Genomic DNA, 144,179 nt, shown 5'->3' with positions numbered 1-144,179 from the left:
TAGTGAATTGTGAAGCATTGTATTTTTAACCCCTTAAAAAACCTGCTTATATGTCATGACCACATGCTTCATAAGTCTTTTTGTACTAAACAAACCTTGTAGATCACATTCATAAGGTCTGATCTAAAAAATATGAAAAAACAATTTATACACAATAGTTTTGTGCCTTCAATGAATGTGTTTCAATGAAAAAATATGTTCTTTTGAAGATTGCAAATTTGGTACACAGTAGGCCATTGATTTTTTAATTCAACCCTCCCAAAATCTGTCATATCTGTTAGAAAAACGTGATCCAAAAGTCAGTTTCTACTCAACTTAATAAGTGCAAAAAAAATTTTAAAATTAGGCTTTTTCACTAGGGAGCTCCTTAGCTACGAGAATCCCATCATTTGAAATATTATGGATTCCATCATATGTTCAATCCTAGACATTAAATCAACGGCTACGATTGGTTCACATTTTCACTTAGATGTGGACTGATCCTAGCCATCCAGATCTGCTGGATGGCTAAGACCATCATATTTCAAATCAAGGGATCCATGTTCGCGAGGGTTCCAAACATCACCCGAAACTTTTGAGCACCGGAGAGAGAGAGAGAGAGGATGTGCACCTTGGAGAAGCGCGGCCGAGTGTGGGTCCTCACCCTGGGGGGCGACCCCGACCACCGCCTGAGCCCGGACGTACTGGACTCGGTCAGCTCCGCCCTCGACCGCGTCCGGTCTGAGTCCTCGTCGGGCTCAGCGGCCCTTGTCACCACCAGCACGGGCAAGTTCTTCAGCTACGGCTTCGATCTCGCCTGGGCTCAGTCCGGCCCCTTCCGCCCCCGCCTCCGCCTGATGGCCGACAAACTCCGCTCCGTCGTCTCCTCGCTCGTCTCGCTCCCGATACCGACCGTCGCGGCCGTCACCGGCCACGCCGCGGCCGCCGGATTCATGTTCGCGCTCGCGCACGACTACATCGTGATGAGGAGAGATCGTGGATTCCTCTACATGAGCGAGCTCGACCTCGGCCTCCCGTTCGCCGACTACATGACGGTGCTCATCCAGGCGAAGTCGCCGTCGCCGGCCGCGATCCGCGACGTCGTGCTTAGGGCGCGGCGGTTCACCGCCAGAGAGGCCGCGGACGCCGGGATCGTCCACCTCACCGCAGCGGATTCCGTCGAGACGGTGGCGGAGGCCGTCCGGCTTGCGGAGGACCTCGCCGGACGCAATTGGGACGGGAACGTCTACGCCTCGATCCGGAAGGCTGCCTTCCCGGAGCTCGCCGGAGCCCTGGGGCTGGTCAATGGATCCGGGACGAAAATAGGCCCCTTGCTTTGACCGATCGACAGTGAGCTGTTAACCACGTTAAATGGAATCATTTATCAGTTTTAATAATCATCTGGTATTTGTGGTTGGCTTTTGACTGATATATGAATATCTGTGTCAGAAATGCGAAGGGTATGCATTTTTTTTTTTTTGATATTGACCTGCCTGCAGGGAGTCGCCACGCATGGGCTTACGCAAAAAATGATGCCTATGAGATTTGAACCTACACAGCGTACCAAGCAGCCTAGGCCCCAACCCATTCCGCCAAACCCTTTGGGGCAAGTTTGAATTTGCTTTGAACAGAAAATAATTTAAAACACGTACGATAGGGTAAGTTTCAGATCACCACCAAACTGTGAGACCAACAGGAAGGAGCATAATGTTGCATAAAAACAAAAACATTTGTTAACAAACCAAAAGCGTGCTTTTATTTTCTCAGTTTAGGGCACTTTTTCACATTGCTCTCTCTCTCTCTCTCTCTCTCTCTCTCATATGCCAAGTAGAATTGTCAACGGATCAGATATTGACTGATATCAGATCCGGTTCCAAATCTGATTAGTCAAATTTGGTTAAAAAAACTGAATCTGATTAGTAACTGAATTAAGATTACATATGAGGATTTGGATATTGATTCCTACATATTTCCAAATCTGTTCACGTGTTTTTCCAGGTTTCGGTATTAGTTTTTTCTCATCCAAATCTGAACCCTAATCTGAGTCCGATTAGTCGATGTTTGGTATTGGCTACATCCAACCTGAACATGAACCATTTACATCCATGTCGAGTAAGGCTGTACTGGGTGGGTTTGCTAGAGTTTGCATTGGGTCTTATAACCTGTTTTAAAAATGATCCAAAAAATAGACTAGCCAGGTTGAGAACAAACAAGGTTCAAGTTTGGGCCGAGCATGAAATACAAAAGTAGGTTTGAGTACAAATCTGATTCATTCGACGGGCCACAAATTACACAAAATATTTTGGATTGAATACAAAAATGAGTTGGGTAAAGCAGGTTTGGGTTTATATTTTTCTTGCATGAGCCTAGATTTTAGATTGGGCTTAAACACATGGTTTTATCAAGTTCATGTTGGATTCAGTCTAATTGTTTTCTTTATGATTTAGATTTTAGGGGTTTTATATTTTATTTCTTAATTATGTAATATATTAAGTGAATGCATGTTAAATCTTTATTTTTTTTTTATATATGATTTAGATTTAAACTTATTATTCAATTTTCAACTGATGCAAAATCTTAAACTGTATCATAGCAAACATCGATGCATAAATCTAAAATGATTGCTGAGTCATTAAGTATTTGATATGTTATATTGACAATATAATGTTATTTATGATAACTAACAAATTATCAATGCATTTTTTTTCAATGAAGTAGCTAGGAGAACAAGAGGGCACACACATTATGGATAACCTATAAAGCGAGAGGCATAATACATTAGTAGCTTTATAGGAACCATCGCATGAGATCATTTCTAGACACATTTATATTTTTTTTACTTGGCGTGCATTACTACATTCGTACAAAGAGGACATTTGGGTTTCATTTCTGGTATGTATTTATATATATTATAATTGATTTGATCTTTCAGCAATTGGTAAGATACATATATTGTTAATACTGAAAAAGTATGAAATTCAATGTTGAAATGAAGATTGATAAAAAAATATGCTAGAGCTTGGATAAACTTCATGTTCGAGCTTAGGATGATCTACAAGCAGCATAGTATTCTTGAAGAGTGCTTCATTGCGTGTTCACAGAGTTTCACACGATATCGAGAAGATAATGTACGTATCATATTTTGCATGGTTGTAATTCATATATAGAACTTTAGATTTTTTAATTATATTCCATTTATTCATAGGTTGGTAATGATGGGGTGGGGCCTTCTCGAAGGCATATGTTTTGCATGACTCATACCAGCCAAAAACTTGGGGTTGACAATGCAAAAACAAATCAAACGATGGTACGACATATTTGTTTTATTAGGGTTCATTGTTATTCATAGAAGAATTATATATGAAAACAAAATATATAATTATTATTGAATTAATACATTGTCTTACAGATGAAACAAGATAACTCAATTGTCTCAGATATTGAATGTATTCATGGATGACCCATTGAGAGGGGATGTCCTCTCTCAAGTTTTGGGACTAGACAAATATGGACGTGTATAGATGTTTGGCATGGGGCATCCAATAAGAAAGTATTTGGTATAGGTCCAAGCCAAACAAAACTCTTTCATTAAAACACAGCGTATCGCCAGAAGATAGATATAATGCAAGAACGACTCATATGATTAGAATATGAGGATGTAGGGTTGAAGGAGATATTGCTGAGAATGATGGCAAACAATCAATCAAGTTTCACACAAGCTCCTTAGGTAAATTGATATAACTAAATATTCTAATTTTGTACATGAATTTGTGTGTGTGTATATATATATATATATATGTGTGTGTGTGTGTGTAATTCTTTTATCTATATTTATTCACAAGCCTCCTATACAAACGTAGTGCATCTTCGGTTCTAAGATTGTCTACCCTCCACGTAATTCATGAACTTTTAAATTGTCTATATATATTTGAAAAAAAATGTTATTTAACATTGTTTATATGTGTGAATTTTTTCATATTAGTTTGAATATATGCATGAACTTTCAGACGATCTCACCTTTATCCATGATTTTTTTTCATAGTGGTTTGAATGTGAATGATAGAGTTATGGCTGATTGGAGTTATGTATGCATATATGTAAATGTTGTAGTTATGGAGTGTTAAATAAAGACAATTATGTTATATACATATATATATATATATGCGTGTTATGTTTATTACAGGATTTCATATAGAGGGTTGGAGTTATGGCATTTTGAATGAGGATAATTGTGTGTTTATGTATATGTAAATGTTGTGTTTCTTATAGAGTTTTATATGTGAATGTTGGAGTTATGGAGGGTTGGCGTTATGGAATGTTGAATAAAGATAGTTGTGTATTTATGTATGTGTATATATAGTATTATTTGTAAGGTTTCATATATGAATGTTGAAGTTGTGAAAGGTTAGAATTATGAAGTGAAAATGAAGATAATTGTGCGTTTATATATGTATATATGTTGTATTTTTTGCAGAGTTTCATATGTAAATGTTGAAGTTATGAATGATTAAAGTTATAGAGTATTTAATGAAGATAGTTGTGTATTTATGTATGTAAATGTTAGAGTTATGGAGTGTTTGGTGATGAATGAATGAATTATTGTAAGACTTGGTTTGTATTGAATGAAAAATATCAATGTATGTAAGAGTTGATTCATTTTTAAATAAATGAATGAATAAATATATGTATGAACGTATTCATTTTTCAATGAATGAATGTATTAGTAGGTTCATTATTGAATAAATCAATGAATATGTTCGTTGTTGAACAAATGTATGTATAAGATGTTCATTGGTGATGAATGAATGATTGCAAGATTTTGTAATAATGAATGCAAAAAATGAATGTTTTTTATAGGTATTTTCATTTAAGAATAAATAAAATGAATAAATGTATGAAGTAGTTCATTTTTAAATGAATGAATGTTCATGATCATCTATAATTATGTATTAGTAAGTTCATTATTGAATGAATGTGTGAGCATGTTATACATAAAAAAAAATTAATTTAGCAAAAAAAACTATCAATGACGCTACAAAGCCATTAGAAAAGGCTTTTTTGACATTTTTTAGTGCCAAAAGATGCATTAATTTTAACACTATTTTAGTGGCAAAAAAGTCATTTTTAGTATTTTTTAGCAAAAAAAAGACCTTTTTTGGCTCTATTTTAACGCCAATAAAAACTCATTCACTATCGCAAGGCATTAGTGTCAGTAAATGTATTACTACTGATACTTTTACAGGCGCTAGGCAGACTTTTATTGACGGTAATTTAGCGCGAATAGAGGTCTGATTTCTTGTAGTGTTAAGTATACATGCCCTTCAGACCAAGGCATGCTGAAGCAAGCTGCTAGACCTAACCCTAAGCCCTGCAGTTTTGCACCCAGACCAATTTCCCACAGAACAAATCAAGATGGGCATAAACTGGATGTTAGCATAGGGGCTTACGCCTGCACCCGGACATTTCCCTAAATGGGTTGAACAAAGACCCATGTCGCTAGGCTCCAGATATTATAAATCCATGGAGATGGAGGTTCACCGTTATAACTTGTTACATTCTGTGTAAGACAGCTGGGACCTGGCTTAGGAATGAGGCCCATTAAAGGGTAGGTCTTGGCTAGACTCATCTGGGTCTGGATCCAAGGCTGATAGGTCCAGGCTTAGGCATGTCTGGATCCAAGGTGGGTGAGGACCATTCCTACCTTTATTGTGTAAGACATCTGTTTGGAAATCGTGAACATGAATGGTGGCAAGAGTCATCCCAGCACCTTGTGAAAAAAGTTTGAGGTACCAACCATGTGCTTATGGCTGTCTACGCTAGGGCAGAATTTGTCATCCTTCATACCAGATACTGGCCAGGATTGGCAAGGGACCACTCGAAATCTAAAATCCCCAATAAGGGGATTTGGGTGAGGGTGGACACTGCCTACCCATACCAGAATGCTATGCCTCCAAAACTCTCTCTCTCTCTCTCTCTCTCTCTCTCTCTCTCTCTCTCTCTCTATATATATATATATATATATATATATATGAGAAACGTGCGTGCACACATTTGTGCCCACCCTAATTTGGATTTGTGGCTCCGCATCTGCTTCATACTTCTCCAATCCAAGATGTCCTATGATCTCCAAGCAAGGCCAACCAAGTCCATGATCCAGTCTAGTAAAAGTTAAGCGCAGCCATTCTTTCATCAAGTAGGAGCCTATGTGAGAATTGAAAAAGAACAAGTCTGTGTTTGAGAGGTTGTCGGGGCAAATAGGAGGGCATCGGAGGTGGTTACAGCCATCATGAAGATTGTTTGGGAGTCTGCTGGGAATTCTCTCTCTCTCTCTCTCTCTCTCTCTCTGCATATTTGAGCAAAACTGTCCCTTAGTGCATAATTGGTTTAGATACAGGCAAACCAAATAAACATGAGTCAGACGTGGGACTCTCCAAAACCAAAACCAACAGTTTACATTTGGTCTGGATCTAGGTAGACCGGACTCGAATCAAAACCAAATCCAATATTTTATGTCCGGTGGGTAAACCAAATAGAACACAATAGTAATGATAGTCACACATGGGACTTAGGCCAGAAGCATATCCCATAGTCTATCTTTTGCTTGGATCTAGCTAAACCAAACCCAACATAAGACTTAGATAACCAAGCCTAGACCATAGACCATTTAGATCCTTGTTTGTAGAGGTGCAAACGAATCTATTTGGTGAAACCTTTGATATCTAAATCTGTCATTTTATTTTGGATACAAATTGCAAGTCATGCTCCAAATCAAAGAAGTTCTCCGAAAAAAGATCAAGAAATCAAGTGGGGTTGCAAGCCATACCTTAGAGGAATTAACTGGTATTTCCAATCATGAAAGTTGATATTTTCATTCAAATACACACACAGGGTTCCAGTATTTGTATCTCCCTCAACTCCCTTTGAATTCTTCCAAATGCTACCTCCCAAACATAGCCTAAAGAAATGCCAGCTCCTACAATTTTTTTCTACCATCCAAAAAAGAGCTACTAACCACCACAATTTCTTCCGTCAAGAGGATAGATCGAGAGGGACATAAGGTGTTGGAAGAGTAAATTATAAACTCCCAACTCATTCCATCTACCAGCTTCATTCCCATTTATATGGAAAAAAGTTCATACGAAAACTTTGTGTATGAAGATGAAGAAAGAACTGAGCACTGCAGAGATCAATACATTCACAAACGGTCATAATGATGTCTCTAAAGTGTCAAGATGCAATACACTATGCACATGCATGTGCACACACACAGGCGTGTGTAACCCAGCAATAATGCCTGCGTATGATCCTAGACATAGTGCGCGTCCAAAATCATGAGTGGATATGATCCTAAGGGCACATTTGTACGCGAGAAAGATGTAGGAAAAGTGATGAAAAATCTATAAGGATTTAAAGACCCTTCCAAACGAGAAAGTTTTTCACTGAGTTTTTACAAAAAGTACAATTTTTTATATGAAACATTACCAAGAAAAAATTTATTTTTACTCTCCACCACTCACCATCACCACCCCATCTCACCTCCAGCAAATTTTTTCAGATTTTCCCACTTTGTTTTTCTCATGCTACACAAACAAGCGAAGCAATTTCTTTTGAAAAAAAATCTCATATCAAAACTTTCTGAGAGTTTTTCTCACTTCCAAAAGTGCCCTAGAGGTAGCCACTAAATGGTAAACAAATCTAAAATGTTAAGGAAAACAAACCTCAACCTCTTGAAAAACTGCACTGGGCATAACAAGAAAGTGTCAACTTCCAAAAATACCGACAAACTAAGAACAAAAATGTCTTTCCCAATACAACTTAGGACTATTCTTTCCATAGAAAGCAACTGTTAATTCCTATCCGTAGACAGAAACTCAACAAAAGCAAAACTGAAGCTGAAATCCTTGGAACAGAAACAGAAGAGAACTAGGAAGCAGTTGTTTGAGACTTATTAAGGATGACACCCTCATATTTAACTTGAAACCACTTCATGGCGTCCTCTTTTGTTACCCTATGATGAATGCCCAGTCGTGACTTGCATCTACGGCGACGGCTCACACGGTATCCAGCACGTTCCAAAACCACATAGAAGTCCATGCCGTAAATCCCAGTTGAAGGATCATACCTTATACGAGAGAAACAATGGCAAGCATCAGATAAAGTGTAAAACCCCAAAAGTTGATAAAGGAGCAGAAGAAACAAGGTCGTAAAAATTAAGAGTAGTTCACGTTGAAGAGAGAACCATGTATTCACAAAACAGAAACCCTTTTATTTTCCTAAGCATGGACACAAGCTAACTGCAATGTAAGCAAACAGACCAACTCATTGGCCTCATTCTCTCGCATAAAGACACATGAGAAAATGGGGCTCGAGAAAATGAACCATTTGCAAAAGTAAATGAGAGTTGTTTTCTCATTTGGGTGAGAATCAGAATTGCAAGGGGAACCTGCAATTCTGATTCATAAGATTCCAAATCACATCTGATTTGCAGTCATAGCTGGGCCAGCAAAACAGAAGTACTAGGCTGAAGAGAAAATTCCACCTCATATAAAGGACATACCTCAGTCTGTTGGATTATAGTTTTAAGATATACTCTGGTTGTGTTCTGATACATCAGTGATCTCAACCAAAATGGATTAGAGAAGAGAAGTATAAACAGCAGATGAGTGTATTCAGGCTTAGCTATGTCTTGATGTTATTCCTGGAGAGGATCTCTCCCAAGAGGACAGGAATGTATACCTGGTTAGATCAAAAGACGAATCCAGCCTATACTGGATCATGAAAGGCAAGTCATATTTTACTTGAAGAAGGTTTTGAGTCTTCTGAAAGGAATGTATACAAAGAGGACAGGAATGTCTCCTTAGTTACTAGGCTGAAGAGAAAATTCCACCTCATATAAAGGACATACCTCAGTCTGTTGGATTATAGTTTTAAGATATACTCTGGTTGTATTCTGATACATCAGTGATCTCAACCAAAATGGATTAGAGAAGAGAAGTATAAACAGCAGATGCGTGTATTCAGGCTTAGCTATGTCCTGATGTTATTCCTGGAGAGGATCTCTGCCAAGAGGACAGGAATGCATACCTGGTTAGATCAAAAGACGAATCCATCCTATACTGGATCATGAAAGGCAAGTCATATTTTACTTGAAGAAGGTTTTGAGTCTTCTGACAAGTAACTGCTAGACAAAACTAAAACATAACTGGCCGAAATATGACAAAATTGATACCTATCAGTAGTGGAGGTCGTATTCATGAAATTTCAGTAGATCAGTGCAACCAAACTCACAATCAAAGCCTAATATCTGGAGCTTATAATTCAGGTTTAGTAATCAATGAGCAAATACTTGGGAAAAAGTCCATTATGACACAAGTAACTATCACAAAATGACCTTACTTTCAAAGAATAGCCATGTTAATCTAGTAGACAGAAACAAAGTCAATATCAGGAAACAGCGCACCTATGTGTCAAACTGAAGAAAACTTTAGGAAGTAGACATAATACCAAGAGAAAAAATGCATCACAATGCTTAAGCCAAATATGAACACAAGTAGCACCCACACATAGTGAAGGTAAAAATAAACTCATGAAATTAGAAAATTTTGAAACATAATAAACCACCGACAATCTGGGCCAAGAACAGTAAAGATTATAGAAGATAGCCTGACCAGCTCTAGAAGGCAAAGCTCCATAATACCACCAAGCCAATAGAAGCAGAAAAGTGTGTACCCAACAAATGTAATTTTTCATTTTAATATCAGACTGGAGTGTTGCAACAGATGAAAACCACAACATATATATCCAGAGTGCACAGTCTTTCCTCCAGCCAGTCGGAGACAGCATTATATATATGACATAACATATAAACATATGAATGGAAAGGAAAGATAAAATAAATTTGTACCTTTTACAAGAAAAATTGAAATATAATCACTGCAAAATGTCCTATCAAAAGACAAGATACAACCAGGAGCTTTTGATACCAAAAGACCATGTCCACTTGAAACGTGTCCATTTACATTGACAGTGTTGGTGGACCAATCCAATACCAGGCAATAATAAATTGATAACTTATTTCTAAAACAGAAACATTAAGCATAGAGCAAGCTGCGAATAACCTCAGCAGATGATTAAATTCAATATTAGTCAACTGAACCTGATTCCAATACAGACCACAAACAAAAAAATTCAATCACAATGACCGAGGTTTCTTCAAGACAACTTACTACGTTGCAAACGAAACAAAGATGCCAAACAAAGAAAGGATCAAATCACACAAAAAAGGACTGTAAAATCTCACTTGATTCCAAGATCAATATGCTCCTGGATCCCAAATCCGAAGCACCCAGTATCACTGAAGTTCCTCCTCAACAACTCATACTCCTTCACCTTCAGCCCACTCTCCAAAAGCTGCATCGCCTTCTCGCCCCTAACGGTGACATAGCAAGCAATCTTTTCGTTACGCCTGATACCGAAAGACCTAACAGTGTACCGAGCTGTAAACAGAACAAGCATTTTAGTGTACTGCATTTCCAAAGCGCACACAAACAGGACAAACCCACAAAACTCATCGCACCTTTTGAGTACACCGGCGTCTGTCCGCTCAATTGCTCCAAGACCTATTCACGAAAGCATAATTCATCAAAACAGGCACGACCCAACAAATTTCATCTTCTTATTCACCATACTACCAATCGCTCATAGCAATTGTACGATCCTATTCACCACAACATATTTCACGGACATTTTAACTATTTAAACACCAGGTTTCAAATGTTCCCATTCAATTACGTCCTTAACGAGAAAATCAAGTGAATAACCATAAAAATCAGAAAGAACAGAAAATAAGCAAACAATTGCACCAGATGTCAAGATGGGGTGTGCATACAACACAATGAAATTATAGGAAAAGATAGATGGGATCCAAGATTTCTGTAATATTGGCCTTTGGGGATTAAAATTTTCTCTTTAATCGCAAGAAATGACATCGATTTGAACGATAACGTGCATCCTTCCGAAAAGAAAAAACTCTAATCAAGGTTTCCTGACAAAATCATTTTGTGGGTATGAATTTTTTTCTAAAACTATCTCAAAACACTGCATTATTTTGTGGGTATGATTTTTTTTTCTAAAACTATCTCAAAACACTGCATTATTTTGTGGGTATGAAAAGTTTTCACTAAAACTACCGCAAAACACCGCATGGAGAGAGAAAGAGAGAGGGAGGGAAATGGTACCTTGGCGGCACGGGTCAATCGGTCACCGCTCTCTCCGACGGAGATGTTAAGGACGAGCTTCTGCACCTTGATCTCCCTCATCGGGTTCGACAATTTCTTCTCCGATGCCTACCCCAACCAAAAAAAAACAAAAAAGAGAAAAATAAACGCAAAAAGAATCAATCGAAGGCAGAAACACAGAATTAACCTATCAACAGATAATCCATGAAAAGAAATTCAATAAGAGGAAGGAGAAACCCCACCATCTTGCCTGCCCTCTGAAGCCTCACCTCTCTCCCTCTCTCTCTAAAATGGGAGTGTGAGGCTGCACACAGCAAAACCCTAAAACTTCTAGGATTTTGGCGCCTCGCCAATTTACCTAAATGTCCTTTTCTTGGGGCAATGACTGACAGCTTTACCATGTCGGTGCAAACGAATCGGATATGATCCAGATCATATCAGATCAGAACCCGAGATAGGTCCTAATCAGATCCGATGAGGCAGGGTCGAACCCGGATCCGAAATAAATGTGGCAATATGGAGTCTGCTAAAAAACGGCTCAAACAAGACCTTTACATGTAAAACATTCAACCGGATTGCATTTTGAATCCGAATCGAAAATAATCCAAGTCAGCAAATCTGATCCAAATCCAATTCGGAATTTGGATCTTACTTTATAGGTTCAAAATCTGAGAATGACATGTCGGATTCAAATCTGATATATGACTAAATATGATCCGTTTGGACCCTGATTAATTTAGGAATGCAAAAATGCAAATCAGTCTTCTGATGCCATATTTTTGGATACGGATACAGCATATATCTGGACGAGATATGTTCTATACTTCTATACATACATGGTAGGGTATTACTGGATCTGGTTCTAAGATTGGATAAACAAATTCAACCAAATCCGAGTTGGGCTTACTCTGACCCACTTTATGTTTTACATGTAAAGACCCATAGTATTTGTGTTCATCCATTTTCACCGGATTCAGCATCATATGTACCCAGATCAACTCTAGGTCCGGAATTTTATGTTGGGATCCAAGTCAATCTGTTTCTAGAACCAGGCCTATTCAAAAGTCAGATACCAAGAACGAACGAGGGCTCTGCTAGCCTGGCTAGGTGGGTCAGTCTAAGGCTTTCAAGTTGAAGGAGGGTGAGAATTCGATAACCAGGGTGCATGTCCTTTGCCACAAGGCCTAAGCCAAATGAAAAACTATCCCGGTGTGTAGTACTTATAGAGTTTTTTTTTATTAGGCAAGTTGGAGTCAGTCCGACCCCTACCAGTTATACAACAATACCACTGGGATTCGAACTTGCAATGTCCCAACACAAGGTGACGTGATTATAGGTTAAAAAGAACTAGTGTATTTGATTGGAAACAGTTTGGAACTTTGGAGGCTATCTGGAGAGTGACATCAATTTTGATAAAAAGTTTGGTGGGTATAGCCTTTATCCATATTCACAATCTGAAATATAATATAAATTCATTATATTTTTGGATATTAAATTCATAAAATGCCAATAAGGCCTTAAAAATGCATTTGTTTCATTTTATCACTACTTTTCAACTCAATTATGTTATTTTATCGAGATAAAATGATGATCTTGTAACAATATCCCAACTTTATCGTGTGTATGCGAATACATATCATTGAACCTCACCATGTGAATGTGTAAGAATGTATTTATTCATAAGTGTGCATTGATGTATAGTTAGCTTACTAACTCCACATTCATTATGCGTTTGTCTACTTATGTACGGTTGAAACCGAACCACCATGTGATTATGTGAATAGGCAAAAAAGGTATTTATGCATATGCATGGATGTAAGGATGTAAATTACATGAACCATGTTTTTTTTATATTTACAAGAAGAAACCACCCCCAAGGTTAGAGATCTAGTCACACTGCTTTGCCTGCTGTACTTATGCTTGCTGTCCTGACAGTGTAAGACTCAGTCGGCTTACCCCTTAGCCCCAAAGAGCCGTCATGCTTTGGCTTGTGCAAGGGGTGACACCCATGAGATTTGAGCCTAAACCACCTGCCTAGCAGCCTAGGTCCCATCCCACTAGGCCAAACCCCTTCGGGGCATGATGAATGTGGAGTTTGTAAGCTAACTATACATCAATGCACACATATGAACCATGCCTAATATTCATCTATTATGGAGCAAACTACAACAGAGGGTTGGAAGCTTAGGGAGGGCATTGCAGAGGCTGCTCCACCCTTATAAATGGCCCAACACGTCCAATGGTTGGCACACACTATAGGTTGGTCTCTATGTGCACTTTAGTTGCAGGCCAAGCAGGTGCACATCCATTGACCTGGCTGAACCCTCTACCCACTAGTACCTCTCGTGGGCTGTATATTACTCGAACCCATTCAATCCAAGCGTGCATGTTCACATAGATATAACTTGAATGCATCACATCCATGAACCATGTAGCATGCACCATGTATGCTAATTGCCAAAGAATTCTTTCAGCTGCCATTGAAATCCTACCCGTAATACAACTTTCTCCAGAAGTTCTCCAAGTCAGAGGATCTGTGCAGATGTGCACATGTGCATGCATGCACTAACACACACAGAGACGCACGCACACATACACACACAGAGAGTCACAGTTAAAGGCTAAGAAAATTTTCTCACCTACGATCAAGTTCTTATTGCTAATATAATTTTCTCTCCAAGGCATGTTCACGCATGCACACACACAGAATTTCCTCACCTACCATTAAAATCCTACTGGTAACACAAATTTCTCCAGTTCAAGTCACACACACACACAAACACACACAGAGGGAGAGCAAATCAAAGTTGAAGACTAACTAAGCTTGGATTGAGCTCTTCAACAACTCCACCAACTCTGCCTTCTTCAACTTGGAGTAGCCTTTAACTCCTTTAGACTTTGCGAGTTCTCTTAGTTCTGGAAGCTTCATCTCATCAATTCTCTGCAACTCTCCAGCATTTTCATTGGTTTCGTTTGAAACCAGACCGTTGTCAACTTTTCCTGTAGAAGAAGATGAAGGAATAGGTGACCTCTTAATGAAATTAGAAGCTGGCCTACTCAACTTGAAGTCCCATTCTTTTGAAGAATCATTATCTGCTTCCTCCTCTTTGCCTAGCTGTTGGCTCCTTGGAGATCTTTTGTTATGCAGCACTTTGCTATCGGCTTGGCCGGTCGCTTGAACCAAAGCAACAAGTGAAAAACATCAGAGATCCATAAATACCATCATTGACAAACTTTAGCTCCATCTCAAACCGCACTGATTGTACGCACATACATAAAAGTGCAGTATGTAACATGCTAAACCAGAGCTACTGGACCACAAAATTTATTGCAAATGTGGAAGTCGGAAAGTAACAAGTAACAACAAAACCAATCATAAATTAGCAGTGGGTAGACTAACCAATAAGATTGATGAAGCAGCAATTAATGCAAAAACAACCAATTGGAAAACAATAGTCATGGGTAGAATCCTCCAAGGTACCAGCAAATCAATGAACTATACCATTTGATCCCTCTTGGATGCAATAATGTGTAAGAAAATGTATCACAAAGAGTTCCAGCGGTGAACCCATTGATGCCATTAATTACCTCTTCCAAGCTTTGCTGTAGGGTATTGGCGAAGTACTTCCAATACTGCATCAGCTGACTGCTGGGATCTTGAAATACCAGAACCACTCTTTGGGGTGCTGACAGAACCTCCTTTAGAAATTGATGACTGTATCCGCCTGAACAGTGCAATGATCTCCTTCTGATTTGATGAATCTGCTACTTCACTGTCTGAATTTTGCTGAACCCTTTGATTCTTGTCTTCTGCATTTATATCAGAAGCTATATTTCTTCGAGGAGGACGGCCCCTTCTGTTTCCTTCAGATTTTATACTCGAAACAGACAATTGAATCTGGTCCCTCTGTGAGGCGAAGGCAAGAGTTCCATCTGCAATCTCTGCCAAGTTCAATAAGCTGCATCAAAAATGACTTCTTAGTTGCCAATTGACAACCAAATATAGGCTAGGGAAACAGATCCAGAAAATTTGTTTTAGCCTTGGAGATTGTCACAGGAGTGACAAAGACCTAATTAAGATGTAGGAAATAAGCACATACAAAGAACTGGTGATTGCAAGCAACCGTGCACCCTGACAAAGAGGAATGTGAAGAAGGAAAGTACACTGTTTTCATGGAATAAGTGATGTTTCCAGGAGAAAATTAGAAATTCTGGCTACTGTGAAGAATCAAGGGCTTCAAGGTCATTATTGAAAAAACACTCAAGAAACTGCAAAAGCTTGCCACTTCAGTACAAGGGTATTTCAAATAAAAGTTAAACACCAAGGTACCACAGTTGAAAAGGAACAGCGGGATACAAAAAAATAATTTTAAAGTGAACATATGGTCATCCAATGTAACTAAGGTATTATGTGGGGATCAACCACCTATCTCACAAAGTTGTGCTTGTAGGTACAAAAAGTTTGAAACTATTTTACAATTGCTTCAGCTTTAGTTGTTTAACATGAATTCATTTCCAGCATAAACTGAAGCTACTGCATTCACATTTCACTCAGGTCCATGTGCTACATTCCAAGACATGTGGCCTCAGTTAGTCTCTCTTTGGAATCCTGTATTTAGTGCTGAGATGCCAAATACTGGATTTTTCAAGTCCAGGATTTGGAAGCTACAGGATTTATCAAATCCTTCATCTGTTTGGGAGACAATTTTAGGATTTTGACTGCATTGAACATATTCCTCACAAGTACAGCTGTCAAAGTCAAACCACCGCATAAGAGTACCAAGAAGGAAGAAACAAATATATAATTGTGAGAGGAGCTTGGGAAATGGAAAGACCAAATATTTAATGCTTGAGCCACCGAATTTGGCAACTACATCCTCTATAGGATGTAGCTGGATTTGGGAGATGGGAGGACCAACTCCCATCCCATCTTCCAGATTTGGCAAATACAAGTGCACCAAATGGCAGATGGTGATGGAAAATCCGTGAACCAACTCCAACACCACCATCTATGGGTTTCCAAACAGAGCCTTATTGGTAAAATAACAGAATCACACTAGACCAAGATCCATGCAGTCGATGAGCAAACTAGTTTGGATAAAATTCAGGATTAACACAATGTTTCTAGGGTTTATAAGTTCTAACATTCGTTTTGTTACAAAGGTCCAAAAAAATAAATGAACAGGAGTACCATAAACAGTTATGCCCAGACAGTTAGCCAGGCATACCAAAAGCAGTGCCAATCCATATTAAACAAAACATTTTTTCCTATGCTAGAACCTCTTGAGGTTGAATCACCATGGAATACTACATTAAATGCTTTCCCCCAGATAAAAATGTGCTTGAATCAGAAAACTGTAACCAATTTGACACTCACACGAGCATGCAGATATATACACACGCACAAATGAATGAACGAACATGCACACACAGACACAACACATATGCACACGAGTATGCACAACACACACACAAGGTGGGACGAAATGCCAACAAGAACATCAGATGCTGACTTTTGATTATGATGTTTTATTAAAACTTTACTTAGCTTGTCAAGACCTATACAGTTCCACCTTCTTAATACTCTTTATTTTTTATGGGTTTCTTGGATCCCCTTTTGAAAAAACGTTGCAGTGACTAGCATATCTATTTGAAAATAAACTGTTATAAAGTGCTTTGCTTGCATACAGATATTACAAAAAAATCTTTAAACACAACAGGGATTTGAAAGTTCCAAATAACAGTTAACATTTTAAGTTAACATCAGCTTAACATACTATTAGTATGCCATGAGCTCCAGTTCTCCATGTAAAGAAGCTTAGATAAAACTTGTTTAAAGTGTTTTCGCGAATGTAATTTTTAAATCTTCCCATTTTTTCAATCAACTTGAAATACAATGCTGGAATTGATGAAGTGAAAGGGATAGATCTCGTGGCTAGGGACAAGATGCCTGATTGGAAACACTTTAAAATTTGACAATTAACACATTTGATTTGGCAAAGTACATTGGTAGTTTAGTTTATGTTCACATGTTTCCAGTAAAGTTTGATTTCAATAGTTGGGAGTTATGTCTCATCCTCTTAAGAGGAGTTTGAATGCACCAGTTTGCCTAACTGCAAAATCTCCCAGCTTAACCAGTTGAGTAGGTCCCCTTAAGAACATAAACACAAACAGTTGGCTTTCAGTCAGTTTGGTAAAGTGGTGATCCATGGCTTTAGCGGTTTTCAGGAGTCAAGTAATCATTTTGTATCTTCCTGAGGGGAGAGACTCTTCCAATCGAAACTTCTATTCGGTTCGTGATGTTCAGAGAAAGAAAATCAAATTGAGGCTTTGCAGAGAACATGATTTTAGAGTGAGGCTCATGTCAAGGAAAAGTAATTTACTATCACAAGCTCTTCATCATGCAACTTCACCCAAATTAACTATAACATAAACCCAACTTCTAGTTCCGCACTGTGCATATAGTTAACTGCGACTGCGATTTACACGCTACGTTTTCAACCAGTTACCGAAAATTTTGCCAAACGACCTTTACGAAACACATAAAAATGACAAAAGGGGAGAAAAAGGGAAACCCCACAAAAGAAAAACACCATTTTTCATCAAATTTAGTTCATGTCCAGAAATATCCATTCCTGAATGCGTCTAGAAAATGGGCTTTTCTCAACAAGGGAAATATCATCCCTGTAAAAGATGGAACATAGGAAAACCCCACAAAAGAATTCCGATGATACTTATCATTTTTCACCTTAATTGGAAGAATGAAACAAAACCCGGTCTCACACTATGGAAACTCATAGATAAAACCAGATTTGGATACCAAACAAGATAACCAACGAAGGGGAAAAGGAATAAATTGTAGTTTTGGGGTTACCTTTATCAGAAAAACCGCATCTTTTGGTGAAGGAGATGGAGGTGGTGGCAGGGAAGGGAATGGAGTGGCAGTGCATCTTTCTTCAGATATAGCTCAGATTCACACCATGGATCAGATATAGCAATCTGTTTATATGTATGGTACAAAATGGTCATATACGTCTCATGCGTCCCAAAAATAAGCGTTCATTCTTTTATTAAATAGGTAGACCAACTTGTCTTTGTTGGTTAATATGGTTGGAATTAGGTTAAAGTGGTTTACTGTTTGGGGGCACCAAACTTAGACGACTAAGACTTGACCAGCAAGTGGGCTAAGCCCGGACTGAATTTACAGAGCCTTGACTTCCCAGACAACATATTTTTTTTTAAGCTGGGGGGGGGAGGGGGCAGGCAGGTTGAGCCAGTGGGAATAGGTCTTCGTGCCAGATGGAGTTTCTTTGAGTTATAAAAAAAAAAAGAAAGTGGTATGTGTCTAGTGATTTTATTTTACTTGGTTCGGATCGGATTTGGATAGAGTGGGCTCCAACTTGCGGTAACTTTGCTAATGTTGGCGATGTAGCTGACTCTCGAAAAAAAGTGGATCTCATTGAGCTGAAACTGGCTTCTATAGTTCCCTAATGGCACTTTTGGAAGAAAAAAACTCTCGTAGGAAAAGAGAGTTTTGATATGAGTGTGAAAAAATGAGAGAAAAGGATGAGGAGGGTGGTGGGTGGTGGTGGTCATGATGGGATGGTGGGTGGTGGGGAGTAAAAAAAAAATCTAGTGGTAAGAAACATTCCTCCACCCCCATAGAGGAATATTTTCAGGAAAATTTTGTGAGTCTTCTCTCCATCGCACCAACCGCTACCATCCATCTTCACTACCACCCACCATCACCAGCCACCCAAAAACCATACCCAATGAGCTCCACCACCACCCACCTCTCACAAAAACACACCCAAGAAGCTTCACCCCCTCCTCCTCTCACTCATTCTTTTAAGATTTTTCATTTCATTTTTCTTATGCTACCCAAACAAGTGAAAAAAAATTATTTTAGAAAATATATCGTATCAAAATTTCTCATAGACTAAAGTTTCTTTTTCCTGAGAGCTTTTCTTGCTTCCAAACATGTCATAAGCAAGTCACCATCATTTTAGACTTGGCTGGTCTGACCAAATACAACTAAATAGAGATTATGAATAATTAGCACACCAACCTGATAAGCTTCTTGGATCCAATTGATTACATGAAGGTCTCTGTTTCATTATGTTTGGTGCATCTCATGTGAATTGGAATCACGTGAGACGGAATCGTGATTTGAATTCATGATTTCAAATCACATATTCCATGGAATCACATGAGAGTCGCTTCAAATGTGATTGCATCCCTAGTCATACCATATCTTTATGACACATATTCATAGGATGGGGCTAAAAGCTTTCTGTTTTATATTGACAAAGTCCCTCTTATGATCAGGAGCTTTCACCTTGATACTAGCATTAATAGGGTCCAAACTATTGGAACAAGCAATGACAAAAACAAGATTTATGAAAAATAAGATCCTAAGTCTAGAGTTACGTTCTTAAGATTGCTATCTTTATAACGTTAATCGCCTCACTTTGAGATTTTTGAAGATGCGAAAAAGATTTATTGGTGACTGAGTTTCAATGATACAACTAGGCTCAGAGCTCAAGTGTGTCACTTCTTTGCAAGATAAGGTAACCTCTCCTATACATGAACTTTCGTAAGACAAGCGAGAGTAAAAGAATAAAAAGAGAGAGTTTTGAGAATCAGAAAAATTGATAATCCAAAAGACAAAACAAACAACAACAACTACGCCTTCATCCCAAAACAATTGGGGTCGGCGATATGAACCAAAAAAGAAAATCATTCTGGGTCTTCCACATGAATCCTTCTCCTCCAATCATTTTTATCTAATGCCAAGTCCTCGGTGAGGTTCAAAGCATTCATATCCTTTCTTATCACCTCCATCCATGTCTTCCTAGGCCTACCCCGACCTCTTTTAACTAATATATTTTCCCATTTCTCCATCCTTCTAACTGGAGCATCATTAGGCCTTCGCTGAATATGTCCAAACCACCGTAAACGATTCTCTCTCATCTTATTTTCAATGGGTGCAACACTTACCTTCTTACGTATCTCCTTGTTCCGAATCTTATCTTTTATTGTATTTCCACACATCCATCTCAGCATACGCATCTCAACTACACTCATTTTTTGAATATGATGTCTCTTTGCAGCCCAACATTTTGTACCATATAGTAAAGCGGGCCTAATAGTCGTCGTATAAAACCTTTCCTTCAACCGCAATGACATTATACAATCGCACAACACTCCAGTTGCACTCTTCCATTTCATCCACCTAACCTTTATCCTATGATTTACATCTCCATCAATTTCTCCATACTTTTGAATGATAGATCCCAAATATTTGAAACAATCATCCACCGATATTTTTTGCTCACCAAGCTTCACTACACTCCCATCACTACTTTGTTGCTTACTAAATCGGCATTCCATGTATTCTGTCTTACTCTTACTCAACTTAAAATCTATTGCTTTCAATGTCTGTCTTCATAATTCTAACTTAGCATTAACCCCAGCTCTAGACTCATCAATCAAAACAATATCATCAACAAACAACATACACCACGGCACATTTTCTTGAATTGGTCTCGTAAGCTCATCCATCACTATAGCAAATAGGAAAGGGCTTAAAGCAAATCCTTGATGTAACCCAACCGTTATAGGAAAATTGGTTGTCACCCCTCCACGAGTGTGGGCATTGGTTACTACTCCTTCATACATATCTTTAATTATACTAATATACTTGAGAGAAACATCTTTCTTCATCATTGTCCACCAGAGAAAGTCCCTAAGTACTTTATCGTATGTCTTCTCCAAATCAATAAAAACCATATGCAAATCTTTGTTCCTCTCTCTATTTCTCTCAATAAGTTGTCTAAAAATATGTAAAGCTTTCATAGTTGAACTTCCAGGCATAAAACCAAATTGATTCTCTGATATCATGACAACCTTCAACCTAGACTCAATCACCCTCTCCCAAAGTTTCATAGTATGACTCATGAGTTTTATACCACGATAGTTTGTGCAATCTTGTATATCACCCTTATTCTTATATAGAGACACCAAAGTACTTTTCCTCCACTTATTAGTCATCTTATTTGTCCGTCAAATCTTGTTAAAAAGATTTGTCAACCTTTCTAAACCTGTCTCACCCAAGCATTTTCAAGCCTCGATAGGTATACCATCTGGGCCAACTACCCTTCTTGATTTTATTTTCTTCAAAGCCTCTGCAATTCCTTTCTTTTGAATCTTGCGTATGAAGTCACGATTCATCTCATGAAAAGGAATGGAGAAGTTTCCAAGATCCTGAGCATAACTTCCATTAAATAGCTTATCAAAATAATCTTTCCATCTCTCCTTAATCTCCTCATCTTTGACTAAAACCCTTTGTGTTTCATCTTTGATACATCTAATCATACCCAAATCCCTCGATTTCCTATCTCTCATCTTTGCAAGCCTATAAATATCCTTTTCGCCCTCTTTGGTATCCAACTTGTCATAAACCTCCTTATATACCTTATCCCTCGCGTTCCAAACTACTTTTTTAGCTTTCTTCTTTGCTATCATATACTTCTCCAAATTCTCATTATCACGACTCTTACTTAGATTTCTATAACACCTTCTTTTAACCTTAATAGCTAATTTGACATCCTCATTCCATGACGATGTATCCTTACCTAGCGGTGCACCGCCTTTAGACTCACCCAATACCTCCTTAGCCACCTTTCTCATGCCACCCACTATCTTATTCCACATTCATTCTGAATCCTCCTCGAGACACCAATCAACTTCCTTAACTACCCGCTCTATAAACATTCCTTGTTTAGCTCCTTTCAGTGCCCATTCTAGGATCTATCATATGTCTATCCTTTTTGCGGCATTGTCTAATTCTAAGATCTAAACTAAGACTCTATGTTGTGTAGCTACACTTTCTTCCGATATAACCTTACAATCGATGCAACAACCCCTATATCTCTTTCTAAATAGGAAAAAATCTATCGGACTCGTATTAACCCCACTTTTAAATGTTACTAGGTGAGACTCCCTCTTCCTAAACCAAGTGTTTGCTAAGATCATATCATAGGCAAACCAAAATATAAAATTCTTTCTCAACTTTCGTTTCTTTCTCCTATGCCAGAGCCTCCATGGATACTTTCAAATCCATTCCTACTAATGCATACATGCCCATTAAGGTCACCGCCGATGAAAAGCCTTTCTCTATAAGATATCCCTTGTACTACTTCATCTAAATCTTCAAAAAATTGATGCTTAATGGAATCATCTAAACCTACTTGAGGTGCATAAACACTAATAATATTAATAATATATGTACCTAATACTAATTTAATAAGTAAAATCCTATCACTCTTCGTATGGATCTCAACTACATTATCTATAAACTCACGACTCGTAACAATCCCTACTCCATTCTTATTCCTATTTATTCCTGTATACCAAATCTTATATCCCCAAAGTTCTATCACTTTTGCTTTCTCACCTACCCATTTGGTCTCTTATAGACATAAAATATCAATCTTTCTCCTACACATAACATTTACTAACTCTAACAACTTACCAATTAAAGACCCTATGTTCCAAGTGGCTAACCTAATTTTATGGTCTTGGACTAACTTCTCTTTACCCCCACCCATCCAACAAAGTGAGGGAACCCTTGCCTATTTGACACCACACCTGGGCGCCGGTGTGACGCGTCGCTTCTGGGCGACGATCTAGCAACCCTTGCCCATTTATCACTGCCTCCGGGCCTATAGAGTACAACGCGATGCTCAGTAGAGAACACTCCAACGGAATTCTCATATTGGTTCATATTCATAGGGTATGACTAAGTTTTTATGCTGGCTGTCACAGGCCTACCACAACCCTCCTCCTTTATCCGGGCTTGGGACCGACAGTGCATAACTAAACAGTTATACACAGGCGGAGTTATAATCCAAAAGACAAAAATGAAGATATTTATAGGCTTTTAGAAGGCCAATACAATTTTTGTGATAAATGAAATTAAAGGCCATAAATCTAACTGTTTGAAAATTGAACGAAAATGATCTTAATCGATCACCTACCTTTGACCAACGGTCAAAGACCTCCAAAATAGTCCAAGAGTCACAAGCCCCACAAATACCATATAAATGCCTTTTGAAGTCATCCAAACCACCAAATCAATCGATAAATGAAAAATAAAAAAGGCTTGATCAAATATTAAGGTTCGATCAAAATGGATCTCGATACCTCACATGCACCTCGTACCGCTGCGAGCATGCAAAGTGCGCCATCAAAGCAACACATTGTGCCTCAAATACACCATCAAAGAGTCACATCGCACCTCAAACACTTCAAGTGCGCCATCAAAACACCATATTGTGCCTTAAGCACCTTAAGTGCACACATGAAGTGTCACATTGTACCCCAAGTGCACACATGAAGTGCTACATCGTGCCTCAAATGCACACACGAAGCACCACATTGTGCCTCAAGTGCACTACATTGTGCCACAAGTGCACCATCAAAGAGACACATTGCGCCTCAAGCACACCATCAAAGTGCCGCCTTAAGCACACACAAAATGCCACATTGCACCTCAAGCGCACACACAAAGTGTGACATTTTATACCTCAGGGAAATGAAAACCTACCAAACTTACCCACTAAGAAATATTTTATCGGATTTTTGGTATTTTTTTGAAAATTTGACATTTGTTCAGCATGATTGATTTACAATAAATTGACACTCGGATCATGCATTTTGGATGAAAAAATGGTATTTGAAGCCTAAAAAATTTATAAAAATTACAGGCCGTTGTTTTTTGAAACCGTACCAAAATCTATCCATGCATCGGAATCAAATACTCTAAGAACTAATTCCTATAAAAAACAAACACATAGATCACATATCGTAGGTTTCTTAGAGGGTAGGCGTGGTAGGTTTTTATTCCCCGTATACCTCATACCGTTTTGGAAACGCAGATAAAATTGGTGCAATAATCCAAAATCAAATTGTTAGGTGACTGTTTTATAAATAGCTAATAATCTAGGTGCCTTCCGTAAATTATTTCATTCCATGCATTTCATTCAACAAGACGAGGGTTAATTTGTAAGACCAAGAATGCATGTGGCACAACAATGAAAAACACAGGAGGTTAAACGTAATAAAAAAAAAGGTAAGCTTGTTATCATACATAGCTGATTATAAGTTTTTTTTTTTTTTTAAGTTTATTCACAAAACAACAAAAAGGTAAAGTGTCGTTGGTAAGCGGGGTCCCGTGTTATGTTGCTGAGAAATCAAGCAACCCAATATTATTTAAAAAACAAATACCACCGAGGTGTATCCCATGTTGTAAGCGGGGTCCTGTGCCAAGTTGAAGGCCCAGGTTCGAATCCCTTTGCCGCATGGGCTTAAGAGATATTTGCTGCCTAACCCCAGGTCCCCAGCTTGCCGACCAAAAAAACATATTATTTAAAAATGATGAAAAAATACAGACAAGAGAAAGCAACACAATTCCTTCCTTCCCACCAAACTAACCGTTGTACTTTCAAATCTCTCTCTCTCTCTCTCTCTCTCCGTGAGTTGCACCCTGAAAGCAAAAGCCCAACTTCCGATCTCCACACCTAACGCCTCTTTTAAGGGTGGGAATGGAGAAGCAGGGGCAGTTGCCCCCTACCCCACCCCTATCACGAGAGGGGATCCGAGACGACAACGATGGAGTCGAGGGTTCCTTCCTGCAACGTCTGTGGCGAGCCGGTGGGGTTCTCGCTGGATGGGGGCGTCTTTACCGCCTGCAGAGAGTGCAATTTCCCCATCTGCCGTTCCTGCATATACCACGAATCGAAAGCCGATGGAGGACGAACCTGCTTGCAATGCGGCTCACCGTATTCTTTTCTCGAAGGTTTGTAGCCAAAATCTAGAAACTTGAATGCAATTAGTGAACACCAATATAGTGAAATCTCGAAATTGGATGAATTTACGGATCACCCTTACGGAGAAATCTCAAAATGGAATGTAGTTAGCCAACACCCATGTATAGAATTTTGTGAAAAAACAGATTACGTTGTGCTGCTTATGAGATTGATCACAGATTGCGATTTGTGGGGATTGTGCACAACTGGTGCATGTAATGGCTTTGTGTTAACTGTTACTGACCATCAACTGATCTTGCCGGGTTAGGCACTCTCATGATCCGTGTCTGATAGAAATAGTGGGAAAAATTGCAGAAGACGTTGCATTGGAGATTGAAAATGAGGATGAGAAGGACAAATCCGGCAAAGGATCAAAATTAGGCGCTCATCTCCGAGAACCAGAGGTGCTTATTTTGAAGTGTGATTTGCAAACTAGGTTTACTGTCGGGGTTCTTGTGTTAGCAGTAGAAAGGGAGATTTGCATCCTGATAATTATTGAATTCGATTTTTCATTAACATTTAATTTCAAAGTAAGAGTTTTTTGTTGTGACTTTAATTCACAGGATCAAGAAGGTCACAGTAGGCAAATGAATAGTCCATCTGCCACTGAAATTGGTAATGGTTTTCTCCTGGTAGTTTCTCATTTATACGTCAATTGTAGTCTATTGACAAAATTATAATCTTATTTCTACCTAAATGCTCGTATCATTAATTTTTTCTTGTTTGATCTACATGATTCGTTTTGATAGAGTCAAATAGTGGTTATGAAAACCCACTAGTGAGGAGCAGAATTGAGAGCTGGAAAGATAATAAGAGTAGGAAGAAAAAGCCTGCTAGTGTGGCAAGAGAACCTCAATCTCCACCTGAGCAGCATATGAATGATGAGGGGTAATTTTCTTAACCTTTTTCTCTTTGGGTGATTTTTTTTTAACTTAGCTTTTAATTGTGATTGTCATTAAAGACACATTATTGCAGTTATCTGCAGTCGGCATGGAACAACAACATCATTTGTAGTCCTATTATAATCCAAGATGATAAGCCTCACAATTTATAAGCCATGCGAATGCATTAATGAACATTGTTGATTATTATTTACAAAAAGTTATGATGTTTGTGTGCAGGATTGAAGAAGCTCAAGAGCCACTTTCAAGAACTGTTCTGATTTCCAAAAACAAGCTTACACCCTACAGATTTGTCATTGTTATGAGGTTGTTGGTTCTTGGATTCTTCTTCCAGTATAGAGTAACCAACCCCGTTGATAGCTCTTACGGTCTCTGGCTCACTTCAATTATTTGCGAAATCTGGTTTGCCATTTCTTGGGTGTTGGACCAATTTCCCAAATGGTCCCCAATTGAGAGGGAGACATATATTGACAGATTATCATTAAGGTATGCTTGAATCTGCAGAAAAAAAAATGGCACAAATATCTGAATAGTGGGTTGAAGCTTTTTCTCATGCATCTTACCTCAAGGCCACGGTGAACCTTTTTGTATGAGCTGTTCATAACTTCATACAAAATATTTGAAATGCAATGGAGAAATTGCACATTTAATTTGCGATGGTTGTTACTATCTAAAATCAGAAGAGAGTATAAGAGTTTTATTAGGTTATTCATTAAAATTTGTAGGAATTATACTATAACTGTTACTAGTTGTACCTTGGATTATACGTAATTGCCTAAGGTGTGACAGTAGAAACATACAAATGTTTAGCTGGATTTTTTATATGGTTATTGTTAACTTATTTTCAGGTATGAGAGAGAAGGTGAAAACTGTGATCTTGCTGCTGTGGACTTTTTTGTTAGCACTGTTGATCCATTAAAAGAGCCACCACTAGTCACAGCAAACACTGTGCTTTCCATCCTTGCTGTTGATTACCCTGTTGATAAAGTCTCTTGCTATGTTTCGGATGATGGTGCAGCCATGCTCACATTTGAAGCACTCTCAGAAACAGCAGAATTTGCAAGAAAATGGGTCCCATTTTGTAAGAAGTACTCTATAGAGCCTCGGGCACCTGAATTTTATTTTTCACAGAAAATTGATTATTTAAAGGATAAAGTGCAACCTTCTTTTGTCAAGGCGCGCAGGGCAATGAAAGTAAGTATTTAATTTTTTCATGCTTTTTACAGGAAAATTATGATGCAAATAAAGCCATTCTCCGATGTTCAGTAACTGGCCATAACTAACTACATTTGGGTTCTTTTCTTTTTTCAGCGAGACTATGAAGAATACAAAGTTACAATAAATGCATTGGTAGCTAAGGCTCAGAAAATTCCTGATGAAGGCTGGATGATGCAAGATGGAACACCTTGGCCGGGGAACAATCCCAGGGATCATCCGGGCATGATTCAGGTAGATTGCTTGCTTGTTGTACCAAGGATTTTCAACATGCTTAGTTTTGCAAATCTTCACTTAGCCTACTTAGGAATCATCTAAAGCTTAATTTGGAAGATGCAGATTAAAGCACAACTTCCCAGCTTGTGCTTGTGTACCAAGATATAGTTCCGGAAGGTTTTCATCCCTTTTTTTACTGTCACTGGCATTTTGCAATATTTAAATGGAATGCTGAAAATTTTTATGCTCTAATCCAGATAGCTATGGAGGCCAGTATTGAATGGAAAGTGATATGATGGGTATTCCTTCGAGGTCACTAATTCTACCATGTTTATGAGAACTTCTCCGAAGGTCATCTTTCTAGGTTTATGTCGCAGAGTATGGGTGTGGGTATGGGGTATGACACAACCACGAAGGATACAACATGGTTCTAAAGGATGGGTATGGGGATACGGCTATACACATACACACAAAGTACATAGAATAATGCACAACTGTATTGCATTTTACAAAATACCCTACATATGAAGTTGTAGGCTGCCAATTATGAACTAAAAGTTTAAAACATGTGAAAGATCTATAATTAACCAATAATTAATAGCAAAAAGGTAAAATTAAATAGTGAACGCTTTTGATCACAAGTATTGACTGCACATTACTGGATCATAAAATGGATGAAATGGTTTGAGTCAAGTCTAAAACCCAGTTGACCCATACCTAGGGGTGCACCCAAGCCGAGTTCGAGCCGAGCCTGGGCTGTTCGAACTCGGCTCGCTTAGAAATTTCTTTGTTCAAGCTTGGCTCAAGGTCGGAGCCGAGGTTGAACCGCCTTGCCCAGACTCAGCTCGGTTCCAAGCTGGAGCCAAACTGGGCTTGACCATAGTTCAATTTTTTTTTTTACTATTTACATTTGTGAAGAGGCCGGATTCAATCCCCTACCTCTCCGAAAGGTGAAAAAATGTCTTTATTGTCTACTATAACTCAAAAAAAGATACACATATGAAGAAATGGCTAGATTATCACAAAACATGAAAGTTAAAAAATGTGAGGTTCGATCCTGGCACCTTTTTGAGAAAGAGTTTAACACCCTACCCATTAAAGAAAGATTAGCTTTTTTTTTTTAAATTTTTGGCAAACACATATTGTATATACGATTTATGTGAGCCTACTCGAGCTTAATCGATTTCAACAACTTGATCAAGCTCGGCTCGTTTATGTAGACCGGGCTTGGACTTGTGTTCAAGCTCGGCTCTTTTATTTTTACACATGAGATCAAGTCGAGCTTAAACAAGCTGAGCCCGGGCTACATCGATTCGTTGTGCACCCCTACTCATACCAAAGTACCCTAGTACCAGTGTTGATATGACACAGATACAACACATGTATGTGTGAAGAATCCTTGCAAACAATCAAGTTTTCAAATAACTTGATACTTCAAATACTCAAGACACAAAATAAATGCACAGTGTTTATAAGTTTTACACCGCAAAAGAAGTGCAATAAATGCACAGTGTTTATAAGCTTAAGGAGACAACTCCTTACTGTAATACATACTTGCGATGGGCTCACATAGCCCTTATTTATAAGCATACTTAAAGAGTCGTTGGGCTATTCCTAACGGCTCTTATTAGAGACGTTGGGAATCAACCCAACGTCTATCTTTTTTAAACTGTATACTGTCAACCACTGACTGTGTACAGAAATATTACATAAAAAAACAAAAATAAAAAATAAAAAATTTACAAAAATAAGAAAAAATAAAAAGGAGGAATTACAATCATATTAAAAAACATGAATATGTGTAAAATGTAGAAAGAACTAAAATACCCCTATAACTAATACATTGTCTTATGAATTACAATTTAACACCCCCCTCAAACTTAGGGCAAGATGACCGAAAGTTTGCCAAGGAGAAAATTGAACCACGGAGCACACAAGGCTTTGGTGAAGAAATTTGTCAACTGATATTCTGAAGTTACATATGGAAGATCTATAACTCCTTTCAGATACGCTTCTCGAACATAGTGACAGTCCATCTCAATGTGTTTAGTCCGCTCATGAAAAGTATGATTTTTGGCAATATATATTGCACTTTTGTTATCACAGCATAACTTGGTGGGCCCTTCTATTGAGATCCCCATGTCTTCTAATAGCTGATGAATCCATACAATTTCTATGGTAGTAGTCGCCATGACACGATATTTAGCTTCTGTTGAGGATAGAGACACTTTTTGTTGCTTCTTACATCTCCAGGAAATCAGCGAGTCTCCTAAAAACATACAAAAACCAGTGGTGGAGTGACGGTTATTTGGGTCACCTCCCCAATTAGAGTCAATATAAAAAAATAATTTTAATTCAGAAGAAAAGGATAAGAATACTCCCTTGTTTAGTGTGCCCTTTATGTATCTCACAATCCGCAAGATGACACTCATATGAACTGATGTTGGTGCATATTGGAACTGACTTGCAGTATGAACTACATGAGAGATATCTGGTCTAGTAATACTCAGATACATCAAAGATCCCACAAATTGTCTGTAGGGGGTGGGATCAGAGAGAGGAATACCATCATCAATCTTTATTTTGGCTCCTACTATAGCAGGAGTTTCACAAACCTTATCATCCGTAATACCTGACCTGTCAATAATCTCAGAGGCAAACTTAGTTTGAGATAAAAAATACCCTCTATGAGAGTATGCTACTTCAATATCCAAAAAATAAGTTAGAAATCCCAAATCAGACATTTCGAACCTATCCTTCAAAATTGATTTTATGCTTTTAACCCCTTTAGAATCACTTCCGGTTATAAGCATATCATCCACATATAAGAACAGAATGACAGTCTCTGCATTGGTTTTCTAACAAATAAGACAGTGTTAGTGAAACATGAAGAAAAACCATTTTCTAATATTACGGTTTGTTTTAAACCAAGCTTTGAGGGCTTGTTTTAAACCATAAAGTGTTTTTCGAAGGCAAAACACTTTCTCTTTGGGAGTCTCCATTCCTAGTGGACCATCCATATATACCTCTTCATTCAGATCACCATTAAGAAAAACGTTTTTAACATCCATTTGATAGATGTTTCATTTGTTGATTGAGGCAACAGTAATGAGACATCAGACAATGATCATTTGGGCCATAGGGACAAAAGTTTTTTCATAGTCAATTCTGTATTCTTGACTATATCCCTTTACAACTAATCGAGCCTTATATCTCTCAAGAGATCCATCGCTCTTAGTTTTTACCTTCAATACTCATCTACACCCTATTGCTTTCTTACCCTTAAGAAGATCTTGGAACTCCCAAGTCTTTGCCCTGTTGAAAGCTGAAAGCTCACATTCCATTGCTTTCAGCCATTCATCATTCTTTTTGGCTTCTTCGAAGTTTCTGAGTTTTATATAGGAATGAATGGCGCTAAGGCAGACTCTATATTCAGGAGTAAACAAATCATATGAAATAAACCTAGAAGGCATCTTTCTACTTCTCTCAGTTCTTCTTAGGTTTTCATCATTTGTTGAACTGGACCCACTAGGTTCACTGAAATTTTCAATTGCACTCCTAAAACCGTTTCTATCTCTATAGGTATATGTTATAGGATCTCTCAATGCTCCTTTATTTCTATGTTGAGAGATAGGTGGATGGAAAGAGCCATCTTCTTTATCATTGATGTCATTATGAATGAAATCGTCATCACTATCGTCACTATCTGTTAAAATATATATATATATATACATTCGTATATATATAAGTATATATATACATATATGTATATATATATACATATTGCTTTTTAGTTAAATACCCGATAGGGGTATTATTGTAAAACTACAAATGTACTTTTTTACTTTTTGCTTTTTCTTTTTCTTTTTCCTTTTTTCCCTTTTTTTCTTTTTCTTTTTTTTGCTTTTTGTTGGAACCACAAGGGCCCCACTCTTGTAGTCGTTGGGGCCCCAACGGTCAGATTTCTGACCGTTGGGGGATCCCAACGACTACAAGGGAGCCCCCTTGTGGTCCCTTCTTGTGCTCTCCTCCTCTATAAATAGAGGAGGTGTTCCTCTCTTACATGTATGAGTTTTTATACCCCTCTCTTCTCTTCTTCAATAATATCCAACTTATGACTTTAAGTCATTTCCATATTTGAGAGTTTTTGTGTGTGCACATTTGTTGTTTGTGTTCTTGGCTCTAGTGATCACTCTTAAAGAGTGACACTTGCTCTATTGGTGCTTCCGCCTCTTTTCATTACATGGTATCAAAGCTCGGTTGGTGATTGGGATTTTTCTTTTGTCATCTTGGAAAGCGTGCCTCTCAAAGTTTTGAAGAAAGGAAGAGTATTTGGTGCCGATGGAACGTGACTCTAAAGTGGAGCTCTCTTTCAAGCTAAATGGGTCCAACTATCTCATGTGGGCCTCCGCTATGGAAAATCATCTAAGAGGTAAGAAACTTTGGGGTTTTGTTATGGGGACTACTCCCGAACCCTCTCTTGTTCTTACCAAAATTGAAAATGAAGTTGAAAAGGCTTTAGATGGCGATGAGCGCATCAAAGCCATTAATGAACATCAATCCAAAATCGAGGATTGGGAAAGTAACCATGCCAAAATTTTGGCATGGTTTATGAACAATGTAGATCTTAAAAATTGTGCCAATATTGCCAAGTTTAGAAGAGCCAATGAGGCTTGGTTTTTCCTTAAGGGTATGTATACCCAAAAGGATCTTGCTCGACAATTCTTTTGTCAAGAAAAAATTCGTTCCACTAAACAAATGGATATGAGTGTTCGGGATTATTTTAGCTCTCTAACCCCTCTTTGGGATGAGCTTGCCCTTCTTGAGCCCAAATGGGTTGCTCCACAAGACATTGAACTAAGAAGGGAACAAATTGAAAAGGAGCACTTTTTTCAATTTCTTCATGGGCTTCGCCCGGAATTTGAACAAGTGAGGGCATCTCTTCTCCATAGAAGCAAAGCCCTACCTATTGAAGATGCTCTTGCCGAGGTATGTCAAGAAGAAACTCGACTTGGTTTGAGCATTAGGAATGATGAAGTTTTGGCCGTTAATAGGCCCGGATCAAATGTTAAAGCATATAGACCTCCCCACTTTAACAAAAATATCAATGGACCTAGAAAGGGGATCATATGCCACTATTGTAATGAACCGGGGCACATTAGACCGGTTTGTCCAAAGCTTAAAGGTAAGGTTGCCGCGGTTGGAGAAAATTCTCCAAAGAAGGAAGAAAGTACCAAAGAAGGAGATATCAAAGAAACTCTTAATCATATATCTGAAGTTCTCCAACACTTTCTCAAGTCTTCTCCTTCAACATCCGGAGCCGCCATCGCCTACTCTTCATCACCTCCAGGTATGTGGATACTAGACTCTGGTGCTTCTTTCCATATGACATCTCATAAAACCTCCCTTTCCAATGTCTTTTCCGAACCCATGTCCTCCTATGTTTCAACGGCCGATGGAACGTCATTAAAAATAGAAAGTATTGGAACACTTGACTTCAAAAATTCTCAAAACTTTTTTGTTCCTAAAGTAAGAGTTGTTCCAAAAATTAACTTAAATCTTTTTTCCGTTTCCCAAATAACCGACCATGGATGCCAAGTCTCTTTCTCACCTAAAGATTGCATCGTGCAGGATCTCCAGTCAAGGAAGCTGATTGGGCAAGGCCATAGAAGGGGTGATCTCTATTTTATGGACTTTTTGACGCTTCCATCTAAGTCTTCTTGCAATCTTGTTAAAGACAAAAGTATTGGAATTTGGCATGAGAGACTTGGTCATCCAAATTTTGTAAAAATGTCTCTTCTCCCTTTTTTGGACAATACTTGTAAAGACAATCACATGACTTGTAAAGATTGCATTTTTGGGAAATCTAAAGCTACTCCGTTTCCTCAAAGAAGTTATTTTGCCACTCGGCCTTTTGAACTTGTTCATTCCGATGTATGGGGACCTTCCCCAATTTTATCTAAAGGAGGTTTTTCGTATTATGTGGTCTTTATTGATGACTTCACTAGATTTACGTGGATATACTTCTTAAGCCGCAAATCTGAAGTTTTTTCATTCTTTAAAGAATTTCATGCGATGGTTAAAAATCATTTTTTGGGAAATCTATCTATTCTTAGGTCCGATTCGGGAGGTGAATATATGTCTAATGATTTTCAAAATTTCTTAAAAGAAAATGGAATTTGTCATCAACGTTCTTGTCCCAACACTCCGCAACAAAATGGTCTTGCGGAAAGAAAGCATAGGCACATAATAGAAACTACAAGAACATTATTGATTTCAAAAAATATCCCAAAATCCTTTTGGGCCGAAGCGGTTCTAACTTCAACATATCTCATCAATAGAATATCTTCATCCTCTTTGAAAAATCTTTCTCCATTTGAAAAACTTTACAATATGTCTCCCGATTATAAAAGATTAAGAATTTTTGGATATAAATGCTTTGTTTTAACTCGCAAAAATGATAAACTTTCTCCTAGGGCTATTGAATGTATTTTTTTTGGGATATGGCGAAAAACAAAAAGGATATAGATGTTTTGACATACTTAATAATAAACTTTATATCCCAAAAGACGTCACATTCCTCGAAGAAGAAAATGGTTTTTCGCATCAACCAAATGAAAATATTGACTATTCCTTTTTATTTGACTTGCTACCTCAAGAAAACATCATAGATGATCATATTGATCTTGATGAACCTCTTAATGAAGATCTTGTTGAACATCCAAATAATGATCAAAACTTAGAAGAAAATGCTTCAAGACAAATACAAGTCTACTCTAGAAGGAATGAAAGAAATACTCCATGTGCCCTTGAAAGATTTTCTCAAAATGAGTCGATAGAAGAAACCTCTTAAAGAAGATCAAATCGCATTCCTAAGATTCCAAATAGATTTGTTTCTTATGACTCCTTTTCCCCTAATTATCGAGCATGTCTTCTTACTATTCACTCCTTTCATGAACCATCTCATTACAATGATGCTAAACAATATGATCATTGGAATGAAGCTATGGAGCTTGAACTTAATGCCCTTAAAAAGGCACAAACTTGGGAAATTATTGATCCTCCAAATGGCAAGAAACCCATTGGATGTAGATGGGTGTTTAAAGTAAAAACTAAGAGTGATGGTTCATTAGAAAGATATAAGGCTAGGTTGGTAGCCAAAGGTTATGCCCAAGAGTATGGGGTAGACTATGATGAAACTTTTGCCCCAGTTGCTCGAATGACTAGTGTTCGAGCCCTTATTGCTATAGCTTCTGTTAAAAAATGGCCCATCTTTCAACTTGATGTTAAAAATGCCTTTTTGAATGGTAATTTAAATGAAGAAGTTTATATGGAACCACCTCCAGGTATGAATTTAAATGAAAAAGTTTTAAAATTAAAAAAGGCTTTATATGGTCTTAAGCAAGCTCCTAAAGTTTGGTATGACAAGTTTAGTAATGTATTAATCAATTTAGGTTTCTCTTCTTGCTATACTGACACTGCTCTTTTTGTTAAAAGGACAGGTGACTCCATTATCATGCTTCTGCTGTATGTTGATGATATGATCATCACTGGGGATGACAAAAAGGGAGTAAATGATGCGAAGACTATGTTAAAAGATACCTTTGATATGTCTGACCTTGGTTATTTGCGATATTTTTTAGGAATTGAAGTGGCTTATTCCGAACGTGGATACATCTTATCTCAAATGAAGTTAGCTGCTGAAATTTGTACCAAATCAGAAATATCTGATGAAAAGAAAGTTGAGACTCCCGAAGTTATCAATGCGAAACTAAGACTTGAAGATGGTGTTCTTCTTGAAGATCCAACTCCCTACCGTCAATTAATTGGATCCCTCACCTATCTATCCATCACCCGTCCTGACATAGCTCATGCGGTTCATGCAGTGAGCCAGTTTCAGCACGCACCTACCACGGTTCATATGGCGGCCGTAATGAGAATTGTGCGATATATCAAAAATACCATCTCCAAGGGACTCTTCTTATCCTCTTCCTCATCTCTTGAATTGACTGCTTTTACTGATGCTGACTGGGGAGGAAATCCCAATGATCGTATCTCAATTACGGGTCTTTGTATTTTTTTAGGTGAATCTCTCATCTCGTGGAGATGCAAGAAGCAGCAGAAGGTCTCCTTATCATCTACTGAAGCTGAGTATCGGGCTATGGCGATGACAACTATGGAAATCGTATGGCTCAGAAGTCTCCTTGCTGACATGGGCGTCCTCATTTCTACTCCTACCAAGCTCTGCTGTGATAACAAAGTGCGATATACATTGCCAGCAATCACACCTTTCATGAGCGGACAAAGCATATCGAGATGGATTGCCATTATGTTCGAGACGAATATCTCAGAGGGACTATCTCATTGCCATATGTTACTTCAGAATATCAGCTAGCTGACTTCTTCACCAAAGCACTTCCAACTCCACGATTTATGTTCCTCCTTAGCAAACTTTCGGTCTTCTCCCCGTAAAGTTTGAGGGGGCTTGTTAAAATATATATATATATATATACTTATATATACATTCGTATATATATATATATAAGTATATATATACATATATGTATATATATACATATATGTATATATATACATATTGCTTTTTAGTTAAATACCCGATAGGGGTATTATTGTAAAACTACAAATGTACTTTTTTACTTTTTGCTTTTTGCTTTTTCTTTTTCCTTTTTTCCCTTTTTTTCTTTTTCTTTTTTTTGCTTTTTGTTGGAACCACAAGGGGCCCCACTCTTGTAGTCGTTGGGGCCCCAACGGTCAGATTTCTGACTGTTGGGGGCTCCCAACGACTACAAGGGAGCCCCCTTGTGGTCCCTTCTTGTGCTCTCCTCCTCTATAAATAGAGGAGGTGTTCCTCTCTTACATGTATGGGTTTTTATACCCCTCTCTTCTCTTCTTCAATAATATCCAACTTATTGTTAAAATGTATACTCAAAAACATTATTGTAAGTATAAATATATATACTTATATACCTAGAGATACGTATACATATGTTATATGTATACGTATCTCTATATATAAGTATATATATTTATACATTTTTCCCCTTTTTACCCAAAAAGGGTATTTTAGTCCTTTTACACTTTTGCGCATATTCCATTTGGAATATGTTGTAACTTTTTCTTTATTTTTTAATTTCTTTTATTTTTATTTTTTCCTTTTTGCTTTTTCAAAAAGGTGCCTTGGGGGTCTCCCCAATAGAGTCGTTGGCGAGCCCCCAACGGTCACAATTGTGACCGTTGGGAGCTCCCCAACGACTCCTTTGGGGAGCCCCCAAGCACCTCCCACTTCTTGTATAAATAGGGGTGTTCCCCCTTGTATATTGTCAAGCTTGAGAGTCTCAAGCATTCGGTTCCTTCTATAAAATACATGCCATTGTGCATGTTTGTTATTTTTACGCTTTTGCGTATTTGTTCAAGTATTGTGAGAGTGCCTTCGTGCACATCCTTTTTCATATTCTTTGTGCTCGTATGTGTATTGTCTTTTCATAGACAATTTTACATGGTATCAGAGCAAGGTTGATTATTGAAGATCGTGGGATTCTCCTTTTTTCGAGTGCCTCGAAAAACGTGCCTTCCGATTCTTGGAGATTGAAGTGGTGGATCTTTCTTCTCAAATATTTTAGAAGGATCTTGTGCAAATTTGGTGTTGGAAATATTGTGTTGGTATGCTTTTTTCTCTATCTCTCTTCTCTCTAATGGGTGAAAAAGAGTCCCATTTTGCTCTTGGTTTCAAATTAAATGGGTCCAACTATCATGTTTGGGCCGGAAATATGGAGGCTCATATAAAAGGGAAAGGCCTATGGGGATATGTTCTTGGCACTATTCCGGAACCGGAACCCAAGATTACCATAGTTAAAGAAGGCGAAATCAAGATTCTTGAGGGAGAAGAAAGAACCAAAGCTCTTGAAGAATACTCCAAGAAACACGATGAATGGGAAATGAAGAATTTCAAGATTCTCTCCTGGTTTTTCTCATCCGTAGAAACCAAGATTAATGCCAACATTATTAAATTCAAAAAGGCATCGGAAGCTTGGCATTATCTTGAAAAAATGTACACCTCAAGGGATCTCTCTCACAAGTATTACCTTCAAAAGAAGGCTATCTCTCTCTCCCAAGGTGAAATGACGATTAGGGAATACTTTGCCGATCTTTCCTCTATTTGGGATGAGCTTGCAATGCTTGAACCTAAATGGAGTGGAGAGGCAATTGAGCTCCGTCATAAGCAACTTGAAGAAGATCGGTTCTTCAACTTCTTAAATGGGCTAAGGCCCGAATTTGAGCAAATAAGGTCATCTCTTCTCTCCTCTTTCACTCCCCCTTCTCTTGAAGATGTTCTCACCAAGTTAAGTGGTGAAGAGACTCGTATGAATTTATGTAAACAAGGACCAAATGTTCTTGCGGTCCCTTGTAATATTGAAGAACATAGTGAGGTCAATGCCGTATCAAGACCCGAAAACAATGTAAAAACCTATCGTTCCCCTCATTTTAAATTCCAAAATCAAGGTGAAAATGGTGGTTAAAGAGGAAGAAGGGACTATAGCAAAACTATTTGTCATTTTTGTAAAGAACCGGGACACATCAAACCCGTATGTCCTAAATGGAAGAGACTTCTAGCTATGGCTACTACTGGGGTACCACAGAAGGATGAGGCATCTTCAAGTGGGACCCTTTCTATAAATCAAATAGTGGAAGCCCTTCAACCTCTCCTCAAGGGATCTACCTCCGGTGCGGCCGTATCCACGTCTTCTCCTCCAGGTAAAATCTCTTGGCTTTTGGACTCTGGTGCATCTTTTCATATGTCCCCAAACTTTTTGTCACTTTCCGATTATTTGAAAAATCGTTCCCCATCTTATGTCTCCACTGCTGATGGAACCTCTCTTGAAATTAAAGGAATAGGTAATTTTGAAACTCAAGAGTTTTCTATTCCAAAAATCAGATTTATACCTAAACTTAACTTAAACCTCCTCTCTGTTTCTCAACTCACGGACCATGGCTATGATATTAAATTCTCTTGTGACAAATGCTTAATACAGGATCGCCAGTCCGGGATGTTGATTGGGGAAGGCTTTAGAAGAGGAGATCTATACTATATGGAATCTCTTCAAGTTCCAAAAGTTTTGTGTAATGTTGCCCGACATAAAGATATAAATGTATGACACAAAAGACTTGGTCATCCTAATATCACCAAGTTATCATATTTACATTTTGCAAAAGACCTATGTAAAAGCTCTTTTTCTTGTAAAGACTGCATTCTCGGAAAAATGCACAGCTTACCTTTTGAGCAAAGAACTATGTTCTCTTCCAAAACTTTTGAAATTGTTCACTCAGATGTTTGGGGACCCGCACCTGTGGTTTCAAAAGGAGGTTTTTCTTATTATGTAATATTTGTGGATGACTTTTCTCGTTACTCGTGGATATATTTTCTTAAGTTTAAACATGAAGTGTTTTCATGTTTTAAAAATTTTCACTCAATGATTAAGAATCAATTCAATAGCAACATAAAGATTTTTAGAAGTGACTCTGGGGGAGAATATCTCTCCAATCACTTTAAGGTATACCTTGAGGATCACGGTATTATTCACCAAAGGTCTTGTCCTAAAACACCTCAACAGAATGGGTTGGCTGAAAGGAAACATAGGCACATTATTGAGACCACTAGGACTCTTCTTATATCTCAAAATATTCCTAAAAACTTTTGGGCCGAAGCAGCCCTTGCTTCTGTTTATTTAATAAATCGTCTACCATCTAGGTTATTAGGCAAAATATCTCCTTTTCAGATTCTACATAAGCTTGAACCTGATTATAATAGGTTAAGGGTCTTCGGATGTAAGTGTTTCATACTTACGGATAAGAATGACAAGCTTTCACCCAAGGCTATCCCTTGTGCTTTTCTTGGTTATTCCAAAACTCAAAAAGGGTTTCGTTGTTACGATCTTCGAGAAGATAAGCTATATGTCTCTAGAAATGTAACTTTTTTGGAAAATGAGAGTGGTTTTGAAAAAAATGTTTCTCAACAAGAAAATTTTGATTACTCCTTATTTGACTTGTTATCTAGTAATGATGACATATCCAGTGATGATGATGTATCATTAAACCATGATGAGGAAAATGATGAAGATATTGGTGAACATAATGATCCAGAAAGTAGAGTTCCAAGTGAGCCTATTGAAATGAAATGGGGATCTTCGAAACACGTGCTTTGATTAACAAGAGCAAGTGTCAAGAATGACACTAAAGCATAACCCTTAAAAAGGGTATAACTGGAAACAAAATAAAAATAAAAATGTATTCTTTATTGATATGAAAAACCAATTGCTTAAGAAGCATTGGGGTAAAATACAAGAGGGGCTGCACCCCTTTATATACACAGCTGAAAGAGGACTCAATAGAGCTGTTGGGCACAGTCCAACAGCTCTATTAAGAGCTGTTGGACTGTGTCAGTCCAACAGCTCTATTGCTAGTCAAGTCTGGACAGGACTTGACTAGCAACAGTCATTCTAGTTCAAACTGAACTAGATGACATAAAGACAAAAAATAAAAATAAAGGAAAAAAAATACAGAAAAGAAAGAAATTAAAAATGTATTTATATATATATAATAATATAATATTATTATATATACATATATGTACAGTTTTACATTTTAACACTCCCCCTCAAACTTACGGTACAATGAGCAAAAGTTTGTCTAAGAGAAAGTGAAATCGGGGAGCAGCGAGAGGCTTTGTAAAGAAGTCTGCTAACTGATATTCTGAAGTGACATATGGCAGATCAATTATCCCGTGTAGATATTCCTCTCTGACGTAGTGACAATTCATTTCGATGTGTTTGGTGCGTTCGTGAAATGTTCTGTTACTGGCAATGTAGATCGCACTTTTGTTGTCACAACACATTTGTGAAGCCTTTGTTGCTTCAACTCCCATGTCAGCAAGCAGTCGTCGGAGCCAAACTACTTCCATGGTCGTGGTTGCCATGGCTCTGTATTCAGCTTCGGTGGATGAGAGAGATACCTTCTGCTGCTTTTTACACCTCCACGAGATTAATGATTCCCCTAAAAAGACACAAAAGCCAGTGGTTGAGTGTCTGTTATTGGGATCACCTCCCCAATCAGCATCAGTATATGCAATTAAATCAAGAGAAGAGGAGGAAGATAAGAAAAGTCCTCGTGAAAGAGAGGACTTGATGTATCTGATAATACGCATGACTGCTCCCATATGAACAGAAGTAGGAGCATGTTGAAATTGACTTGCTGTATGAACAACATGTGCTATATCTGGTCTGGTAATGGATAGATAGGAAAGTGCCCCGACAAGCTGTCTGTAAGGAGTAGGGTCTGCAAGAAGTTCTCCATCATCAATCTTCATTTTAACATTAACAACTTCTGGAGTGTCAACTTTCTTATCATCAGTAATACCAGACCTGAAAACAATATCAAAAGCAAATTTAGTCTGAGATAATAAATATCCTCTAGGAGAATAAGCAACTTCAATGCCTAAAAAATATCTCAACAAGCCCAAATCAGTCATTTCAAAATGAGATTTAAGAAGTGTTTTGATTGTTTCAACTCCCTGTTTATCGCTTCCGGTGATGATCATATCATCCACATAGAGAAGAAGCACAATGATCCCTGCATCAGAATTCTTAATAAACAAAGCAGTGTCAGTTAAACAGAATTGAAAACCAATATCAATCATAACACGACTAAACCTATCATACCAAGCTTTTGGTGCTTGTTTAAGTCCATAAAGAGCTTTTTCTAAGCGAAGGACTTTACCCTTAGGAATACTTAGACCAGGAGGGGGTTCCATATATACTTCTTCAACTAGCTTTCCATTTAAAAAAGCATTTTTGACATCCATTTGAAAAATAGACCATTTTTTGATAGAAGCTAAGGCAATTAAGGTTCGGACAGTAGTCATACGAGCCACCGGAGCAAAGGTTTCTTCATAATCAATCCCATATTCTTGGGCATAACCTTTGGCTACTAAACGGGCTTTATATCTTTCAAGAGTACCATCACTCTTGGTTTTAATTTTATAAACCCATCGACATCCTATAGTTTTCTTCCCTGGAGGAAGATCTTGAATATTCCATGTAGAAGCCTTTTCAAGTGCATATATGGTGCTTCATGATTGAAGCCCATGTTACATAGTTCGTATCGCTTAGTTTCATAGGCATGATGGTGACTTTATCATTGTCATCCATCGATTACAAGGAGAGAAAGAATAGGTATAGGAGAGAAAGAATAAGGAAAATGAGAAAGAAAGAAAAAAAAACAATACAACAAGATGTGAAATCTTCTCCAATGAAGTGATAAAACACTTCTCTTCAAGTGGCGAACACTTTTGCAAACGGGCACGGAAACCGAGTCAGCTTTTCCTCAAGATTTAGTACTTCCGCGGCTCTGATACCATGAAATGAAATGGGGATCTTCGAAACACGTGCTTTGATTAACAAGAGCAAGTGTCAAGAATGACACTAAAGCATAACCCTTAAAAAGGGTATAACTGGAAACAAAATAAAAATAAAAATGTATTCTTTATTGATATGAAAAACCAATTGCTTAAGAAGCATTAGGGTAAAATACAAGAGGGGCTGCACCCCTTTATATACACAGCTGAAAGAGGACTCAATAGAGTTGTTGGGCACAGTCCAACAGCTCTATTTAGAGCTGTTGGAATGTGTCAGTCCAACAGCTCTATTAAGAGCTGTTGGACTGTGTCAGTCCAACAGCTCTATTGCTAGTCAAGTCTGGACAGGACTTGACTAGCAACAGTCATTCTAGTTCAAACTGAACTAGATGACATAAAGACAAAAAATAAAAATAAAGGAAAAAAAATACAGAAAAGAAAGAAATTAAAAATGTATTTATATATATATAATAATATAATATTATTATATATACATATATGTACAGTTTTACATTTTAACACCTATTACCTACTCTCGTAGAAACCAAGACACCTTTAGAAGTGCTATTGATCAATATAGTGAGCTTTCCACTCCTCTTGACCATAGAAGATCTGAAAGAAATAGAAGACCTCCAACCCGCTTTGTATCGTTTGATTCTTTTTCACCCCGATATAGGGCTTGTCTTAGTGCTATTCACTCTTATTTCGAACCAAGAAATTTTGCAGAAGCTAATAAATGTATAGAATGGCAAAATGCCATGCAAAGTGAACTTAACGCTCTTAAAAGGGCAGGAACTTGGGATTTTCAAACTCTACCTATAGGAAAGAAAACTATAGGCTGTCGATGGGTCTTTAAAGTTAAAACTAAGAGTGATGGTTCTTTAGAAAGGTATAAAGCTCAGTTAGTTGCTAAAGAGTATGGGCAAGAGTATGGAATTGATTACGAAGAAACCTTTGCCCCTGTAGCTCGGATGGTTACCGTTAGGTGTCTTATTACTATTGCATCTATTAAAAATTGGAACATTTTTCAAATGGATGTTAAAAATGCTTTTTTAAATGGTGATCTTAACGAAGAAGTATATATGGATGCCCCACCAGGCATGATAATTCCTAAGGATAAAGTTCTTCATCTTCGTAAGGCTCTCTATGGCTTAAAGCAGGCCCCCAAAGCCTGGTATGATAGATTTACCAGTGTAATGTTGGAAAATGGTTTTTCATCATGTTATACTGACACTGCTTTGTTTACTAGAAAATCTAATGCAGGGATTGTAATTCTATTACTTTACGTTGATGACATGTTAATAACAGGTGATGATGTTCAAGGAGTCAAGGGTATTAAGTCCGTCTTGACTTCAAAATTTGAGATGTCCGACTTAGGTTTTCTGACATATTTTCTTGGAATTGAGGTTGCCTATTCGCAACGTGGTTATTTTCTATCTCAATCTAAACTTGCCTGCGAGATTATTGATAGGTCAGGTATTTCTGATGACAAAGTATGCGAAACTCCTGAAGTTGTGGGAGCAAAAATGAAGATTGACGACGGTGTGCCTCTAACCGATCCTACCCCTTACAGGCAGTTGGTAGGGTCTTTAATGTATCTTAGCATTACTCGACCCGACTTGTCACATGCTATACACATCGCCAGTCAGTTTCAGCATGCTCCTACAACCATTCATATGAGTGATGTGCTCCGCATCATCAGATATTTGAAGGGAACGGTAAATAAGGGAGTATTTCTATCCTCTTCCTCTGAATTGAAATTGCTTGCTTATACTGACTCAGATTGGGGAGGTGACCCTAGTAACCGTCACTCCACCACTGGTTTCTGTGTTTTCTTAGGTGAGTCCTTGATCTCGTGGCGATGCAAAAAACAACAAAAGGTCTCCCTGTCATCCACTGAAGCCGAATATAGAGCCATGGCATCTACCACCATGGAAATAGTATGGATTAGAAGCCTCTTGGAAGATATGGGAGTAGTTGTCAAAGAACCAACCAAGCTTTGCTGTGACAATAAAAGTGCAATCTACATTGCCAAGAACCACACATTTCACGAGCGAACAAAGCATATAGAGATGGACTGTCATTATGTCAAGGAAGAATACTTGAAGAAGGTCATTGATCTGCCATACGTGACGTCTGAGTATCAACTTGCGGACTTCTTCACAAAAGCACTTTGTTCGCCTAGATTTCATTTCCTTCTTAACAAACTTGCGGTTATCACACCGTAAGTTTGAGGGGGGGTGTTAAAATGTATACTAAAAAACATTACTGTAAGTATAAATATATATACTTATATACCTAGAGATACGTATACATATGTTATATGTATACGTATCTCTATATATAAGTATATATATTTATACATTTTCCCCTTTTTACCCGAAAAGGGTATTTTAGTCCTTTTACACTTTTGCGCATATTCCATTTGGAATATGTTGTAACTTTTTCTTTATTTTTTAATTTCTTTTATTTTTTCGTTTTTGCTTTTTCAAAAAGGTGCCTTGGGGGTCTCCCCAATAGAGTCGTTGGGGAGCCCCCAACGGTCACAATTGTGACCGTTGGGAGCTCCCCAACGACTCCTTTGGGGAGCCCCCAAGCACCTCCCACTTCTTGTATAAATAGGGGTGTTCCCCCTTGTATATTGTCAAGCTTGAGAGTCTCAAGCATTCGGTTCCTTCTATAAAATACATGCCATTGTGCATGTTTGTTATTTTTACGCTTTTGCGTATTTGTTCAAGTATTGTGAGAGTGCCTTCGTGCACATCCTTTTTCATATTCTTTGTGCTCGTATGTGTATTGTCTTTTCATAGACAATTTTACACTTATGACTTTAAGTCATTTCCATATTTGAGAGTTTTTGTGTGTTCACATTTGTTGTTTGTGTTCTTAGCTCTAGTGATCACTCTTAAAGAGTGACACTTGCTCTATTGGTGCTTCCGCCTCTTTTCATTACACTATCATCATCATGTGTTAACATTTCAAATAAAAAAGAGTAATCCATGTTTTCTTCAAAGGGTTCACTCCTTTCAAAACCATTAACATTTTCCAGAAAACTCACATTTCTAGAAACATATAGCTTGTCATTCTTAATATCATAACAACAAAACCCTTTTTGGGTTTCGGAATATCTAAGAAAGGTGCAGGCAATGGCTTTTGGTGAAAGCTTGTCGTTCTTGTCAATAAGAACAAAGCATTTATAATCGAAAATTCTTTACTGAGTATAGACAGGTTCTTTGGTATACAATTTTTCAAAAGGCGAGATATTGTTCAAGTTTTTAGAAGGTAGCCGATTTATCAGATAGACAGATGCTAAAGCCGCTTCAGCCCAAAAACCTTTTGGGATGTTTTGAGAAACAAGTAATGTTCGAGTTGTCTCTATTATATGTCTATGCTTTCTTTCGGCTAATCCATTTTGTTGAGGGGTTTTCGGACAAGATTTTTGGTGAAGAATACCATGACTTTCAAGATAATTTTTTAATTCAATTAAAAGATATTCTCCACCAGAGTCAGTTTGAAAAATTTTTAGATTCCCATTAAATTGATTTTTAATCATCATATGATAGGTTTTAAAAATCGAGAAAACTTCATATTTATGTTTAAGAAAATAAATCCAACAATATCTCGTGTAGTCGTCAACAAAAATGACATAGTATGTAAAGCCTCCTTTTGATAGGATGGGTGTCGGTCCCCATATATCCGAATGGACAATTTAAAAAGCTCTTGTTGTAAACATCGATCTTTGACAAAAAGGCAATTTTTTCATTTTCCAAAAAATACAGTCGTTATAAGTGAAATCACTTTTATATAGACTTTTAACAAAAGGTAAATAATAAATTTTTGCAATATTTGGATGTCCAAGTCTCTTGTGTCACACATTAATATCCTTTTGTTGGACAACATTACAAAACAGGTTCTTTGGAATTTGAAGAGAATCGACATAGTATAGATCGCCCTTCCTAGAGCCTTCCTCAATCAATCTCCCGGACCGACGATCCTGTATCCAACATTTGTTAGATGAAAACTTTATATCATACCCATGATCAGAGAGTTGAGAAACGGAAAACAAATTTAAGTTTAATTTGGGTATAAATCTAATTTTTAAAATAAAGAACCCTTGTTTTTCAAAATTTACTATTCCTTTTACTTCAAGAGATATTTCATCCGCAGTTAAAACAAAAGATAGAGAGAGATTTTTTGAGTATTCAGAAAAAGAACTAAAACTTGGGGTTATGTGAAAAGAAACACCCGAATCTAAAAGCTAAGAGGTCTTACCGGGAGGAGAAGAGATTGACATGGCGGCTCCGAAAATAACCCCTTTTAGAAGAGGTTGAAGTGCATCCACGATTTGTTGTAATGAGAGATCTCCATTTGAAGATGCCGAGCACTCTTCCTTTTGAGGTTGAGATGTAGTAGCCATGGCAAGTAACTTTTTCCACCTTGGGCAAATAGGCTTGATATGCCCCAGTTTCTTACAAAAATGACATAAAAGCTTGTTATAATCTTTCTTCCCTCCTTGACCACTTGAGTTTTGATTCTTGAAGCAAGGAGGCTTGTAGATCCTTAAGTTGCTCTCCGGTCTTGAGACAACATTAACTCCTTCATTCTCTTCATTATTGGAAGGTGTAGCTAGAACACTTGGGTTGTTTTTGCTTATACCCATACGAGTCTCTTCCCCACTTAATATAGTAATTACATCTTCAAGAGAAGGGAAAGTGAAAGCGAATAAAAGAGAAGACCGAATTTGCTCGAATTCAGGCCTAAGCCCATTAAAAAAATAAAAAAACTATCTTCTTCCAATTGTTTATGACGAAGCTCTATGACTTCTCCACTCCACTTGGGTTCGAGCATAGCAAGCTCATCCCAAATAGAAGAGAGTTCGGCAAAATACTCCCTTATAGTCATATTTCCTTGATGAAGAGTTAGCACCCTCTTTTAGAGGTAATATTTATGGGACAAGTCCCTAGAGGTGTATATCTTCTCAAGGTACTCCTACGCTTGAGAAGCTTTCTTAAACTTGATAATATTGACGTTAATTCTTGTTTCTACGGATGAAAAAATCCATGAGAGGATTTTAAAATTCCTCATCTCCCATTCTTCATGCTTTTTGGTGTAGTCTTCAAGAGCCTTGGCTCTTTCTTCGCCTTCAAGGATTTTTATTTCTCCTTTCTCCATCAAGGTTATCTTTGGCTTCGGTTTAGGAATCGAGCCTTGGACATAGCCCCAAATCCCTTTCCCTTTAATGTGAGCCTTCATGTTTCCGACCCAAACGTGATAGTTGAACCCATTGAGTTTGAAGCCGAGAGAAAAATGAGAGTCTTTTTCACCCATTACAGAGGAGAGATGATGAAAAAGAATACGTACCACAAAGGATTTTTAGACCTTTCTTGATAGAAGAGTCTTCTAAAATATTGGATAAACAAGAAGATTCACTTCAATCACCAAAAAATTGAAGGTACGCTTTTCGAGGCACCCAAAAAAGTGAGAATCCACACAATCTTTCTTTCTCCAACCTTGCTCTAATACCATGTGAAAAATCCTTGCAAACAATCAAGTTTTAAAATAACTTGATACTTCAAATACTCAAGACACAAAATAAATGCACAATGTTTATAAGCTGTACACCACAAAAGAAGTGTAATAAATGCACAATGTTTATAAGTGTTTATAAGCTGTACACCACAAAAGAAGTGTAATAAATGCACAGTGTTTATAAGTTTTACACTACAAAAAAAGTGCAATAAATGCACAGTGTTTATAAGCTTAAGGAGACAACTCCTTATTGTATTATAAGCATACTTAAAGAGTCGTTGGGGTATTCCTAACGACTCTTATTAGAGATGTTGGGAATCAACCCAACATCTATCTTTTTTAAACTGTGTGCAACTGTTGTATACTGTACATAGTTAGCCACTGACTGTGTACAGAAATATTACATAAAAAAACAAAAACAAAAAATAAAAAAATTACAAAAATAAGAAAAAATAAAAAGGAGGAATTACAATCATATTAAAAAACATGAATATGCATAAAATATAGAAATAACTAAAATACCCCTACAACTAATGCATTGTCTTATGAATTACAATTTAACAGTATGGAGGTTGATAAAAGTACCCAAACACAAGTGCTGGTATGACATAGATACAACACATGTATGGAGGCAGAAGGAGATCAGGTCATGCTGAACATGAGCATTTTTGCTCATGCTGACATCGTGGCCATCTGATTTGCATTTTAAAAAGCTCAAAAGTCAACAAAACCACGTGACATTCATCCAAAATGCAAACAAATGGCCACGATGTCGGCGTGAGCAAAAACGCTCATGTTCAGCATGACCCGATCTGCTTCCTATGGAGGCTTATAGAAGTACCCAAACACAAAGATCTAGACATGCTTAACTTAGCAGTGTGAGGTATTAGACTATTTGATGCCAAATCTCAATCTCGTTCTTCATCCTTGGGAAGTCTCCAAGTGTGTTTATTATGAGATATTGTGAGAGGTCTTTACCACAGTTCAAGCTGCACAAAAAATAGAGAAGGGAGAGAGAGAGAGGGAGATGCACAATGGCTGGGGCGGCAAAACTAAAATCACCTCCAAGCCCTAATCTTTTATATTAAAACACTTTTACAATGGGGAATAAAATATCACATTACAACAACCATATTACAGAAATGCCATTAATGAAAAAGACGTCAACGACATAGTTAAAACGATTGACGTGTGTATGGATCCAGATCCAGATCCAAATCCAGATCCAAATCCATATACATGCTCTATTTTAACACCCTCCCTCAAGTTGTACATGGTTTTAGAGCATGTACAACTTGCTCTTCAATAGCCAAAATTGACGTCTTGTTAACCCTTTGGTAAACAAGTCTGCCACTTGATCTTCTGTTCGAACATAACATAGTTCTATCTCTTTCATCTCGACTTTCTGCCGTATAAAATGTTGATCAATCTAATATGCTTCGTTCTGCTATGTTGAATAGGGTTACATGCAATATTTATTACGCTTTGATTGTCGTATAGAAGAAATGATTGAATAATTGTCTCCCCAAGATCACTCAATAAGTGTCTAATCCATGTAACTTTTGTCGTGCCTGCAGCCATCGACCTGTATTCTGCCTTTGTACTCGATCGTGCCACTGCCTTTTGTTTTCTACTGCTCCAAGACACTAAATTGTGTCCAATGTATACACAATATCCATAGACAAATCATCTCTCATCGGGATCCCCTGCCCAATCTGCGTCTGTATAAGTGATGAGTTCATGTCCTTTATGTAGGTTATCGTTCTTGCGATAAACAAGTTCGTCTCCTATAGTTCCTTTTAAATAGCGTAGAATACGCTTCACAGCTTCCATATGACCTTCCGTTGAAGCATGCATAAACTGCGATACCTGATTGACAACATAAACTATATCAGGTCTGGTAAAAGTCAAATACTGCAGCATCTCTACAAGACTTCTATACGTTATAGGGTTGACACAAAGGTGTCCATCTTCAGAACTCAACCTTTGATGTAATACACTCGGAGTGTTGACTGGTTTGCAATTCGTCATCCCGGCTCTTTCCAGAAGATCAAGAGTGTACTTCTGTTGCATGAGTGTCAATGTGTCTTTTTGTCTGTCAACCTCTACACCAAGGAAGTACCTCAACTCCCCTAAATCTTTTATCTTGAAAGTTTTCATCAAAAAATGTTTTACTTCTTGCACATGATTATCTGAACTCCCAGTGATCACAATATCATCAACATATATAAGAAGTGTAACAATGTATGTCTTCTGGTAAATAAAGAGCGAGTGGTCCAGATAGCATCTTCTAAAACCATAGCATTGAATTTGCACAGAGAAACTTTCAAACCAAGAGCGAGATGCCTGTTTCAACCCATATAGAGATTTCCTTAGCTTGCACACCCAGGCAATAGGATCCTTCTCGGCATACCCAGGAGGTTACTCCATATATACTTCCTCCTTTAAAACCCCATGCAAGAATGCATTTTTAACATCCATTTGGCTAAGCTTCCATCCTCGGTCGACTGCTAAGGATATGCGGATACGAATTGTGCCCATTTTGACTACCAGACTAAATGTTTCATCGTAATCTTCACCATATTGTTGCGTGAATCCCCGAGCAACAAGCCACGCCTTATATCTGTCAATACTTCCTTCGAGCTTATATTTTGTTTTATAAACCCATTTTGAGCCGACTATATTCTTTCCTTCTGACAGAGGTACTATTTTCCAAGTCTGGCACTCATGAAGAGCTTCAATTTCTTTATTCATAGCCTCAATTCAATGACGGGATTGAAGAGCTTGATTAAAACAAGTGAGTTCATTCTGCTTTGTGAGCTGAGACATAAACAATTGAAAATCAAGAGAAAATGTCTCATAACTCACCCATCGCTGAATAGGATGCCTGATGCGTGACGGCCTTTGAGCCAGATCATTAGAGATGATTTCTATATCCCTCGGCCTTGTATTTTTGTCCCTTCTAGTGTAGATCTGTCAAGAGAAACATTCAACTGGAGGTGGCTCAACTGAAGATGGCTCGACGTGCATCTGTGAGTCACCCAACTTCCTACTCAAGTCGAAGGAAGGACAAGTCGCCTGACATGTCTCTCCTGTATTGGCAAAAAGATCTGCGCTCATCCATGGATCATATACCTCTACTTCTCGAGATGGCAACTGTTCGGAGTCATTAATCTGAAAATTCTGCTCATCAAAAACAACATTCCTGGAGGTCCTAATACGTTTTGTAGTATAGTCATAGCATCAATAGCCTTTGTATTCATCCGCATACCCAACAAATCTGACTTAATGGCCTTGTCTTGAAACTTATTTCGCAAAGATGAATCAATATGCACATAACATACACAACCAAAAACACACAGCTCATCATAAGAAGGATGCTGCCCAAATGAAGTACAATAAGGAGATTTCTGATCCAAAAGTGCCATAGGAAGACGATTTATGATATGAATAGATGTGTGAAAAAAACTTATGTCTAGAGACTAATGAGTACATTGTTGTCATGTAACATGCTCATCGCACTTTCGATAATATGCCTATGTTTCTTCTCTGCAACCCCATTTTGTTGAGGGGTATGAGGGCAAGAAACTTGTCGACTTATTCTTTTATCCTGAAGAAAGAAAATAAACTCGTTCGATGAATACTCTCCTCCACCATCACATTGTAAATGCACAATATCACAGAAAAACTTTGTTTTGACCATCGAATGGAATTCCTGAAATATTTGGAAAACTTCATGCTTATGTTTCAAGAAATATATCCAAGTATAGTGGGAATAAGAATCAATAAATATAACATAGTAACGACTGCCAGAGAGAGAAGGAATAGGGGTGGGTCCCCGAATAGCAGAACAAACAATCTCAAATGGCTTTGAAGCTCTTTTATTAATATTATGAAAAGGAAGAACATGGCTTTTGCAGAGTTCACAAGATGAACATTTTTTATTCTCTAAAAAGGAACATAAACTAGACTTTGGAAGAAGACCATCAGATACAAGATTTTTAATGAAACCCCGACTACAATGTCCCAAGCGACTGTGCCAGATATCTGGCTTATTACAATGAGATGAATACAAAACTTCCAATAGACTGAAAGATAAAGACTCTGAAGATGAACACACTGAAGAATGCTTGGACGACTCCAACTGGAGAACTGGAACTGAGGGAATCTCTTTGAAGACGTACATGTTTCCTCATCTCTCCCCCTTAGCTAACGTCTCCTTCGTTCGTAGATCTTAACATAAACAGAGGAGAGAGTAAATTCGACTGAAGAATTCATATCGTCAACAAGTTTAGCCACAGAGACAATGTTCTTTTTAATATTAGGAGCAAGAAGGACATTGGACAAGTGAAGTGAGGACTTTGACATAGGAATATGTGCACTGCCGATATGACTAATGGAGTGATAAGTTCCATCTCCCGTAACTATACTACCTTTTTCAAGATAAAGCAATAAGTGAGATAACTTACCAGCATTACCTGTGACATGTGTGGCAGCACCAGAATCAACATACCATTCCCCTTGTTCATTTTGCTTGATCGTCATCTATGACAATGCTAATAACAAAAGTTGTTGCACATGTGCAGATGGTGCTTTTGTGTCCACAATAGTTGCTGATTTATTCTCAATTTTGTTATTTTTTCCTCTATTCTGTAGATTAAACTAACAATCAACTTTCACATGTCCTCTTTTGTTACATAAGAAACAAGTGGGCACTCTCCTCTGATTCCCTGCGTTAAAAGCACTCGAAATATTAGGTGTAGGCAAGATACCACGTCTTCTCTGCCCAAAACGTCCTCTGCCTCTACCTCCTTGATTCCCTCCATTCCCTCGTCCAAAGCTTACAAAAGTGTCCATGGCCAAAACTGAATGAGAACGAGTTGATTCATTTTTGTCCGCCCTTTGTTTCATAATCATCTCATGTTGGAGAAGTTTTGCCTGAAGATCATCAAAGTTGGGCAAGTGGGGAAGGCATGACAAAGCTGTGGTAAACATGTCAAAATCAGAGCTCAATCCATTAAGAAGTTGTTGTACTTTATCTTTCTCTGAAATAGCACTTCCAATAACAGCCAATTGGTCAATAATACTCTTCATGCGGCATATGTATTCTATAATTGTCATTGAGCCTTTCTTCAGACTTTGAAATTCATTTTTTAAGTACATAACTCGAGCTTCTGATATCTGAGAGTATGTCTGAGAGAGATTACTCCATAGATCTCTCGCAATGCAATCATCTGAAAGAGTAGCCAACACTTCTTGAGAAAGTGTTGACGTAATATAAGCAATCAAAGACTGATCCCACTTTCTCCAAGTTGTATACTCTGGTTTTTTAACAAATTTGGTAATTGTGTCACCCTTCTCATCTTCGGTTTCCTGCAAAATAAGCCGTGGTGGTACAGGAACATAACCATCCAGATGTTCATCAAGATCCTGACTCCGTATAAACAAAAGTATTTGTCTCTTCCACAACAACAAACAACAACAACAACCACTACGCCTTCATCCCAAAACAATTGGGGTCGGCGCTATGAACCAAAAAAGAAAATCATTCTGGGTCTTCCACATGAATCCTTCTCCTCCAATCATTTCTATCCAATGCCACCTCCTCAGTGAGGTTCAAAGCATTCATATCCTTTCCTATCATCTCCATCCAAGTCTTCTTAGGCCTACCCCGACCTCTTTTAACTTGAAAGTATTTGTCTCTTCTATGTCAAGAAATTAGAGTGAGTAAGTTTTTCTGTAACGAGCTGATTTAAGAAATTTGCAGAGGGACATGAAGACGAGAAGGAATCCATATCAATGAAACAACGAATAATCAAACAAGGCGGAGGAAGAAACAAACTGATTTGAGATCACTTAATCAATCAGCAAAAAACATGTACTTGCACAACCAATACCTTGAAAAGAAACCATTTTTTTTTAGTTTTAGACTTGAGAATGTAAATTGTTACAGTTTGCCCATAGACGTTGCGCGGAGAACACTGATTTTACTGCTGATTGAAAAAGACAAAGGAAGACAAATACAAGTTCGGAAATGTGAAAATATGATATAATAGTGAATGCTAGACTACGACAGCAATATATATAAAAAATTTGATATGAACGTCCAGCAATACATAAATAAAAAAATCAAAGAGGATTTACTTAGAGATGTATATTAAATGAATCACAACTTGGATTGGGATGCAGATTTCGGCTAGAACTTATTGACTTAGGGAAAAGAATTAGATAGCACGAAGCTAACAAAGTCAGAATAGAGGAACGTTAATGACGCACAGCAGAAAGAGTACCAGAAAAATCAAAGAGGATTTATGGCAGAAAGAAAAAGAATCAAAGAGGATTTACGCACAGCAGAAAGTTAAGAAAAAGAGTACCAGAAATTTTACCGACACATATTTAAAGGATAGAATGACAGGAAACGAAGATGAATCAAAAACCTCCTTCTTCAGATCTCGTTGAGATTCTTCTGGTAGGATTCTGCAACCGAAGCTCTGATACCATATGAGATATCGTGAGAGGTCTTTACCACAGTTCAAGCTGCACAGAAAATAGAGAAGGGAGAGAGAGAGAGGGAGATGCACAATGGCTGGGACGGCAAAGCTAAAATCACCTCCAAGCCCTAATCTTTCATATTAAAACACTTTTACCATGGGGACTAAAATATCACATCACAACAACCATATTACAGAAATGCCATTAATGAAAAAGATCCATACGCATGCTCTATTTTAACATTTATTACCCACTGTATTGATGATATTTAAGATTTGGGAGGACTTATCTCCACAAAATATGTATGTACTTCCATCACATTCCTTTTAAGCAAAATTATATATGAAATGTACCTCATTAGCAAGTTATAAATTTCAATCGCCTATGTACAATTTGACCCAGTGTCTGAGTATTGTAGCAATAACTGGTGCAGGTATTTCTTGGACATAATGGTGCACATGATGTAGAAGATAATGATCTTCCTCGACTTGTATATGTATCCAGAGAGAAGAGACCTGGATATAACCACCACAAAAAGGCTGGAGCAATGAATGCTTTGGTAAGCTCAGCAAACTTAAGTAGTTCTTCAACATAATGAGAGAATGATCTATTTTTAATTGCATGTATTTGATTCAATTCAGGTCAGAGTCTCTGCTGTTCTCACAAATGCACCATACATTCTGAACCTTGACTGTGATCACTATGTAAACAACAGCAAGGCTGTTCGCGAGGCTATGTGTTTCATGATGGATCCACAAGTTCGTAGAGATGTTTGTTATATTCAGTTTCCTCAGCGGTTTGATGGCATTGATCGAAGTGATCGTTATGCTAATCGAAACATAGTGTTCTTTGATGTAAGTGTTGAGAAAGAAAAAGAATGGTATTTACTTCTTCTATCAGTATACATAAGTGCCATGTGAAATCTCTTGCAACATTGCAGGTCAATATGAAAGGTCTAGATGGTATTCAAGGGCCAGTATATGTTGGTACAGGATGTGTTTTCAACAGACAAGCTCTTTTTGGTTATGGGCCTCAATCATTGCCTATAGTACGCAGGCATTCTTCATATTGCTCTTTGTGCTGCTGCTGTTGTTGCTGCAGCTCTAGCTCAAAAACGTCTGATAACGATGAGAGGGAGCTCCATAGAGATTCAAGGAGGGAGGATCTTCATGCTGCTATTTTTAACCTTCAAGAAATTGATAGTAAGTTTAAATTTCTCATTTTGGTCAACTTAGATTATCTGGTCAAATTCATGAAATGATCTAATTGGCATAACCTTGTACAGATTATGATGATCATGAGCGATCACTTTTGATCTCTCAGATGAGCTTTGATAAGACTTTTGGTTTGTCATCTATATTTATTGAGTCTACTATGATGGAGTTTGGTGGAGTTCCTGAGTCTGCAAACCCAGCAATGCTTATTAACGAAGCGATCCATGTTATTAGCTGTGGTTATGAGGAGAAAACAGAGTGGGGGAAGGAGGTGATTTTCTTCATCTAAATGGCAGACATTGTTTACCTGACAATGTCATCTAGCTCAACTTAGATGTTTATTGAATACTGTTGCTGTTTTCTTTCCCCATGTATTTTTTCCTTGTCCTCTCTTCATTGGGAATTAAGGCTTCATTAAGTGTGATATGATGTTCTAGATTTTGACTAGGTGTTCAATCTTTCAGGCATTAATTTTTAGCCTTTCCTCAGGTATTTCTTGTTTTAGTTTTGTCAAGTACTTAATTCTTTATTTATTTTGGTTCAATGTCTGTTATCTAATAACCAAATTATAGTTGGAATTTCTCTAAATTAAAGTGCTCAGATTTGTGGGTTTTCAATGACAATCACCAATTAATTGCTGTCAGTAACTGAATATTGTATTCATATATGTACCCTTATTAGAATAGCCGACTCCCAAAGGGATTGTTCTGTTTCAACCCAAATCCTTGGCATATACTATTTAATATATTTTATATGGGGTTCCAAGGTAATAGATAGCAACACGATTATGGAATAATTATGTCATTCTCATTCCCTTTATTAAATATTTTGATTCAAACATCATGTTTTTTTCTTTCACCTAGCTAAATAATTTTTATTTTCTATATTTTTTTTTCAGATTGGATGGATATATGGTTCTGTCACAGAGGATATTTTAACTGGTTTCAAGATGCATTGTCGTGGATGGAGATCAATTTATTGCATGCCTTTGAGGCCTGCATTTAAAGGGTCTGCACCCATCAATCTCTCTGATAGGCTCCATCAGGTTCTTCGTTGGGCACTTGGATCAGTTGAAATTTTCTTCAGCAGACACTGTCCTCTTTGGTATGGATTTGGTGGTGGTCGTCTTAAATGGCTTCAGAGATTAGCATACGTAAACACAATTGTGTATCCATTCACCTCCCTCCCTCTTATTGCTTATTGCTCACTTCCGGCCATCTGTCTTCTTACTGGGAAATTCATCATACCAACTGTAAGTGCACATTTCCACTATCTATTTGTGCTTGGTTTACTGATTACAGAGTGCTTTCATTAGCTTTTCACCCAAACTATCGAAATCATCAACAGTGAAGCTAAAGTGGTATTTTGCTGGAGAATTTCCTTTATCTTGGAAAAGGCTATGAAAGAGTTTAATTTTTTTCCTTGTTCAAGTTTTTCTCCTTGGTTAATTCCTTGGTCTTCCCTCCTGAGATATTCCATCACCAAGAATTTTCAAAAACCCCCAAGCTGGGTAGGATTGACTTGGTTTGGACATCATCGCTTACTCTTTTGTGCTATCAAGCTGGATCATGTGTGTTCATGCCTAATCACAACTGAGTCAATCCCCTGGATTAGACTTGTTCATGTTATTCTGGTAGAAGTTCATAGCCTGTTGCAACTGAATTTATTACTTGAGTAGATTGTATAATCAATCTGAGGTTTCTAAATCCAGTTGATGAACATGGCCAAGATAATCTTTTACTCTCGAGTTACTTACTATTGCTTAAGTTTGCTCCTGCGCTAATGTTCTTTTCATTTTCATTTACAGCTTTCAAATGCTGCAAGCATCTTGTTCCTCTGCCTTTTTATCTCCATTATCTTAACCAGTGTATTTGAACTTCGGTGGAGCGGTGTTAGCATTGAAGACTGGTGGAGGAATGAACAATTCTGGGTGATCGGTGGCGTCTCAGCCCATCTCTTTGCAGTCTTCCAGGGAATTCTGAAGGTCACAGCTGGTTTTGACACCAACTTCACTGTCACTGCAAAAGCTTCTGATGATGCCGAGTTTGGTGAACTCTATGTTTTCAAATGGACAACACTTCTGATCCCACCAACCACTATTCTTGTGGTCAATCTGGTGGGCATTGTGGCTGGATTTTCAGATGCTCTCAACAGTGGGTATGAGGCATGGGGGCCACTCTTTGGCAAGGTCTTCTTCTCCCTCTGGGTGATCTTTCATTTGTATCCATTCTTGAAAGGCTTGATGGGAAGGCAGAACAGGACACCAACCATTGTCGTCCTCTGGTCTGTGCTCTTGGCATCTGTTTTCTCTCTTCTTTGGGTCAAGATTGATCCATTCTTGAGCAAGAATGACTCTGTGCCTAAGCAGAGTTGCATTTCTATTGATTGTTGATTTTCTCATCACATTCTTGGATGTGGTCTGGTCATGTTATTTGTCAATGCCATATTTTTAATGTGATATTTCTGGCAAATGTATATGTGAAAATGTAGAATTTTATTATATCAAGTTTCAGTTATTTCACTGCATGTGAATAGTTGCAAAGTTTTTGCAGAGTTTTTGACAGTTACTCTGAAGAAATAAATGTCTTGAAGATTCTGTTTGGAGGTAGTCCTAGTAAAACAAGTATTTGAAAATAAAGGGTGTTGTAGGGGGGGGTTCAATATTATTGGTGTACTGGAATTTGGAGTTTCAATGGCCAACAAATTTTAGGATAATTAAATTGCCCGTCCCTCTTACATGAGGTGTGATTTTATGAGTCATGTTTTTCCATTCCTTATCTAGAGTTATAGCATCAGTCATCTTCCAACCCTTGGTGTCTTTTTTTTCTTTTCCAAATCCATTAATCTTCACCTTTTTCGTTAATTTTTCTATTTGTATTTTGACAGCTTTTCTTGTGGTGGTGTTATTAATTCCCATCCCACATGTTCAAACCATCTCAAATGGCACTATTTAAACTATCTTTTATCATATATATGCCATGAAATTTCGTTGAACCAGTAAGGAAAATTCATCTCATGTTATGGTGAGGAACAAATGCACGATACAATTTTTCTCAGTTTCTTGTTTGGGCGAAGCCTCATGTAAAACATATTCTAAACAGGGTTTACACGTAAAAAAACTGCAAAACTCTGTCAAGAAAGTTGAATTCAGCAATTTATATTGCAATAACATGTTGATCCTTGTATCCTCACCTACCTTGCATGCCACATTATATAACCTGACTTCTTACATGCCATGAGAACATATCGGTGACTGGTCATAAACAAATCAGTATCTGAGTAAGGTATCTGACAAGTTTGATCCTGGTATGCACTGATCCTGATTCAACTTGTACCAATCTCTTTTCGTGCTCACAAGGACTCCATACACCTGGCTGGGTGGGTATACTCAAAGGCATTCAAGTTGAAGGATGTTGCCAGTTTGATACTGGAGTTTGTATCCCTTGCCGCAAGGTTAAGGTCAACAGAAAGCTTTCTTTGGTGGCAGGAGTACTAATGGAGTTTTACACTGCAGACTCCGAAAGAGAAGTGACTGTCGGCATAGCACCTCTTGGCTTGTAACCATAATAAAAAAAAACCCTTGTCCATAATTATCAGAGATCCTTATATTGGAGGAACACAACCATCCAAAAATAGGGGTCCAATGCAGCAAGCCAGGTCCAAGTCATGTGCTTGTGAGCTTCTTAGATCTTAAATTTTGATACTAATCATCATTTGAAATGGCAGCCAAGTTCCCCGCCCAGTTCAGAGCGGTACATTTGATTGATTAGCCCTCCTTTGGCTACCAAACCTTCTGTATCCAAAACTAATATAACATCTGGGCAGTGAGAAGGAATTGAAATTTAAGAAATTGATAATTGATTTGTTGAGAAATTGGAATTCTGAAATCAGAAAATATGTCCACTCGGGAGTTCCTGCACTGGTTAGCTTCCTGCTAAATTGTCACCCAAGAAGTGTATAAATTGCAGTCCAATAGAGAATCTTCAACTGCCATTTCTCAATCGAGATCCAGAATGGGAAATGATATAAGATTTGAGAAATCAAAAACATGATTTGAGGTACCAATTATCCGGATAGGAATGGAAGGGCTGTGACAATTTCCGCCCACACTTTCTAGCAATTTCTAACCAATGACTTAGAGATCGTCTGTTTCATGGCCTTTCCTATGAAAGAGGCGCTCTTTCCCAAAAAATGAAAAATGGTGAAACAAACATGTTTATGAAAAATATATGTTGGGACCCACTTAATAAATGAACAAAAGCAGCTTTCTTGTTAAAATGGGTTCTGGGGAAGCACTTTCCCTCCTAAATAGCTCTTTTCAAAGGAAAGAGGTTTTCCTTGAGTGAGTAACAAACGCCCCTTTTACGATAAGCTTTACCTTCGTTGTTTACAATATCCATGATGGCATTACCATGATAGCTTAGCTGTTGAATCAAGGAACATGATTAAATAAACTCTTTGATGAAAGCTCAAGATCATATAATTTTAGGCCCTTTCACAGCATAAAAGAATGAAAGTCCACGCTGCACCTTTTAGGGGGCGTTTGCATGCCACTGCCACGGAAAGGGAATCGGACCCCCCCCCCCCCCCACGGGAACCATTTCCGTGGAAAAGCGGGTCCAGCGTGCATTTTGACACGCCTGTCAAGGGAATTTCATGGTACCATGTTTGTTTCAAAATTTTGGGCACCGCAGAAGCGCATTTTCACGAAAAATGCCCATTTTCCATGACATGCAAACGCCCTCAAGCAACCAAGAATTGTCTTCTTAGTGGGCACTCAGTTTTGAGTCTTTTTGACACTATGATTGTAAAAAGTTATTTTGAAGCTAGCTTTCTGTCAATGCTTGGTGAGGATCAAACGAGGAAAGACTTTTTTTTTTTTCTTTTCTGGAGAGTTAAAAATAAGTATAGATCTCAAATTTTAATTATGGCAACCTTTCAAACATGGCAACCCATGCTAGCACCTATGTCACGTGGACATGCCATTTTGGTGGTGTGCCCCCGGTGACACGAGTGAACATGTTCAGACACATGGACATTAACACTGACACCTAAACATAATATTTTAATATTTAAAGTTTTATTTTAATAAAATATATTTTTAACTTTAAAATATCAAAAAATATCTTTTTTATTATTAAAAATCTTTTTGCCGTCATGTTCTATTTTTTTTTTTTAATTTGAACTTGCAAGTCGAACTCGCATCACACGTCCTCGTGTCCTCATGTCCACGTGTTTTTGTGACATAGGCTAGCACTTTCGCAATAACAACCCTGCCACTTGTTTCTTGTTTTATTTTTTTAGTTGTTTCTTCGTAAAATCAACCTTACAAATGTGATCTTCATGTTTTGCTTAGCGAGGATCGAATTTTGAATCGTCCGATTACGACACGTAGCTAGGATTTTATAAGGCTTCAAAAATTGACAGCCTACAATGTACTGTACTTTTTCAGGCCATAAAATCATGTTTTTGGGTTTAGATCAAAACAGCTTGTACATAGAAGATCTGAACTTGTTTTATTTTTTTCGTTGTTTTTTCATAAAACCAACTTTATAAATGTAATCTTCATGTTTAGCTTAGTGAGGATCGAATTTTGACGACAGGTAGGTAGGACTTTATAAGGCTTCAAAATTAACAGCCTACACTTTTTCAGGCTATAAATATATGTTTTTTTCATCAAAAAACATGATCCAAAAATCAGTTCTCACCATCTTGAACATGATGAATTCATCTACGAGGTCGGTTTGGACCAAAACAACTTGTACATGGAAGATCTGAACTTGATTGTAAGTTAGTAAGTTACCCTTTGGTTGCTAATTCTACTTTAAAAATAAAAAAAATTAGTTGCTGCTTTCTGCCATGCATTGGTCATTTCCAAAAAAGATAAGAACTTGATGTCATTCAAAGAAGATTAAAGGTTAAGCTCAACTTTCTCTGCCAATCAATGTGGGGTCCTTGAGCACAAATTATAAAAGTATCCCTGCATCATAGTAACAAAAGTTTAAAACGGAAAGTTGTTGCCAAATTTGTTCTTGTTAGATGTTGAATTTTTTTATTTATCGCAAGTTTTTTTAAATATCGGCTAAAAATAAATTAATTAATATTTAATAAATATAGGTCAATATATATATATATATATATATATATTTTAAAATGATATGGGTTTAAGGTCTTGTCCAACTTCCAAATAAAATCATTCAAACCTTCAAAATATAGGTTTAATGTAGACGTTGGACTTTATTAGACCTTTCATATTCTCAGAGTATTTAAAGCATTTAATTTCTAAGATAAATTTTAGGAAACCGTTTTCTATTATCAACCCTTTTCAAAGCTGCCTAAGCTGCCTTGTTGAAAAACAGAGAGGAAGTTTTATTACTATTAAATGAGAGATATATGAATTAAAAGATAGTTTAATAAGAATTTATTGGCTTGAAAATAATGTTGTTCAATGCATTTTAAATGAATTTAAAGCAAGTAAGGGTTTCTTTTTGTATTTTAAATCTCGCGATTTGTGGAAAATAACGCAATATTTTGAAAATATCATGTGATTTTAAAGTTTAAAATGATAAGATAATATATATCATTTTCTCGATATTTTCACTATGCCCTGCATCACCAAATTTCCGGGCATCTTGTACCATTGGAAAAACCAAAGAACTTTTAAAAAGTTAACTTCCATCTCTCGTGGTTTTCAAAGATATCCTTGGATTTCCGAGCCCCAGATATATTACCAAAATACCACTTCTTATTTTCCCAAAATTATAAGAGTTCAATTCACACCCTTGCTTGTTTGACAGTTCCACCATTCTTAAACCACACTCTCATCTCTTCACTGAATAAAACCCTGGCAAAGGGGATCTCCTATGGATTCATCCACCAATCCACCATCAATGGCACCCAAAACCCTCATCTTGGTCCTCTTCTTCCTCTCTTCCATCACCACTCCTGCATTCTCAGTTCAACCCAGCAAGCCCATCCTGAAAGCAACAGCTGACCTCTCCCCCTCCCCTTCCCCCTCTGTTACTCCCCCCACCCACCAAATTCCAACCATCCCATCACCTTCCCCACTCCAAATCCACCCAAATGCTGCCACCCCACTTTCTCCTCCATCCAAATCTGCCCCTGAAACACCACCACCACCACCCTCCTCCTCCTCCACTTCCTCACTGGATCCCAAACAGCTGATGGCCCTCCAGTCACTAGGAATCTCCCCCACCGTCGATCCCTGTTCGCCGAATGTCCCCGGAAACGCCACCGTCTGCGATGCCGGCAAGCCTTTCAGGCACCTCATCTCCCTTCAGCTCAGCAACTGCTCCGCAGACATCCTGATGTCCACGACCGCCATGAAAACTCTTGATACGCTGCAGTCTCTGAGCTTCGTCGACTGCCCAATAGATCCAATCAGGCTCCCTGAGGAGCTCGCAGGCAACCTCAGATCCTTCACTTGCATCAACAGCCTGCTCAGATTGACTGGTGTGTGGCTCAGCAGGCTAGCCAATCTCACAGATTTGATAGTTGAGGATGTTAGGATCAATGCCAGTGGGCCTTCAATCATCCTTAGCAGGCTGAAGGATCTTAGGTCTGTTAAGATTGCTAGAGCTAACCTCAGTGGTGTATTGCCAAAAGAATGGCAACCCAACATTGTAGAGATTGACTTCTCTGGCAATGAATTGAAGGGGCCTATCCCCAGTTCCATTACCCAACTCTCTGAGTTGAGGTCCTTGGATTTGAGCTCAAACAATCTCTCTGGTTCTATCCCATCCACAATTGGGGATCTTCTGATGCTTCGGAATCTCTCTTTCGCCCAGAATTCGCTCGAGGGGCCGGTGCCGGACTCTATGGCAGATATACCTTCCTTGGTTCATCTTGATCTGAGTGGCAACCAGCTAAATGGTTCTGTTCCTGGGTTTCTTTCTCAGATGAAAGTCTTGAGATATTTGAATCTTGAGAATAATAACTTTCAGGGTGTCGTTCCTTTCAATGCTTCTTTTATTAAGAAGTTGGTTGTCTTTAAGATTGGTGCCAACTCAAATCTGTGTTATAATAGCTCAGTTGTTTCTTCAAAGATTAAGCTGGGGATATCTCCCTGTGACAAGAACGGCTTGCCGCTCTCGCCACCGGATTCTTCATCGGCTTCGCCAGCAGCATCACCAAGCGATGACAGCACCGCAGAATCTGATAGTGGAAGCCAGCACAGTCATCACCATGGACCCAGTACTGTAGTTCTTGTAGTGGCAATTGGGCTTTCATCAATAGTTTTTCTGATCATCTTTTGCATTCTTCTGTCAAGATGGTGTTCATGATAGGATGGTTTTAGTGGGAATTGATGGAGAATTTACAGGATGGAATTGCAGATTGGGTCCATTTCTGAAAGCAAGTGGGAGTGGGCAATATATCATATGCTCTAGAAAGACAATACATGCTCAAATTATGTCTCCAGCGTTTTGTATGTACAATCACCATTCTTTTAGGATCACATTCAAGAGGGTCAAGGTAGGCTTTATGAAAACCTGGTTGTTGTGGCACAATGTATGGTTTTACTTTATTCTTTATTTAATATCTTCAATCTCATGCATGTATTGATGAGTTGATGAGATTAAGATGCGAGTCTCAATTTTTATTCTTGTCATTTTTAGAATCACAAAGTTGGGTTAGAGCCAGTTTTTCTGGTACTGTCAATGCGTTTTTTCCCCCCTCGTTTGTTCTCTAGTGTCTTCCATTTGAATTTTTTTTTGTGTACTGCAAGAAATGAGGTTCTTTATTTGGGTATTTTATTCATCAAAGATGGATTGCACATGGGCTGGTGGCGGATGTTGGTGGCATCTTTTGGCTACATTCTGTTTTATATATCTCACATTATAAGAGTGATTGACCTATCATCTTATACTAGAGTGTTTTTGTAGGTATGGTTGTAACTTGCTAGATTTATGGTAGTTAATTAAGGTTCATATCTGCTGATCTTGCCAATTACGATTTCTGATGCATGTGCCTGAATAATGTACAACCTATATTTTTCATAGAATAGCAAATAATTCTTTAGTCCTTTGTAGGGCAGTGCTTGGCTGCTTGCTTACCAATTTGACAAAGTCCTCATGATCATGATAGAAGGATCTGGAATCTGAATTATTATCCGGAAAACCTTCTACTTTTTATTTGTTATGCATCATTCATTGGGAAGTTGCCCCCCCTGAAATATTGTGAAGGCGGTTACAGACTTAAAACAGTAAAGAAACCTCTGTCAAATTGAGCATTCTATAGTCTCCCTCACCGTTTCCATCCTTGAAAATGGTGAAATCATTCAACAAACAAAATAATCTATTTTTCTGATAAACTGGGCATGGACCAGAAAAAAGGGGTTAACATCATTTATTTCGAGTAAAATAAAAACACTCCGGTGCAGGATATTTACATTCTCTTCTCTCTCACCAGCAAAAGGAAAACCATCACTAAAATGATGAAATTGGCCACCACAAAATTCTCCCATTCCAAAATCTGACTCTGAATGAATATGCATGTTGGTTCTGCAAAAATTTCGCCAAAAAATGCAGGTAACTTGTTGCTTTCACTAAAGGTGGTTTCTCCTCTGACTCCTTTCTCACCAGTAACCTCTGCAAGAACATTTCCCATCCTTGAAATGGTGAAACCTACTAGAATCTCTCAATATGATTTCTCTCCCAAAGCCCTTACTCATGAACTTGGCAACTTCATGGCAATCCCCGCACACTCTTAGATTCTTGGCCACCCGTATTGGCTTCCCACAAGGTGAGTTCAATATGCCAAAAGCCATCGCCAACTTCTCACTATGACCACACAAAGCTTCTTCTTTTCCTTGCTCATCTAAATCGATCAATGCATATCTCTTGTTAGGAGTATAGCCTTCCTCTTTCATCTTGACATTCAACTTCTCTAACAGCGTCTGTATGTGTTCGGAGTCCAATTTCGATCTATCTCTGGCAACAAATATATGGATCTTTCCTTTGATCTCAATCCAACTACATCCTGGATTCTTTTTCAGCCTGCGGCTAGTGATCTTGGTTCTTAATTTTTTCACAGATTCCCATTGCTCAGCCTCTGCATAAATATTTGAGAGAAGTACATAATACCCCGTATTGTCTGGTTCTAGTTCAAAAACTTTCTCTCCGACTTGTTCTGCTAGTTTCACATCTCGGTGAAGCCTGCATGCACAAAGCAGTGCACCCCACACGGTTGAATCTGGATTTATCGGCATTGCTTGGATGAATTTGTATGCTTTCTTTAAATGCCCGGCACGGCCTAGAAGATCAACCATACAAGCATAATGCTCGAGCTTGGGCACAATACCATGTTCATTTCTCATAGAATCAAACAGTCTCCATCCTTCGTCAACTAGGCCTGAATGGCTGCAAGCATACAGAAGAGATATGAATGAAACCTCATCAGGCCTAATACCTGCCTTTTGCATCTGATTAAAGAGGGAAATGGCTTCTTCACCATAGCCATGCATACCATAACCAGCGATCATAACAGTCCACGAAACAAGGTCACGCTTTGTAATTCTATCAAAGAGAGCTTTCGCAAGACTTAGTGCACCAGATTTTGCATACATGTCGACAAGAGCATTATCAACGAAACCATCTGAGAGATACCCGTTTCTGATAACGCTGCCATGGATTTCCCTCCCTCGCTCCTGAGATGATAGACTTGCACATGCAGGAAGAATGCAGGCCATGGTTACTCCATTGGGCTTTACTTCTTTCTGCATTTGGCTGAAACAAATCAGTGCTTCATTTGGAAGATGGTTCTTTGAATAGCCACCTATGATTGTGTTCCATGAGACTATGTCCCTGATATTCATTCTATCAAAGACCGATTGAGCGTCCTCCATGCTTCCGCATTTTGCATACATGTCCACGAGTGCATTAGCAACAAATAAATTAGACTCCAAACTGTTCCTTTCAATATATCCATGAATATCTTTCCCATGTTGAAGAGACCCATTGGAAGCACAAGCATGAAGAACACTGGTAATGGTGAAGAGATCTGGTCTAACACCTGACAATTCCATTTCATTAAACAATTGAATTGCTTTTTCCAAGTGCCCCCCTCGCGCATATCCAGAGATCATTGACGTCCAAGACACAACAGTTCTTTGTGGCATTCTATCAAAAACTCGAATCGCATGCTCCAATTCTCCACACTTTGCATACATATCGACTAGAGAGTTGCAGAGAGTGGTCTCTTCCCTGAAACCAGCTCTTATGGCGTGACCATGAATCGCTTTTCCATACAAACCATGACCCAGTTCAGCACAAGCAGGAAGAATTGTAATCATGGTCGCCAAGTCCGACTCAATTCCACAACTCTTCATTTCTCTGAGGACTTTAAAGGCCTCATTGGCCATACCATTCAACAAAAACCCACCAATCATTGCATTCCATGAGATAACATCTCGTTCAGGCATTATGACAAACACTTGTTCTGCGCTCCCTACCCTCCCACATTTCGAGTAAAACGATACAAGAGCATTACCCACTGTAACATAGCAATCAAACCCTGATTTTGTCAACAAACCATGAACCTGCTCAACTCCTTCAACACTTCCAACTGCAGCACAACACTTCAAAACACAAGAAAAACTATAAGAGTCAGGCCTAATCCCATGTCTTTGCATCTCAACAAAAAGAAACACGCTTTCTTCATAATCACCCGCCTTTGCATACTCATTCATGATCATATTCCAAAGAAGGACGCTCTTTCTCATCAGACCATCAAACGCCCTTCTACCTTCTTTTAGATCCCCACACTTCAAATACATAAACACCAACTTTGTCCCCACAACACCATCTTCTTCAATGCCATAATGGGAGATACTAGCATGGATTCTCTTACCATCGACAAGAGATTTATGATCAGCACACAGTTGGAGAAGGTTACAGTAGGTATCTACATCCAATTGGACATTACTATGACTATTGAACACTTTCATGGCTTCTTTCAGCCTACCATCTTCACAAAATCTGGAAATTTGTCTTCTGTAATTACTAAAGTCTTCATTTAATGGAGATGCCAAGATGGGTGTTGAAGATTTGGCAGGGGAACAGAAAATTTTGAACTTGGAAGTGAGTTTGAAGCAGAATCCATTGGTTTGTGATGGGTGCCTCTGATTCCCTTCATTGATTGGAGAGATGTGGTGGTACTTGGGACGTATGAGGGTGAGTGTTTCCATGAGATGAAACCGGACGATTGTGAAAATTGATCCACCCGTTGCTTTGAAGGGTGGCGGATCTGGTGGGACCGTTCTAGCGTTCCTAGGTGGGCCCGAATTTTGGCCTCCTTCTTCCTTCCATCTTTGAGATGGACGGCCAATCGGTTTGCTTTGAGATTGGCAATTTTTTTTTTATGGCTGGTTTGCCAATGAACCGGGCCGGGTCTGGTCAAGCCCGGACTGTTAATTGATGGGTCTGGCCAGTCCATTGCCGGATGCCGGGTTCACGGCCCAACTGTTGCCGAGGTAAAAAAAAAATTGTTGGCCCATAGTGCAATCAGGTGAAGCTGGCTCTCAGGCAGCCCGACCCGTTGTTTACCCCTAGCTTAGAATGTTGAGCAAATCAGGCGAAGCTTTTTCTCTTAGATTATCTAAAAAAAAACTCAGATACTGTATTAGGTCAGAGGCACTTCTGACAAACCGTTCACCTATGAGAATTTTCCTTGCTTTTCAACCATTCATTTTTTGTGTATTAAATAATCTACAAGATGAATGACTAATTTATTTTTGTGGAACCCATCTGAGAGGTAAACTATCCAACCATGGTGCTTGGGGTTGCCTCATCGCATGGATGAACGCCATCTAAGGTCCCCTGACCTAACCTGATCTTGTTTCTAACTCTTTTGTTCTTTTTAAAGTCTAGTTGGGGGTTAGGCAGACCCCTACCAGTTATACAACTGTAATTGGGTTTTGAACCTGCAACGCCCCAACACAAGGTGACGTGCTCTAGCTGCTCCTACCAGACAAGCGGAGCTCCCGTTGATATCTTGTCTCTAACTCTTATCTACCGGTGAAACCCCAAATAGAATCTAGCCACACAACGGCCCTTGTCAACATCATGAGTGCCTCATTCAAAAAACTAAAAAAGAAAAAAAAAGGAAAATACAAAGATCATTGTCATGAATAAACAACCAAACAATCATCTAATAATAATATCCTAGGGAACATAGATATTATAAACGCTTTATGGTGGTGTTCTAACTCTATCCATTGGTGAATCTCTAAAGCAATTGTTGCCACAAAAAGAAAAAGGCAGTTTGGTTGGCCATGAGAATAGCATGAGTACCATATTAAAAATGAATCACTCTCACGTCTTAAGTTCATAACCACCAAAGCTATCAAAAAATAATAACGAGAAGACGATGGTAAATCATTCATCATAAAAAATGAATCGACACCCATCAAATCAAAAGAGTGAATAAGCTCATTGTAAACTGTTCATTTTAGATCATTCCGATGCCGTCCATCCGAAAGTCGAACAACATAGAAAAAAAAGAGTGTAAACCATCCAAGTGATGGGCATCCCATTTTTACAGGTTTTGGATGCCGTTCATCATGAGATCAACAGCATGCAGAGGTGCTATGACGGAATACCGTCAAAGCACGCTCATCCCATCTCAATAATAATCCCTCGTCTTTAGATATTAGGTGCTCGGAAGAACAATCTACCACAGATTTGACGGTACCAACTTTGTTTAATATATATATATATATATATATATATATATATATATATATATATATATATATATATATATATATATATATATATATATATATATATATATATACCCTAAAGGTCGCATACTGACAACATTGGTTAGGAGAAAGGAAAGGTTGGACACCATTAGGGTCTCTCTCTATATATATGTTAAAACTATTAAAATAATATTTTAAAAATTAATTTTAAGTTATTTTTTATATTTATTAAAAAAACCAATTCAAGTCAGTATCGTATCAATTTTCTAGCGATACGATGCACATATCAGCGGATTCAGGCCGATACTCAACGTAACAAAGCAAGCTCCTTAGTGGCCAAAGGAGTGGTACATGGGTTTTAACTACTTGGGAATGGGGCCATTGAGCATAGCATCAATCTCTGTCAAACCCTACCACCTGAATCGATGGGGAGGGAAAAAATCTATATCACAAGGCCAGGGTCATGGACATGGATGAGACTTGATACAGTTGGATACGAGACCTTAAATGGCGTGTCCCTACCACATTTTTGGATTCGGATCCAATTTAGCTTTCAAAATGATCTCTAGACCCGGTTGTGATATGACTTCCTACGACTCTGTACCAGTTGCGAGCTTTGCCGGTTTTTATCATGTCTGATTCCATTTGCTTATCCGATCTAATTCTAATCCGACCATATTTGATGTGAAAAATAGGTCCGACTGTTTTGCTACCCGGGTCGGATATATAACCCATTTGAAAAGATCAGGTGCAATATGATTGCACAAATATTTATGCATTAAGCACCTGGTCACCCTCCATCTTGAGGATTGGGCCTGTCAGAGCTGTGGGGCCCAAGGCCTGATGGAGGGTAATCAGGTGCTTAATGCACAAATTTTGTGTCATGGGATTGCACCCGATATCATCTCCGGTTACCGCAAAAAAAGTGATATTCGGATCCGGATTTAATAAATATTTTTTATCCATACCCGAATCTGAGCCGCTGTACAAACTTCCAAAACTCGAGTCTCCCGCGCTCCACCGCCCGTCCAGCACGTGCCACTCACTCGGGGCAAGCGCGCACCGCACGTGCTCCCGTTGTTCTCCACAGTTCACACACAATCAGGAAGAGGTCCACCGGAAAAGGAGGTCAGAGCCCAGATTCTTCTCACGACTCTCCTGGCTAATCTACCGCCAAGTCAGCAGTCCATCGCCCCTGACCGACACGTGCGCGTCCCTTCCTCCTCTTCCAGTAAATATGGAAACTTGACACCCTCTCTCTCTCTCAGAGTCTTCTCCAAGAAGCCTCCTCCTCTCTCAGGAGATCCCTCTGATTAACTTTTATTTTTCCATTTTCGCAGTATTTTGATTAATTTTTTAGGCCGTCGATGGCTCAGTTGCTCCCTCCGATCTGCACGGACGCCCTCAAGTTCCGGAATTATTGTGCGTCGCCCATCGGAGCTCGCCGGAATTTCCTCCGGCCGGCGATAGATCTCCCGGTTCCCGGCGTGCGACGGCTGGAGTTGAGGATGAGAGCCGCGACGGCGAGCTCGGTCTCGGAGGAAGCCGACGCCGATGATTACTACTCCGTTCTAGGCGTCGTATGATTCTCTCTCTCTCTCTCTCTCTCTCTCTCTGTCTGAGTTTTTCTGATTTCAATTTGATGGATTCTGGCGTTTTATGTCGATGATTGGATTAAGAAACGTCATCTTTAGTAATTTTGCAGCGAGTCAGTAATCGTAGTGGGATTGAATATGTTAGTTAAAGTTGAGTTCAGCTATGTCATTGATCGATCGGAAGGATCGCCTGGTTGTCAGAGTACATGAAAATGATTAGCATGCATATGCATGTTTGATATGGATTTGTGGATGCTGGTTCGAATCAATGACCGTTCTTTCTATTTCTCGGGATTCCTCTTACACGTAAAACGTTCTTGCCCTGCTGATGATAGTAGATTGGTTCATTGATTTAGAAAATGACGCTCTCTTGGAAATTCAATTTGTTGTGATCTTCGGAAATGATAATTGGTAAAAATTTTGACGACGTAGTAGCACCCCTTCTTTACCGCCGATATTCTATTGATTTTAGGCAACAGAGTAGTCTTTGGAAATTATATTTGTGATCTCTGGTTGCTCTAATTGCTCATTAGGAGATTTAATGACACGTTGTTTGTCGTGTGTATTCCTCTCTCCAATGTTTGGTTTGTGGAATCAAAAGTATAATCCTTGGAATTGAGAGATCGTTATTTGGAATTTGGTAAGAGATGGAATATATGGTCACATGGAACATGGAAACGAGGAAAATGTGTGCGTGGTTGCGCATTTTTCGGAAAATGCCATTTCCTTATCGTTTGTGAAATGTTGATGTCCTGGCTTCTAACGGAATCCTTATTTACATACAATCACCATCTCAATCTCAATCAAACATGTCCCTTACATTTTATTTCATTTGGAAATTTATTTGTTTTGATGTAGGATTATTGCGTGATCATCAGTATGAACAAAGAAATAAATGTGTGTGTATGTATATTGATTCCAGTAGTAAAAAAAAAGGGACTTCCATTTAAGATGATTTGCGTGGATACTGTCTAATGCACCCTTGGAGGGAGACTATAAATGTCAACATGAAAGATTTTGATGTGACACAGATTTTAGTTATATACAGGAAGGAAGGAGTGGAGAAATAGGACCTTAAAATTCATACCATGTAGTCTGGATAAGGCCATGGGTGTGTTTGACTCCTTGTCCAGGTTAGGACAGAATAAACGGCACAGCACTAACAGGACAATGTTCCTCTCCAGGACACACTGTCCAGTTTGTCATGGACAGGTTATTTTTATTTTTATTTTTAAAAGTGTACTGCCGCACTGTTCCAGGGGGTTTGGTACAAAAAAACAGCATTCCGTGCATCCTTGAGACACACTGAATGCTGCGTCCACACTTCTGCTGTTTGATAGCAGTGTAAGAAGATGGGTTCTTGAATCCTCACCAAAAGAAGCTTCAAATAGCTTCAACCAAACTACCGAAAAAGGATCACATACAAGAACCACAAGGGTTCATACAACAATACCCGAAAAAGGGTATACAAAAGAAAGAAGAAAAAAATCTATTTATTGAATGGGTAACAAACCCTACGAAAGCATGAATTACAAGGGGGTAACACCCAGAGTTACCGGAAGCGCACTTCCCTTTTATGGGAAGCACATTTTCCTTTTATGGGAAGCGCACTTCCCTTTTATAGGAAACACGCTTCCCCCTTGCTTCCCCCTTTTTTTTTTTTCGCTTCCCCCTCTGGCAACCATGGTAACACCCCATATTTATAATACAAGGGAGATAGGGATTGAGGGAGTCGTTGGGCTCCCAACGACTCTAAATAGAGCCGTTGGGGGTCCAACGACTCTCTCTTACTTTATGCTTTTTGACTTTGGTCAAAAAAGCATAAAGCCTAATGTCTAAAAAGAAACTTAAAATGTAAAAGAAACCTAACTTAGTTAAATAAACTAACCTAATCCTAACTAAACTCTAAAAGTAAACTAAAACTATGAGATTACATATGAAATTATGTTACATTATTTAACACTCCCTCTCAAACTTACGGTTGAACAACCGAAAGTTTGTTCAAGAGAAAGTGAAATCGATGAGCTACAAGAGGTTTGGTAAAGAAGTCTGCCCGTTGATATTCAGAGTAGACCTATGGAAGATCAATGATGCCGTGTAGAAATTCCTCTCGTACGTAGTGACAATCCATATCGATATGCTTAGTCCGTTCATAGAATGTTCGGTTGCTGACAATGTAAATAGAATTTTTGTTGTCGCAGCATAGCCGTGATGCTCTTGTACTCCTAACACCCATGGCGTGAAGCAATCGCCTTAACCAGACTACTTCCATGGTGGTTGTGGCTATTGCTCTGTACTCGGTTTCAGTTGACGAAAGAAAGACTTTTTGTTGCTTCTTGCACCTCCAAGAGACCAATGATTATCCTAAAAGCACACAAAAGCCAGTAGTTGAATGTCGATAATTGAGATCATCTCCCCAATATGCATCAGTTTAAGCAATTAAATCTAAAGAGGAAGAAACAAATAAGAAAAGTTCTCAAAAAATAGAAGTTTTGATATATCTAATAATGCGTAAAACAACTCCCATATGGACAGTGGTAGGAGCATGTTGAAATTGGCTTGCTGTGTGAACGACATGCGCAATGTCAGGTCTTGTAATGGAAAGATAAAACAGTGCCCCGATAAGTTGTCTATAAGGTGTTGGATTTTCAAGTGGTTCTCCATCATCAATCTTTATTTTGACATTTACAACTTTGGGAGTGTCAACCTGTCGTTCATCTGAGATACCAGACCTGTTAACAATATCTAGAGAAAATTTAGATTGAGTTAGTAAATAGCCTCTAGGAGAATAAGCAACTTCTATTTCAAGATTTTTTTTTTAGAAAACCCAAATCACTCATTTTAAAGTGTGTTTTGAGTTTTTTTTTTAATATTGTCAACTCCATGTTTATCACTTTTAGTGATGATCATGTCGTCTACATAGAGGAAAAGAATGATGATACCTGCATCAGAATTCTTAACAAATAAAACTGTGTCAGTAAGGCAAGATTGAAAACTAAAATCAAGTATAACTTGACTAAACTTATCATATCAAGCCTTTGGGCTTGCTTAAGTCAATACAAAGCCTTATTTAAGCAAAGGGTTTTTTCTTTAGAAAGGTTGATGCCAGGTGATGGCTCCATGTATACTTCTTCGACTAAGCTTCTATTTAGAAATGCATTTTTGACATCCATTTGGTATATATGTCATTTCTTTACAGAGGCAAGGGCTATTAGGATCCTTCCTGTAGTCATTCTAACAACCGAGACAAAAGTTTCTTCATAATTTATTCCATATTCTTGGGAATAACCTTTGGCAACTAATCGAGCTTTAAATTGTTCAAGAGTGCCATCACTCTTGGTTTTAACTTTGTATACCCATCGACACCCTATAAGCTTTTTATCTGGTGGAATATCTTGAATAGTCAAGGCATTTACTTTTTCTAAGGCTTTTAGTTCTGTTGTCATAACTTTGGCCCATTTAGGCTGATCTTTTGCTTCAACATAGTTGGAGGGTTCTTTGTAGGAGTGAATCAAGACAATGTAGGCTTGATATTTCGGTATAAAAGACTTATATGACACAAATTTTTCGGAATCTTTTGACACTCTAGATGACTTTCTAGTTGATATCTGTTCCTGTTCTTGAGTATATTTTTCTAAAGATATGGTTTCCCTAAACTTCTCCGCTTGGAATATTGAATACAACTTTGATCATTACTAAATGGTTCTGTACTTATCAGATCATTTTTCTCATCTTGACTTTCATTAATATCACCTTCATCACTCTTTGGGACTAAGTCCAACAAAAAGGAGTACTCATTTATTTTCGCAGTTTTTTCACTAAAAAAACTTTCTTTTTCTAGGAAAGACACATTTCTTGATACATATAATTTTTCAGATTTAAGGTCAAAACATCTATAGCTTTTTGGTGACTTGCATATCCTAAAAAGGCACAATGAATTGCACGAGGGAAGAATTTATCATTTTTATCTGTAAAAGCGAAACATTTACACCCAAAAATCCTCAACCTAGAGTAATCTGGATTTTGTTTAATTTTTTTTTCCATAGGAGAGATGTTGTTTAGCGAAGAAGATGGCATTCTGTTAATGAGATAAACTGTTGTTAAAGTGGCTTCGCCTAAAAAAGTTTTTGGTATTTAATGTGTAATAAGTAAAGTTCTTGTTGTTTCTATAATATGTCTATGCTTTTTTTCGGCTAAATCATTTTGTTGAGGAGTATAAGGACATGATCTTTGATGTATAATACCGTGTATGTTCAAATAATCTTTAAATTCTTGTGATAAAAACTCTCCTCCTGAATCAGTGAAAAAAATTGAGCTATCATTTTTAAATTGATTTTTGACCATATTATGAAATATTTGAAAACCTGAGAAAACTTCGGATTTATGTTTAAGAAAATAAATCTAAGTATGTCTCATAAAATCATCTACGAAGATTACATAATATATAAAACCTTCTTTTGATATAATAGGTACGGGTCCCCATACATCCGAATGTATTAACTCAAATGGTTGTGAAGAAACAAAAGTTTTTTCTTGAAAAGGTAATCTTTTAATTTTCCCAAGAATACATTTTTCATATATAAAAGTTTCAAAATTTTAAAAGTTTTTAATCTTTGGAAAAAACTGGAGCTTGGATACACTAGGGTGTCCAAGTTTCTTGTGCCATAGATCTAAGTCAACCTTTTGAACATTACAACACAATGTCTTCTTGGGTATTTCCAAAAAATCCATGTAGTACAAGCCTCTTTCTCTATGACTTTTCCCAATCAGCTTCCCCGACTGATGATTCTGCAGCTTCCCTGACTGATGATTCTGCACTTGACATCCACGAGAGGATAAGGAAACATTACATCCATGGTCAGACAATTATGAGACAGATAAAAGATTTAGGTTGAGCTTAGGGATATATCTAACTTGTGGAATACAAAATCTTTTTGAGTTTTGAAAACCTTTTTCAAAATTTCTTACTCCCTTGATTTCAAGGGATGTTCCATCAACAGTAAAAACATTTGATCCATTTGAGTTATAACATATCAATGTTTGGTGTCATGTGAAATGAAGCACCTGAATCAATGAGCCAAAGAGATTTACCAGGATCGGAGATGCCTACGGAAGATACGGCGGCTCCAGTGGATGAAGATGCTCCTTTGAGCAGAGGTTGCAGTGCTTCCACCAATTGAGTTAAGGATATGCTTTCGATGGATGGTTCATTTGATTCTTGAGAAGATCCAACAGAGGCAACCTTTTTTTCATATGGTTTCTTCAATTTCGAACAATAGGTTTTTACATGTCTCGGTTCTCGACAATAGTAACAAATCACTTTTCTTTTCTCAAACTCATTTCCATTTCTCTCATCATTTGTCGTCTCATGATTTGGAGGTTGTATATACGAACATGGTTTTTCGGTCTAGATACGACTAGGATCGAGTCATCATCACTCTTGATGATTCTATTCTTGAGCCTATTTTCCTCCATGCTCAACTCCTCTATTGTGTCTTCTATTGAGGGAACCTTCCCTCGATGAAGAAGAATGGACTTGGTAGATTCAAATTCCGATCTTAGTCCATTAATAAATTAAAAAAAGTGCTCCGCATTAATTTAATTTTGGCGGAGTTCAATATCTTGTGGACAATGCCACTTTGGTTTAAGAAGAACTAACTCTTTCCATAATTCGGACAAACTATTGTAGTATTCTTTAATAGTTTTGTCCCCTTGAACCATATTCCGAACTTGGTTTTGTAAATTGCATATATGGGCAATATCTTTAAGAGAATACATTCTCTTAAGATAGTCTCAAGCATCATTGGCATGTTCAAATTTTGTAAGACTTGAACATTTCTTGATGTCAATGCTACTTATGAGTCAAGACATAATCTTGGCGTGTCCCATTCTCCATTCTTTTCACTTTTTCTCATAAGTGGTAATGGTTTTTGTTTTTTCAACCTCCGTAAGAGGTACTTCCTTCTCTTCTTCAACCTTTGTAAGAATTAGCTTAGGTTCCAAATCGGTCCCATCCACTAATCCCCACAACCTCTTTCTCCATATAAGGTGCTTCATAATTGAAGCCCATGTAACATAGTTTGAATCGTTAAGTTTGATGGGTTTAATGGTGACATTATCATTGCCATCCATTTTACAAGGTTTGAAATGACAAAGAGAAGAGAAAAGAAGAGTAGAAGAAGAAGAGAGGAAAAATAATGTACTCCACCACGAATAGTGAGTACGAGTGCTCCTCCAAGCTTTTGCAAGAACACAGCTTCACATATACTTGAAAAGAATGTCACTTTTTTTCTCAACCTTTGAATGACACACTTCCCGATGCATCGATAAGAGTTGCTTGATCACAATCGAGCTCTGATACCATGTAAGAAGATGAGTTCTTGAATCCTCACCAAACGAAGCTTCAAATAGCTTCAACCAAAATACCGAAAAAGGATCACACACAAGAACCACAAGGGTTCATACAACAATACTCGAAAAAGGGTATACAAAAGAAAGAAGAAAACAATATATTTATTGATCGGGTAACAAACCCTACGAAAGCATGAATTACAAGGGAGTAACACCCCATATTTATAATACAAGGGAGAGAGGGAATGAGGGAGTCGTTGGGCTCCCAACGGCTCTAAATAGAGCCGTTGGGGGTCCAACGACTCTCTCTTACTTTATGCTTTTTGACTTTGGTCAAAAAAGTATAAAGCTTAATATGTCCAAAAAGAAACTTAAAAAGTAAAAGAAACCTAACTTAGTTAAATAAACTAACCTAATCCCAACTAAACTATAAAACAACAACAACAACAACAACAACAACTACGCCTTCATCCCAAAACAAGTGGGGTCGGCGATATGAACCAAAAAAGAAAATCATTCTGAGTCTTCCACATGAATCCTTCTCCTCTAATCATTTTTATCCAATGCCATGTCCTCGGTGAGGTTCAAAGCAATCATATCCTTTCCTATCATCTCCATCCAAGTCTTCTTAGGCCTACCTCGACCTCTTTTAACTAATATATTTTCCCATTTCTCCATCCTTCTAACTGGAGCATCATTAGGCATTCACCGAATATGTCCAAACATCGTAAACGATTCTCTCTCATCTTATTTTCAATGGATGCAACGCCTACCTTCCTACGTATCTTTTCGTTTCGAATCTTATCTTTTATTGTATTTCCACACATCCATCTCAGCATACGCATCTCAGCTACACTCATTTTTTGAATATGATGTCTCTTGGCAGCCCAACATTCCGTACTATATAGTAAAGCGAGCCTAATAGTCGTCCTATAAAACTTTCCCTTCAACCGCACTGGCATTCTACGATCGCACAACACTCCACTTGCACTTTTCCATTTCATCCACTCAACCTTTATCCTATGATTTACATCTCCATCAATTTCTCCATACTTTTGAATGATAGATCCCAAATATTTGAAACAATCATCCACCGGTATTTTTTGCTCACCAAGCTTCACTACACTCCCATCACTACTTCGTTGCTTACTAAACCGGCATTCCATGTATTCTGTCTTACTCTTACTCAACTTAAAATCTTTTGCTTCCAATGTCTGTCTCCATAATTCTAACTTAGCATTAACCCCAGCTCTAGACTCATCAATCAAAACAATATCATCAGCAAACAATATACACCACAACGCATTTTCTTGAATTGATCTCGTAAGCTCATCCATCACTATAGCAAATAGGAAAGGGCTTAAAGCAGATCCTTGATGTAACCCAACCGTTATAGGAAAATTGGTTGTCACCCCTCCACAAGTGTGGACATTGGTTAGTACTCCTTCATACATATCTTTAATTATACTAATGTACTTGAGAGAAACACCTTTCTTCATCATTGTCCATCAGAGAACGTCCCTAGGTACTCTATCGTATGCCTTCTCCAAATCAATAAAAACCATATGCAAATCTATGTTCCTCTCTCTATATCTCTCAATAAGTTGTCTAAGAAGATGTATAACTTCCATAGTTGATCTTCCAGGCATAAAACCAAATTGATTCTCCGATATCACGACAACCTTCCTCAACCTAGACTCAATCAACCTCTCCCAAAGTTTCATAGTATGACTCATGAGTTTTATACCACGATAGTTTGTGCAATCTTGTATATCACCCTTATTCTTATATAGAGGCACCAAAGTACTCTTCCTCCACTCATTAGGCATCTTATTCGTCCGCCAAATCTTGTTAAAAAGATTTGTCAACCATTCTAAACCTTTTTCTCCCAAGCATTTTCAAGCCTCGATAGGTATATCATCTGGGCCAACTGCCCTTCTTGATTTCATTTTCTTCAAATCCTCTGCAATTTCTTTCTTTTGAATCTTGCGCATGAAGTCACGATTCATCTCATGAAAAGGAATGGAGAAGTCTCCAAGATCCTGAGCATGACTTTCATTAAATAGCTTATCAAAATAATCTTTCCATCTCTCCTTAATCTCCTCATCTTTGACTAAAACCCTTTGCGTTTCATCTTTGATACATCTAACCATACCCAGATCCCTCGATTTCCTATCTCTCAAACTGTAAAAGTAAACTAAAACTATGATAATACATATGAAATTATGTTACATTATTTAACAAGCGGGCGCATGACCAGCGTCTATGGCAACCCGTGCGATGCGGGGACGTTAAATCAAACACACTCTAAGGGTTCAAAACGGTGATTATCAATAAATAAATAAATAAATAAATAAGCAAACAAAATAAATAATATGTATGCATGTGCACACACACACACACAAGGATTGTTCGGCTGCAGTCTTTAAGTCTAAGAAAAGCATCCTTTAATATGGTTGCAGCATTTTGATGACTTCGTAAGGTACCTTGAGGACCTGAGGTGCTACACTGGAACTACGTATATGTGATCAAATCTGAGAGGTGCCTTATTGTGCTATGCTACTCCAGTTAATTTTTTTTTTATATAATTGGCTCAGTCAGATCCTTATTCTATGTCACATGGATACTTCACTTAGCATGCATATCCCCTGTCCACATGACCCGACACTTCATATACACAATCAAACTAGTTTCAAACGCAGTCAACATTGTGTCACTGACTTTATCTATTTTCTTTGATGAACTTATTTGCTTATTTTGTATTCAACTGAGTTCTTTTTTTGTTTAAAATTGTGAACAATTACGTCACATTTCAGTTTCAACCTAGTTTCGTTGTTTGATGTTCCTAACTATGGTGATTTAAGGTTATGTTTTTATACACATACATACATCTATGTGTGTGTATGACCATGTCCCTATGTCCTATTTTTTGAAAATTATTGTATCGTACCAAGCGTATCGTATCCCATTCCCGCATCCGTATCCATGTGTCAGTGTTTATTTCCTTTTTTATGTAATAAACAATTGATTGAATGAGTTGTAGCAATGCGTATGAAAGTTTGCTTGTACTGTGTCACTACATTCAAGGAAAAATGACTGGGAATATATGAAAATTGGATCGTTCTATTAGCGATATCTCGCTTCATGTGGTGCAACAGTAGTTTCTTTTGTCCAATGATTTTTCTGGATTTTCCATCTCAAGTGGCTCATCCATGGTCACCAAGCTATGGGTGCAGGTTTGCCAGGCTCCTAGAAACTTTGTAGGCTGGGGTATGCTGGGAGCTTTGGCCTGAAAAACAGAGAATTTTGTGATAAAATCCCCTTTTTTTGGTTTGTTAGTTTACTCTTTTGATTCTCATTTTGTTATGTACAAGTAAACCTCATTGTGCTAGAGCAAGTAATTCTTTACTTCCTATCTTTATGTCAATTTTTGTGTTGTAGATGCCAGATTCAACACCAGCGGAGATAAAAAAGGCATACTACAACTGTATGAAAGCTTGCCATCCTGATTTGAGTGGAAATGATCCCGAGATAACTGATTTTTGTATGTTCATTAATGAGGTTTATGAGGTGAGCTCTTTAAAAGCAAAGTGATTGTTCTCATTCTTGTGAGTGTATCCTCCCTTTTAATTTTTGTTCTTCTTTATTAAACTGGTACAGGTACTAAGTGACCCTGTGCAACGCATGGTTTATGATGAAATCCATGGGTATGCATTAACAGCTATCAATCCTTTCTTGGATGATTCCAAGCCAAAGGATCATGCTTTTGTTGACGAGTTCAGTTGTATAGGTGCATATGACTTCCATCTTTTGTTCTTTTCCCCAGGATAGTAAATAAATCATACTGCTAAATCTTTAAATTCCTTCCTCGTCAATACCCATCTGGGTCTTAGTTGGCTCTCTACCTGCAACACGTGAATCTGAGACCAAACTTCATTTACTAGTCGCTTGAAATAGCAAATTCTGTGGTTAGCTATTTACTGAGGGCAAATTATATTAAAATATTCATGTGGCATCTTTTGCTGACTTGGACAGGCTGTAAAAATTGTGCCAATTTAGCCCCAGATGCATTTAAAATTGAGGAGGATTTTGGAAGAGCAAGAGTTTGTTCCCAATCTGGGAACCCTGACCTAGTTCAGCAAGCTATTGACAGTTGGTAAGTGGTAATTTAGGCATTCTGTCTGCATTCTTATAAAGTGAATATTTAGGTATTCTGTTATTAAGCTCTATGAACCATACATCTTTTATTTACGTGTTGGTAATAAGCAAACTAGATCTCAATGCTGGGTGATATGCATGGATTCATCTTTGGTTAAGTAAATGGAGGAACCTGCTGGAAATGATCTTAACATGCATAAAGAAACTACTAAACTAATAATTATAAAGAAAAGAGAAGGAACTCTTGAAGAAACTTCCTGCCACATGGGAGAGAGGAAAATACCTCACTATTAAAGCTCTTAACCACCTATGGTTTTGGTTTGGATTGCACTAACTTTGGGGCGGGGATGGGGGCACACCACGAATAATTTTGCCAACTAAACTGTGCTATTCACAACTAGCGAGCATGTTAATTTGTTCTGTTCATACGTGTAATTCTTATTGCAAGAAAGCCGATGAGGTTCAAAGCCTTTCCTAATGAAATTAGTAGAACAATTAGAATAATTTGATGACAATAGTGGGATGCGGGACTATTTTGCAAGCTATGCCACAAATGCCACAGATATTTTTAAAATATTGTTATTTTAACGTGATATTTTCAATGGCTGATCTTATACAAAAAATAATGCAAGCTATAACAAAATCTGAATTTGAAAATATTGCATTTTAAGCAGTTTTAACCCATTATTAATGCAATAAAGGCAGTTTTGGCAATACTTTTATATTATATATTTTAAGTACATTGTTATTTTTTTATGTATACCATTATTTTTTGAGATTTTCCCGAGAATAACAAGATTTCTGAAATGCAAGATTGTCCATCAGAGTTTTTCCTTAAGGGGGTGTTTGCATCACGCGGAAGGAGGCTCCTCACCGCAATCCGCGTGGAGCCTCCATCAGCAAAAACAGAGTCGGACCTCCATGGGAAGTGTGGTCATGTTGATTTTGGGGCTCTGTTTGCGTTGCCACAGTGGGACCCGTGCAGAAACGCTTCATGCTTTGCTCGTTTCTGTGGAAACCCCACCGTTGCCGTGACACACAACACACCCTAAATGTTTCCAAGTAACAGTATTTTCTTCCTTTTCTAGATTTGCTTCATTATTAATTTAGAGCCGAACGGTACCTAGATGACGTTGCATTGGTAAAATAGTATTGTAATAATATCACACAAATATTCAAAATTTACTGAGAAGTACTGACATTCTGTTGGTATGATAATATTATACTAATATGTGACAAATATCCAAAAATTATTGCATTTGAAGATGTTATGGTGTCCTTTAGTTTTTTGTTGCAAATTCTTGATGGAAACATGGCAATTCAAATAATCAACAATTTGGCCTACTCTCTAAATAACCTCCCTTTTGAATTTCATAAAAAAGACTTCTCGTTGGAATTATGATGTTAATCAGTATTCTATGGCATGAGTTTGGCTTATAAACAGGACATACTTGATTTGGTGATTTGGATATGTGTTTCTTCTTTGTTCACTAAAAGCATTGACATATATCTTATGATATGAAGTATTTGATGTATTCAAGTCTCCTTTCTTGCATTCTCAGCCCAGTAGATTGCATTCATTGGACTTCTGCTGCACAGCTATCTCTGCTTGAAGATGAGATGCGCAGGGTAGAGAGAGTAAATGTAAGATAAATATCCTTTGAAATCTCAGGTTATCTTTTTGGGATATATTAGCTCTGTGACATGACTTTTTATTGTTCCTGGTTTTGACATGTTCCTCTGGTGAATGACTATGTGTGTGTATGCATGTGCACTTGCATGTATATCTTCTTCTTGCAAAAAATAAATATCATGATTATATGCCAATGCTCGTATGCACACCCTGGTGTAAACTGTATCTATGTAATAGGACATGTATATCACAGAACCACTCTACAATAAAAAACAGTATCACTAGTCTGCTCTCTAGAGTTGTTAAGCATAGTTTACTATGCATGAATGTGAATTTGGTCTTTTGGTGGGGAGTTTGGATAGCAGATCCATATTTTTACTGAACAAATCCACATGGAAGAACTTTGTTTTAAGATTTTAAGAATTTGTAATTTGTTTTCATAGTCTACTATGTTGTCCTTTTATTATTGGTGACTGCATAATTCTGAAAGTTAATGGTGATCATTTAACATGGGCAGGTTTGCTTGATGCTTTCTGGGATGGGAGTTTCTCTTGATGTTTTTGCAATGGTATGACTACAAACCTCTCTGCTGATCACAAAATTTTCTTCTGCAATTATCTTGAGCTTTATCAGTAATGAGTTTGGCACTAGTGTCTTTGCTGAAACTTGTAATTGAATGAATTGAATCTAATAAACATGCCAGAACACACTTTCAATCAATTAGAATACTTGATTGAATCATCAAACCACCCACACAACGGTCTAACAAATTTGTTATTTCATAGTCACTAAAAAATGAGTTGAAAATACAAGGCCACAAAGGGCCTATTTATAATACAAATGGACCACTAGGGAGCAGCCAACAGTCATATTTATGACCGTTGGGAGCAGCTCCAACAACTATATTGGAGCTGCCCCCAAAACACAAAAACCAAAAACAAAAATACAAAATAAAATAAAAGTAAAAAATAAAATAAAAGTAAAAGATTGTCAGCCCCTAATGGGCTGACGCCTATTATAATAAAAGATCGAAATATCCTTGCTAGGTATTTTGGTTTACAACAAATGTATATACTTTTATATATATATATATATATATATATATATATATATATATATATATATATATATATATATATATATATATATCTTAACACCCTCCCTCAAACTCATGGTGGAACAACCGAGAGTTTGCCAAGTAGGAAGTAAAATCTGAGAGACAGAAGCGCTTTGGTGAAGAAGTCTGTTAGTTGATACTCAGACGAAACGTAGGGCAATATGATGGTCTTCCTCAGAATTTCTTCACGAACGTAGTGGCAATCCATTTCAATATGTTTTGTCCTCTGATGAAATGTATGATTGCTTGCAATGTATACGACGCTCTTGTTGTCGCAGCATAACATTGAAGGTTTCACAATATGAACTCCCAAGTCTTTGAGAAGTAGTCTCAACCATACCAACTCAGTCGTAGTTGTTGCCATGACACGATACTCAGCTTCAGTGGAGGAGAGAGACACTTTCTGCTGCTTTTTGCATCGCCATGAAATTAGGGAATCACCTATAAACACACATAAACCAGTGGTTGAGCGTCTATAATTTACGTCTCCTCCCCAGTCAGAATTAGAACATGCAATGACTTCTAATGAGGAGGAGAACGATAAAAATAAGCCATGATTAATGGATTTCTTAATATATCTAATAATTCTCATTAAACACTCATATATGTTGTAGTGGGAGCATGCTGAAATTGACTAACAAAATGAATAACATGAGATATATCAGGACGAGTAATAGAAAGATAAGACAAAGCCCACATCATTTGTCTGTAGGGAGTTGGATCTTGCAAAGGCTCTCCATCATCTTTCTTTATTTTGACATTTATGACCTCCGGAGTATCAACCAGTTTTTCATCCGAGAGTCCTGATCGTTCAATGATCTCTACTGCGTACTTAGTCTGTGACAAAAAATAACCACGATGTGACTAGGTCACTTCTATTCTAAGAAAATATCATAAAAAATCAAGATCTGTCATCAAATTTGGCTTTAAGCATATCTTTGATATGATCAACTCCCTGCCTATCACCTCCTGTGATTATCATATCTTCTACGTAAAGTAATAAGATCACCATCCCTGCATTGAAAGACTTAACAAACAACGCAGTGTCAGTAAAACAAGATTTAAAATTAAGCTTCTTCATCACATTATTGAACCTATCATATTAAGCTTTGGGAGTTTTTTTTAAGCCATACAAGGCTTTGCGCAACCGAAGAGTTTTTTCATGTGTTAATTCCAAGTTTGGCGGATGATCCATGTAACCATTCAAAAACACATTTTTTATATCCATTTGAAAGATAGACTATTTTTTAATTGATGCTATGGAAATGAGAGTTCTCACAGTAGTCATTCGAGCAACTGGAGCAAATGTTTCGTCGTAGTCTATTTCATATTCTTCACTATATCCCTTGGCTACTAACCTAGCTTTGTATCTTTCTAATGTCCCATTCCATTTAGTTTTTACCTTGTAGACCCATCTACATCCTTTGGTCTTTCTTTCTTTAGGCAGTGTTTGGATTTCCCAGGTTTTTGCTTTCTCCAAAGCTTCTAATTCATCATTAATTGCTTTAATCAATTCTTGATGATTTTTAGCCTCATGATAAGATTTTGGTTCTGAATATGAGTGTATGACCATGAGGCATGATCTATACCTTGGTTCAAAGGAATCATAAGATACAAATCTACTGGGAGCTTTAAAAATTCTTATGAATTTTCTAAGACTCGACGAATCTATATCTTGGTTTTGAGAATACTTTTCTAAAGCACATGGTGGATGATCTTCGGTACGTTGAACATATGTTTGTATATCATTGTGAGATGTGTCTATATTATTAAGACTCCATTCACACTCATTTGCACTATGCATGTCTTCATTTCTACTCTTGTGTGTCATGAATATTTTCACACCTTTCATGTTCATTGACAAGGTAAAAAAGAAATGAATCGTCACAACTTTCTTGGATTTTTTCTTTGCAAAAACCAATTTCATTTTCAAGAAAAGTGACATTTTGAGAAACATACAATTTGTCTTTTTTAATGTCATAACATCTATATTCCTTTTGGCTTTCACCGTAGCCTAAAAAAATACAAGGGATTGCTTTTGGAGAAAGTTTGTCATTCTTATTGGTAAGGACAAAGCATTTGCATCCAAAGACCCTTAACCTTTTATAATCGGGAGATGTTTTAAAAAGTTTTTCAATAGGAGAGATATTTTAAATGCTTTTAAAAAGTATTCTATTTATCAAATAGACTGTCGTAAGGGCGACTTCGACCCCAAAAACTTTTAGAACATTTTTAGACACAAAAGTGTTCTAGTGGTTTCAATAATGTGTAGTCCATTAGGTTAAGATAATTTTCGAACTCTTTTGACACAAATTCTCCCTCGTTATCAGTTCTAAATATTTGAATATTAGTTTTAAATTGATTCTTAATATAACAATGAAATTTTTTAAAACACTCAAATACTTCCGGTTTTTGTTTTAGAAAAAATATTCAAGAATGTTTACTATAGTCATCTACAAGCACAACATAATAGGATACCCTTCTTTTGGATACTACTGGAGCTGGTTCCCATACATCCGAATGTATTAACTCAAATGGGTTCTTAGTTATAAAATGTCTTGGTCTAAAGGGCAAAGACTTTATTTTCCCAAGAATGCAATCTTCACAAACAAAATCGCTTTCTTTATAATTTGAAAGAAATGAAAACAAGTGTAATTTGGTCATGCTAGGATGTCCTAGCCTTTTGTACCAAATTTGTATATCTTTTTTTTCCACAAAATTACAAAACGGTTGTTTTGGTAACTCAAGATTGTCCACAACATAGAGATCTCCTCTTCTATGACCTCCCCCAATCGGCTTTCCGGACTGAAGATCCTGTATTAGACAATCATTAGATGAAAATAATACTTTGCAACCATGACCCGTAATTTGAGAAACTGATAAAAGATTCAAATTTAATTTTGGTACTATAATATTTGGTACGTGAAAGATTGGATGCTTTTGAAAAATCCCAAAACTTTTGATTTTCAATGATGTTTCATCGGCAGTTGAAACATAAGAGTCATTTGGGTTAAACTTACATTCGAACAATATGGATTCATTTGGTGTCATATGAAAGGAAGTGTTAAAATGTAAAACTATACATATATGTATATATAATAATATTATATTATTATATATATATAAATACATTTTTAATTTCTTTCTTTTCTGTATTTTTTTTCCTTTATTTTTATTTTTTGTATTTATGTCATCTAGTTCAGTTTGAACTAGAATGACTGTTGCTAGTCAAGTCCTGTCCAGACTTGACTAGCAATAGAGCTGTTGGACTGACACAGTCCAACAGCTCTTAATAGAGCTGTTGGACTGACACATTCCAACAGCTCTAAATAGAGCTGTTGGACTGTGCCCAACAGCTCTATTGAGTCCTCTTTCAGCTGTGTATATAAAGGGGTGCAGCCCCTCTTGTATTTTACTCCAATGCTTCTTAAGCAATTGGTTTTTCATATCAATAAAGAATACATTTTTATTTTTATTTTGTTTCCAGTTATACCCTTTTTAAGGGTTATGCTTTAGTGTCATTCTTGACACTTGCTCTTGTTAATCAAAGCTCGTGTTTCGAAGATCCCCATTTCATTTCAGGAAGCACCAGAGTCAAAGATTCAAGAGGTCTTACCATGGTCACCACTTGTAGATATGACCACTTTCGAAAATGACGGAGTTTGAGCTTTAAGCATAGGTTGTTGCGCCTCCGTTAGTTGAGCCAATGAGAGCGAACCAATGTACTTGGAGTCGTCTATCTCACTTCTTTCAACTGAAGCAACTTTCTTTATGATCATCCTTCTTTCTTTTGGGACAAAAAGGCTTGATATGTCCCGATTCGTAACAATGATAACAAATTATCTTTTCACCTTTTTTTATATTCATGATCACTCCTCTTTTCATTTCTCTCAAAGTTGTTGGGGTTCCTTCCATTCTTATTTTTAACAAAATGAGGAGGTTTGTAGCTTCTAGTATGATTTTCGGGCTTTGACATGGCAAACACGGATTATTCATCTTTTGAAACAGAATGCTTCTTTAATCTATTATCTTCCATAGTCAATTCTTCAAGAGTTTCCACTATGAAAAGAATACCTCCTCTATGAAGGAGAGTCAACTTGGTTCTCTCAAATTCGGGTATAAGCCCATTAATAAATTGGTAGAAATGCTCCGTTTTAATTTGGTTTTCACGGAGTTCTACATCTTGTGGGCAATGCCACTTTGGCTCAAGAAGAGCCAACTCATTTCAAAGAAGAGAGAGTGCATTGTAATATTCTCTAATGCTCATCTCTTCTTGAGTTATGGTTCTCACCTTGTTCTGAACATTGCATATGTGTGCAATATCTTTAAGACTATACATGTCTTTAAGATATTTTCACGCATCACTAGAGAAATCAAATTTCGCCAAGCTAGAACATTTGTGGATGTTCACTATGAAAATCTCTATAAAAAGAGATTTTGTGTATAAACACGGTGCTAGAAACACGAAGTGTGCACAAAGGCACTAAGGAAAACTCTCACAAGTGCACAGATACACATGCACAAAAGCATAAAAAATATCAACTTCAATATATTGGGTCCCAAAAGGGGCTTTACAAAAGCATAAAAGAACTCAAGGGGGAACATCCCTATTTATACAAAATGGGAGACCATGGGAGGGCTCCCAATATGATCGTTGGGACCCCTCCAACGGTCATAATTGGGACCGTTGGAGGGCCCAATGATTATATTGGGTGGGCCCCTCCATGTGCTAAAAAGCAAAAAGATAAAAAAAGAAAAAGAAAAAGAAAAAGAAAAAGAAATAAAAAATGAAAATTACATACATATTCTTATAAAAAAGAATGTGTAAAATGAGGTGAAATGATGAATATACCCTTATCAGGTACAAATATATATACATATATATGTATATGTATCTCTCTCTCTCTATATATACAAATATATATAAAAGATACGATATACAATTTAACAGTCCACACTATTGATGAGCCATCCAATTATTTTGGAATGACCCATCCTCCACTCTTTTCATTTCTTTTTATAGTCGGAAATGACTTTACTCATTTCCTCTCCTTGAAGTGTAACCTCCTTTCCATTCTCAATTTTTGTAAGAATGAGCTTAGGCTCTTTTTCGGTACCGTTCACCAAACCCCATAGTCCTTTTTCTCATATTTTGTGTTTTACTATGGATACCCACATCACATAGTTAGTATCGTTTAGGCGTACGGGAATGGAGACCATTACCTCCCTCTCATTCTCCATTTCTTTACAATTCGAAGAGAAAGAGTAGAGAAAGAAAGAGTGGGGAAGAAGAAGAGAAAGAAAAAGAAAAAGTAATACAAAACTTTCTTGAGAGGTGGCACGCTTCCCGATGCAACAATCCACGATTTGTTGTATCCGCTAAGCTCACGATCCTCCTCTTGATATTGTCACAAACTTTTCTCTAAAAATTGCTTTTGGACCACCAAAGCTCTGATACCATATAATGGAATGGATTGAATCCAATAAACATGCACGAAGACACTTTCAATCAAGTAGAATACTTGATTGAATAATCAAACCACCCACACAAGGGTCTAACAAATTTGTTATTTCACGGAGTCACTCAAAAATGAGTTGAAAATACAAGGCCACAAAGGGCCTATTTATAATACAAATGGACCACTAGGGAGCAGCCAAAAGTCATATTTATGACCGTTGGGAGCAGCTCCAACAGCTATATTGGAGCTGCCCCCAAAACACAAAAACCGAAAAACAAAAATACAAAATAAAATAAAAGTAAAAAATAAAATAAAAGTAAAAGATTGTCAGCCCCTAATGGGCTGACGCCTATTATAATAAAAGACCAAAATACCCTTGCTGGGTATTTCGGTTTACAACAAATATATATATATATATATATATATATATATATATATATATATATATATATATATATATATCTTAACAAGACTCTTGTTGATTCTTGTCTTCTTTTTTATATGCATATCTTGTTAAATATGTGAGCGAACTATTTAGATTACATACAGAAAAATCAGAGGCATGGTTGGCAAGAGCATTGAATTTGGTTGATGTTATATTGCACCATTTGTTTAAACAAAAAGCATCTACACTGAAAAAACCCACTGGTGTACCCAGTGACAGACTACATTCATGTTGATTCAAATGACTAGAGAAGGCAATGTTATTAAGTATGTACGCCTCAAAGAGAGACCTATGCATGCACTTCAGGCCATGAAGCACACGCCTCAGGAAAAGGCCTGCGCTTCAGTCATGCATAGGTGGTCAAAGCTCTTTTTTGACTAGTATACAAAAGGAAAAAATGATTAAAATAGAGTGGGGTGGGGGGGGGTGCCCCAAGCCTTGCATTACGGAGTCACCAGCACCAGTGGGGATGTTACCCACATGTGCACTGACTGTTACAGCCATGCCAGCTACCTAAATCATCTCTCTCTCTCTCTCTCTCTCTCTCGTGAGATCCCTCTAAGGACAGAAACTTGTCCGCAGAGGTGAAAACGAAGGATGAAAGAAGATATCCACTTTTTTACATGCCATTTACAGGGAAATGCCATATGGAAACTGGAACAAAAGAAGAACCAAGCTTCCCTCCCTCCCTTTGCAAACCTCCTCCTTTCTTTGGGACATAATCCTTTTGCCTGCATGGCATATAATTGTAATTTGGTTTGTCGTCTCTATGGGTGCAATATTGTTCATTAATCATTATAGAGATAAAAGAAAGAAATAAAATAAATTTCTTATATTTAAGCGTAAAAAAAATAAATTTCTTGTTTTTAGATAAAGTGCTGGAAATTATGCTACTATAACATCATGCCTTAACTCTTAGATTTCTTTCTTTCTTTCTTTCTTTCTCTCTCTCTCTATATATATATATGTATGTATATATATGTCAGAACCACTAATATGCATAACAAGAAAAGCAAACAAACAAACAATATATATTGTTCATTATAGAGATAAAAGAAAGAAATTAAATAAATTTCTTATTTTAGATAGTGTTGGAAATTATGCTATTATAACATCATGCCTTAACTCAGATTTCTTTCTTTCTCTCTCTCTCTCTCTATATATATATATATATTGTTTGTTTGTTTGTTTTTCTTGTTATGCATGTTAGTGGTTCTGATACTTATACCTCAACACTTCGGTACTTGCCTTTCACTTCATGGCATCTGCAACGCTTCTAACAACCTTGATTCACACACACATGCATACCCATGAGCGCACACGTGTGCATACCTGTGCACATATATACATGTGTGTGTGTGTGTGTGTGTGTGTGTGTGTGTGTGTGTGTGTGTGTGTGTGTGTGTGTGTGTGTGTGTGTGTGTGTGTGTGTGTTTATTCAGCCAGACGCTCATGGAATCTTTGATTCTGCAGATTACGAGTATATCTGAGGCATCTATAATCCTTTTCTATGATTTCTATTAATCAGTTTTCTTTTGAAAAATGATTTTCTTAAAAAATCCACTAGTCTCACAGTTATTTGTTGCTTATGCTAGGGTTGTATGTGAATGATAAATTATAACAATTTCATAAATGGCAACAACCATTTCAGTCTTTCAGTTTTGCTCAAGGCGTTTTTGCTAGAAATATCTGTAGAGTTTTTTGGTTGCAGCCAACTGGCATTGGTATGTTATGATGTACGTGCTTGCCATAGATATTAATCATGTTGGTATATAAAGGCTGAATATTTGTTATGGTCTGACATGAAGCACTCGATAGATTGTCAGAAAATTAGTGGGATCGCTAGATAAAAGGTACTGTGTGAGTCAAATATAAACCCATAAATAAAGGTTTACAACTTTATGCAGCTGGTTAGTTTGTATTTGTCTCATTCCAATCATAAAATGGGATACAGTATCTAACGATCATGCCTAGACACCATCTTCACCTCAGGCCTATGTTACCTGGACACTGATACATGAGTGCAAGTATTGGGCATGTAGGGCCTTAAAAAGTTGGACATGGCTATCTATCTATCTACACACACAGTGGAAAGATCCAACACCTATTAAAGCTGTTTTTTGATAAAGAGGCTGTAGCCTGAAACAAATGTAGTATGCATGAAAAATGATTTGGCGTTCTGTCACGAGGCCAGTAAGTTGACAATTTCTCTGAAGCCTGGGTGAATCAGAGAAGAAACATAGATGTAGGAAACTTTGATTCAGTTGATAGACAGTATGCAACTTGAAATGAACCTGGTTAACAGCCCAATTCTGCTATGAGATGCCTGTTTCATCACCTTTTCTGACTTCAGAGGCATGCCATGTATTTCAAACATTTAGGTTTGATGTACAGAATCTTAAATTGTTAGCTGGACATTCATTATGGTTTTGAGAAACATATATACCTGTACTTTCATAAATTTGTATTTTTTTTGTTTTTACTTTTGAGCTCTGCAATCATTATGAATTTCCAAGTTTTCTTAGTTAAAGATTAAGACATGAATTATCTCTGTGGCAGGCACGTTCTAGGTGGGAAAAGCGGCAAATGAAAGTCTTGGTAGGATATTGGCTCTTAACAGATTTTCTATTTGTCTAGTGTATACCAGTTTATGCTAATTTGAATATATGTGATTTTAGGAGGGATTGTTTCCTTTTCTTAGTGATGTTTATTCAATTCCTAAGTCAGTTTCTCAGTATGTTCAATTTGTTGGCCTTTTGGAATTTTGCATTTTCTATAGCAATGTCGCTTATCATGATTTTTCACCATCTTCATTGCATGAATTATTTTCTGGTTCTTTTCTTCCCCCATTTCACTGCTGGAAAGCACGTGTTTATTGAGAACAAAAAGAATGTGTGTGTAATTGACAGGTTCTGTGAGAACTGCTTGTATTATTGGTCTTGGTGTCTTCTGCAATTCTAGTGAACTTTAATTTTCAAACAATGTAGAAAGATGTTTAGGGACTATTTACGTTCAGCTGCTAATCATGCATGCACAAATTAACAAATATTGGTGAAATATTGAACCTGTCAGAAACTGTTTTGTATTCTTCTTCTTGGTATCTTTTGCAATTCTAGTGAACTCAATTTTCAAACAATGTAGAGAGACGTTTAGGAACTATTTACTTTCAGCTGCTAATCATGCATGCACATTAATAAATATTGGTGAAACATTGGAGTTCTTGCTTTCATGGCATTTAATGACATGCAAACATTAGGAGAACCTGATTCCTAAGAAACTGTCAATGCTTCATGATATTGCTGCAATACCATGACTATGCTTGGATAACTCTTAAAACTGCGTAGTCCTAAAGTATATAGAGGAAAACCCTTTCACAGCTATGTCACCTGGGTGCGGGTATGGGTACGACACGGCAATTCCAAAAAATGTGGGTGCGGGGACATGGCTATATATATTTATATATTAAATATCACATAAATAAAAAATAAATTGAATATAATCTAAATATATATGCTATATATAAAATATATATTATATATTATATACTGAAAATATAAAGTTATAAACTAAAAATATAATTATAAATTGAATACAAACTCGTATGTACGGAGGGTAAAATGGTGTGTCTAGGTGTCGCCGCGTGTCGACACAGGGACACGCATGTCAACACGGGTACGGAGGGCAAAATGGAGTGTTCGTGTGACATAGTTTTATGAGAGGATGATCGACCTCTAACAAAGCAAAAAAAACCTTAATGCAAACATGTATGGAACTCAGCAAGAAGACAAGGAACAATGAAAATAAAAAAGATTTTTAACGTGGTTTGTCCACGATCCTCACACTCTCTCTACTAAACTCGTGAGAGGGAGGTTCCCTTAATATTGGAGATTACAATCAAGGGGGAGATCTTTGCAAATCATTAGATCCCCAATCATCAGACCACATTTTTTGTTGATAAGGATTACAAGGATATTTTATTTCCTTAACCAATTTCTTGACTCTAACTACCTTATCTTTCTTATCTTCATTTCTTCCAAATGTGGACTCATGCCTGGTTGTCGACTTTATCTTTCTGGATAGAGGTTGATTGAAGATAAGTCTTGAATCATTTGGTTCCTGAGCTGGATCTGGATCACATTGATTCTGGACTGGGATTTGATCAAGTTGGATGGAGTACGAGTCTTCTTTAACACGTCCCTCTCAAGCTAATCTCCTTGAGATTAAGCTTGCTTCTTAAATAACTAAAAATTGATCCTGCCAATGGTTTCGTGAGTATGTCTTCTAACTGCTCTTGAGATGGTACATATTTGATTTCAATTTCTTGCTTTGCTACTTTTTCTCTGACAAAGTGAAAATCCACTTCTATATGTTTAGTCTTGGCATGAAAGATAGGATTTGCAAATTGATAGGTAGCTCCGAGATTGTCACACCATATGACTAGGGTTTTGGATTCACGAATCCCAAGTTCCCGCATTAACTGTTGTAACTAAAGTAGCTCTGACACTCCTCTAGCTAACACCTTGTATTCAGCTTCAGTACTGGATTTAGCAACCGTTTGTTGCTTAGAGGACTTTCAGAACAATAAATTTGACCCAAGGCAGGACAAGTACCCATTTGTGGATCTTCGATCATCTGGGCAACCAGCCCAATCAGCATCAATGTAGGCAGACAACACACAATTGTTGGATTTGGATATTTGAAGACCCAAATTAATGGTTCCCTTGAGATATCTTAGGATACACTTTACAAGCAACGAGTATCCGTTGGATCGTGCATAAATTGGCATGCCTTATTCACTACATAGGATATGTCAGGCCTGGTGAAGATCACATATTGCAGAGCTCCCACAATGCTGTGATATTGGGTTGGATTTGTGAGTTTGTTCCCTTCATATCTGGATACATGAACGTTGGCTGTTGCAGGAATTGTAAGAGGTTTGCAATTTTCCATTCATGTTCTGACAAGATCATATGTATATGTATATGTATATGTATATATATATTATTTGGGTAAGTAAAATTCGTAGGTCATTCTTAACAACTTCTATACCCAAGAAAAAATGCAAGACTCTTAAGTCCTTTATAGAAAACTCTGCACCAAATTCACCAATAAGTTGTTGAACCCTTTCCTTAGAACTTCCCGTTATTATTATTATGTCATCAACATAAACTAGAACATATAAGGTTTCCTCATTTGAAAATTTGATAAATAAAGACATGTCAACTTTAGAACCAGTAAAGTCCAATCTTTCTAGGTATTATATGAGCCTCTGGGAGCTTGCTTTAATCCATAAAGAGCTCTATTTAATTTGCAAATATAGTGAGAAACCTTTATGTTTTCAAATCTGGGGGGTTCTGACATATATACTTCTTCTTTTAGAAAACTGTGAAAAAAAACATTGTTAACATCAAGTTGGTGTATAGCCCAATTATGGCTGGTGGCAATGGAGAGCACTGTGCAAACGGTTGTGGGTTTAACCACAGGGTTGTAGGTCTCGAAATAATCTATCCCAGAGTTACCAGAAGCTTCTTAGGTAGGTGGTAAGTTCGCTTCCCAGAAACTCGCTTTGGAAGCGCGATACTCCTCGCTTCCGAAACTTCATAGGAAGCTCGATTCCCCCACGCTTCTTCTATGCTTCTCATACACATGGTCTATGCATACTATATACTTTTCTCACATTTCTTTTCATCTTTTTCATGTATTTTCTCTCACGCTTTCACTCACTTTCCATGTACTTTCTTTAAATTGGTAATCATCATTGTTAGATTTTAACAAAAATTTAACTCTTTTACAGAAAAATCATGAAATATAAGAATGATCAATTTTATTGTAGTTTTTATTTGTTTCTTGTTTGATTCCATATTGCTTCATTTTTTATTCATATTTCGCTTTTAAATTGAAACTTCGCTTCCCGCTTTGTATAAATTTTAAAATGCCTCGCTTTTCGCTTCCCGTATCGTTTCCCGCTTCCGCTTCTTAGTTTGGCAACCTTGGTCTATCCCTTCTTGTTGGCTATATCCTTTAGCCGCTAAACGAGCTTTGTACATAGAGACAGTCCCGTCTGCATGTTTCTTGATTTTATAAACCCACTTGCACCCGACTACATTCGATGTAGTCTCAGGCAGAACAAGGGTTCATGTATTGTTTCTACTAAGAGCTTCATGCTCCTCTTTCATGGCTTGATGCCATTTTGGTCCATTGAAAGCTTGCTTGAAATCAACTGATTCATCTTCTTGAACCAACTGACTGATCAGACCAAAACCAAAATAATAAGGTGATCAATCAGTGAATCTCGGACTTAGGGTTATATCCTAAGATCGAGTTACCATTTGGTGAGTCCGACCTTGGATAGGCTGATCAAGAACATCGACCCGTAGTTCATCAGTACCATGATTATCAATAGTGTCATGCAGAGACTCAAAAGTTTGCCCACTATTCTCTATGACTTTCACACCTGGACTTTCATTATCTGGGTCAACATTATTAGCTGAATCACTGTTCTGCTGACTCAGAATGATTGAGCTGACCCTCATATCCGAGAGAGTTCAAAATGATTGGTCGCACATTATGATCAGTCTTCACTCTATCAAATTTAGGCGACTCATGCATATATTCCAAAACCTGTTTAGACCTGATTTGTGACTCATTTTTAACCACCTTGTCACTTCCTCACTGGTTAATAAGATTGACCTGGATCCAGATCCGAGTCCAAGCTCAAGCCAATTATGTCAATTACACCAAGTTAGCCAAGACAATCAAAATAAGGTGGGAAGAGCAGGAAAATCGTCCGTAGCTGGCCACAATAATGAAAATCAATTGCCTTTGGTTTCCAGCATGGAAACTATTCAAAACCAGCCACTCAAGGAAGGTTACCATGATAAGGCAAGCCAATTTCCTTTGTTTTCCCAGCATAGAAACTATTCAAAATCAGCTCAAGGAAGGATACTCAGCCTTGGTAAGTCAAAATCAATTTAAGGCATGCCAAAACCAGCTAGGATTGCCAAGCCAAGCAAGCGAACCGACCTTGGTACAATTCAGGAAAGAGCATGCAAGCCAGCCAGCCTTGAACCAAAACAAGAAGGTTCAAAACAAGGAAACCTCAAGTCACTTGACTATAGAAGGTGAAGGCTTGTTTTGTTAAGTGAAGAAGATTCAAAATCAAATTTAAAAGGAAGATAGTCAAGGAGTTGCAAATAAAACGGAGAAAGAATGAAGAGAGGACAAATCCATGATTTCCTCTCTTGATCTCTCCATTCATCAAAGAAACAATTCTAAAATGTGTGAAGGAGGAAATTTTGGAAGGTCTTTTGAAAGGATTCTTCTCATTTTGGATCCTACGACAGCCAAGAATTGTGGAGTGTGTAATGACTTTACACATGTTTTGTAAAAAATTGTTACACTTAAATGTAAAAACCCAACTCCATCAATAGAGATGTGAGCGGCCTTCTTCCGTGGATGTAGGTCATTTTGACCGAACCACGTACATTTGGGTGTCTTTCTCCTCTTGCTTTACTGGTAACAGGAATTTTGGTTCCAGCCTAAGTCACACGGACTCGGCTAGGGAGGTGCCGCACCCGAGTCGACACTCCCCGACACGGGTGCGGCTTCGGACTCGGCCTGGACTCGGTCAATGCCGAGTCGGACTCGGTCAATGCCGAGTCGGACTCGGTCAATGCCGAGTCGGACTCGGTCAACGAGTCTAGGCTGAGTTCGTCCACATTTTGGACTCGGTCAACTTTGACCGAGTCCAAAAATATCCATTTGTCCCTAAAAAATGAATTTTTTTATATTTTTTATTTAAAAAAAATATAAAGAGTCACAGTGCACAGTCACAGACTGTGTTGTGTCTGTGCACTTTTTAAAAAAATAATAATAATAACTGTGACTGTGCACAGTCACAAACATAGACACAGTCACAGACTGTGTTGTGTCTGTGCACTTTTAAAAAAAATAATAATAATAATTGTGACTGTGCACAGTCACAGTCAGAGACTGTGGTGTGTCTGTGCACTTTTTAAAAGAATAATATATATATATATATAGCCGAGTCCCCGTGTCCAAAAATTTTAAAATTACGCCGCACCCGCACCCATGTGACATAGGTTCCAGCATACATAAAACTGTTTTCATCAAACTTCACGTCTTGACATATAGATCTTTTTAGAAACCAGATCAAAACACAAAAAACCTTTATATGAGCTTCCAACACCAAGAAAAACGCATGCCTTAGACTTAGGTTTCAACTTCAAGTGGTTATAAGGAACAAGATAAGGGTAGCATGTGCACCCAAATTTTTTTAAATAATCGGGCGCGTATTTAATAACACTGGTTAAGACAGTTTTAGAATTATACTTGCAAGAAAGTGCACTGAGGTGCCATGCTTATTTCTTACTATCTAGTCAATCAACTCTAGCCGCATATTGGGTTTTAACAAATGACAACATTAACATCTTTATAATATTCTGTTATGCTAGTTTGAAATGGACAGCAAACAAAGGTTGCAACTTGATCTCTGAATGCCATTTTGAATTACTTGGATGTAATACGTAAAAGAATAGATGATTTCTTGGCATATCCACACTAAATTTGTAATTTGTCATCTTTGACATGCAGGAAAAAGCTAAAATCAGGATGATGAAGAAAAACACATCTGGAAAATCTGAATCATATTGGAGCAATCTTTGGGAAAACCCTACTAATTACAAAGATGCAGGTATTTGCTTTTCAAGTCTTGCACACTGAGATGATAAGCTTCAGTTCCTTGAAACGCTTTATCATCATTTTGTTGTTTCACTTCTATTCGCGACACCTTGTGGGTGTTTGAGAGATCGGGCAGGGCATGAGACCTAGAGAAGCCCTTGCCTTTGTTTTAATAATATAGGAAAAGTTCCGACACAACATTTGCTGTTCATTGTTTCGACTTCAAAATGCAATGTGTTCTACCACATGATTTTTTTTCCCGGTTATTAAGCTCTACCGCTTGAAGGCAGCTTCTTCAATGCCAAAAACTTGGAGGTTCTGTTTCTTGTTTAATTCTCTTTCCGCTTCCATGGAAAGGTTAACACTGCCAAACTGGTAGCATCGGTCTGGTTCATATGTTTAAACCAGAAGAACAAAGTAGTACATTGGAAATTCTTCACATCTGGGAAATTTTGTAGCCTCAAAGATTGGTTGGAAGATGAAGATAAAGGCAAGAAATATTGGGCAATGGTGCACCATTTCAATCAACAGATAGTTGGGCTTGAAATGGCCATGTTGGAAAAGGATCATGTCCATTGTCCTTGCTTGAAAGTTGAATCCCTCTTTACAAAATACAAACGTCACTCTATTATTAGATGTCCTGTTAAGAATGATTTGCTGACTGCTGTTGGTCTGAGACAGAGGCGGAGGAAGTGCAAGAGAGGTCAAAAAGGGCAGCAGCTGCAGCCCGGCGTTGGAGAGAGTACTCTAGAAAGGGTGCGGACAGGCCTCCAACCTTCAAACTTCCAGAAGCATTGTCAAAAAAAGAATAGGCAAAGTAAAGGTCCCTTCCATATTGTACACTCTATAGCCCATTCATATGATTAATGTATAGTTAGTCTAGAACAAAAACCCACTGTATAAAGCTAATTATTGTGAAATCCTCTCTCTCTCTCTCTCTCAATTCGATTGGTAAACTTATGCATATACCATCAACTTTGCGGTTCAAATGCCATATTGGGCCCATGAGATGTGATGGTCATAATCCATTAAGCTATCACGGTCCCTTGGATTAGCATCTTCAGATTGAGCAAATTCAAAATCAGGGATAGTCTTGACTCCAGTAGGGGTGGGCAACGGGCTGCCTGAAAAATTGACCAGGCCGATTCGGCTGGGCCCGGTCTACCCAGCCCAGTAATTTGACAGGCTGGTCTCAGGCCTGGTTCATGCTGGCCCTAGGTCCAAAAAAGCTTGGGCAGGGTGGGACCTAACCTGGTTCAGCCCAGCACAGGGTCAAAATTCCCAGCCCAAGCCTGGTCCGTAGCGGGCTGCCTCTGCTGTGGGTGGGCCAGCCCGTTGCTAAACGGCCCACCCCTAGCCTTGAGAAATTCATGGCCCAGATCGAATATCATTAATCACTTGACCCAGAGCATTCTAGGCCATAGATTTATCGATGATCAAGCAGCTCATGCAACATCGAACGGGTCCAGCGTAGGTACCAACACTAATTGTATTTTGTACTTAAAATGCAATGTGTTCAATGGGGATTATTGGATAATCTAGTGAGTTTGATAACCCAGCTTATATGCCCGAGTTATATCTTGGAGACATTATGGCGCTGGGGTTTTCGTGAATATTTATAAAGCAGTAAATTGATGGCAAGCCTCGGAAATGCTGTATCTCTCATCTCTATTTAACCAAGATGCACATCGCTTGGAAAACTTAGTCAGGCCTTGTCCAATTTGGTCCATCTTATGAGGTGAGAGAACAGTGTGTGTGCACCAAGCACGAGCATAGGAAAACTACATGCGTGCCTCTTCCGGTAAGGCCTGTGACTACTGGTCCATATGGGGGAGTTTGATGCGTGGAACTTACGCATCCACGGGACGCTCAGTGCGTGGGCCTCACGTGCATCTGCGTGCCCACCCTGATACAGGATGTGTGGATGCTCTGTTCGGTCCCCAACCCCCCAACCCTACGGAACAGTGGACGACGGACACTGCCAGACATTTGAATTTATTTTTTGGGGGCACGTCACGCCCTAATCAGTACAGGACAGGACAGTGCATCCCTGTCTAAGTGCCTTCGCGTATCAAACGCGCCCTATGGGAACAAGATTTCCGTGCACCATCAGTTTAGACATTATTTAACAATGAAATACCATCTATAATTAGATGGATATAATTGAGAAACAAGTGACCCAAACTCATCATGACTATTACAAGATCAAACAAGGACTTTTTTTTTTATTAAAATGTGTAAATTGCCTTCTACCTAATTTCTAAGGCACCTATTACAAAAAGAATCAGAGCAGAATACAATCAATCAACCCTAACGATCTCAAAACAAAAGTAAAAGAAAGAAAATAATGGTTGAAGTTAAAAAGAGGCAGGGACTCTTTTCCTATCTAACACTGCAAGCCACAGCATGAGCCCAACATTTAAGGCCCTCCTTCATGAACACACCTTCATTACCAAATGGGATCCTGCATAACCATGCCTCTGACAGATAAGGCTTATACAACCTACCACTGTCCTCTGATCTTCTCTCCCTCTGTAGTCCAGGGATAACTGAAACCAACCTCTGATCTACCACAGCATTTCCAAAGCTAAAGCCCAAGTCCATGAACCCCTTCAACTCCTGAAACTCCAGTTCTGCAGCTCTCTGCCTCTCCACCATCTTCCTTATCTTCCTCTGCTGCAAGCCACTGGTTGTGACTGCGACGTGCTCCGGCTCTGGTTCTGGCAGCTCAGAAGGCTTGTTCTGATCAGTTGGAGATGGAGAAGGCTCCATTTTGTGATGCAGAATCATGGGCTCTTCCTCCTTTGAGCTTCTTGTGGGGAGTGTGGTGTTGTCCATGCTTGGTGCAGAGCCAGAATTGGGAGGTGGCATGAAAATGTTGTGGGCAAACCAGTGGAAGTCCAAGGACTGCAAGAACTCCTCTGGATCCATGTGGTGGGAGAAATGGGTGTGGGACAAGCAAGGGAAGGTGATAGTATGTCTTTTATGAAGGGGAGAATTGACAAATTGCTGTTCTTTTGCATTGAACTGTGAAACTGTACTTGTTTTTTTTCATATTGGTCATTGCCATCCACTTGTATGCTCAATGACCAAAATGCCCTTATCCTTTTAGAACGTTCATAGTGAATTTTGCCAGCCATATATTGGTTCTGGAGTCTGGAGTCAGAGCCACCCTATCACTAGGCCCACACATTTACTTTAGTTTAGTTTAGCTCTCTCTCTCTCTCTCTCTCTCTCTCTCTCTCAGCATAGATATGACACACCAAATTTGTACCCATACCAATGTTCTGATACGGCTATTTGGATCATGCTGACACAATAGAGGACCCACCTTAATGCTGTTCTCTTTGGTCCCATCTGAAGCACAAGATGACCATGATAAGTGGTGGTTGTCTAATCTCAATGCCTTGGGGGACATGACCGGTCTGAGTCCATGTCGGACGGACACAAGTCAGTTTGTACTGTTTGGTAAATGGTTGCTAAATCCAATATGTAAAACAAAGTTGATATCCAACAGGTTCAAAACAAAATCTAATAAAGATCCGAGTTTCACTAGGACCAGTTGCAAAACTTGGGCTTGATATGAAGGGTGGATCAAGTGGGGTTTCTGGTCCGACTCCCATCTTTGAACCTGAGCCTTGATCCGGCAATGTTGTATCTGATCATGTCAAATTCTGCTTTGCATGGATCGATCCAGATCCAGGGCCATCTAGTCGTGCGGAGTGGCGGTCACAGGGGTACTTTAGTCAATTTTCAATGAAGACGGCATTCTTACATAGTGCAGTAATGAGTCACGTCACGTGACGCAAATTTAAATTAGAATATCCGTTAACGGTCAAAAATGTGCACAGGCAATAACAAGAGACATCATCTTTGACGATATTTACCAAAATGTCCTCCAGCTTGTGAAATCTTTTTAACTTATTGGCTTTAGCCTGCGACTAGAGAGCATCCATGGGTTGATGATTTTGCATGGAGATCTCCCGAAAAATAACACTGATGTGTGACCCGAGAGGTTGGCCTAGCCAATGGGATAGCTGCATGGTTAGGTGGCACCACCCCCATCAGTACTTGAAACCCAAGTGGGTTATGCCCTCCCCTCCGTTTTCTTGTTTAATATTAATTGAAGAAAACCACCTCACTCACTGGTGAGCTCATATTGGGTTTCAACTTTGCCTAATTTTTAGAATGGTGGTTGTGAACTATACAGCACTTTCCTTAGTTTTAACTTTTAAGTTTAAATATTCTGAGTTATGTGGGTTTTTTGAAGTTTAGGCGTACTTTTTATTCATTTAGCTCGAAAATTTAGCACATTGATCTATTTCAATGTTTTTTCTTTGTTCGAATTTGTTTGTTTTGGTTTTTGCTTATTGTAGCATTTCTGTGATCCTGGTAGTTTACCAATATATGGAATCATGAATGGTATTTCATTTTATTTTTCATTTGAATTAACTTTTCACAACTCAATATTTCTGCATTTTATGCAATGTGTGCTCCCACTTGGGACTAAATTTTCTATTCTGTCTTTCAAATTTCTGTTTAAAAAGGTTGATACTTTTGGCTCTTTGGATGTATTTCTCAGATCAGTTTTTGGCACTTTTTTAGGCTTTGATTGGGTTCTTATGAAGTTTGCAATTTTGGATTTTGGATGTGGATTTAGACCCAAAATCTAGGTCCATTATGTGGGCTCCCAAGCACAGACTGGAGCTTCATTTGGTGATGGAGCCATTTTTTTTTTTTGAATTAGATGTCTGAACCCAATCCATAAAATCAAGGGTTGGAGTAAAATCTTAGTTTTTCTTAATTTTCAATCAAACACGGGATGAAAAGTTCACACTTTTTCTAGCAGCAGTTGAACACAAGATAATTTGTCACCGACAGAAACTCCAAGGAGTATTTATCAAGGTAGAAAAAAAAAATCCCCAAAGCCTGAAGCCTTGTTCGGGCTGGGGAGCAGTCCAAAGTGCCGACCATTGGGCTTAGTGGGAGGTTGCTCACCTCTACATGCATGTAATGTCTCTGAATGCACGATTTACACACACGGCATTGAATACACGCAACCTTGTTTTGAGAGGGCACACACACATGGCTTTGAGAAAATGCTACCTTTGCTTAACAACATGCGCATTGCGTGCACACATAGACACCCACTACAAGAAAAATGTTAATTAGCGACGAAAATTTGCGACAGATTTTTTTTTGTCGCAAATTTGCGACAGATTAGCTAGAGAAAACTTTCTTCATGAATCCGTCGCTAAGTAGCAACGGATTACCGATGAAAAACTTTCATCGCGAAACCGTCGCTACTTAGTGACGGATTAGCGACACCATTTTTTCGTCGCTAATTCTTAATACAAGAAAAACATTTTAGCGACGAATTTAGCGAGGGAATTTTTCCGTCGCTAATTAGCGACGTAAAATTTTCCTCGCTAAATCCATCGCTAATTTTTTATTTAAACCGAGCGCAAAATTTTCTCTCTCTCCATTCGAAATTTAAACCGACCTCGCTCGATTTAACCGACTTCTTCGGAGGACGGCGACATCGGAGAGCGCGCCTGTTCACGTAGGCCGGCGACGCCGGAGAGCATGCCGATTCATGGAAGACGACGATGTCTGAGAGCATGCATGCGGGTTCATGAAGGACGGCGACGCGGGAGAGCATGTCAGTTCATGGAGGACGGCGACACCGAAGAGCATGCATGTCGGTTCATGGAGGACGACGACGTTGGAGAGCATGCCGATTCATGGAAGACGGTGACACCGGTTCACGGAGGGCGACGATGCCGGTTCACGGAGGATGATGACGTCGGAGAGCATGCCGGTTCACGGAGGACGGCGACGCCGGTTCACGGAGGACGACGACGTCGGTTCACGGAGGATGACGACGAGGCATAGCGATCGTTGGAGGATGCCGACGCCGGAGAGCACGTCAGTTCACGGAGGACGGCGACGCCGGAGAGCACGCCGGAGATCACCGGTTCACGGAGGATGGTACAAGTCTGGCGATGAGGCAGAGTTGCCGTTCTGTGCAATGCTTGTCGGGTGCGGTACAAGTTCGGCTTATTGCTGTCGGAATACCGCCCGACAAGGATCATTTTTTTTATTTTGTTTTTAAAATTTAGCAACGGAAGTAACGGAAAATAAGTTTTTTCGCTAATTAGCAAGCAAAAATTCGCGATGGGCGCTATCCATCGTTAAACAATTTAGCGACGGATTGGCGATGGATATAGTCCGTCGCTAATCCACGGTTTTCTTGTAGTGACCATCACAAGGGAGGGCATTGCCACATAGAGCCCGAAGTGTTTCAACATGTGTAGGAGAATGGACATTAATTGCTCTTCGTTCTCGCATATATCGTTTCTGTAACACCTGCGAGTTTTGTTTTAATTTTTAAATTTAAGCGAAATTTAAGTTAAATTTAAGTTAAAATCATGTTAAATTCTAGCAAAATTCAAGAGTTTAAATTGAACTAAGACTCTAATTAGGTTCGTTATGAGCCGTAGATTTCGTAGAAGATCAGCTTTAGTGATTTCGGTTATGGGTTGGTTCAAAAAATTTAATTTTTAAAATTGATCGGCATCTATTTTGGGGTTTTCAACTTGAATAAGGTTCAAAATTTGATTGTTTAAAATTGATCGGACTATATTTTGAATCTAACCCGATTAAGTTAGATATAATCCATGACATTTGAATCAATTTAAGAATCGATTGGATTTGATATAACTTAAGATATTTATAATCTCATTGGATTGGACCCATAAGAACAATTCTCTTTTGACAGACTGATAATTAACGTTGCCCTGCAATTCATTGCCTGCACACCTCCAATTCCCATATGCTCAATGTTTTATTACTGTTTGCTTGGGGTGAATTATCAAGCTAGTATATGCGAGAGCACGATCCCCTTCATATGACATTTTTATGCAATCCTTTTTATATATCTAGCTAGCCTTGTACTCTGTCACCCCGCGCATTGCAAAATATTTCTTGTGAACCAAATATTGCTTGGAGGCCATGCATGCACTGTTACAGCCCCACTTGGGCTTGGTGGGTGCTCTTAAAAAACTTTTGCTCTAAAAGTTATAAAGAGTACTGCTAGCTTGAATTGCATGCCAACACTATAGGCCTTTTTTTTTCACCTATATATGAATGGGCGCAAGAGATGTACATGTTATCTTTGAAATGTTCCTACATTCTTTCTGTTTTCCCCATAATAATATTGATTCTTTTTTCATTTATAATAGCAAGATATTTTTCTTATTATTTTGCAAAAGGATCAATTTTGGATAAAAGAACAGCTAAATTGGTGTGCATGCTTGATTAAATGGGGGTTATACTGCATTATCTAGAAAACTAAGACAATCCTAAGATAATGCAGGGAGGAATGCCGGTATAAATAATATCTCAGATTGTCCTTTTTATAAAACAATGCAGGATAACCCTATCCAGTATCCACACATTCCAACTGATCATCAAAATATATAGTGGCTAATTTACATGCATAAGTGGATTCAATACAATGTTGTCATAATTGGTCTCTGAACCGAATCTTTTTCCAAAATGATTCAGAGAATTGGCCCATTCAAAATAGAATCGAATAATTTTGAATGTCATTTTAAATTTTGTTTTTTTTAAAGTTCAAAAAATCATACAAATTGAAGAGTCCAGGAAAATTTATGAAAATTCAGAAATAAAGTTAATGTTGACTTATAGGGTCAAAGTAAAATTTTAAAGAATATATTAAAGTCAAAGAAATCAAATAGCCAATAAATATTATAATTATCATAAAAACTTAAAATGAAAATGAAAATGAAAATGAAAATGGATTCGTCGGTTTTCAAGAAAATTGGTGAATGACCAATTCAATTCGAATATGCAGATTCAAACCAATTCAATTCGATTATGATGACATTTGGTTCAATATATGCATAAATGGAGTTGGACTTGAACCAAGTTGACTACTTACAACTGGATCCAGATAAAGTTAGACCCAAAGTTCATTTTAGATAAAACACATAAATTAAGCCCCTGCCAGTTCACATGGTTTGCATGGCATGATTCTTGGTAATAAGCTTTATCTAATTCAATAATTTTTTTCAAAATACATGATATTCAAAAACAATTTCTTCCAAAGTGTGAAAGCAAGCGCGTTTGCATGCCCGCGGAAAGCTGGGGCTTTCCACTAAAACACACAACTTTTGATGTGTTTCCACAGGGCCCACCGTGGCAACACAAACACGGGGATCCCTTTCCTCGCGGAAAGGAAACCCAAAATCACTGCTCGACCCCGCTTTGCACCGAGGGGTGTTGGGTGGTCGGCCTCAACTTCCACGGAAGAGAGCTCCATGACACAAACGCCCTGGAAAAAGGTCTGATTAATTTGGGTTTGCCAATCCCTTTAACAGATACTACTGATTATGTAATCACATTTGGTAAGTGCTAAAATCCCTTTAAATTGTTACAATGCTTGGAACCACGGATCTCTCTCTCTCTCTCTCTCTCTCTCTCTGGTGGAGGTTCATCTGGCGGACGTGGTTGCTTACTTCTTGGTAGTTTGTTTGGATGGCGCGAAACGATGCTCATTTTCGTCATATTCGAGTTAACATTCAAAACCTGGTGCATAAAATCTTGGTAGATGTTTATACGATCATCTTAGTGATCTTCCACTCCCTCCTGCTGATGCTACCTATCCTTTGTCGCAATCTGGGCAAGCGGCTCCGGCGTGAGCCCATTTTATCTGTCTAATGTTCTTTTCTCTAGTGCTTTCTTTATTTGTTTTGGCTTTTGTTCTTGTTCAGTTCATGGGTTCAACATTTTGTTGATCTTCATGAGTGGTAATGTTGAATTACTTTAGTCTCTCTCTCTCTCTCCACAGAGCCACAGTGTGCTGACTAAGCAGTCACATATGACCTATGTCACAGCAACACGTCTATTTTGGTGGTGTGTCTGTAGTGACACGAGCGGATACGCTAGGACACATGAACACGTACACTGAATATTTTAACATTTGTAGTCAATAAAAAGTATATTTAATATTACAATATCAAATAATTAGCTTTTTATTGATTAAACAAGTTAAAAAAATCATGTATCCTTGTGTTCTATTTTCCAAAAAAAAATTCAAACATGTGAGTCACGCGTCCTCGTGTCCACGTATATATCCTTGCGAACTTGTGTACTATAAGAACCAAACCAACGTCAATGCTACAAAAAGAGCTGGAGCACATGAAACGATAACTTTTCAGTGCATGCATTACTACTATATATCAATAGTTAAAAAAATGCAGAAGCAACACACACACAGTCATATCATCATGGTCAAATGCACGTAGAAATAATTTAGTGACGTTAGATTAAGTGAACACAGTTCCTGAAAAAAAAGGAGAAAAAGGATTAAGTAAACATAGACAAGAATATGGATACGTAATTAATCTGAATTCAAGCATGCTGCATGGGGCACACTCATACTGTCATACATTTCAGAGACAGACCACCATCTTTTCAAGTCAAGCAACAGCAGGAGAAAGACGACAATTCATTCTGTGCACAAGAATCACTGGGCAAATCTCCTTTGGCAGTCGGCTTAATAACTCTGCTACTACTACTGCATGAGCAGGGTAACTGACTGCCAAAGAAGAAGAACCCTGTAATTCTTGTCTTACCACATTTAATTCTTCATGCACCTTATTGCTTAAACAATTGCGGTTTCACACTGGTATATATATTATTGATGGTGCATTTGATGGGATCTGTGGCCCCATATGCTTTAAGGGCATATTCTACAGTACAATTCCCGTCTGCTGTCTTACACCAGAAATTAAACCATCTTTCACTTTACCTTTATTCTTTCAATTTCATGATCTTCATATCATGCGCCTTTTTGTGTGCATCATCTCTCACCGCCAAACTCACTTGACCCTATAATTAGTTTTACTAAGAGCAAAGTGATGCACTTGTAAAGTGAGATTTGGAAACTTTGGAGATCTTTACTTTGCCGAACAAAGTATGGTTTAGAAGGTAGGTTTTTTTTCTTATAACCAGTACTCATGCCAAATGTTTCAGTCAAAGAAACCATCTTAAGATCTTAAACTTGTTGCTTTTATTTCACACACACACACACACACACACATATATATATATATATATATATATATATATATATATATATATATATATGGAGAGAGAGAGAGAATTCACCATTCAACATTATCAAAATATATCCAACAGAATATTGGATGAGAGAGGAACATAGGAGTAAGACCGCCACAATCTAGATGGTGACTGTGCCCAGTTCAAAGTACATGCAGATCCAACCCCCCGTCTCTACTATGTAATTTAAGAGCCAGATACACATCAGACATAACCCGCTGGCAAAGCCTTCCAAAATCAAATTTGATGCATCTAAAAAAGATGTTGTTTCTTTCAGTTCAGATCACCCACCATGCTGAAAACAACCATACTTGCTACAATAGTCTCTATTTTTTTGTGTCGTAAAATCATGGGACCAAGCAAGAGGTCTCGAATAACGAAACTCAAACGAGTTTGAACAGACGGTGCACCCCAAGTTTGAAAAAATAGGTCTAGAACGACCAGACAAAACCAAAACAGGTGAGTCGTGTCCTCTACTGCCTTCTCACAAAGAACACACATGCTCGGAAATTGAAGCCCCCGTTTCCTGACATTAATCTGGGTTTGAACACGATCTAGAGCCACTAGCTACGCCAAAGCTTTTGCCCTTGGAGCGGGACCTTTACCCCATATACAATAAGTGGAAAACCAATCCATCCCGGATGACAAGAAGGAATGGTAAACTTGCTTAATGGAGAACCTGTCTCCGCTCGCCATGGCCCAGTGAAGCCACGGGCAGCCATGACCAGGCTTAAGATCCCTGCCACTGAAGGAGCGAAGTGTCTTCCGCCACTCCGGCCAGAGGGAGAGAGACAGAGAGAGAGAATAATGGGTACATGCTAAATAAAACGGGCTAAATGAGTTTTTCAGGTTTTTTTGTTTATTTTTAAATTTTGACCGTACAGATGTACTTGATTAAATTCTAACCGTACAAATGTAGTTGATTTTATAGGGATCAACTCTTGAAGTGTTTGATTCTTACACATGGGTGGGTTTTTATAATGTTCGAAAAATCAATGATACAAAATCTTTGTAAAATTTTTAGGCTCCAAATATCATTTTTAGTTGAAAACACATGAACCAGGCGTAGATTCCTTGAAAATTGATCATGCCCAACACATTTATGAGGTCACAACTGCAAAAAAAATATTGGACAGAAAAAAACCCATTTAACACGTTTCATTTTAACATATTTTTTAGCACGTACCCATTACTCTCTCGCTATATATATATCATCAGGTTAAGATATTTTTTAAAGTTTAACTGCAAGTTAGCACTTTTGCCAACCCTACTGTTATTTGATTAATAAATGTAAAACCCTAGTAATATAGCTTTTGTCAACTGTATTGGCGATGGGTTGTTTCAAGTCTAATGAGACGTTTTGATAAGTTTTATTACATAAAAACATAACAAACAGGGCACGCATTCCCACATGCACACAATACACGCACAAAGAATCTCTCTCTCTCTCTCTCTCTCTCTCTCTCTCTCTATATATATATATATATATATATATATATATATATATATATATATATATATATATATATATATATATATCTTGCCAAACGTGTGATGCAGACAAGGAAACTATATATTAAGGCATCATTTAATATTCCGTATTCATGCCGCCCCAAGCCTGGACAGACGTCCTTCTGTTCCTCGTAGGGAAGCCACACAAACAGGAGGAGGACCACCAATGAGGGGATGTGTATAGGAGAAAGAACTATGCTCAAGGATCTTCCTCCCAAAGATCTTTCTGGTCTTTTATTTTTGGTTTTTAAGATTTAGCACTAATACTTTGACCCAAAATAGAACCGAAAGTGTAAGATTTCCACATGCTGCTAGGCTGCCAGTTGTGAAAAGAAAAGGCATATTTGAAGAGAGGGACCAAAACGGCAAAGGAGCTTTGGAAACAAAAAGAATCTTTGAAAATAAGGTGGAAGCATAGGGAAGTAATGTTGTTAAAATCGGTCTGAATCAGCTTAATCGAATCGGCCCAAAGACTATTCCAAAGGAGCCGATTCAAGGCAATTCAATTTATTCTTTAATACTTTTTAAGGGGTTTAATTTTTTTAAATATATATTTTTTAATGACACATGTTATCTGATGGTAACAAGTTGATCGATTCAATTCACTTTTATTCAATTTTTGTTTTGTTTTTTTTAAGAAACCAATCACCTAGTGAACTGATTTTAACAACCTTGAAGAGAAGTAATCAGCATTTGTTTTTGAGAGCAAATCAGGTCATATTGTATATAACGGATTCTTCCAATATATTTGATCGCCGCGACTTTGACCAGTAAAGAATGTAAAAAAAAGTTACATCATATTTAATTGCATCATTGACATTTTATTCTTTTGACAAACAAGTAATATTTAAATTAAACATAAATATTAATTAAACCCACTGCAATCTCAAGTATTTTAAAATATGCCAAAAAATACTAAGATAAAAATAAAAGTCCATTGCAATGAAGTATAATCAAACTAGAAACACTACAACAAAGCAGTAGATTAGCGACGACCACATTCCGTCGCTAATCTGTCGCTAACATGGTTAGCGACGGATTAGCGACAACGAGGCGACAATATGCTTACGTCGCGAATATTTCGACGCTAACTGACGACGGAATTATTCCGTCGCCAGGTCCGTTGCTAATTGCGACGGAATAACAAGCGCTATATTCCGTCGCCAATCCGCTGGTACTAAACGGCGACCACGTCTTGGTGACGGATTTACTTCCGTCGCTATGCCGTCGCTAGATTAATATGAATAGCGACGGATGGTTCCGTCGCTAATCCGTCGCAAACACGAAAAAAAATTTAAAAAAAATTATTTGAAAATTAAATACCGAGCAATTTCTATTTCCTGTACAATTTATATTTCTTGTAAATAAAAAACAAACCACACAAAGAATTTCATATAACAAGAATCTACAACAATTAATCGTTCCACCTTAAAATTAAGAAGTTTAATTATTTACAATTCAACAATTACAATTAGGAAACATAAAAAAAATAGAACTTCTTCAACACAGTCCTCTAATCATCGCCAAGATTTTGTGCGTCTTCTTGTTCATTGTCCTTATCTGTCCCTTCAGCTCCACTACGCTGATTATCGCTAGCAGCCTACACAAGAAAAGAACAGTCAGTATTGATAAACAAAATATAATGAAATAAATTACACACTATATATGATTCTATCATGTGCTCATGTGTGATCTAAGGCAATAAAAAAACTCTATATGTGATTCTATCATGCTCATATGTGCTCTAAGGCAGACAAAAAGTTTATATATATATATATATATATATATATATATATATATATATATATATATATATATATATATATGTGTGTGATTCTATCATGCTCATATGTGTGCTAAGGCAGTCAAAAAATTGAATATGTGATTATAGCATGTTCATATGTGTTCTAAGGCATCTAGAAAAACTCTATATGTGATTTTACCATGCTCAGATGTGCTTTAAGGCAGGCAAAAAACTATATATGTGATTCGATCATGCTCGTATGTGTGCTAAGGCAGTCAAAAAATTGAATATGTGAATATAGCATGCTCATATGTGCTCTAAGGCAGGCAAAGCAAAAAAATTTATATGTGATTCTATCATAAATGATATATAGCATGTTCATGTGTGTTCTAAGGCAGTAAAAAAACTCTATATGTTATTATAGCATGCTCATATGTGTGCTAAGGCAGTCAAAAAACTGAATATGTGATTATAATATGCTCATATGTGTTCTTAGGCAGTAAAAAAACTGAATATGTGATTATAGCATGCTCATATGTGTTCTAATGCAGTCAAAAAAACTTTATATGTGATTCTATCAAGCTCATATGTGTTCTTAGGCAGGCAAAAAAACTTTATATGTGATTATAGCATGCTCATATGTGCTCTAATGCAATAAAAAAACTCTATATGTTATTATAGCATGCTCATATGTGCTCTAAGGCAGTCAAAAAACTGAATATGTGATTATAACATGCTCATATGTGTTCTTAGGCAGTCAAAAAACTGAATATGTGATTATAGCATGCTCATATGTGTTCTAATGCAGTCAAAAAAACTTTATATGTGATTCTATCATGCTCATATTTGATCTAAGGCAGACAAAAAAACTTTATATGTGATTATAGCATGCTCATATGTGCTCTAATGCAATAAAAAAACTCTATATGTTATTATAGCATGCTCATATGTGCTCTAAGGCAGTCAAAAAACTGAATATGTGATTATAACATGCTCATATGTGTTCTTAGGTAGTCAAAAAACTGAATATGTGATTATAGCATGCTCATATGTGTTCTAATGCAGTCAAAAAAACTTTATATGTGATTCTATCATGCTCATATGTGTTCTTAGGCGGGCAAAAAAACTTTATATGTGATTATAGCATGCTCATATGTGCTCTAATGCAATAAAAAAACTCTATATGTTATTATCGCATGCTCATATGTGCTCTAAGGCAGTCAAAAAACTGAATATGTGATTATAACATGCTCATATGTGTTCTTAGGCAGGCAAAAAGTTAGATATGTGATTCGATTATGCTCATATGTGTTCTAAGGCAGACAAAAAACTGAATATGTGATTATACCTGAGAGGGACCTGGAATCGAAGATCCCCTATCCTGAACAGCGGCCTTGATCTCATTTCAGAGAAAGGGGGCGACGGTGTATTGGAAGTAGTTATTCAGTGATTCATTAATGATATGGCGTATATCATCACCGGAAAGAATAGTCGGCTGCTTGGAGCTTATGTCGGCGCAAGAAGTCGGTGAGCCGTAACTGGAAGAACCAATAACTGGTGAAGTGTTCATATTACTCCCAAACCCGAACACGCGACCTTTTTTGGGTTCACCTGCTGCAGTCACCCATGCTGTAGGATCAAATGATGGATGCTGAGTAGCATCATCGCTCTACCATATGTTGCTCATATGCCTCCTACAAAATAATGTTTAAAGTATTCATTAATAATTAATGATAACATTATTATAACTTACATATATATTGCAATGATTATTAATAGAATTAATACATACCGTTGTCGTTCTCGCCTTCTCTGATACGAAGACTCCCGTGGTCTTCCGTTTATGTGTTTCTACAAACACATCCTTATATGGTACACTGCCTCATTTTTCTGCTTCCTGCGAAGTTAAATGACAAAAGATTTAGTACACAAGTTTGCAACAATACTTATAAAATTAATATTATATATTGTTGAGTTACCATTTTCTTTAGGTGGCTCCCAAATGTCTTAGATCCACCTGTGTGTAGATGGGCTTCGGGCATCTTCGATCGATTTTGTGCAGCCTTCGCAGAGCGATTTCTAAATGCATCTCCCGCCCACTTATCGCACATTTCATCCCAGTAATCTCTCCTGATAGTAATAGGACCATGGCCCTTCCACAGTAATGGATCATCTACTATGCCAGATGCTTTTTTTGCTGCAGTCTTCATAGTGTGCAGTATGTCTGCAAATCGATTGGCAGTCACCTTCTGCCACACCTTCCTTGTATCATTTTCTTCCACCGTAGTTGCGAAGCGATTCGAAGCCTATAAATATTTTCAGAAAGTTAGTAGACATTGCTTAAATAAATTAAATATGAAACACATTAACTATGAGGAACAACTGTATACCATAAATGAGGACCACAATCTGTCTATCACCTCCTTTGGGTACTCTTTCCATTGAGCAACTGGTCCTGGTAGATGTTGAAGAAGTGAATTCCTAATCTCCCGTACTACTTCTTGTGGCTCAAACCTCGTGCTGCACATGAATTGTTACACAGTAAATATCAATATAAAATATTTAAAAGACATGCAATAATTGAAAACAAAATACTTACGGTCGATTATCGATATACACTATTCGAATGAGTCTTCCTGTGCCAGCCTGAGAAGACCCTGTTTCCTGTGTTGGCTGTTGACTTGTGTGATCAACTGGTGTAGGTGGGTCGTGTACAGGCGCAACATCATTTGTAAAAAAATACATTAGAAATTTTCAGAATGCACATTTAAACTAATCAAGCATCCAATTAGTTATATGATATACCTATCACAGGAGCCCGTGAAGATGAAGGCTGAGCCTGGCTACTACTGGATGAGCAACCACTATAACCTCCACGAACCATATTCTAACAAATAACATATGCCATACAATACATTCAAATAATTAACATCAAGTATTACAATGCATTCAAGTCATTCACATCAAGCATTGCAATGCATTCAAATAATTCAAATCATTAACATCAAGTATTGCACTAATTCAAATCATTCGTTGCATAAATTATAATACATTCAAATAATTGAAATCATTCACATCAAGTATTACAATGCATTCGAATCATTCGTATCAAGTATTACAATACATTCAAATAAAATTTTTAATCATTCACACCAAGTATTGCAATACAACTCACATCAAGTATTACAATGCATTTAAATAGAGGTTTGTAGTATAAGATTTTGCTCACTAGCTTGAGAATTCTTCCTCGTCACTAGTTTGACTTTCTTCTTCTTCTTCTTCTTCTTCATTGTTTGCCCATCTACTTGGTACATCATTTGGATCACATTCCTCTATGAATGTTTCATCGGCCAATGGAGATATGACATGCATATCATGCGCAACATCGTGACCATAAGCGAAGTCATAGACATCATCTGATTGATAGTAATCACTGTCTTCAGCTAACTCATCTTCCTGTAACTGATCATACTCGGGGTATAGTTTGGATTTCACCTTGCAAACTGCCCACCATTCATTTCTATCTGACTTTTTTATACTCGGATATGAAGTATAATAAACTTGTTGAGCTTGCGAGGCTAATATGAATGGTTCATATGTTCCAAACCTGGATTTATGATTCACCTCCACAATGCCTGAAGCTTTGTCGAGTCTTGTTGCAGTTGGATCAAACCATTGACACTTGAATATCGTAACCCTGTTATTCATGCCTAAGTAAGTCAACTCCATTATTCCTCTATAACACCGTAGTAATCATGTTCATTTTCACCGTAGCTGCTACCCTTGACACACATGCCACTATTTATCGTTGATTTGTTTATACCGTAGTCTTTTGTATGGAATCGATAACCATTTACGATATACCCGTTGTAGCATTGCACAACTTTGGTCGGACCATTTTCTAAATCACATATTCCTTGATGTTTAACATCACCATTGCGAACCTACGCACAGACATAAACAATGATTGTGATCACGATCAATTAAGTAACTTAGTGTTGTTTATAAGTACAAAATTTATGTTAACTTCTTTACCAACTGTTTCAACCACTCCACAAACTTAGTTTCACGTTCTTTTTGTACTTCTGCATCAGTGAGACGTGAAACTTTGCTTTGCAACTCCAGATCAAATCGTCTGCAAACCACAAATACTTATATTACCGAGCCATGTATCCACATATAGAACATAAAAGGATTTATAATTGAGTTGCATATACATATACTTACTCGATGTATGGGTCGATCGCTGAGCAATTAAAAAGAATATAGATGTGTGCTGCATCTTGCTCTCGATCTGTCAATAGCCTTGATCGGCAACTACCAAATGCATGCCCAAGTGGTTGAAATATCGACAGCTTGTCAGCTATAGTTACTTGTTCTTCATCATCGTTACAGGGCGGGCATGTGTAACGTGTTGGAATATGAGGTTCGAAGTACATAGATGAGAAATTTGAAATCTCTTCTAAAGTGTACGCCACACAAATAGAGCCTTCTACTCTTGCTTTATTATGAGTCTTTTTTTTTAGGTCGAACATGCATCTGACAAGAATATACATTTCAAATTTTAAATATCTGTCATTAAAAAGACAAATATAAAAAAACATATACCTTTCAAATGGGTACATCCATCGATATTGCACAGGGCCACCAACCCTTAGTTCATATGGCAGATGTATGATCAAATGTTCCATAACATCGAAAAATGCTGGCAGAAATATCTTTTCTAACAGACAAACAATGGTGATGACAGAGTCCTCGAGATTCTTACATCTGATACAACGACCTCCGATGCGCACAATGTTTTGAAAAATCCACTCAACTCAGACAATACCCCCCATATAGGTTTGTCTAACATATCATGGAATGCTAGGGGTATCAATCGTTGCATAAAGATATGACAATCATGGCTCTTCAACCCATATAATTGTCCATCGTCAATCTTCATAGCCCGAGCAATGTTAGAGACATATCCATCTAGAAATCACAGTTGTCTCAACCATTGACATATATGTTTTATTTGATCAGGTCCGAGCACGTACTTCGCCTTTGGTTTCAGTACTTTGCCATTATACTCTTTGAGTTCCAATTCTGGTCTTTTACATATTAATTTTAAATCCATACGGGCCTTCGGATTATCCTTCGTTTTTCCTTTAATATTCATTACTGTATTGAACACATTATCAAACACATTTTTCTCTACATGCATCACATCCAAATTATGTCGTATCAATAGGGTCGGCCAATACGATAGTTCCCAAAAAATAGATTTTTTCGTCCAATTGTGATCCTTCCCAAATCCACGGAAGGGTGTAGGACTGCGGGCATCTGTTAATACATCTGGAAAGTATCGCAATCTTCTTAGAATCTCTATGCCGGACAATCTTGAGGATGAACCTTCCGTTTCAGTTGTGCCTGCTTTAAATGCATTCTTTTGACGTCGTAACGGATGATCGCTGGGTAGAAATCGACGATGGCACTCAAACCAGCAAGACTTCCTTCCATGCCTCAATCTAAAAGCTTTGGAATGCTACATGCAGTACGGACAAGCCAACCTCCCATGTGTGTTCCAACCAGATAACATACCATATGCAGGGAAGTCATTGATTGTCCATAGAACATCGGCCTTCATGTTTAAATTTTGTTTTTTGTGGGCATCATACGTGGTAACACCGTCATCCCACAATACTTTTAATTCATCAATCAATGGCCTTAGATATACATCAAGATTTTGGCCAGGTGAGGTCGGACCAGGGATCAACAGAGACAAGAAAAGATTTGGACATTTCATACACAAGCTTGGTGGAAGGTTGTATGGAGTTACAAATACTGGTCAGCATGAGTATGGAGTTGATCTACCCCCAAATGGATTAAATCCATCTGTACATAGACCAAGTCTAACATTTCGCACTTCCATTGCGAAGTTCTGATGAGTACGATCAAAGTGCTTCCAAGCTTCAGCGTCAACAGGATGCGTGATCTTGTTTTCATCGTGTCGAACTTTATTTGCATGCCATCTCATGTGTTTAGCTGTCCTTGAAGACATATACAATCGCTGCAATCTAGGAGTGATAGGAAAGTAGCGGAGCGACTTGTATGAAACTTCCTTTGATCTCGTGCTACCATTGTCTCTTGTCTTTGGCTTGAACTGAGGATGCCCACATGACGGGCATGATATGTCATTTTCCTGCTCCTTGAAATACAACATGCAGTGATTTGGACAAACATCAATCTTTTTGTAACCCATACCTAGAGCGTTGACCATAACTTTCGCACGATAGAAATTTTGTGGCAATTTCTCATCTTTGGGCAACATACTCTTCACAATCATGCACAAACGGTCAAAACATGATTGACTCAAATTATACTCGGACTTCAAATTCATTAGTTGAAGAACTGCAGACAAGATAGTGTGACTCTCACAACCGTTCCAAAGTGGCTCATCAGCATCTCTAAGTAAATCATAAAATCTACTAGCTGCATCGTTTGGTGATTCTTCATCTATGGCAGTTCTTACATCACTAGAACTCATAGCAGAACCCAGTTCTGTTCCTATGGCAACAAATATCAAATTCGTATATGGATTATCGTGCACCACATTCACCCGTGCATCAAAATCGTTTCTAAATTCTTCTCCATGAAACGTCCAGTTCTGATAATCACTCACAAAACCCTTCCTGTATAGGTGATGTCTAACGCCATGAGGTTCTACAAATCGATTATTCTTACAAATCTTGCAGGGACACCTAATCCGACCTGTGGGATCTACTGTACTGACACTTGCCGTTGCAAATTCAATAAAACTGTCAACACCATCCATATATTCATGCGATAACTCATTGTCCACTATCCTACAGTACATTCATTCACGGTTTGCAGTCATTTTGTCGTATGATGTTGCGAATAGTATCCTAACCAGTTAAAAGAGAACCATCAGAATGCTATGATGAAAAAAATATCAAATTTATCATGCAATATATGATGTCATACAATCACAAGAATTATGATGCATGCATTGATAACTTAATATTTTCATGTGCAAACTATTCATGACACGATACATTCATTTGAAACATGCTTTCAGTATACAATTTCACATGGTAGACATAATCAAATTGAAAGTAACTACATGTAAGCATGTATACAATCACATCAAACATTGCAATACATCGAAATAATTCATATCAAACAAATCTCAAACATGTACCTGCAGCAAACACACTTCAATATCTCACTAACTACTACCATGCCTAGCATGGACTCTGTACTCCAAAAATAAGAACACTTCCATATTCATACATTAAAATCATGCTCAGCATGATCTCCGAACTCCAATAAAGCAGTTCTAGATATCAACAACTAAGTGAGTGTGTGAACAATAAAGTGTTACATTCAATAAATTAAATAACATGTGATGCGCTTGCATCACTTACTCACCACGGGTATTTACCCGATTTGCATTGTTTTTGTCACTTACTTACCACGGGAGGCGGGGCACAAGCGAGTTCCGTTGAGAAATCTGCACAAAAAAATGATGTTTTAAAATGAAGTCACCATGAAAAAAAACCCTTTCAAACTTAGGACAATAGGATCTTGCCAACTCATCCTTGGGCGGATATGGATCCACAAATATCATATTTGTAGGAATTGTGACTAAATTTGCTAATGGGCAGCGCCGTTTGAAAAATGAGGTGTGGAGGGGCCCCGCTGAGCATTCAACAGGGCTCAGCTCTTGTGGAAGATTAGTTGAGGTGACTCTGGCGATTGGAGGCACATGTTGGTGACTCTGATGAGGCTCCGACGGACATGGGAGAGGCTCAGGAGGCTGTGGATGGAGATGTGTGAGGGTTGAACTCGAGCGCAACGAAGGAGAGGGTGCAATGGGAAAGGGCTTTTCCTTGCCGGGGTCAACCCCCTCATGGGGTCGAGCGCCTGCCGGGGTCGACCGTCTACAGGGGTCGACCCCTTGCCAGACATGACAAGGGGTTGACCCCCTGCCGGACAAGGCAGGGGGTTGACCCCCGGCCGGACACGGCAGGGGGTCGACCCCCGACCGGACAAGGCAGGGGGTTGACCCCCGGCCGGACACGGCAGAGGGTCGACCCCCGGCCGGACACGACAGGGGGTCGACCCCCGGCCGGACACGGCAGGGGGTTGACCCCCTGCCGGACAAGGCAGGGGGTTGACCCCCGGCCGAACACGGCAGGGGGTCGACCCCCGGCCGGACACGGCAGGCGGTCGACCCCCTACCGGGGTCGACCCCCTGCCGGACATCAAAAGGGGTTGACCCCCGGCCGGACACGGCGGGGGGTCGACCCCCGGCCGGACATGGCGGGGGGTCGACCCCCCCCGTCCGGACACGGTAGGGGGTCGACCCCCTACCAGGGTCGACCGCCTGGCGGAGTCGACCCCCTGCCGGAAAACGCAGGGGGTCGACCCCAATCCATTTAACGGTGAAATACCTGCGGTTGCTCCGGGCGGCGGCGGCGGCAGCGGAAGGTTGATGAAGATCGACTTCCGGCGAACGGTGGGGGCCAGCAGAGAGGTCGACGGGATGGATAGGGCGGCCGAAGGAAGAGGGCGGCAGGAGGGAGAGGGCGGCGGGCGGGAGCAGCGAAAGGAAAAAGAGGGCTGGGATTAGGGGTAATGCGACATTTAGCGACGGATTAATTCCGTCGCTAAGCCATCGTAATTCAAAAAACGAAAACGGCGACAGAAAATATTTCGTCGCCTAGGCCGTCGCTATGTTGCGACGGAATTTTAGCCGTCGCAATTCCGTCGCTAACTGCCGTATTTATTGCGACAAAATATTCTCTCGCACAATCCGTCGCTACGTAGCGACGGATTTTGCGAGGGAATATAATCTGTCGTTAGTTTCGTAAAATTCTCCAAATATAGCGACGGATTCATTTCTCTCGTTAATCCGTCGCTATGTAGCGACGATATAACTCCGTCGCTAAATTCCGTCGCTAATCAACTGTTTTTTTGTAGTGAAATATGATTTCAATGTGAGTACAAGAACTAGTTATACAAAACAAAATTTGTGGTATGTAAATTTACAAAAAATGTGTTTGAAATGCTAGTTATCATATTTTTAGTCACACTTGATGGACACGTACATGGGACACATTCTCAGAGATCCCAAGTGAGATGTACGGTATATATATATATATATATGTGTGTGTGTGTGTGTGGTGTGTGTGTGAGCGCACACGCTAAATGAAACATGCTAAATGAGGTTTTCGGCTTTTCTGTTATTTTTTTTGTGGTTTCAACCCCATAAATGTGTTGGGCATGGTCGATTTACTAAGAATCCATACCTCATCGATGAAAAAAATGATATTTGGAGAATCAAAATTTTACAAAGATTTTGGACTGTTGATTTTTCAAGCCTTATAAAAACCCACCCATGTGTTAGAATCCAATGCTTCAAGAGTTGATCCCTATAAAACCAAGTATATAGATAACACGAGTTGGGTCAGAATTTAAAATAAAATGAAAAAAGCTAGAAAAACCTAATTAACATGTTTCATTTAGCACAGATGCATTACCATATATATATATATATATATATATATATATATATATATATATATATATATATATATATATATATATATATATATATATATATATGACCTAATCTGCGCTTCTCTACACCACATATTTTTTCTATTTAATACTGTACACCACAGTTGAATGTCGAATGTCCTATAAAGTCTAGATTTTATGCATTTTGAAGCGGCGTTTCTTTTTTCACTTTAAAAACAGATAGCATCCAAACAAAACCTTTAATCAAAACTTGAACTTTTGGTAATGCCATCTTTTCAGGGGAGATATACTAGGAATGTTCTACAGGGTTGCAACTTTAAAGTGTGGCCAGAAGTCAAGTCCCTCATCATGGTTTCAATATGTAAAGAATTTCATCTTGCAGTGAGGTTTCACTACAAGAGAAATGCTCGACTCTAGATTTGTGGGGTTTCAACGGTATATTTGGCATTGAAAATGAGGGTTGGTGTGGCATATTTTATGGGTGTTAAAGGAACAGATATTAGTTCATATTCGTTAGCTTTAGCTTTTAAAAAATGTGCACTTTAAACACACGTGTTTTACTAGAAGTTGGAAATTGTATCCCACACACACTGTGAAAACTTGGAATTCCTAAAAGTATTCAGGCAATTTATTAGATTTTTGAGAAATAGGCAATGATCTCATTTCTCTTGTGTCTCCATGAGATGTAATTGCACAAAAATGAGTGCCGGCCTTCCTCTTTGGACGCCACTTGGGCAGCTGATGGGGAGTGGCACTTTTTGTGTGTGAAATCGCATTGCATTGGGCAAAATCATACTTTATATGCTACGTTGGTATCTAATATCTTAAAGATACATGCCGAATTTTTCTTTTTAACAATAACAGGAAATTTAGTTGTCTATAACCATAACACAAAGTGGTTGAACACGGAGCTAGCAAATTTTTTTGCCTTTTGATGTGGACACTTGTTCATGACCCAAGGTGGACCGTGTAGAACTAAAAAGGTTTTCTGAATTTTGAAAGGCAGATCGGATACAGGAGAAAAAAGCCGAGCATTCCTCCCTCTCTCTGTCTCTCTCAACAAAAAAAGGAGAGGGGGAGGAATGGAGAATTGTGCCTTAGCATATGCTGGTCACTTCAACAGCATATCCAGATATTCATACCTCCAATGTACAACCATTTCCACATATAAAAACTCGAGCCCATGCCTCTCAAAAATCAACCAAACACAAGCAAAAATTGCTTAAGGAGCGTGCATGAGTCAATGACAGTGCAATCCTCCCTTGGCAGTCTGAGAGACGTGTGAGAGACCTCCCTCCCACAACACCGATCACCCCTCCGCCAAGGGAGAATTGCCCTGTCATTTGCCTGCACTATGATGATATATGCATATGGCTGTAATTTGGTGATGTTCCTCACCTTGTCATCATTTTATTTTTAAGTTTTTAATCAAAGCAAACTTGCTGCAGGTTTTTCATCATCATATATCCATACCACCTTAAAGAGAGGCTGATTGTGTCCTTGGGGAGAGGGTGTTGCGTGTGCACCCCGAGAACACGCAGTGCATGTTTCGGGGTCTCCACTGAGCACTACATGGCGCTCAATGGGGGTGCAGGGGGAGCCTATACCGCTGTACACAGTGGGTGTAGAAGAGAGCCGTACACCCCCATTGAGCGCTACGCGGTGCTCAATGGGGACCCAAGCTACAGTGCGTGTTCCTGAGGGGAACATATAACCTGCCCGCGTCTTTGGGCAACGAGAAGATTACCACCATTTTTAAAAGAATACGAAAAGAACATCCCAATCCTAAGGGAGGCGTTCATGCTCTTTCTCATGAAAATGGCTCTCTTTCTTAGAAAATAGGTGAGCCCACATAATAAATGCAAAAAATCATAATGGTTTCGTACCTCCTCCTCCTCTGAGAAACACCTTCCCTTTAAAGTGGTCATTTCAAAGGAAAGAGACTTCTCTTCTCCTCTCTCTCTCTCTCTCTATATATATATATATATATATATATATATATATATAAAATGAACCAAGATTTTCATATATGTTTTATTTTTTTTCAAAAATTTTACCGGATGTGATCCAGACGCTTGGTTTTATAAAAACAAACTCTTCGATCATCCAATTATAATGTACAAGGATATTTTAAGGGTTGAAAATCAATAGCTTATAATTTTCATAAATATTTAAGCATAAAAAATCTCATTTTTTGATTTTATTAAGATGATCCAACAGTCTGATTTCTAGTAATTGGATCACGCCTAATGCATATGCAGTTGCAAAAAAACCTATGATAGTCTCGATTCATACCAATATATATGGTTGCATTTATCTTGGATGCTCAAGAGATTAATCCTTAACAAGGTCTTCAATGGCTGGACTTTTTGCTGTTTTTTTCACAAAATTCCAAAAAAGGCTTCTCTTTCTTATCTTTTTCTGGGTAGTATGGTTTTTCAAAGTAAGAATTCCTGAATTTTGCGTATGAAAACAACTCGAGTTCCCGTTGTTGCCTACCATTTTCTTTTGGTTTCTTTTTGGTGCAATTCATTTTCCTATCGAATTGTCGTTTAAAAGTCCTACATATTCCATAATGGACCAAGTGAGCTTATCATTAGTGAGGGTACCGGTATCAACGGGTCGGGTTTACCCAGACCCAACCCTATATTGTCGGGGTATGGTGACAAAGAAGACCCGGGTCCAGACCCGAAGGCCTGATTAATACATGGACCTGGTATAGTTTGTGAAAATTTATACCAGACCCGGGTTCAGACCCAAAGGACCGATTAATACATGGAGCTGGTATAGTTTGTGAAAATTTATACCAGAGCCGGGCCCAACCCAAGTTCCGATTAAGAGCGGCAAATTTTCAATGTAAAAATGATAAAAAATGTTATTTTACCAGGTATGATCTGAGTCGGGTTCATGTAGTTTTTATCAAGTCCGGGTATGGTTTATTACAAAAATCTCAACCAAGTCTGGTTCCATCTAGGTCCGAACCAAACCCTTGGCACTCCTAAGTGAGGGTATGCTTCATGCACTGTACGGTGTACATTTCACAAAAGAGGAGGATCTCACTCGAAGTTGGTGCGAATTCAAACATCAAGGAGTCTAAAATATTGTATACAATGAGACAAGGAAAAGCACGATCCATTATTTTCCATTCCTATTCCATGCAATTCACAAAGTCAAATCTAAAGGTGCAATGACCCCAATGTATGAACTTCCTTTCATGCTTTTAGCTCTCTCTCTCTCTCTACCATAATATTTTCTCGTTCTCGCCTTGACGTGATCCAGTACTTTGATTTATATATATGTAGCGAAAAGCTTGTGAAATTAATGAATATTGGAATCCCATTCTTGGGCTTGTAGTGGGGGCAGATTCTTAACCAGAAGGAACTGGTTAGCCAAGGATTGGTAATTCAATTCAATCCGTTAGCAGCAGCACTACGTGGAGGTAGGGATATTGTAACCGGGTCGGGTCTTAATCGGGTCTAAAAGCAAGACCCAAACCCGACACATGGGTTTAATTGAATATATAACATAATATTTACCAATTATTCTAGTTATTTCCTTGTACTCCTCCTTTATAGTTGGTTCAGGTATATAGTTGGGTCGGTTCAAGTGTATAATCGATCCGGGTACAAAGCGGGTTCTGATCGATTCAGTTTTAAAATGGAGAACCATTTGGGTTCAGGTACATAATCAGGCAGGTTCATTCGGGTTCAGGTACATATATAATCGGGTTTTCACTACGAGTCTAAATTTTGGACCCGACACAAACCCATGGGTACACCAATATCGGTTCAGGTTAGGTATACCCGACCCAGTTACACCCCTATGTGGAGGTTTACAAGCTCGTTGCATTTGTTGTCCACAACAAATTTTGAAATACCATAATAGCCAGTTGGACTAACCCCCGGCCCACCATCTGTGTTTTGAGATATATATGAATGATGAGTAGCTCTTAAAGAGTTGTCTTAAACCATCTTAAACACTTTTAGAAAACATAATTGCACATGTTTTTTTGCTTAATCCTAACTTGAAAATGCATTCACTATTGTTTATTCACTAAAAACTATATTTTGGTGAAAAGTTTCTAATCTAACACAAGTTTTCTACTAACCTATAAAGAATAAATCGATGAGTTCGAATTAAGCAAACACGAAACTTTATTCCTTTAAAGCTGTTTAGGATGGTTTAGGAGATACACACACACACACACACACACACATATATATATATATATATATATATATATATATATATATATATATATATATATATATATGATTTTTTAGGAAATGAAGAATTTTTCAAATGCATAAACTCCTTCGGGTAACCAGTTTCCAAACAGAGCCAAAGGCATGTTTATTTCACTGATATACGTGGGAAATCGCCATTTTCACATGAGATTGACATCCTTCATATGAAAGCAACCGGTATATATATCTCAAGCCTGAGTTTGCACATGTACGGATAGTTGTCTAAGATAGATAGTTTAACAGTTCATCCAAATCAATAGCCTTTATTTAATCCAAATGATCAATGCCAAAAAGGCAGAGAAGATTTTTTTTTAGCTTCTATAGGTTCTAGTACAACTCGTATTTTTTTTCTAATAAACTTGTAACACAATTATTGTTGTCACGAAGGGGGCATCTTGTGGTTCAAAAGAAATAGTTTGTATTTGTCTATGGTTGTAGTTAGAATATGCAAGGTATTATCTGTATTAGTACTGTACACGATTCCTTCTTCAGTTCTCGCGCAATACATCTACCAGACTACCAACTTTTGACTTGTATCACATGCCTGAGATCTCAGGTTGGATTTCAGGTGCCCCAAAACCTCTTTTTTTTTTTTTTAAGGGGCTATTTATTTCGTTCCGATGAAAAGGAAAGGAGAAACATTGTTTTGCATGAGGGGGGTTCTCTATTTCATTGTTTTTTGAACTTTCAAACTTCATGAAAAAATGCACTCTCACTATAATTTATGGCCTAACAACAACTAATTAAGCTATGTTTCTAGAAGGGTTGGGTGCATGAACTTTGAAAATTGGTCTGGGAGGAGATTTTAATTGTCTTCTGCATATGTTTGAATCTAATAAAGAGTAGCAACGTAGTTCCAAGTGTGAGGGAAATTTGTAGATGATTTAGAAAAGCAGGATATGGTGGATTTGCACATATCAGGTGGGCTCTTTAGCTAGTCAGAGTAAGAGGATGAACCCTTGCTTGAGGAAGCTCGACAGATTCATTGTCAAGCGGGTTTGGTGGGAGTGCCTACATGATAGAAGAGCAACAATGGGGCCCATTACCATTTTTTACCACGCCCCAATCGTGCTCGAATGGGGGATCAGATGGCTTAGCAATCGCAAGTTCAAACTGCAGTCATGGTGGTTTAGGAACCAACAACTTGTAAAAAATGTGAGGCCCCATGGGCAACCCTTAGATTTGTGAAAAGAATGGATATGGTCAGGTGACATCTCAACGTGATCCAAGAATGATGGGGGTGACACGCTTTCAACAAATTGCATCATGAAAATAATAGCTCAAAGCATTGCAAATCGATACGGTAGTTGAGGAGCTTGGATCTACAGAGGAAGAAGAAAGACAAGCTAGGCAAACAATCTTAATCAATAATATTTCAAAACGAAGATCAAAGCATAAAATGAAATGGAAGCAAAGGTCCAACGTTCATTGGTTGAGGACAGGGTAATGACTAAGGTGTATTTTTGGAAGGCTAGGATTCTATCGCAAGCCAGTAGGTTTGTCTTAGTGAAGCATGTACTAGCCATAGTAGGCCAACATTTCATGAGCCTATTTGCAATCTTGACCGTAGTTTTGAAGAAAATAACTAAGGCCATTAAAAGGCTTTTATGGTCTAGTCAAACAGAAAAACAAGTCAGGCTCCGATTTCATGGGAAGGGGTCACTAAGTCATTTTCGCAAGGGGGGCCTTGGGATCAAGATTTTGCGAATGTTTAACACTGCCTTGTTGGTGAAAGGGTGGTGATTGATAGCAAATGGAGATGTGTCATTTTTCACTGTTATTCAGTGCAAATACAAGGTTGGCCATGAAATTAGGTAGGAAACTCAAAATGGAACACAAGGCTGAGCTTTTAGAAAGGTTTGGTCAATGTGCTAAATTTTTTTGTGCATAATGTAAAATTGAAAGTGGGTGATGGAAGCTGCACAAATTTTTAGAGAAATGCATGGGCTGCCGAAAGTTCCTTCTGACATACATTTCCTGGTCTATTTTATATCTCCTGGGAAACTGGAAAATCAGTCAAGGACTATCTATTGGTATGATGCGAAAATACACAAAACTGGATACTTTAATGTAAATGATTGTAAAATTTAACTAAAACATGAGTATCACAAAATTTTGTATTTTAAATAAGTCATATATATATATATATATATATATATATATATATATATATATATCTTTTGATATAAATATAAATGTGTATATTAAAAGTGCAAAACTATCGTCATCTCATGTATCTTTCTCTATCTCGAGATACTTTGAACTTTTTGAAGACTTCAAGTGTAGGTGCTAGCTTGCTCGTGCTTCAGTACTCATGTTGAAGGCATGAAACCTCTTAAGTGCTAATTTGAAGCACTCAAAAGGTTTTTATCGAACTGCATATAGAACAAAGGTTAACACTCATTTCTGACAAAAGAGACAACCATTGTGTCACTGGGGTTGAACCCGAACCATGTTCGAGTTGACCAGGCCGAGCCAAACTCATCGTGGCTAACCTAAGCTCACTTGATTTTTGGAACGAACCAAGTTGGCCCAGTTGCATTCAAAAGATGAGGCATGGCTTGGCTAGGGCTCAAATGAGTCAGGCTCGGTTGAGCTTGAGCTGAGCCTAATACTATTGGCTTAAGGAGGAGCCTAGGCCAAATTGTGGGGAAGGCATTGATCGAGCCAAGTTGGCACTACAACAAATCAGTGGATTAGCGATGACTTAATTCCATCGCTAATCTGTCGCTAACCGGCTTAGCGATGGATTTCTTCTATCACGAATTTTTTGACACTAATAAGCGACGACATATATCCGTCGCCAGTTTCATCACTAAGTTGCGACAGAATAACGAACGACAACGTCCGTCGCAAAGCCGTCGTTACTAAACGACGACCTAAATTTGGTGACAGATTTACAACCGTCGCTAACTTATACATCTAGCGACAGATATAGCCGTCACTAATCTGTCACAAACAAGGAAAAAATTTTAAAAAAAAATATTTGAAAATTAAATATCGAGAAAAAATTTCTCGCGCTATAATTTATATTTTCCGTACAATTTATATTTTCTGTGAATAAAAAACAAAGTACACATAAAATTACATATAAAAGGAAACTAAAACAATTAATCATTCCACTTTAAAATTCACAAGTTTTAATTATTTACAATTCAACAATTATATTTCTAAAATAAAAAAAAGTAGAACAAATTCAACAGATTAATCTAATCATCGCCAAGATTTTGTGCGTCTTCTTGTTCATTGCCTTAATCTGTCCCTTCAGCTCCGCTACGCTAATTATCGCCAGCAACCTACGTAAGAAAAGAAAGGTCAGTATTGATAAACAAAATATATTGAAATAAAAAAAAACTCTATATGTGATTCTATCATGCTCATATGTGCTCTAAGGCAGGCAAAAAACTCTATATGTGATTCTATCATGAATGATAAGTGTTCTAAGGCAGTCAAAAAATTGAATATGTGATTATAGCATGCTCATATGTGTTCTAAGGCAGTCAGAAAAACTCTATATGTGATTCTACCATGCTCATATGTGCTCTAAGGCAGACAAAAAACTGTATATTTGATTTTATCATGCTCATATGTATTCTAAGGCAGTCAAAAAACTGAATATGTGATTATAACATGCTCATATGTGTTCTAAGGCAGTCAGAAAAACTCTATATGTGATTCTACCATGCTTATATGTGCTCTAAGGCAGACAAAAAACTGTATATTTGATTTTATCATGCTCATATGTGTTCTAAGGTAGTCAAAAAATTGAATATGTGATTATAGCATGCTCATATGCGTTCTAAGGCAGTCAAAAAACTGAATATGTGATTATAGCATGCTCATATGTGTTCTAAAGCAGTAAAAAAAACTCTATATGTGATTCTATCATGCTCATATGTGCTCTAAGGCAAACAAAAAACTCTTTGAGATCTTCAAGATGGTGCTCGACTGCTTCGGTTGTATCTCACCCTACCTTAATGCGAAATCTTTCAAGGCTGAACTGCAGAGGTATCGTCTTGTCTGCCGGTTGGAAGCCTGGAGGCTCCACGATGATGTGTGGGAGCAGTGCTACGTGATCCTTGCAAATCTATGGTCGAATGTTTTTGGCATGGAGGCCGGGCCTGGTGACGATGAAGAAGGTGGCCCTTGTCTTTTTTCGGATAGGGTTGTGAACTGCGATCCAGAGCTTGCTTTTCTGGCGAGGTATGACTTTCTTTCTTCTTCTCCCTCATCCTCTTCTTCTTCTCTATCCCTCAGCCGCCTTAGAAGCGAAGCACGTCTCGATGCGAGACACACACTTCACCCATGTGAAGTGTGCGCTTTGAGACTCAAACACTTCACTACAGCGCCTCAGTACCTTGAGCGCGTACGCTTCAGGTACTGAGGCATTCGCCTCTCACAACACTGTTCAGAAAGCAAGAAAATGACACCACCAACATAACCAATAACAATAAGGAGTGAAGGTCGTAGAAAAGAGAAGATAGTAAAGAACATGCACCTCTCTTGACTAGCAGTGTCCCAAATCCGAACCTTGATGACCTTCCCATCAACATTCAGACTCCTGGTTGCAAACTCCACACCAATTGTGGACTTGGGGTCCAAGCTAAACTCATTCCTGGTGAACCTTGAGAGCAAGTTGGACTTACCCACCCGAGTCCCCAATCAACACCACCTTGAACAGGTAGTCATAGTCATCCTTTGCTCTATAGTCAGCCATATCTCTCTCTCTCTCTGAGACTAAGAAACAAAAACAAATACCCACAAAAACAAATGAAACAAGGGGAAGAGAGAGAGAGAGAGCCAGAAAGAAACTGACCAACACGCCATTTGTCAATCTCTTGTGCATATTTTATTGTATGCATGTGTGTTGCAATTTGCAAAGGCTTCCTTTTTTACCTTATTTTGGCTTTTGTAATTAAAATGTGTTTTTGTTTCTCTTTGATTTTTTTTTTAACTTCAAGCACGGTAATGGCGATGGATCATAGATGGAATTTTGTAATATAAAACCTGAAATTTTTGTTAGTTGAAAGCTAGTAAATGGGATCGTGCATTTTTTATCTTATTTTTATCGTAATTTGACTTTAAGATAAAGGGGGAAAGAGAAAAAGTGATTGCTTCTGTTGAGGAAAAGGGCTTGAGCTGAATAAGGGGAAGCAAGATCTATTGAAAGAGAAATTAATTTGCAGAAAGATCCCTACCAATAAGCTATTTCAAACCGTTGTCTAACATTTTGGTTATTACATTTAACTTGTTTTTAATTACAAAATGTGTTTTTCAATTAAATGACCTTTTATTTAGCCAAAAAATGGAATAAAATGCCCCTATTGTTAATTCGTTTAACAAAAAACAAAATATGACATAAGATGAATTATTTAATGAAAGAAAAAAATGGCATTTTATACTTCATGTAAAATGCATACAAATAAAGTAGGCAGTTAAATCTAATGACTCAAATGTTGGGTGGCTTTTTATAAGTAGCTGATAAGTTGGGCAGCTTTTGTAAATTAATCTAAAAAACATCAGTTATTCGATAATGGATTAACATAAATAAGAATGTCAATGGTTCTTATTTGGATTTGACATCCAACAGAATCCATTTGGTCAGATTATGGTGCATCGAGTAAACAACACAAATAACAATTGGATTTGGTACCAACGTTTATGTCCATAACTGAATCTGATTATGCATTCTTTTTTTTAGGAAAATGTAAACTATATTTTATTAGATCAGATGAAATAAGAATCTGATTATGCATTCAATTAGTCATTTATGTTTGGTTGCATTCAAATGTGATTTAGACATGTTAACTTTATTTTTTATAAAGAAAAATATGTAAAGATATGTATATACTATATATATTTTATAATATGTTACCAATATATTGTATATAATATGCATTATATGATACTTTTTATAATATATTTAATGTATAATTTTATTAATATATGCATAACCATATTTTTATATAATATTTATATTATATTTTATATAATATATAAAATTATGTACAAAATATAATATATATGTATGACTATAATATATTTAATGTATAATTTTATTAATATATGCATAACCATATTTTTATATAATATTTATATTATATTTTATATAATATATGAAATTATGTACAAAATATAATATATATGTATGACTCGAGCAAGTTGTGTTCAATTCTGGGTCATTCACTGGGTTGATCCAGTAAATGACTGAGTCAACCGAGTTACTTGGTTGAATCAACAAGTTTTAAAACCATAACGCAAACATGCTTAATGAGTTTTTTTGGCTTTTTTGGTGTTCTTTTCGTGCGATTCTGACCCGTAGATGTGTTACGCATGGTCAGATCATGTGTTTTCGATGAAAAAATTTATTTGATGGCGAAAAAATTTACAAAGATTTTAAACTGTTAATATGTTTCTAATCTTAAAAAAAAAAACCACCTATGTGTTGTAATTAAACACTTTAAAAGCTAATCCCTATAAAAGTCAAGTACATGGATCACTAAAAATAAAACAAAAATGACCAAAAAACTTATTTAATATGTTTGCATCTCTCTCTCCTATATATATATATTATTAAGTATAATATATGACATATAAAAAGCATCTTTCATGTATAAATTATACAGAACATTTTACATAAGCCACGAGCTCGGCTCTGCTAAGCACGAACATGAACCGAGTCACGATCTCAGTCTAGACTGATAACTGGTAAAGTCCGGGAAAGCCGAGCTGCCTAAGACCGCAAGCGTCTCCTGACTCAGTTGGTTCAACTCTGTCAATCTAGGTCTTGAACAAGTGAACTTAACATCACTTTGACCTATCTAGAACAGAATAATCATTCAGGTTCCCATCATGTCATTCAGCGTATTGCCCAAATCGAAGGAGAATTTGGGGAAAATCTTCAGAATTCTACAGGTGTCAGAATTTGTTGTTAGGACTTGATTTGCAAACTGTCTAATGGTCATCTTGTTTCCCTACTCCCTACCATTCAAAGGTCAAGGCGAGGTTGACTTTTGAACCACAAATCTTCGAACCGCTCTCGGATAACCTTACACGTTCCTCAAACGACTGCCCGCCTAACAGCGGTGGTTAAGAGTGAGAAGGCGTAGCACATGAAACACAATCTTTGAAAATAGAAATAGAATTTTCAATTTTCACGATAAGATGAAGGCAATTGAAAAGACCAGATTAATAATGTAGGAAGCAAACAGGTTGGATTCAGTTAGGATGCAGGTATTTCTCAATTTAACGTAATGGGATTTTGAGTCGAATGAAAAGTACGTTTGGTTGCATCCATGTGATTTGGAATGTAATCAAATGTGATTTGGAATCACGTGTCTTCACTTCAAATGCTACTTTGTTTCAAATCACATGTTTTATAATATTCAAGAATTTTTAATGATAAAATTGAGATTTTTTTACCTAAGATTATGTAAGTTTGAATCATGAAGCGGTCCAAACCCATTGAGTTCGGGTTTGATGCGAATTAAAACAAATCAAACCTGATATCTGGTCTAAACTGAAGATAGAGCGATGCAAACTCCATAAAATCAATCCGTACAGAATTTGGATTGATCGGAATCCAAAAAAACCCGTTTGATCAAAAAATTGTGTGTCTTCATGAAGCTCGTGTTGCCTCATAAGTCGTGTTGCACACTGCTTTAAAAATTGTGTTATGTATTGCTTGAGGATCCGTGCACACTGCCTCAAGAACTGTGTCACAGTCATTTTTGTTTTTGCATGCCCCCTCCATTTGCCGATTCACCACCGAAATACGTGTGTATTCATGAAGCTCAAAAATTTTCTAAAAGAATGACATTCTCAATTTTTTATCGGAGCTTAGGGTATGATTTTTTTTATGCTTACTGGGTTCCTAATTATGCAAGGAATGCGCAAGTAGTTACTTTTAGATTCATTTAAAACCCGAAAATTGTTCTTTTTAGGTTCGTAAATTTGTTAAAATATTTTATTGAACTAACTAAAGTGAGGTTTTAGCATACGAGATATAAAAATCATAGAACCAAGTTTATTCAGAATATTTTGAAGTGTTCTGTTTTATAGATTGAACTCTTAATAAAAAAAGATAAAATCAACATATATATTGTTAATTGGCTGCATGTAATGGTGGACCCTTAAGTGTATGTATTGTGCGAGTGTATGCTATCGAGGCATACACATCGGATGTTTGTGATATATATTGATATGTATGCAATTACGGCATACATATGAGAATACTTGTTTGTGTCCGTGTTCTCAAGGTGTATATCTATGTTGCCCTCATTTTCTGAGGTCAAACTCTTATTATGGCTTGGTTTCATCGCAAATTATGTCTTAGTGGACATGTATAAACTCGTTCTTGCACTCACGTGAACCTCTTAGTGTTTAGTTCGGTTGATGCATTGTTATGGATAAGACTCGTATCGTCAAAAAAAATTTAAGTGAGTAGATTCACGAGTTAGATTATCCAGAATATTTTGAAGTGTTTTGTTTTATAGATTGAACTCTTAATAAAAAAAGATAAAATCAACATATATATTGTTAATTAGCTGCAGGTAATGGTGGACCCTTAAGTGTATGTATTGTGCGAGTGTATGCTACCGAGGCATACACATCGGATGTTTGTGATATATATTGATGTGTATGCAATTATGGCATACGTATGAGAATACTTGTTTGTGTCTGTGTTCTCAAGGTGTATATCTATGTTGCACTCATTTTCTGAGGTCAAACTCTTATTATGGCTTGATTTCTTCACAAATTATGTCTTAGTGGACATGTATAAACTCTTGCTTGCACTCACGTGAACCTCTTAGTGTTTAGTTCCTGGTGGGAGTCGATACACACACACTAGCTGCTCATGGCTTGTCTCACAGCTGCACAAATGAGTTCGTGATGACTCGTACCGAGCCAAATTACAAGGTGCTCAGATTATTTACCAGCACTAGGTGTGGCACTACACACCTAGATTTGAGCTAACCAAAGCAGGATAGTTTGATCTTTGCTTTTTGAAGGTTTAACTTAAATGTAACCCTTTAATCTCTCAAATCTGAGGATAGCAAATCCAATCCCTTGAATTTGAGAAATGAGCGGCCATGAATGAAACATAGCCTAAGCCATTTAGAGTACTTGGATGTGTGGGCTGCGTCAACGGCATGTCCCAACTCCAACCATGATTCTTGAGTCAAGACCTATCATATCCATAGTGACTCGGGATGCAAACGGGTTGGATCCCAAACACCTAAATGGGGTCTCGGATTCAATCAGATCCAAAGCAGCTAAAAATTGCAAAACCTTCATCCTGGATCCGACTCATTTGCATCGGTGAGTCTAAGCCTTGTGATCCTTTTTGGAATATTTTCAAGAAAGAATTCTTGATAACATGAACTTTGTGCTCATGTATCTTAAACTAGCCCATGATGTGGTCTAACCAATAATGATGTTGGCCCCTTTTGCTTTCTATATAAGCGCCAAATTAGCAAAATTAGCATCATATTGTGGCTTCATTTAACGTATAGATATCAACATCAGATTTTTATGGTCCATACAATGGGGCTATCCAAGCAACATGCACCCCCTACTCATAGTACCACTCATTTAAAAATTAGACAACAAAGAGGTGTCCCCTCCTAATTATGTATTCCTTCTAAAGAAAATGCAAGGTTTCTCAAAAAAGGTGATGATGTAAGTGGCATCTAGATGGAAAGTGCTATTATTCACCCTTTTTATTTTTAATAACCAGGATAAACCACCTCATTCACTTATGAGCACGTTGGTATTAAAACCACATGCCCTCTTACCTGCTAGGAAGTGCATCCATCTAGATGCCTTTTGGTAGTAATGATCTTTATGTGGTTATGACGTTTACCACAATTTTGTCTATATTTTGAATTTATTTGTAGATTGCATTTCAATTTACTATTTATGGGTCCTTTGTTTTTTATAAATGTAGTGAAGGTGAAGCTTGGTGAGCACGAAATACCGGTGGATGATTCTTTCAAATATTTGGGATCTATCATTTAAAAGTATGGAGAAATTGATGGAGATGTAAATCATAGGATAAATGTTGGGTGGATGAAATGGAAGTGTGCAACTGAAGTGTTGTGCGATCGTAGAATGCCATTGCGGTTGAAGAGAAAGTTTTATAGGACGACTATTAGGCCCGCTTTACTATATAGTACGGAATGTTGGGCTGCCAAGAAACATCATATTCAAAAAATGAGTGTAGCTGAGATGCGTATGCTGAGATGGATGTGTGGAAATACAATAAAAGATAAGATTCGGAACGAGGAGATACGTAAGAAGGTAGGCGTTGCACCCATTGAAAATAAGATGAGAGAGAATCGTTTACGGTGGTTTGGACATATTCGACGAAGGCCTAATGATGCTTCAGTTAGAAGGATGGAGAAATGGGAAAATATATTAGTTAAAAGAGGTCGGGGTAGGCCTAGGAAGACATGGATGAAGGTGATAAGAAAGGATATGAATGCTTTGAACCTCACCGAGGACATGGCATTGGATAGAAATGAATGGAGGAGAAGGATTCATGTGGAAGACCCATAATGATTTTCTTTGTTGGTTCATATCGCCGACCCCAATTGTTTTGGGATGAATTGTTGTTGTTGTTGTTTTGTATAAATGTATGTCATGTTTCAAATTGAGCTTTGGCTCAATAAATTGAATGTCCAAATTTTCTTTTTTTTTCTTTTTTGTTAAGAAATCAGGTCGAGCTCTACTTGTTTAAATCAAGTTAGCCATAAACTTGAAGAATAAGTTGAACTTCAGCACCTTTTGTTCGATTAGTTCAGCTCATTTACCTTTTCTAACTTGACGGGGAAAGTTTTTTTTATCTATTTATTACTGCATGCAATGCCCTAATGAGAACACCCACAAAAGCTTGGTGTCCATGTATTGGCGTAATGATAGTTTACACCGAGGCAGATTCAAGATCTATGGTGGGGCCCATGCTTCATGCACAAAAACTCGGTTTGTATTTGTAATAGTAATAATTATTGTTTTTTTTTTTTTGCAATAAGCTTTTTGTTTGTCTTCCTTTTTTTCTTAAGTAATAAGTTTTTTGTTTGTCGTTATTGCTATGTATTTGAGAGAGGGAGAGGGGTTGTAAATAGGGTATCAACGGGTAGGGTTTGGTTCGGACCCAGATGAAACCATACCCAAAGTTGATTTGAGATTATGTACCACATCACCACCCGTGTCTAATCGGACCCATAATAAGAGAAACCATACTCCAAACATATAAGGATTACATGAAACAAACCCGGACCATACCCAGTAAAATCATTTTTACATTGAAAAATTGTGGATCTTAATTGAAACTCGGGTTGGCTCCATATATTAATCGTACCCTTCAAGTCCGACCTAGTTGTAAATGTCCTAGAGAACTGAATCATACTAAATGATGTAACATTTTTCTTGTCATTAATTATAACAATAATAATTCCCTGATTTTGTACTTTATGGCATTACGTTTTGATAAAATATGGTGAGTGTGGTTTACAATCACAGGGCACTACAAACATGCCAATGAAAATTGAAAATGAATGGCATAATAAAAGAATGTTTTGAGAAGTATGTCACGTGAAGGCATCATGACCAGTGACACAAAACTTTGCCCATTGGCAAATAGAAGAGTAAAGCCCTATGGAGTTCTGCTGCCACTTGTTAAATTGTGAGCAGTATTCTCTAAGATCTCCTTGAATTACTATGTGAATTGACCTACTATACTCTCATGAACGAGACGTGGCAGCACCAAAATGATCGCTTGACTTTTAGACATTACCGTTGTCACCTCACCGCTGCTCCGGGCTTTCTAAAACCAAAGATTTAGAGATGTAAACGAGTCGGTTTGGATGTCCATTATTGAATGCAACCTGACCAGATTCCGTCCAGTGTCACAAAGATACGAGGGCATGCTGACACGCGATGCGGGTTCGACTCACAAGTTCATTTTTTTTTTAAAGGACACTTATTTTTTATCAATAATTACTATTCTTTATATTTTTATATTAAAATAATAGTCACAGGCGTCCGGTCATGCCACTGGGGAGGCAGGGACACGCGGCCAAAATGGCATGTCTTGTGTGAAAATATTTGGAGTCTGACGGAAAGGTAACACTTAATATGGATCCGACTAGCTTATTGGATATACTTTTTTATGTAATAATCAGTGTGGATTGTCCATTGGATTCAGATTCAAATTTAGACACATCATACTGGATCTGAGTCTGCTTATTAATTGGAATGTTTATTTTCTCAATTGAATCCGATTTAGATTTGGTTGGATATCCGATCCAAATCCTAGCTGTTACATTCCCAACCAAAAACTTCCAACACAAATGGAGAACCGCTAAAACATATTACCCACAAAATGGAAGGTTGTGCTATCCACGTTCCCCATAATTGTACCTCCCCTTAAATGTAGTTAAACGTAGCGGTTTCCCTACATCTCCCTCTTATTTTAGGCCTAAATCTAGCGTTGCTATTATCTTAAAACTCTCTCCATAGGACACCCCCACAACTTCCTGCCATGTCTCTGCCTTCTACTTCATCACCTCTAGAGGAGAATTCACCATCTATGGTGCAACTGGTGCCTAGACACATCTCGGACCAACTGCTCGGAAAATTCTCTGACTTGTCCGAATTCGGGTTCGAGTACGAGCGGAGCACACTGTGGTCGCCGCCGATCCGGCGAGGCACGTTCCTCGCGTCGCCGGACAAGATCTGCACTGAAGAGGAGATGTTTGCTAGGCTAAAAGCTGCAATTGATGCTCATGCCTCTAGAGCCAGGAGGCTTAGGCGTTGGCGCTGCGCCTGGATTCACTCGGTTCCTTGCAGAGCCAGTCATGCTGAAACATGATGAATCTGCAAATTTTTTTCCTGATCTTTTTGGTGATTTTTTTCTCATTGTATTTTTTTTATTTATGGATCAGGATTGGTCTTTTGTTAGATATTCTTCCATTCTTGTCTTCTTGCCTGCCTAACTTCTTTCCTGCTGTTGACCATGATGAATCATTTTAGCAGGTCGGCAGGCATGGGGAAATTGGCTTCCTAGGAAGTGCGCTTCTCACTTGCTTCCCAAATCATTTCTTTCTCGCTTCTCAGTTGATTCCACTCGCTTTCCTCTTGCTTCATATATTCTTGATATTACTATATGCTATGCTTTATACTACAACATGTATAAACTCTTCCATTCATTTCCTTGTTGATCCTACCTTTCTTCCTACTTGTTGCCATGTTTCATATTTGTTTTCGCTTCCGCTTCCCATCAGTTTCCACACATTTCCTTTTTCGCTTTCTATACATTTTCACAAACACTTCATAAATGTATCCTGTACTTCATACTACTTTTTAACACTTCTCTGCTTCTGCTTCTTGTATCCATTTCATTTCTTAGGAACTATTGGCAAAGTAAATGAGTTATGAAACCACTGTTCGATATGAGAAACTAAATCTTGCAATACAAGGCACAAATATATATATGCACTTAAACCTCAAATTAACCTGAGGGCTTTGTATATGCTTACCGGCGATGAAAGAGTGCATTTTTGCAAGGTTTTACGATAATTGATCTTATCCAAGTCTTTCACACCCTACTTTGGTAGGCTAGCAACAAAGCCAAAAGGATACACCTAAGCCGAGCCGAGTGTCTTATTAGATAGGTATGGTTTGGATCCTGATCCTACTGTCTTTGAACCAAACCTGGGTTAATCAGGCAATATAGCTCATGTTCTTTGTCAATTTTATGTACAAGTGGACGCGAGATTCAGTCTGATTCTAAAGTTGGATCTTGGTCCAGGTCAGGCACACTTATAACAAGTGCAGTCTACCTAACAATTGCATCTGGATGACCTATTAGCAATTTGAATCTGCTTATGTGGGTCCAAGACCTGACTTTATTCTGGATCCAGTTGGATCAGGTAAAACCGGACCCATTGACAGCCCTAAAGTTGGAAAAAGCCAACCTTTATATGTCAGGGAGAAAGATTAATTTTATTTGACAGCAACTTTGACATATATAATATGTTAACCGGACATATGTGAACTGGAGGATGAACAGAGATTTTCATGGGTTTTGTTTTTTTATTTTTTTTCTTAAATTTCATCGTACGATCTAGATGCTTGGTTTTATAGAAACAGAGTCTTGGATTATCCAATTATGATGCATATGAAGGATCTTTTAAGGTTTGAAAATCAACGGCTCAAAATTTTTGCAACTATTCAAGCATCAAAATTTTACATATTTTCATCGAAAATACATGATCTAACAGTTTATTTCTAGCAAATGGATCACGCTGAATGCATTTGTTGGGTTGGATTTGCAAAAAAGAGCGTAAGAAATACCTAGTTCACACTTTTTGGTTCACATATTTCTAGTTAACATATTTTATTGACCCTATTATATATATATACAATTGGTACCTTAAGCATATACCTAAGAGAGAGAAAGGGGCATCTATTGGTATACGGAACAGTTACAGTGCCCAAATAACTAGCATGTAAAGGGATTGTTGGATTCAGTTTCAAAGCAGAAACAATTTAATTATCTCTCTGGTCTTTAATGGAAATGCATATGAGTCTTCAACGGTTTCAAGTTTGGATTTTTTTTTTAACAAAAAGGAAGGTAAAGCTGTTATCTAAAAGGAAGACCAAAATTTTGGGGTTTATATGCAGCATTTGCCTCTAAAAGTTGTAATCCTCTTAGCGTCATCAATTGCCTTTTGCCTTTGCTTTTGAGAAATCATGTACCCATTCAACTAAGACGATTCATTATTGGACCCGTACTTTTCTTGCACAACTTTACACCCTAAAAAGGGCGGGTGTGAGACCCAACACATCTTCAAGTGGTTAATTGGAAAAACCAATTGCATAAGATATTAGCTAATTGCACAAAACCACATTTACCTTTTCATTGCGCTTGTTTAGTATAATGATGCTTAGTTATGGGCGTTTGCTGGTTGTCTCCCCACTTCATGAGACGAGTTTCATTTCATTGTTGATCTCAAAAGCAGAAAACCAATCAATTTTTAAAAATCACACTTCAGAAAAACTTTCCTTACAGAAATTTCTCTCTTTTGGAATGGTCAGAAAAGTAGTCATTTTTCTTTCCTACTTGCATTGTTTCCTACCATTTTATCACTTCTAAACATGCCCAGAGTGCGTTTGGGTACAACAGATGAGGAAACACTTCGTGAATTGGTAGACATGGCTGAATTGCATGTAAAAGCATCCAAACATAGCCTAAACAGAGAAAAAGTGGTGGAATTGCAACAATGTTTCTGTCCATGAGATTTGTATGCTGTAAGCCACATTTTCCAGTAATTAATTTAGCTTTTGGCAGAGTCCATCTCCACATTGTGTGTTCTCAGACTCATTTTCTGCAATTTAGTTTCTGCCACAGCCCATCTCACCCCCTCAACTTGAGTCATACTTTTACATGTAGCAAGAAAGCGTGGCAGCTCCGTGGGGGCAAGGTGTAAGCCCACGGACTGTTACGCTGCCAAGACAGCGACAGTGAGTACGGAAAGCAGAGCCAGCGCGGCTAGGTTTATGATCCTGAGGGTGGTTTCTGCCTGTAAATATCAAAAAAAGTAAACCAGGCCTTTTTGTCCACAATCCTGCAAATTACACACCACACTTGGATTGAACAGAAAATTTTAATAAATAAATAAATTGTTCGGTGGTAATGAATTTGGTTTAAATTAAGGTATTTACTCTGCACAAACTACTATTTACCATATGCAAACGTACATTTGGTTGGTTATCAGACCCAATAAAACCTAGTTATTTTCTCTTCTAATGACTCCAGATGCTGGGATATTGAAAGGGAGGAGGAAATGTAGCATGAAGACTATCAACACCATCGACTAGATTTGAGCATGTTTTAACCTTTTAGGGAATCTACAGTCCTGAGCAACTTCAATTCTTCATGATAACTTGACTGAGTTGATCCTTGCTGAGGGAAAGTTCTTGAAAAATGCTGGATCGAAACCCCTCAAAAGGGCCACACATCCACACTACATACCCCTGCAATACTAATAGCAACTCTGCACGCCTCGACCCTATCAAAATTCTCACAGATTCTGTGAATCGCCACCCCCCCACGTTGGCAATTCGACTGCTGATCTCTTTGAAACGCTATTCAGAACAGATTCAAGTAGCTTCAGATCAACAAACTTCTTCAAGTTCACACCAAGAGGAGCAAACCCCTTGAACAGCATCTCGTCCAGAACAAAAGCAATATCCTTAAGCTCCCCTGCACCGCACAAGCCATCGAAAACCATCCTGTACGTAACGACGTCGGGCGAGCATCCCTACTTGGCCATATCCTCAAACACGTCCATGGCGTCCCTCACCTTCCCCGCATAGCAGAGGCTCCCGATCAACGTATTGAACGTGAACACATCCGGCTCGAGCTTCTTCCCCACCATCTCGTCGAACGCGGAGAAAGACGAATCGAATTCCCCCTTCTTGCAGAACCCATTCATCATAGAATTGTAGAAAACCGTATCGCCTTCGCATTCCTTCGCCTTCATCTCCTTCAGGACCTCATCTACGTCTTGCTGAAGCCCAGACTTGAAAATTCCGCTCACCAACGTCGCGTAAACCACCGAATCCGATCGAATTCCCCTCGCCGCCATCTCCTCCTTGAGCCCGAACGCCGCTTTCAGATCGTTCGTCGCGCAGAGACCCTTGATCAACGACGTGTAGACGGCGAGAGTCGGCTCCAAACAATGAATTGCCATCATTTCGTCCTTCAACCTGAAAGCTTAGTCCAGATCCAATCGCCTACAGAGGTGAGCGATCAGGGTCCCGAACGTGACGCCGTCCGGCCGGATCCCTCTCTCGCGCATCTCAGCGAACAAAGCCCTCGCTTCGCCGATCGAATCGTCGAAGCAGAGGGCTTTCAATCAGGATGTTGAAGGTGCAAGCGTCGGGGACGCAGAGGGAGTCGAGATCGGCGTGGAGATCGCGGATCTTCGCGAATTCCCTGCAATTGAAGAGGCTGTTGAGAAGGGAGTTCACGGATCAGACCGTCTGGCGGCAGCCGAAGGAAGGGATGGAGTCGAACGTAAGGATCGCCAGCGCCGAGCGGCGGGATCGGCCGTAGGAGCGGATGACGTTGCAGAAGAGGGGCTCTCTGGGGACGAAGCGGGGCCGCTCGGAGCGCATCATGGCGAGGACGCACTCCATCTCCGAGAACATACCGGCTCGGCCGAGCCGCTCGATTAAGAGGTCGTAGGAGAGGTAGCTCCTCCGGAAGGGCTTCTTGAGGTTAGGGTTGGGGTTTTCGAAGAGTTGCAAGCCGGCGCGGTGATCTTTCTTCCGGCGGATGAGGACAGCAAGGGTGTACTGGTTTTGGGGCGGCTCCGGCCGCCGCCGGAGAGGGTTGGGTTTAGGGTTTCCATCCGTATGAGGGAGGAAGACGACGGACGGCGCCATTCTTCTGGTTGCGTCGCCACCAGGGGGTCGATTCGGGTCGGATTTTGTTAGACCCGTTTTAGATGGGATATAGTATTAGACCCGGACTGGACTCAATTGGATTCGGATTCAATTCTAGGTCTGGATATAGTTGAAACGAACTCATACGGGTTGATGAGTTCATCCATAAACAGGTCGAGCCCAAAGGGGTTTGGCGCAGTGGCCAGTAGACTAGGCGGGGTTGTAAGTACGGTAGACTTAGCCGTCGGGGCAACGACTGTACATACAGCAGGCTTAGCCAATGCGACGACGCCTCTGATTCCGAGGCTGGTTTTCCCATTCTTCATGGAAAAAAAAGTATAAACAGGTGGGTTTTAAATAGATTTATTTTTTAATCGGGTCTAAAAATTGGAATCAAATGCAACCCAATTTGATTACATGATATTATCGTTTAATAAAAATATATATAGGAAATCATGCTATAAATATGACTTCACAGTTCACATTTTATGCATCATAACTGCATGGTGGGCATTTCTTGTGATTGAAATGCTGGGACTAGGCTTGTTTGGTAGGAGTTGTTAGCGCACTAAGTTCAAAACCCAATGGTACCCCAGCTTGCCTATCAAAGAAAAAAAAATGTTGAGATGAATGGTCAGCAGCTAGAGAAGCTGCATAAAAAATTACCTTTATAAATATTGTATATTGAAAAGTTTATAAAAATCGCTATTATAGACAATACCAAAATTTGGAGATGAGAACAAATGTTACTTAAATCGGTTTGAATCAGTATGCGTGATGGGTGGTGTGTTCAAGTTCGGGTCGGGTATGTGATTGATTTGGGTGCAGAATCCATAAACAAATAATATAAAACCTTTTGGGCTGGGTATAAAAACAAGCACAAAAACAAACATGTCTGTAAGAGGGTTTAGATTTTAGACTCGACCCGAACGACTCTGAATCACACACATTATTTTATGATATAGATATTAAAATATGTGGAATCTGTACCATGATCTTGTATGGTGGTACATTTTTTTTTTTAAAGGCAAGCTTAGGTTAGGCAGACCCCACCAGTTATTATTCAATGTACCACTAGGGTTTGAACCTGCGCTCCACGACAGGGCGACCTGCACTGACAGCGCCTACCAACCACGCGGCGGAGCCCCCGTCGGTATATATGGTGGTACACCTGTTTGTATGGATGTAGCGACGAAATGCTGGATTCAAGGGCACAAATGTGTTTAGCATGGTTTATTTTTTGTGTCACAAGGTTTT

General features: G+C 38.1%; 6 protein-coding genes and 1 pseudogene across 7 annotated transcripts; 4 read left to right on the top strand and 3 right to left on the bottom strand.

Annotated features, from left to right (window-relative positions):
- The first annotated feature begins 351 nt into the window (after positions 1-351).
- On the top strand, positions 352-1,394 carry LOC149819794 (enoyl-CoA delta isomerase 2, peroxisomal pseudogene; annotated as a pseudogene). Its single transcript, XR_016426438.1, has one exon. The product of XR_016426438.1 is annotated as an enoyl-CoA delta isomerase 2, peroxisomal pseudogene (transcript).
- Positions 1,395-7,706: 6,312 nt separating this feature from the next.
- Positions 7,707-11,513, bottom strand: LOC149819793 (large ribosomal subunit protein uL5). The gene is made up of 5 exons (XM_089982359.1): positions 11,459-11,513; positions 11,217-11,324; positions 10,556-10,598; positions 10,280-10,475; positions 7,707-8,101 (listed from the first exon to the last, which is right to left on the bottom strand). The coding sequence occupies exons 1-5, from the start codon at positions 11,459-11,461 to the stop codon at positions 7,903-7,905; spliced, it is 549 nt and encodes a 182-aa protein (XP_089838485.1). The 5' UTR covers positions 11,462-11,513; the 3' UTR covers positions 7,707-7,902.
- A 2,333-nt stretch (positions 11,514-13,846) lies between these two features.
- LOC149819792 (Rho termination factor) lies at positions 13,847-18,212 on the bottom strand. The gene is made up of 3 exons (XM_089982968.1): positions 18,091-18,212; positions 14,805-15,158; positions 13,847-14,390 (listed from the first exon to the last, which is right to left on the bottom strand). Exons 1-3 carry the CDS (start codon positions 18,164-18,166, stop codon positions 14,035-14,037), a joined length of 786 nt encoding a protein of 261 aa, XP_089839094.1. The 5' UTR covers positions 18,167-18,212; the 3' UTR covers positions 13,847-14,034.
- A 6,678-nt stretch (positions 18,213-24,890) lies between these two features.
- On the top strand, positions 24,891-57,502 carry LOC149819791 (cellulose synthase A catalytic subunit 4 [UDP-forming]-like). The gene is made up of 13 exons (XM_089983491.1): positions 24,891-25,077; positions 25,403-25,491; positions 25,651-25,702; positions 25,837-25,975; positions 26,209-26,475; positions 26,838-27,183; positions 27,301-27,438; positions 54,303-54,428; positions 54,511-54,723; positions 54,810-55,071; positions 55,155-55,354; positions 55,982-56,335; positions 56,891-57,502. The coding sequence occupies exons 1-13, from the start codon at positions 24,891-24,893 to the stop codon at positions 57,473-57,475; spliced, it is 2,958 nt and encodes a 985-aa protein (XP_089839617.1). The 3' UTR covers positions 57,476-57,502.
- Positions 57,503-61,973: 4,471 nt separating this feature from the next.
- On the top strand, positions 61,974-63,386 carry RLP51 (receptor like protein 51). The gene has a single exon (XM_089983490.1). The coding sequence runs from the start codon at positions 61,974-61,976 to the stop codon at positions 63,384-63,386; it is 1,413 nt and encodes a 470-aa protein (XP_089839616.1).
- A 1,037-nt stretch (positions 63,387-64,423) lies between these two features.
- DOT4 (Pentatricopeptide repeat (PPR) superfamily protein) lies at positions 64,424-67,288 on the bottom strand. Its single transcript, XM_089983489.1, has one exon. The coding sequence runs from the start codon at positions 67,286-67,288 to the stop codon at positions 64,679-64,681; it is 2,610 nt and encodes an 869-aa protein (XP_089839615.1). The 3' UTR covers positions 64,424-64,678.
- Positions 67,289-70,072: 2,784 nt separating this feature from the next.
- Positions 70,073-99,184, top strand: LOC149819788 (uncharacterized). The gene is made up of 9 exons (XM_089982940.1): positions 70,073-70,386; positions 80,194-80,322; positions 80,413-80,542; positions 80,788-80,908; positions 82,473-82,554; positions 83,061-83,111; positions 92,124-92,162; positions 98,178-98,277; positions 98,946-99,184. Exons 1-9 carry the CDS (start codon positions 70,174-70,176, stop codon positions 99,074-99,076), a joined length of 996 nt encoding a protein of 331 aa, XP_089839066.1. The 5' UTR covers positions 70,073-70,173; the 3' UTR covers positions 99,077-99,184.
- Positions 99,185-144,179: the final 44,995 nt, after the last annotated feature.

The sequence above is a fragment of the Nuphar pumila genome, chromosome 12, assembly GCF_984573655.1.
Source record: "Nuphar pumila chromosome 12, dmNupPumi1.hap1.1, whole genome shotgun sequence".
Classification (NCBI taxonomy): domain Eukaryota; kingdom Viridiplantae; phylum Streptophyta; class Magnoliopsida; order Nymphaeales; family Nymphaeaceae; genus Nuphar; species Nuphar pumila.
This window is presented reverse-complemented; position numbering and strand designations above follow the sequence as displayed.

Excerpts from the sequence above, each read along its gene's own strand:
- LOC149819793 (XM_089982359.1), bottom strand. Across the intron at positions 10,599-11,216 it reads GATTGACCCGTGCCGCCAAG|GTCTTGGAGCAATTGAGCGG; the intron begins GTACCATTTCCC and ends TTTCGTGAATAG. Across the intron at positions 10,476-10,555 it reads GACGCCGGTGTACTCAAAAG|CTCGGTACACTGTTAGGTCT; the intron begins GTGCGATGAGTT and ends TTCTGTTTACAG.
- DOT4 (XM_089983489.1), bottom strand. The coding sequence starts at position 67,288 with ATGGAAACACTCACCCTCATACGTCCCAAGTACCACCACATCTCTCCA.
- LOC149819788 (XM_089982940.1), top strand. The coding sequence starts at position 70,174 with ATGGCTCAGTTGCTCCCTCCGATCTGCACGGACGCCCTCAAGTTCCGG. Across the intron at positions 70,387-80,193 it reads ACTACTCCGTTCTAGGCGTC|ATGCCAGATTCAACACCAGC; the intron begins GTATGATTCTCT and ends TTTGTGTTGTAG. Across the intron at positions 80,909-82,472 it reads CAGCAAGCTATTGACAGTTG|CCCAGTAGATTGCATTCATT; the intron begins GTAAGTGGTAAT and ends TTGCATTCTCAG.
- RLP51 (XM_089983490.1), top strand. The coding sequence starts at position 61,974 with ATGGCACCCAAAACCCTCATCTTGGTCCTCTTCTTCCTCTCTTCCATC.
- LOC149819792 (XM_089982968.1), bottom strand. The coding sequence starts at position 18,166 with ATGCACTGCCACTCCATTCCCTTCCCTGCCACCACCTCCATCTCCTTC. Across the intron at positions 15,159-18,090 it reads ATGCGGTTTTTCTGATAAAG|AGATTGCAGATGGAACTCTT; the intron begins GTAACCCCAAAA and ends TGAACTTGGCAG. Across the intron at positions 14,391-14,804 it reads TACAGCAAAGCTTGGAAGAG|CGACCGGCCAAGCCGATAGC; the intron begins GTAATTAATGGC and ends CTTTGGTTCAAG.
- LOC149819791 (XM_089983491.1), top strand. The coding sequence starts at position 24,891 with ATGGAGTCGAGGGTTCCTTCCTGCAACGTCTGTGGCGAGCCGGTGGGG. Across the intron at positions 25,078-25,402 it reads ACCGTATTCTTTTCTCGAAG|AAGACGTTGCATTGGAGATT; the intron begins GTTTGTAGCCAA and ends GAAAAATTGCAG. Across the intron at positions 25,492-25,650 it reads CTCATCTCCGAGAACCAGAG|GATCAAGAAGGTCACAGTAG; the intron begins GTGCTTATTTTG and ends TTTAATTCACAG.